Source organism: Taudactylus pleione, unplaced genomic scaffold, assembly GCF_031769625.1.
Source record: "Taudactylus pleione unplaced genomic scaffold, aTauple2 ptg000019l, whole genome shotgun sequence".
Lineage (NCBI taxonomy): Eukaryota > Metazoa > Chordata > Amphibia > Anura > Myobatrachidae > Taudactylus > Taudactylus pleione.
In genome coordinates this window covers 31,385,107-31,520,371 of record NW_028284421.1, presented here as the reverse complement: position 1 = coordinate 31,520,371, position 135,265 = coordinate 31,385,107, and the positions used below count along the sequence as shown (strand labels likewise).

Genomic DNA, 135,265 nt, shown 5'->3' with positions numbered 1-135,265 from the left:
GCCTGCCCCGTGCTCCTCTGAAGAGCCGCCCGACACTGCAGAGTGCAGACGGACCGTGGTGGTGGAGACACTGTCTGTGGAGAGTGCGGCTGGGACCCAGGAGACAGGATCTGCGTGGTGGACCACCTCCCGGAGAAATAAAACTGGCTGATCGGGAGCCGGCAACCCCTGCTGTCTGAGAGCTCAACCACAGGTAAGAGCTCCCCTCCCTTTGCCCCCCAGAACTATCACCTCCCTCTCCCTTTGGGTTCTGCCATGTTGCCCACTCCTATTACCCTGTACCTCAGCTTTTGCATGTCCCCGAATATTAGCAATGCCCCCTCTCTCTGCTAGTCCATGATAAGTTTCTGAAGCCCCCTCTATTGCCAAGCCCCTGCCTCACACCTTGCTGGCAGCTCACTTTGCACCCTCTTGCCAGTCACAGTCCTGCATCACCCTCCTGGCAGCTACCCAGCAGTCCCCATTGGAATGGTCTTCTCTCTATGCATCCCCTAAACCTGGGAGGGGGCGGTGGGAGACAAGATGGATGGAGAGGCGGCCCGGAATAGCTGTTTACCTGCACCGGGGACGTGGGACAGCACCTTTCTGCGAGGGAAGGAAAAGTGTAAAATCCATCAAAGGCTGGAGAGGAGGAGAAGATGAGAGGGCGGGCAGCAGCACACATAGCTATCTACTGTATGTGCAGGACAGGCTGATGATCTATACTTACTATATATTATATGTGTGGCACGGAGATTATATATATATATATATATACATATCATGGGCAGGGTTATGATTAATCTTTATACTGGAGAACCGAATATAACTGTTCTGGGTGCGCCAGGACGTATTGTGATACATACTATAGGACAGTGACAGATACAGGGGCAGAACTATGGGAGACAATGGAGGCGCCTGCCGCCGGGCTCCAGCTCTAAAGAGGGCACCTCCTCCATTGTCCACAACATATTCACCCCACTTAGGACTGTAACTATGTACCATAATGCCCTTCATGGCACCTGATAAGCCACCATACACTAGTGGAGAACTCCGTGTCAGACCATCAGCTGCTGTCTTAGTCTAGCTATAGCCTGTCTGCATGAGAATTGCTACATTACAGTGTCAGCGGCTGTGACGGGGGGGCACCAAATTATAACTTGCCTCCGGGCGTCTGGGATGAACTTACGCCACTGTATCGACGTATCCTCCAAATATAGGGAATACCAGAACTTTATAGCTCTCCGAGAATTACCAGTTGATAATTTAGCTATAACGGGGTAGGAGGCGGAGCTAAGCAGCCTGTAATACGAAACATAGCAGAGACCCAATGGCTTATACGTAAATATATAAAATATTCTCCTGAGGGTAGTGTATATTGTGTCTGCGGGAACATAGAGTTATTACTGAGTACATCAGCAATTGTAACTATACCACAAGAGCGCCATAGTCAGATACGTAGATCTGGGATTAAACCAGATAGAGCTAATAAGGAGAGCTTACGAGTGGGTAAAATCATGCAACGTGAAGTACTTATAGTAGAATCCCAAGCCGTAAGGGAATCTAATATTGCTCTAGGGGCCTCTAATGATATTGGGCAAATTTGTTTATTGGTCCAAATCAATCCTGTCAGGAGGAAGTGAGGTAATAAAGTTATTTCCAGATCAACCCATGGTTTCGAATTAAGAGGTAGAGTGCAGTCACTGATCTGAGCCACTAAGTATGCATGTTGGTATGCCAAAAGGTCAGGTACATTGAGACCGCCCAGGTGTCTTTGACGTGTTAAGCGTTGATAGGCAATTCGTGGGATTTTACCCTTCCAAATGTAGTTCAAAATTAATTTATGGATTTGTCTAATATATCACTGAGGGACTAAATAAGGTATTGTGCTGAACAGATACATTACTTTGGGTAGTACCACCATCTTAAATGCTGCCAGTTTACCCAACCAGGAGACTTCAACGCCCACCCAACTTTTTAAGGGACCAGCCACATGTATAATAATAGGAGAAAAGTTGATCTCTGGAAAAGTGGACACATTATTTGGGATATGTATACCCAAATATAAGAGAAAATCTTTCTTCCATTGATACTTATATATATTTTGGAGGCGGGACAATGTCTTCTGGGGGATATTGAAAGGTTGCGCCTCTGTCTTGGTGGTATTTAATTTATAAAATGAAGCATTACTATAATTATCTATAACTTCATGCAGGGCGGGCAACGATGTCTCCGGTTTAGTCACAAATAATAAGATGTCATCGGCAAATAGACATAACCTGTGTGAAGATGAAGCTACAGTGATACCTGGGAAAAGTGATAATTGCTGAATGGTAGCTGCAAAGGTAAAACATACATCAAAGGTGAGAGAGGGCATCCGTGTCTTGTGCCATTTGAGATAACAAATGAAGAAGATAAAAAACCATTGCTCAATACTTTAGCAGTTGGGTTACTATATAGAGCATCAATGTAAGAGAGTATCTGTCCCTGAAAACCAAAGTTTGTTAAAGTGGCAGTAAGAAATTTCCAGTGAAGACAGTCAAACGCCTTTTCAGCGTCTAAAGAAAGCAAAAGAGCTTGCTGTTTCTTTTTGACCAGAAATTCAGCAAAATCGAAGACTCTACGTGTGTTATCTGAGGCTTGATGTCCCCGGACAAAACCCACCTGATCAGGATGGATACGTTGGGGAACTAAGGGAGGGAGCCAGTTAGCTATCAATTTTGAAAAAATCTTCACATCAGTATTAAGGAGAGCAATAGGTCTGTAATTCTGACATAATGAAGCATCTTTCCCATGTTTGGGAATAGTAATTAACTGGGCCTCTAAGATTTCAGCAGGGAGAGAACCATACTTAGTAGCTGAATTATAAAGCATAGTAAGAGTAGGGGCAATTTCAGTTGAGAAGTGTTTATAGAAGGAATTGGTAAAGCCATCCGGCCCAGGAGCTTTCCCCAAAGGAAATGCTTTAATAACTGCTAAAATCTCCTCAGTCCACAGAGCAATTAATTTAGGTAAATGCAATTTGTCCAAAAACATAGTGATAAGATCCTCTGTGGGTTGAGGAGTGGTAGGATCTTTATCTAAATTATACAGTTTCTCATAGTAACTAGTAAATGCGTTTGCTATAGACGATGGGTTAAGTAACCTCTGTCCATCTGGGGTGATAATGGCTTTAATTCTATTTATTGTTTGGCATAATCGCAGCTTGCAAGCTAGAAATTTACCAGACTTATTGCCCAAAGTATAGAATTTCTGCTGCAGCTTAGACAGAGCACTTTTAATACGACTCAAAAATAATTTTTGAAGGTGATTTCGGATGGCCACCATTTCTCTCCTAACGAGATGAGATGGTCTAGTACGATTCAGGGAATCTATTTGTGCAAGACATTGTTCTAGGTCTGACTGTTGTTGTAGATATTGCCGTCTTAGCCTAAAGCCAGTCTGAATGGCTACTCCCCTCACCACTGCTTTAAGAGCGCACCATTATATAGAGATAGATGTGTCTTCTGGGCAATTGGTAGCCTTATAGGTGGAAAAAGCATCAGAAATAGGCGTCGTTGCTTCAGGAGATGTCAACAAATACTCAGGTAATCTCCATGGTCTAGGGGAAATCTAGAGTTACTATAATCCCAAAACCAGGTCACAGCTGCATGGTCATACTATCGGGACAATTTTAGCCTGGTGAGCAGTCTGCAATATCCATTTATCTAATAAAATCAAATTGATTCGGGATTAGGAATTATGAACGTGTGAGAAATAGGTATAATCTTTAGCTGACTGGGAGTGAACTCGCCAGACATCATACAAATCGTACTTTGCCATTAGGTTACGGAAACTATTTGAGGGAACTGATCCCTGACTCATATTTCCTACATTAGATGATTTGTCGAGTTTAATATCAGGGACCAAGTTAAAGTTACCCAGGGGCTGGCTGGCAACTTTTAGCTTGGGGGGCAAATGCATGCAGGCGGCCCTGGCAGAGTAGTAGCGTGTAGCCAGGGTGCCCGAAAGAACGTGCGTGCTACGGCGCCCCCGCCCCTCAAGTGTTCTAGGGAGGAGGCGGGTCCATATGGGATTAATGTAAGGTAAAAATAAAGATTAGGGGCAGCCCCCTGTCGTAGTGCCCATATGCAGTGCCATTGGAGAACACCCTTATGCAGGCCTCGAGTAGTGCCCCCAGTAGTGATCCCCCCTATGCAGTGCCCCTTGTGCCCCCAGTAGTAAGCCCCTTATATAGTGCCCCCAGTAGTGGTAACCCTTATGCAGTGCCCCTTAAATAGTGGCTCCAGTTGTAGTCTTCCCCCTATGCAGTACCCCCACTATTGCCCAGCAGTGGTCCCTCGATGCAGTGCCCCTAGTGGTAGTCCCCTCCCCCCTATGTAGTGCCCCTAGTAGTAGTCCCCTCCCCCTATGCAATGCTCCTAGTAGTAGTCCCCTCCCCTTGTAGTGCCCCTAGTAGTAGTCCCCCCTTGTAGTGCCCCCAGTAGAAGTAGTCCCCCCCTTGTAGTGCCCCCAGTAGTATTCCCCCCCTTGTAGTGCCCCCAGTAGTATTCCCCCTCTGTAGTGCTCCCAGGAGTCCCCCCCTTGTAGTGCCCCCAGGAGTATTCCCCCCCCTGTAGTGCTCCCAGGAGTCCCCCCCTTGTAGTGCTCCCAGTAGTCCCCCCCTATGTAGTGCCCCTAGTAGTAGTCCCCTCCCCCTATGCATTGCTCCTAGTAGTAGTCCCCTCCCCTTGTAGTGCCCCTAGTAGTAGTCCCCCCCCTTGTAGTGCCCCCAGTAGCAGTTGTCCCCCCCTTGTAGTGCCCCCAGTAGTAGTAGTCCCCCCCTTGTAGTGCCCCCAGTAGTAGTAGTCCCCCCTAGTAGTGCCCCAAATAGTAGTATTCCCCCCCTTGTAGTGCCCCCAGTAGTAGTAGTCCCCCCCTTGTAGTGCCCCCAGTAGTAGTAGTCCCCCCCCCTTGTAGTGCCCCCAGTAGTAGTATTCCCCCCTTGTAGTGCCCCCAGTAGTATTCCCCCCCTTGTAGTGCCCCCAGTAGTATTCCCCTTCTGTAGTGCTCCCAGGAGTCCCCCCCTTGTAGTGCCCCCAGGAGTATTCCCCCCAGGAGTATTCCCCCCTGTAGTGCCCCCAGTAGCAATACACCTTCCCCCTCCGCAGTAGAGACATAATAAAAAAATTAAAAAAAACGCACTTACCTGACACCCGCTCCTGCTCCTGGTCCTGCCGCCGAGATCAGCACCTCCGTCCGCCGCTTTGCATTATGGGAGTGACGCGTCACTCCCATTACCCACTGTGGGAGCCGGAAAATGTCCGGCTCTGGCAGTGGGAGCAGCAGCCGATGAGAGTCTGTCTGACTCTCATCAGCTGCTAAAGCAAACACACAGCTGCCGGCTTCGGCGGCTGTGTGTTTGTGCTGTGTAGCGCTGACCGAACTCCGTCCGGTCAGCGCTACACACGCGGTGCAGTCTGTGTTACAGTGACACAGTCTGCACCGCGGCCCGCATGACGCTGTGGCCCGGGGGGAACATGGCACCCTGCCCCCCGACCCAGCCCGCCACTGAAGTCACCCATGATCACAAGATGACCTTTTTAAAAAAGGGAACTTGTCTCGAGTTTGGAGCGTAGAGGGAAACCAAGGTAACTTCCTTATCATCTAACTTCCCCACTAAGATTAGAAATCTGCCATCCCTATCTACTGTTTTGCAGGAGAGTTCAAAATGTATTGAACGATGAAATAGTATAGCCACCCCATTGCGTTTAAAGGGACAATTGGCATAATATGCCTCTGGATACCTAGAATCACATATAACCTGAGGCGCTAATGAAGAAAAATGTGTTTCCTGCAATGCTATCACCCTTGCTTTTTCCCGATGAAAAGTGGCCAGTGCTAATCTCCTTTTATTAAGGGAATTCAGCCCATGTGTATTTAAAGAAAAAACTTTAACCATTTGGTGTCAAGTAGAGCCAAAGCTCCAACAAACATATATAAAACAGTGTATCTGGATTCCTAAAAAAAAAACAGGAAAAAAAGGGCAGAAAAAATAAAAAAACAACAACACTACAATATATTGAAAAAAAAAAAGAAATAAACTAAATTAGCCCAAGAATCGGGGCTAGAATGTTTGCTGCAAGGGAAAAATGACGGCAAAACAAAAAAACATCAGGGAGGTGGCTCAGCATGAAAACCAACCACCCATGCAGTCACCTAATAATATCAGAGCAAAGCTGGGCAGTTATAAAAATATTAAAACATACTTGACATATTAATTCCAGCTTAAAGATATACTGTAGATGATATAAACAATCACTACTTACCATATAGGAATTATAAGAGTTATAATAATACAAGTCATCACCTAAGAATTATAATCTAATCTGTAAAACACTGAATGAGGTGGAACATAATAATAAAAAAGAAAAAAAAGTGAAAATTCCTATATAAAAGAAATACAATATACATACATGTCAACTAGATCAAGGGATGTAGGACAGAGATCTAGTCCCAAATCAGCCGGGGTCATGGAGCCGTGGGAGTATGGCGTAACCGAGGTTGGTGCATTTTTCAATGACGCCGAAGTTGATGATTTCTGGTTAGTGGAGGATGGAGTAGGGAACTGGACATGTGATGGTAAATGCTAAGCTTTCCCTCCGCGTTTAGGCGGCATTGCGGAACAGAATGTAATACAAATAAACGTGTAAACGACCTTTAGAAGACAGGTGGTGTTTGGTAGTTATGTGATAGGAAAAGTCCTGCACTTTAATACTACATGGGCAAGGATGTCTCCATCCCTAATAGGGAAACATGCTGTGAGAGGGCATTATAACTCAAGCGACAGGCAGCCGACAAGTTGAGCACTAAGGAACCATTTTATAATGGTATAAATCTTCACCAGGGACCCATAGAAGGCTATATAATGGTGTATGTAGGCTCCAGAGGGAGACAGGCAAAAATGAATGTATATAGAATAGGGCAGCCAGCACGGCAGCGTGTCTTCAGAGGCTGTAAGCACTGATTCCAGGACAGCCAACACTAAGCAGGACTTGTATTAGCCAGAGAGGTGTTTGCAATGAAGGTGGGATGGCAAACAGAGGCCTGCAATATACAACCGCTGATTGATGTTCAGCACAGCTTCAGGGCTGGGAGGTGAAAGCCCAAAATGGCAGCTTCCTGTAATCCGCGGGTCTCTGGGCACCCGTTACCTGGGTCCGGAGGAGGTAAAAGGAAGGTCTGCGGGAGCCGGCGGCAGGAGGAGAGAGCCAACGGGCCCTTCCAGAGGCAGCGGTGATGTCTGGTAACTGCCGCTCCGATGACGCAACAGCCGCACTGCGGGTGACTCCAACTCGAGGCCGCGGCTTCAGTGCAGTGGGTAGGGTGCAACTGGTACCGGGGCACAGGGCCACTCTGGAGGTGGGGTAGCATCACAGGCGGGTAGCGGGTGTTTAGGGTCTGCCCTATATGCAGTGTGGCCAACGATGGGGTGGTTTATATGTCCCAGAGGGAATATAAGGCAGGAGCTGTAGTCTGCAAGCTAGGCCACGCCCCCCCGAATAGATTATTTATTAACTTCCATACACTTAATTCCTCATACATGTACACCGTAATAGAACCAATCTGTATTTCAGATCACGCCACGCTGTGTGCTGGGCTGCTGTGAGGGGGGGGGGGGCTGGCACCGGACCCGGGCCCCCGCCGGGCCCCTCAGGAAGCCCGGGCCCAGGTAATCTGTACCCGCTCCCCCCCCCTCTCGGCGCCCCTGTATGCCACCAATCCTATAGATTTTGATAAAAAAAATATAGTAGTTGATGCAGTGTAGTGGCCTTTTCTTCCCTGATATCTCTGTTGGTTAAAGGTCCCATCTAAGTATGTGTGTGTTAGTCCTTGCTGCAATAAATATGGACACTTAAATCTTGCAGAATAAAGAGGGGGAGAATATTGTGCACTGGACTAGGGCTAGATGAACGGGGTAGGCTGCACTTCTAGAAGGGTGTCTAACCTTCTAAGGTATAAACAAATATAGTAGTTGATGCAACAATTGATTGCGCTCTATACCCCTATTGATAATAATATGTGCCAGGTATTGATAAATAGCTTGCTATAATGTTAGTTGGTATATGTAGGATCAACTCATGAATAAATGTTAAAGGCAAAACTTTACTGATGAATAACAAAGATACAGACATATACGATGCTGCTGGTAATCAGTCTATGCCAGTGAGTCCAGTGGGGTAGTCTGTACTCAATGGGATGCTAGACTGTAAATACTTGTACAGAAACAAAAAGAAATAAAATGGGACAAATGAAGCAAATGTCTGAAACAATCAAGTAAAGAATGAAATTAAAAATAGAGGAAAGTGAGGTCTGGAAACCCTTAAGTTCAGTGTGGGGATATACCCAGGAGAAGCTGTATGGTGGCTGGTGCGGCGTCCCGCACTATAATTGTTTAAAGGTGCTGCAGAAATGGTGTGGTATGAAGTGATCACCCAGGAGGTGTTCCTGGAGTAAGTAGTACGGACTTGGGCTGGAGTGCACTGGGAGGTGTAGCTCAGAACCCGCATGTCTCACTCTGAGGGAAGACGCTGGAGAGCGCTCGGGCCACCTGACAATCCGGCGTGCCTTGCCGGAAACCTGCTAGGTGTGCGAAAGGGGGGATAGACGGTTGTGGCTCACAAGAACCAGGTGCCGTTTTCACCCTCCTTCCTTGGAACTCACCTCCTCTGGACTCGACAGCGTCCGCTCTTACCCCTAGCTGGCTTGTCGATGTCACGATTCGTCTCCTGTTGTGATGTTCTTCCGTGTCCTTCTGTGTTCGCGGCTCGTCAGGTGCCACCGATGTGACTGGTCTCGGGTGTATTCCAGGGTCATCACTCGGTGAACTTGTATAGGGCTAACGCATTTCAACCCACGTGGGGTCTTTTTCTAGGCAATGCAGTAGAAAGTGCCTATGTCCCGGGGTGGTTTTAAGTAACTCTGATCCGGGACGTGTCACACCATTGATTGGTGATTGCGGGGTGTGGCGTGGTGAATGAGTGGATATGCCTCTAATCTCATTGGTTGAGTGGGACATCAGTCAGCCATCCTGATAAGATAGCGGGTACAAAGGGAATTAAATGTAAATAAGGTTGCGATTAACACATTGTTGTTGATCTAGGGAAATGAATCACCATGTGTACTGACGATGTTATAGGTTAAGAATTAAACTGTTGCATGGACCAACTGATGTTAGGGATCTTATACAATGCATCAGTTTGTCAGTTTAGCAGCACACATGAGTGAGTATACAGATGATTTAGATTGGATAAAGTACAGGAAAAAAAAGAGAGGGATTCTAGTGAGAGTGTGACTTGTGTGTAACTCCAGTGTGTGCCTGCGGCACACTAACGTTGCAATCCTGTATTCCTAAGAGGGGAAGAAATTGTTAAAACTGTGTCTGGGTAATCTCTCAGGACTTCCAGATGTCAGGGACATAGTATCCTTGAGGGTAGAATTATGTATGGTGGCTCAGTCTACAGTAGTAATCCTGGTCCTACTCATGAGGTACAAGATAGGGGGCCTATACATAAATGTGTCCTGCCTCTGGAAGGTAGATGGAATCTACCAACACATGGCAGGGTAGTGCTATTCATATTAATGACTTGTTAATCACACACAATGGATCTAATTTCATTGTCCAGGTTAAGTCCCCTTGGGTAAAGGGTGCCCATGTTAATCATAGCTCTTAGCTTCTCTTTATTGATTTGTTTAATGTAATCACTCCCCACCCACCAGTTGTGTTTAACCAACTTGAGGGCAGTGAACTCAAGGTGTGTTAGGTCTGCTTTGTTGAAATGTATTGAAAGGGGGTGATCTTCACATCCCTTTTTTTATTATTTAGGTGTTTGTTCACCCTAATTTTCAGAGGGCGAATGGTCCTACCAATATACTGTTTTTGGCAGGGGCATTTTAGTAAATATATGACCCTTTTGGTGTTGCATGTCATATTATCTCTGATCTTCCACATTGGATTATTGCTTGTGGAGTGTACAATCTTTTTGGGTTTAGTACTTCTTTGTTTTGTTAGGATGCAGGCTTTGCATGTGCCGCAATAAAAGAACCCTCCTAGCCCACCCAATTGTTTCTGGTGCCACATGTTTGTCAGTGTATTTTGTGTAGATACGTCATTTTTTGGGGGTATATGATTCTTGGTGATATTTGTTGTTATGTCTGATGTCTTACGGAAAACTATTTTGGGTCTAGAGGGTAGGGCCTTGCTTAAAATGTAATCTCCTAAGAGGATAGGCCAATGCTTGATGACTAACTGTTTTATACGCTTGGCTTGGTTACTATATTGTGTAACAAAATAGATGTCATTTTCCTCGTTTGTATCTGATGTCGGTTTATTATATTTTAGAAGGAGGTCTCTGTCGCCCTCCTTTACTGTTAGGAACGCTGATTCTACTCTGTTGGTATTGCATTTCTTCGCTATGAGTTGTGATTTTAGTTGTTCGCCCTGCGTTACATAATCCTTGGGTCTGGAACAATTACATCTCAGTCTCTTGAACTGTCCTATTGGTATTGTTGTTAAGCCAGCTTGCATGATGGCTACTGGTAGCTAAGATAAAACTATTGACATCAACTTATTTGCGGTAGGTGTTGGTGTGAATGTGGTTGTGATCTATGAAGATATTTAAATCGAGGAATTCAATGCTAGTCTTACTGTATTTGGTCGTGAATTGTAGGTTCTGGTTATTGTCGTTAATGTAGTCCATGAAGGATAAGAGTGATTTCCAAATGAAGAATATGTCATCTATATAGAGGGTCCAGAGGATGAGGTTTGCGCCAAAGCTGTTGTTGTTGGGTGGGGGAGGTAGAGACCTGCGGCGTCCCGCTGGTCTATATGTTGATGGAAATGGTCGTTGCTCGGGGAGGTGAGGAAATTTTCCGGGGAGGGAGTACGGTGTGTGCTGTCAGCCTAGGATGTGCTCTAGACTGAGCGTCCTCTTTTCAGGGTGCAGATGCTGATATGGCATCTGGTGTGCTGGCGCCGACCCACAGCACCTTTAGCTTTGTTATCCTGGACATACTCAGATGTTCACCCTTGCTGGAGCAAACTGGGTCAATTGCATACCCTTTCAAAAATACAATACCACATTGATTATTAAACGGTTAATTGCAGTGGATTGCACCTATACTGTTTTCTGCTTTTACTTCACATTTCTGATGAAGCAGATGATCAACAACACCAACTTGCATTTAAAAGAATAACAATTGGAGATATCCTGATATACACACATGTGGGATGTCTGGATTGTTTTCCCCACTGCATTTCTTGTTGCATTTTATTCTTTCTGACACACGGTTATGATGCCTTAGCATCAATTAAAACTCTGTACTTAGAAGTTATTTCAGTGTTTTGCATTCAACTCATGCCAATATATTGAAAGCACCATTCCAGGTTTACCCCACCTCTAGTGCATATAAGATGATGTAGATATACCATACAACCAACATAATACCATTAACAACAACTATTCAGTTGCAACGCTTTAGTTAACCCAATCTGTTTTATATCCATTAAATAGGAGACCGGACAAACTCCTATACTACAGCAGCTCCTATCTAGAACACAAGGTTTTGAATGCAGGACCACACCTCCGTCCTTACATAAGGGGGTCTATTTACTAATCCTTTAATGGAGATAAATTACCAGCCAATCAGCTCCTAACTGTCATGTCACAGGCTGTGTTTGAAAAATAACAGGAGCAGGTTGACTGGTACCTTATCTCGGTTGACTTTATCTCTATCCAAGGCTTTGTAAATAGACTCCAAGGTGTGGTTTAGACAGAGGTGACAATTGTAATTTGAGCAAAAAGGTTGTAGTATCTTTTAGGCAGGTAGGTTCTTGTTGGACCACTGGCTTTAGAAAGAAGTCCAAAAACTGTTACACAATGTAATATAGGGAATCTCTTACCGCAATTATTTGCATACAACGTTGATATGTAATATGTATATTAAAATATGTATATACTGTATGTAATATGTATATATGTAGCGTTGTTTGATATGTAACTTTGATGATGTCTTGATAAAAGAGAGCAAACCTCTAAAATGTTGACTTCCACCACTGTGTGGTGTACATTATTTATCTCCGGGGTGCCATCCATTTTCTTTTATATATATATACAGTCAGGTCCATAAATATTGGGACATTGACAGAATTTTCATATTTTGTCCTCTATTCACCACCGCAATGGCTTTGAAATGAAACAAACAAGATGTGATTTAACTGCAGACTTTCAGATTTAATTTGACGGTAATTACATCCAAATCAGGTGAACGGTTTAGGAATTACAACGGTTTCTATATGTGCCTCCCACTTTTTAAGGGGCCAAAAGTAATGGGACAAACTAAACAATCCTAAATCTAACTTTCACTTTTTAATACTTTGTTGCAAATCCTTTGCAGGCAATTACAGCCAAAAGTCTGGAACGCATAGACATCACCAGACGCTGGGTTTCATCCCTGGTGATGCTCTGCCAGGCCTCTACTGCAAATTTCTTCAGTTCCTGCTTGTTCTTGGGGCATTTTCCCTTCAGTTTTGTCTTCATCAGGTGAAATGCATGCTCAATCGGATTCAGGTCAGGGGATTGACTTGGCCATTGCATAACATTCCACTTTTTAGCCTTAAAAAACTCTTTGGTTGCTTTTGCAGTATGCTTCGGGTCATTGTCCATCTGCACTGTGAAGCGCTGTCCAATGAGTTAAGAAGCATTTGACTGAATATGAGCATATAATATTGCCCGAAACACTTCAGAATTCATTCTGCTGCTTTTGTCAGCAGTCACATCATCAATAAATACAAGGGAACCAGTTCCATTGGCAGCCATACATGCCCACGCCATGACACTACCACCACCATGCTTCACTGATGAGGTGGTATGTTTTGGATCATGAGCAGTTCATTTCCTTCTCTTCCCATCACTCTGGTACAAGTTGATCTTTGTCTCATCTGTCAATAGGATGTTGTTCCAGAACTGTAATGGCTTTTTTAGATGTTGTTTGGCAAACTCTAATCTGGTCTTCCTGTTTTTGTGGCTCACCAATGGTTTGCATCTTGTGGTGAACCCTCTATATTCACTATTGTGAAGTCTTCTCTTGATTGTTGACTTTGACACATATACATCTACCTCCTGGAGAGTGTTCTTGATTTGGCCAACTGTTGTGAAGGGGTTTTTCTTCACCAGGGAAATAATTCTTTTGTCATCCACCACAGTTGTTTCCGTGGTCTTCCGGGTCTTTTGGTGTTGCTGAGCTCTCTGGTGCGTTCTTTCGTTTTAAGAATGTTCCAAACAGTTGATTTGGCCACACCTAATGTTTTTGCTATCTCTCTGATGGGTTTGTTTTGATTTTTCAGCCTAATGATGGCTTGCTTCACTGATAGTGACAGCTCTTTGGATCTCATATTGAGAGTTGACAGCAACTGATTCCAAATGCAAATGTCACACCTAGAATCAACTCCAGACCTTTTACCTGCTTAATTGATAATGAAATAACGAGGGAATAGCCCACACCTGTCCATGAAATAGCTTTTGAGTTGATAGTCCCATTACTTTTGGCCCCTTAAAAAGTGGGAGGCACATATTGAAACTGTTGTAATTCCTACACCGTTCACCCGATTTGGATGTAATTACCCTCAAATTAAATCTGAAAGTCTGCAGTTAAAGCACATCTTGTTTGTTTCATTTCAAAACCATTGTGGTGGTGAATAGAAGCCAAAATCTGAAAATTCTGTCAATGTCCCAATATTTATGGACCCGACTGTGATTATTTCTATATATATATATATATATATATATATATATATATATATATATATACACATTATATATTGATTGTGATGAGAGGGGTTCTCTCTCACCTGAATGGTCCACATTCTGGTGGAATCAGCTCCATCCAAGGGAGGCTGGAGTGAAACCTGTGTGTTCTGCACTAACAGTGGAGGTGTAGAATTCCAGGTTTTCACATTTATACAGACCCAGCTGGAATAATCACTGGAGCACTGATCCTCCTTGCTCCTGATGCCGGACAAGCTGGCCAGGGGGTGGTGGTTAGCAATAGGGTGCCAGAACCTGGTCCACAGATATTGTAACTGCTAACTGTTAAGCACAAGGAGTGCTGGGACATTTACCTTTATATCTATGTGCTTAGTTTCTGTTATGTGCCTGTGTGTATCCTGGCCTATGCTCACGTGTGCACTGTTTGCAGCCATTAAAAAGACCCTGCTTCACCGAGTACCTGCCTGTCTGGAGTCCTCATTTCTATATCCTGTGTTTATATATATATATATATATATATATATATATATATATATATATATATATATACATGTTACAGATGCACGTATCACTGGAGGGGGTGTAGCCAGTAACTAATAAATATATATATATATATATATATATATATTAGTGGGAGAGGTCAGTAATCTAATCTACTCCTGTGCATGGCAGTCGGTTATGTGGGCAAGGGATGTTGTGGTGAGCATGGAGGGGTCATGTAGACAGTGCAGTGTTTGGTATGGAAGAGGCAGGTGCAAACAGCAGAGAGCTATTGTTTGGTATGGAAGGGTCAAGGGTATGGCCGGCCCAAGCATAATTTTTTTAGGTAAGAGAATATTTTTTTCGGCGTTCCCAGGGGCGCATAACCGAAAAAGATGAGGGGACGTGGTCTCGTGGGAAAAGCTGTACACATACCTAAAGCATGTTCCTATATATATACAGTGGTCGAAGTGGAAACTTGCAGTGGGGTTATGGGTAATTTAAGGTCTTACTTATGCGCCGTAAAAAGGGGATGTGGCCATTCAAAAAGACACGCCTCCTTTTTAATCACACCATAGTAGTGCCCCTTATAACACATTAGGCCATGCAGTAGCAGTGCCCCTTATACATTATACCATACAGTAATGCCCCTTACACATTATTGCATAATGTGTAAGGGGCATTACTGTGTGACAGTAATGTTTTTTTTTTACACTACAAAAGGCACTATAGATTTTTTTGCCAGCTTCTTGTTACATAGCCCCCAGATAATTATTGCTACTGTATGTTGTCATATGTGTTTGTTATAGATGGTAATGCTGCTGATTCAGCAGGCTTTGTAAATGAGCATTACCCTCTATAACAAACATATACAGTATGACAACACACAGTAGCAATAATTAGCTGAGGCTGCAGGGGAAGGCAGGGAGAGCCATATGTGGCCACTTAGTCGCCCATTGCCCTTCACTGGTTGAAACAGTCTCCATGTTTTTAAGTAGTTAATGAATTGGCTGTGTTGGCATTATTAGCAGGTATGTGGGGTGTTTTTGCAAAAGTCAGCAGCGTGACCAAGACTGGCCTCAAGCCCAGCATTTAAAGCTCAGTCTGCTGTGATTTATATTTGTGCTAGTCCATGCAATACAATTCAGTGGCCAACCCAGCATGTGCATCCCTCCCCCCTGCCGCCCACCGCTGGCCCCCGCTCCTCCCCGGCAGATACCACAAACACCCATAGCCCCCACCGCACCCACACGGGCTGCCCTCACGCAAAAATCAATGGCAGCATGTGCGTCTCACCTGTCATCTAAGCTCAGAGGAGTCTGTCAGTGTCCGGTGAGGGCACCTGGTGAACCAAATGAGTAACGGTGCCCTTCTGGTGTACCCAGAGTTTAGGTCAGTTCGGCCCTGGTCAAGGGAATAGTGCATATAAGTAGTGGTGAGTATGGAGGGGACAGGGAGGTAGTGCAGAGAGATAGTGTTTCATAAGGATGGGTCAGGAGGGTAGTGCAGATAGGTAGTGATGAGTATAGAAGGGTCAGAGAGATAAGTGGTGAGCCACCCAGTAACCCTTGCAATGCTGGTCAATTGTGGGTAAATGAGACCATTACACATGTACTAACATTATGCCACAATGTAGTGCCCCACACATTATGCCACACTAGTGCCCACACATTATGCCACACTGTAGTGCCCACATATTGTCACAATGCAGTGTTCACACATTATCCCCTTCTAAAGAAATCTGTCTGCACATTTTATATCTGCCCCATCTACATAACAACGTGGCTTTGCCAAGGTGAAAATCGCTCCATTTTTTTGCTCCCTTGCTTCTATTTCTGAATCAGTGCAATTATCTTTGGGAAGCAACTAGGAAGAAATTCACTTTGAAGGTGAAGCTCACTGTTTTAGAAAGAATTCCACTTATCACTGGAGGGGGTGTGGCTATCTCATGTAACAAAGCGTAATGTGGTTGGTCCAGGAACCCCTCTCCACCATTACCTGAAGCCAACAAGAGCTGATAAAAATGTGTGTTCGCAACATGAGGAGAGGAAGTCTGCCCTTCCATATACTGTAGTCTGATGGAATTCTAACAGCAGACAAACATTCCAAAACAACTACTGTAGTGGCTGGTTAATATAACATGTTCTGCATTCACTGACTTTTAGGACATGCTTAATCTTGACAAAGAATGCAAATCTTCAGACACAAGTTTTTTTCTCTTTTAGCCATTTCTACATAAATATCAAAAGAGAGAGAGAGAACGAAAATCCAAATAAATGCAAGTAGTAAATTTATAACAAATAAGTTGCACATGGTATCACAGGACAGGTGGTAAGTAATCAGTGGAAAGAATTATCCACTAATTAACATGATGGTTAATGTAACACCGGCGACTGCCCGGCTAGTCTGTCCGACGTTTTAAAGTAGCAATCATTTAAAAGGCAAAACCAAAATAGGGTTGCCTTTTAAATGATTGCTACTTGCCTACTTTAAAAAATCGGACTGACTCACTAGGAAGTCTCCAATGCCTGCAGTTCACAGGCTATTACATTTACCCATGGTGCTAGTTCCATTCTCCTGTAGTAGTCTCTGAGCACAACAGGGGGTACGGTGTAATGTGTACATCTTTCCCAAAGTAACCTTTTCATTACATGTCCATGATACAGCAATGTCCTGCTCTGAAAGTAGTGTATGTATCCAATGCTGACCTGTTCACAGAACTTTATTTCATGGATCAGAACAAAATATTGTAAAATCACTCATGTGTAATATGCTGCCATCTATATGAAGGCGTGCTGGCTCCAGGATCAATGATCCAGCTTCTACAGTATTTTCAGAGCAGTTTGCTTGCATCATATTCAGAAAACAAGCAATTCAAAGAATATGGCCTCAAATTAGGTCGGTCTTACCCCCATACTTGAATCTAATTCTTAATGCATTAATGATATCTCCGTTTAAACCAATACATGAGATTCCATTAAAATTAATAACATGGAAGGTTGTCTTTTTAACCGCTATAACTTAATCAAAAAGAGTTAGTGAACTACAAGCATCATGGGCAGAAGAGCCATATTTAAATATATTGCCAGACAAAAGTTATGAGAACAAACACAAGTTTTTTGCCAAAGATAATAACAACATTTAATTTGAATCAAGAAATTATTTTGCCTTTGTTTTTTCTGCAGCCGAAGGAGGAGAGAATTCATAGGCTGGACTCATTGTCAGCAATCTCTGTCTATTTGAGGAGGGGGGGGGGAGAAAAGACATGGAGAGAGTGAGTTGATGATACTGCTGGGTGGCACAGACATGTAAGTTTGTGTTATATGTGTGGAGGTCTTGTGTTTACATGCATGCCTATGGGGAGGTCTGAGTTACATGTTTGTGGGAAGGCATATGTGAACCCACTGGGGTTACTAGCTATTGTGTTTTTTTTCCTCTCTCTCTCTCTGTCCCTCATACATCTTTCACCCTCATGTCTTGCTCTTACTCCCCATGTTTCTCTCTCCCCCAACATGTCTTTCTTTCCCCTTCATGTCTCTTTCTGCTCCATGTCTCTCCCACACATCTGTCTCCCCATTGTCATTGTCTCTCTCTCTCTCCCTGTCCCCCTACCGTAGAAATCATGGCAAAAGCACCTTGGTCCTCCTTCAGTCACAGAAAGGCTCGCTCTCTGCTCAGACTATGTATCTTATGCCGGGTACACACTGGCCGGTATCTTGTCCGACCAGGCCAGATCGGACGAGCAGTGTGAGAGCAGCATTCTGTGTAGGTGGCAGAAAATCAAGCTTATAGTGGTGAATTAATGGGAGGAATGTTGTGTGTCCTGTGCTGACAGCTGTGTGGCATTAACACCCCGACAGCTGTGAGAGTGTGAGAGTGTGTGAGTGTGTGTGTGGGGCACCCAGGGCCGGTTCTCCCATTACGCATGGCACGCAGCTGCGTAGGGCGCCACATAGTGGAGGGCGCCTCAGCTGCGTACCATGTGGGCCACGGGCAGTCTGTGTCTCTGTGACACAGCTGCACCACGTGTGTAGCGCTGACTGGACAGAGGCCCTGATTCAGAGCCGGTCGCTCTGACAGAGCGCTTGCTCTGAATCAGGGCCGGTCTTTTTTTTTTTTTTTTTTTTAGAACGGCCTCCTGGCCGCTCACATAGCTGTGGATGACCACCCACAGCTATAGTGAGTGGCCAGAAAGATGGTCAAGACCATCGCGACCTTCGGGCTTGCGACGAGACTCTAGGTCTCGTTGCCGCAAGCCCAGAGAGCTTTTGGCTCAAACAGAGCCGAAACCTCTCCCACTGACATCCCTTGAGGTCAGTGGGGCCGCCCCCAGATGGTAGGCGTTCTCATGGGAACGCCTCCATCTGGGCAGCCACCCCCCCAGCCCGCCCACCAAAGGGGGCGTGCTGTCACTCAACATCGATAGCACGCCCCCTTTGGTACGAGACCCAGAGCGAGGGATTGCCCGTCGCTATCCGGGTCTCGCGCATGCGCGCGACGGAGCCAGCTCCGTCGTGCCGCATGCACTCTGGGCCACCATCGACCCGGTTGCGAGCGCTCAGTGCTTGCGACTGGGTTTGAATCAGGCCCAGAGTTCGGTCAGCGCTACACAGTGCCAAACACACAGCCACCGGCGCCGGTAGTTGTGTGTTTGCTTTAGCAGCTGATGAGAGTCAGACAGACTCATCGGCTGCTGCTCCCATCTTCCGGCTCCCGCAGTGGGTAATAGGAGAGACGTCATGACGTCTCTCCCATAATGCAAAGCGGCCCGGAGGACTGACTGAGGAGCTGATAGCGGCGGTGGGACCAGGAGCGGGGTTTCAGGTAAGTGGGATTTTTTTAATTTTTATTATGTCTCTACTTTGGGGGCAGGGCAATACAAGGGCTACTACTGGGGGCACTACAAGTGGGGGATTACTACTGGGGGCACTACAAGGGGGGGATTACTACTGGGGGCACTGCAAGGGGGGGTCTACTACTGCTGGGGGCACTACAAAGGGGGGACGGACCTCCACTGGGGCAACTACTACAAGGGGGGACTACTAAGGGCACTACAAGAGGGGGGACCATTACTGGGGGCACTATATAAAGGGCAATACTGGGGGTACTGCATGGGGGGGACTACAACTGGGGCCACTGTTTAAAGGGCACTGCATAAAGGGTACCACTATTGGGGGCAGTGCATAGGGGGACACTGCACGGGGGGACCACTACTGGGGGCACTATATAAAGTGCAATACTGGGGGTACTGCATGTGGGGGGGGGGGGGACTACAACTGGGGCCACTGTTTAAAAGGCACTGCATAAAGGGTACCACTATTGGGGGCAGTGCATGGGGGGACACTGCACGGGGGGACTACTACTGGGGGCACTATATAAGGGGCTTTCTACTGGGGCACAAGGGGCACTGCACAGGGGGACCACTACTGAGGGCACAAGGGGCACTGCACAGGGGGACCACTATATAAGGGGCTTACTACTGGGGGCACAAGGGGCATTGCACAGGGGGACCACTACTGGGCACACTATATAAGGGGCACTGCACAGGGGGACCACTATATAAGGGGCTCACTACTGGGGGCACAAGGGGCACTGCACAGGGAGGACCACTACCGGGGGGGCACTGTAAAAGGGGCAGTGCATAAGGGGTGCCAAAAAAATATACTTGCTTACCAAAAAATTTGGGCTAGGGCCGGCCCTGGGGGCACCAATGAACTTTCTTGCACAGGGCACCAAAATGTCTAGCTACGGCTCTGCAACACACAGCCACTGAACTTTTAACATACAATATGAGCCGTGATTACTTTAAGAATAGAAGCGGCCCGAAGGACTGACTGAGGAGCTGATAGCGGCGGTGGGACCAGGAGCGGGGTTTCAGGTAAGTGGGATTTTTAAAATTTTTATTACATCTCTAATGCAGGGGGGGGGGCAATACAAGGGGGGCTACTACAAGGGGGGGATTACTACTGGGGGCACTACAAGGGGGGGACTACTACTACTGTGGGCACTACAAAGGGGGGGAACCTCCACTGGGGCAACTACTACAATTGGGGACTACTACTAGGGCCACTACAAGAGGGGGGACCACTACTGGGGGCACTATATAAAGGGCAATACTGGGGCCACTGCATTGGGGGGGGTAACTACAACTGGGGCCACTGTTTAAAAGGCACTGCAAAAAGGATACCACTATTGGGGGCACTGCATGGGGGTACTACTACTGGGGGCACAAGGGGCACTGCACAGGGGGGGCACTATATAAGGGTCTTACTACCGGGGGGTACTGTAAAAGGGGCAGTGCATAGGGGGGTGCCAAAAAAATATACTTATCAAAAAATTTGGGCTGGGGGCACCAATGAACTTTCTCGGACAGGGCACCAAAATGTCTAGCTACGGCTCTGCAACACACAGCCACAGAACTTTTAACATACAATTTGTGCAACAGAACCCCGACATCTGTGACCTGGCAGCTAAGAAAAGGAACTGGTTGAGTTGTCTGGACAGGCAATGTTTTACTATGTCTACTGTGACATGCAAATGATAGGGCCAGAACTTAGTGTAAACATGAGTTATAGAAACATAGAATTTGATGGAAGTTAAGAACCACTTGGCCTATCTAGTCTGCCCCTTTTTTAGGGTAACCATGTCAAAGAGGAATTAAGTCTTGGGTGCAGGTTGGCTAGATGAATTTATATTGAACAGCAATGTTCCTATATCTGTTTCTCCAGGGGAGGACCAATAGTGGTAAATGTGAGAGTGAGTGGTCTGACAAAGTTACACATTTTCCAAAAATATTTATTACAAAATGGAGGTACAGGTTGAGTCTCCCATATCCAAATATTCCAAAATACGGAATATTTTTAGCATGACTGAGATAGTGAAACCTTTGCTTTTTGATGGTTCAATGTACAAACTTTAAGGCACAAAATTATTAAAAATAAAATATAAAATGACCTATAGACTGTGTATAAGGTGGATATGAAACAAATTAATTTCATGTATGTACACAAACTTTGTTTGAACCACAAAATTATTGAAAATATTGTATAAAATTACCTTCAGGCTGTGTGTGTATAAGGTGTATATAAAACAAATGCATTCTGTGTTTAGATTTGGGCCCTATTCCTAAGGCATTTCAATATGGTATGCAAATATTCCAAAATACGGAATATTCCGATTTCCAAAATACCCCTGGTCCCAAGCGTTTTGGATATGGGAGACTCAACCTGTATCATGATCAGGTAACATCTCATAGGCTTATATTAATTTCAGTTTTCAAAAGTATTGCGCATTTCACAGGTCATTTACTGCTTCTTCAGATATGGAAACGTACTATAAAATTAGACAAAAAATAATAAACAAACACAGGATAAAACATGTTACTAAAAACCATAAAATGTTTATAGCACATTCCCATATCTGAAAAAGCAGGCAGTGACTCATGAAATGCGCAATACCTTGGAAACTGAAGTTGACATAGGCCTATGAGATGTTAATTGCTCATATCGCCATTTTAGAATAAGTAAATATTTGTGAAATATACTTACTTTTGGTACTTTTACCACTATTGGTATTGGTCTAACAGAGACTGCCATCAGAAACATTGCTATTCAAAATACAATGTCTTGCAAAAGTATTCACCCCCCCCCCTTGGCTTTTTACCTTTGTTACCTGTCATTCATTTTTTTATCTGAATTTTATGTGATGGATCTGCGCAAAGTCGTCTAATTTGGTGAAGTGAAATGAGAAAAATATATATAAAAATGAATCCTTATAAATGAAATTCTGAAACTTGGCATGCGCATATGTAAATACCCCCTTTGCTATGAAGCCCCTCAAAAGTTCTGGTGCAACCAATTACCTTCAGAAGTCAAAAAAATATGAGATATGGTAAGAACTTACCTTTGTTATCTCTATTTCTACGAAGTCCATAGGGTTCCACAGGATACCTTGGGGTATAGGTGATGACGTCAGGCATCGGGCACCATAGAGTTAAGTTTTCAGCCTCCCAGGATGCACTAGGGTCCCCCTCCTATACCCCGCCCCTGAGCCAAGGCATCTCAGTTACGTACCAAGCCATAGGCCGGAGGAGGAGAAGGAAGAGAGAGAAGAAAGATCTGGACACACACAAGAATCACATTCTCACCAGAGGGAGACGGAAAAACCGGTGACCAGAGTAAAGCCCATCTGCAGCACAGGTGCGACAGGGCGGGAGTCCTGTGGAACCCTATGGACTTTGTAGAAATAGAGATAACAAGGGTAAGTTCTTACCATATCTCAAATTTTCTACATCAGGGTCCATAGGGTATCCACAGGATACCTTGGGGATGTCCCAAAGCAGTATCCTTCAAGGGTGGGGACGCTCCTGTGCTGAAAGGAGAATCCTCTGCCCGAAGGAAGCATCCTGAGAGGCAAAGGTGTCAAACGCATAATACCTCACGAAGGTATGGACAGAGGACCACGTGGCAGCCTTGCAGATCTGGACTGCAGAGGCACCACGTCGAGCTGCCCACGAAGGACCCACAGACCTAGTGGAATGAGCCCTCTCAGAGAATGGAACCGGAAGGCCTTCATGAAGATAAGCTTCTGAAATTGCCATACGAATCCAACCTGCCAAAGTTTGCTTTGAAGCAGGCCAAACCTTTTTACGGAAGCCATAGAGGAAAAACAAGGCGTCCGACTTCCGAAACGAAGAAGTGCGGTCAACATAAATCCTTAAGGCCCGCACAACGTCCAAAGTGGCCTCACCCACTGAAAGATCAGGTGAGTTAAAGGCCGGCACAACGATTTCCTCTTTGATATGGAAACGTGAAACAACTTTGGGAAGAAATTCAGGACGAGTGCGCAGCACTGCCCTGTTCCCATGAAAAATCAGGAAAGGGGGTCTACAGGAGAGAGCCCCTAAGTCAGAAACACGTCTGGCCGAAGCGATGGTCAGAAGGAAAAAATTGTTTTAGCGGTCAGCCATTTAAGGTCCACTGAGCCCAGTGGTTCAAACGACAGTCCCTGGAGAGCCCTCAGGACCACAGCTAAATACCAAGGCGCCACCGGTGGAACAAAGGGCGGCTGAATTCCAAGAACACCTTGCATAAAGGTGCGCACATCAGGGATTGTAGCAATTCTACGATGGAATCAGACGGACAGGGCAGACACCTGCACCTTCAGAGAAGCAAGGTGAAGCCCATGGTCTAGTCCCGCATGTAGGAAAGCTAACATACTAGACAGACAGAACTCCCGAGGGGCATAACCTCTCGGTCGACACCACTGGAAGAACGTATGCCACACACGATGGTGTATCCTTGCAGAAGATGGTTTCCGAGCTCTTAGCATAGTTCGTACTACAGAGCTGGAAAACCCCCTGGACCTTAACATGGCCATCTCAACAGCCACGCCATCAAAGACAGCCGAGTCAGGTCCGGGTGAAGACAAGGACCCTGTGACAGTAGGTCTGGTCGCAGCGGCAACCGCAGAGGACCGTCCACGGACAGACTCTGAAGGTCTGAGAACCAGAGCCACCTGGGCCACGCGGGAGCTATCAACAGGAGCATCCCTCCTTCCTGTTTGAATTTCCGGATTACCCGTGGAAGAAGGGAAAACAGAGGAAAGAGATATGCAAACCGGAACGTCCACTGGACGGACAGAGCATCCACAAGAGACGTCTTTTAGTCTCTTGTTCGAGACCCGTACACCGGCAACTTCTTGTTGTGCCATGACGCCATGAGGTCGATCTCTGGAAGACCCCACCTGTCCACCAGAAGTTGAAAGACATCCGGGTGCAGAGACCACTCCCCAGGATGAACGTCCTGGTGACTGAGAAAGTCCGCCTCCCAGTTGAGTACTCCCGGGATGAATACGGCAAATATGGCCGGGAGATTGCGCTCTGCCCAGACTAGGATGCGGGACACCTCTACGAGTGCCGCCCAACTTCGGGTTCCTCCTTGTCGATTTATGTAGGCCACGGTGGTGGTGTTGTCCGACTGGACCTGCACGGGGTGACCTTGGAGAACCCGATGTGCCTGCTGGAGAGCATTAAAAACCGTGCGGAGTTCAAAGATGTTTATTGGAAGCTCCTTCTCTGCTTGAGACCATCTGCCCTGGAACAAGTGTGGACCCGTGACTGCTCCCCAGCCCCGAAGGCTGGCGTCCGTTGTCAACAGGACCCAGTTCGCCACCCAAAATGGACGACCCTTGTTGAGATGAGTCGTTTGCAACCACCAGGCTAGGGAGAGACGAACCTCCGGAGTGAGCACCATCGTCTGGGACTTTAGACTCTGAGGCAGTCCATTCCATTTGGACAGGATCAATTGCTGCAGAAGTCTGGAGTGAAACTGGGCATATTCCACCATGTCGAATACTGACTCCATGGAGCCCAGTAACCTCATCACCGAGTGCAGGGACACACGGCGACTCTGCAGACAACTGCGCACCCTCAACTGTAAGGCAGAGATCTTTTTCCCCGTCACAAAGATCCTCTGCTGTCTGGAGTCCAATAAGGCTCCGAGGTGCAGAATCCTCTGAGACGGGATCAGGGTGATCCTCTGCGAGTTTATTAAACCAGCCGTGCCTTTGCAGTACCACAATCGTCAGATCCAAGTGGCGTAGGAGGAGCTCTGGAGATCCTGCTACCAACAGGTGGTCGTCCAGGTACGGCAACATGCGGACTCCCTGCAACCGCAGGAAAGCCGCCATGACCGCCATAACCTTGGTGAACACTCGTGGTGCTGTCGCCAGGCCAAAAGGTAACGCCCGGAACTGGAAGTGATCGTTGCGGATTGCAAACCTGAGGAACTGTTGATGGCGTAAAAGAATAGGGACATGCAGGTAAGCGTCCTGTATGTCCAACACCACCATGTAATCCCCAGGTTCCAGCGCCAGAATGATGGACCGTAGGGTCTCCTTCCAAAACCTCGGCAACCGCAAGGACTTGTTGAGGGCTTTGAGGTTGAGAATCGGACGGTACGACCCATTGGGTTTCTGCACCAAAAATAGAATGGAATAGAAACCCTGGCCCCTCTGGGAGAATGGAACAGGCACTATAACTCCAGCCTGGAGCATAGTGTGCAAAACTTTCCGCAGTTCCAAGGCTTTGTTCCGGACTAAGGGAAGACCCGTGGTGAAGAATTGGGATGGGGGCCTGTGCTGAAAGGAGAGGGCATACCGGTGAGAAACCACCTTGTGAACCCAATTGTCTGTCGCAGTTACCGACCAACACTGGGCGAACTGCAGCAGGCGGCCTCCCACTTTGGGATCCCCCAAAGGGAGGCCCGGACCGTCAGGCCGCAGGTTTGTCATCTGACTTAGGGGCCGGACGTCTGGTACTCCACTCCTGTTTCCAGGGCTTGGCTGATTTCTTGGGGCCAGCCTGTCGGGGAAAAGACTGTGCTTTAGGCCTACCCTGGGCCCTGTAAGACCGAAAGGACGACGTACCCGAACTGGAAGGGACCGCAGCAGACTGGAGACATGCAGACTTGGCTGCCTCCAGCGTGGCCACAATTTTGTCCAGATCCGGACCAAATAGGACTTCTCCATTAAAGGGTAAAGCTTCCAAGCCCTTTTTGGAATCAGTGTCTGCCTTCCAGGATCGCAACTATAAGGTTCGACGAGCAGCAACAGCTGCCGAAGAAATCAGAGATGTGAGGGTACTGATATCCAAGGCCGCTTCATTGATGTAAGTGGCCGAATCCCGGAGATTGCCTACCAACTTGGCCTGTTCAACTGAACAGTCGGAATCCAAAGACTCCTCCAAGCTATCAGCCCAGTACTTCATAGCTCTGGCTATCCAACATCCGGCCATAGCCGGTCTGGATGCGCCCCCCCCCGTGAGGGAATAAATGGACTTTAGGCAGATCTCCACCTTACGGTCCGTGGCATCCTTCAAGGAGGACATGGGCAATGTGGCACTTCAGGCTAGGCGTGTCACATGAGAATCCACCTGTGGAGGGGATTCCCACTTAGAAAAATAATTGTCCGCAAACGGGTAAGCCACCACTAGACGCCTTTGAGGCTGATACAGTTTGCCAGGGTGTTTCCACACCTCCTCTAAATGGTCTACTAACTGACCCGAAAGAGGAAACACTGTGGCGCTTAATATCCTTAAAAAAGGCATATTTGGACTTGGACACCGGAGGATCGTCATCCTCAATAACTAAAGCTGTGCGGTCTGCCCGAATAAGGCCAGGAATATAAACCTTGGACTTAGCGTCCGACTCTTTAGTACGGAGAGGTTCTTGGTCAGATAGATCCAGAATCTCCCCATCATCGGTCGTCATCCTCATAAGGAGCGAACAGAGACGCCACCGGCCGCAACACAGACTCCCCTTGTAACACGTCCGACAAATGCTGTACAGAACTTGTCAGTGAATTAACCCACGCAGGTTTCTGAGAGACCTGGGGAGGGAAAATAGGGAGACTGTGGGGTACCATCAGTTGTCTCGGGAAACCCTGCATAGGTGACGACACCACTGACTGCTGGGACAATCCCATCTGTGAAAACGCAGGTGGCGGAGCTAACTGGCCCACTAGGGTTGTAAGCACTTTGGCGAAACAAGCCCAGGGCGGTTCCTGTACCGGAGCCGTGACAGTAATTGGACGCGCCAATAGCACTGCCGACATAGCCCCTCCGCGTTACCCTCCCCCTCCGCTATTGGTACTTTGCATGTAGTACACAGAAGCTGGAGAGGAAATTCACTCTCAGACATGATGGTAAGTATGTGACCCCTCTCACTAATACTCGTTAGTATAGTGTGAGAACCACCCTGCAATCACCGCACCGCAAGGGCTTTAGCAGAAGAGGAGCAGGGACAGTGAAATGGCTGACAGTAGAAAGTGAAAGTACAGGCAGCAGATGCTAGCAGAAGTCACAGACAATGCAAAGAAATTAATCCCTGCACTATCAGCGCTGTTCCTCAACTATGCAGACACAGAGCCTGGTAGGACACAGCGCTGCATACAGAGACCTGTTTCAACGGAGGAGAGGTATGCCGAGGGACCCAGACCACGATGCCACAGATCAACAGCTTCCAGCAGCGTTCACCATGCTTTAGGAAAGATGGCCACCGAGGAGCAGAGAGGAGGCCAGCCTGGGGGAGGAGCGCTGCCACAGGGCCAAATCGGCAGGTGCAGAGAGGGCTGTGTGCAACGGAGGCGGCGCCGGCTGTGTACAGGGAAGGCGCGCTCCCCTGGCATGCAATTAACCCCTGGGACACCGCAGCGCTACTGCTCAGCTGCGATCCTCTGTCCCAGGGGGGTAGTGGAAGCGCAGGTTCGTTACCTGGCTCCATGCTGCAGCCAGTCCCCATGGAGCCCCCTGCCTGGGGTCTCTGGACCAAGTTACAGCAGAGACCCACCGCGGGACCCCGCTGCTTACCTGCTGTCCTCTTGATTCCGGCCATGGTCCAAAACATCTGGGGTCACCGCTAGCCGTGACCCCAGATGCTTACCAGCATCCCCGGATCAGTACCGGCGGGGTGTAGGGAAGACAGCATGGACATCAGTAGTGACTGTCCATGCTGTACTTCCAGATGTGCAGCCACACAGCTGCCGCAAAGAAAACTTCAGGGGCTAACCTTAGCCCCCCTCTAAAAAGGTGCTCCGACTCAGAGCCGGGCACCAACAAAACAGATGCCTTGGCTTGGGGGCGGGGTATAGGAGGGGGACCCTAGTGCATCCTGGGAGGCTGAAAGCTTAACTCTATGGTGCCCGATGCCTGACATCACCTATACCCCAAGGTATCCTGTGGATACCTTATGGACCCTGATGTAGAAAATATACTGGTAGGTTAATTGGCTCCCAATACAAATTAACCCTAGTGTGTATGTGCGCATGTGATAGGGAATATAGAGTGTAAGCTCCACTGGGGCAGTGACTGATGTGAATGGTCAAATACTCTCTGTAAAGCGCTGCGGATTATGTGTGCGCTATATAACTAACTGGTAATTAATAAATAAAAAAATTATATATATCTATATCTCTATATATACACATCTATATCTATCTATCTATATCCACACACACACCCGTTCAAAAGTTCGGGGTCACTTAGTGCTTTTCTTTCAAAAATAAGGAAATTTCAGTTTCTTTCAATGAAGATAACATTAAATTAATCTGAAATACACTCTATACATTGTTAATATGGTAAATGACTATACTAGCTGCAAACGTCTGGTTTTTAAAGTAATATCTATAAAAGGTGTAGAGGCCCATTTCCAGCAACCATCACTCCAGTGTTCTAATAGTACATTGTGTTTGCTAAGCGCGTTAGAGGAATAATGGATGATTAGAAAACCTTTGAAAACCTTTGTGAAATTATGTTAGCACAGCTGAAAAGCTATAAAACTGGCCTTCCTTTGGGCTAGTTGAGTATCTGGAGCATCACATTTGTGGGTTAGTTTATACTCTCCAAATGGCCAGAAAAAGAACTTTCATGTGAAACTCGACAGTCTATTCTTGTTCTTAGAAATTAAGGCTATTCCATGCGAGAAATTGCCAAGAAACTGAACATTTCCTACAACAGTGTGTACTACTCCCTTCAGAGAACAGCAGAAACAGGCTCTAACCAGCGTAGAAAGAAGTGGGAGGCCCGGTGCACAACTGTGCAAGAAGACAAGTACATTAGAGTCTTTAGTTTGAGAAATAGACGCCTCACAAGTCCTCAACTGGCAGCTTCATTAAATGGTACCCGCAAAACACCAGTGTCAACGTCTACAGTGAAGAGGCGACTCCGGGATGCTGGCCTTCTAGGCAGAGAGGCAAAGAAAAAGCCATATCTGAGACTTGCCAATAAAAGGAAAAGATTAATATGGGCAAAAGAACACAGACATTGGACAGAGGAATATTGGAAAAAAGTGTTTGGATCACACAGAAAAACTTTTGAGAGACGCAGAACAAGTGAAAAGATGCTGGAAGAGTGCCTGACGCCATCTGTCAAGCATGGTGGAGGTAATGTGATGGTCTGGGGCTGCTTTGGTGCTGGTAAAGTGGGAGATTTGTACAGGGTAAAAGGGATTTTGAATAAGAAAGGCTATCACTCCATTTTGCAACGCCATGCCATACTCTGTGCACAGCGCTTGATTGGAGCCAATTTCCTCCTCCAACAGGACAATGACCCAAAGCACACCTCCAAATTATGCAGGAACTATTTAGGGAAGAAGCAGGCAGCTGGTATTCTGTCTGTAATGGAGTGGCCAGCGCAGTCACCAGATCCTAACCCCATTGAGCTGGGAGCAGCTTGACCGTATGGTACGCAAGAAGTGCCCATCAAGCCAATCCAACTTGTGGGAGGTGCTTCAGGAAGCGTGGGGTGAAATTTCTTCAGATTACCTCAACAAATTAACAGCTAGAATGCCAAAGGTCTGCAATGCTGTAATTTTTGTAAAAGGAGCATTCTTTGACGAGGCCAAATTTTGAAGGACAATATTATTTCAAATAAAAATCATTATCTCTAACCTTGCCAATGTCTTGACTACATGTTATACACACATATATATATATATATATATATATATATATATATATATATATATACACACACACATATACACACCCACACACCCCATATTACTCACCCCTGCGAAGGATCTCTCCGTGACCAGTAACAGCAGACACAAGTAAAAGTGAACTTACTTACAGGCACACAGACCACTTAATGCAGATAAATGTGGGCTACATAAGCTCAACAAACCAGCCTAAACAGCAGGTAGGAGCAGTGAATTAAGCACAGCTGCTGGTAGCAGGCTATCAGAGGAGACAGGAACTCCCAGCTTCTCTCCCCAATGCTGGGGCAGGCAATGTGGTAAACAGGCCACTCAGCGTCTGGGAGGATTCGCCTGGGGCCTACTGGCCTCATAGGGAAAGTGCCCCAAGGGTGGGGGAGGGGTGAACAGGAAAGCGCCAGCCTCCCCCGTCTGACATCACCATCAGGAAACATGGCCACCGCTGCTATGAAGCAGCCCCTGCACTATATAATAATCCCTGGTGGTCTAGTGGTGAGCGCGGTTAGACCGGGAGCCCCCACCACCAGCGGTCTCCTGCTCCGGCAGTGACAGCCGTGAACCCGCATGCAGGGAGCCATCTTACCTTACATTACCCACTAAGCGCCGGCTGAGTCTACTGATGTGTGGGAATCCGTGGTTGAAGTCACTGACCCAGTCGCCAGTGCTTATAGGACGCCTTACACTGCCCACTCAAAAACTATTGTTAAATAAAATAAAATACACTGCGGAGGAACACCTAAATCAGCCCCACTATAAACTGGTGCCCAGCTCCTGCCGACAACAAACTCAAACTGAGGACCTCCGGCTGAGGGCAGGGTATATAGGGGAGGAGCCTGGACTTGTGGGTATTTACATTTAACTATTTGGTGCCCAGATTCTTCTCTCCAGGCTATACCAAGTGTCATCCCTGTGCCCCCTAGTGGAGGAAGAAAAAAAGATTGGTACAACTTCCATTTTTCAAATGCTACCTGTAAAATGACAGGAGCTGATTGGATGGTACTTTATCACTCTCCACCTTTCTCTCTACAAGGCTTGATACATCCCCCCCTTAGTGAGGGGCTCAGGAATAATTGGGTGAAAGCACTCTACAAGAAACACCTTTGCATATTTTTCCTCACATTACACAGAGGTGAGAAAAGAAAATGAGCAAAGATTTCATATCATATTAAATGGTAGCTTGCAGTTAGACATTGTGGTGATGTACGGCGGCATATTGCTAGTAACTGAATGGACTTCAATCATTATAATCTCTTAATTATTAGATCTTTTAAATTCAAATACAGAACTAGTACATTAGCTCACCTGTGAAGTGCAAGAAAATAGCACAACATATGAAGACACCAAAATATAGAAAATTTCAAGTGTGCTTTTTATTTCATATTACAAGGTTTTACATTTTTTGGTTCAAATCTAAAACTAGTGTAAAAAAACAAAACAAAACAAAAAATAGAAGTGAGGCATTGAAAGATGTATGTCCAGATGGATGTATATGTATTTAATCTCTCCCAAATGTAAATTATTCTGGAATATTTAGAACCTTTGCATTGAATTAAACAAAAAAACAAAAACATGTATATATAAAAGGGGAGGAGGAATGCAGTTAGACAAAATAAACTAGAACAGAAGTGCAAGGTGTATTATTTATCTTCACCCTGATGGCTTTAAAATGCAAGATCACACATGATAAATCCATAATAGCCAACTTCTGACGTTTCACATTTTTAAATTAGATACAGTTTAAATAATCTAAATTCTATAAAACAACCGTTATACCATATTACAAAAACCATGTAAATTCCAACATCCTTTCATATAGTAAATATTGGGTATGCTCGATATTGCTCTGTGATCTTTAAATATGGTTTATTGCTCATGTATGGATGTTCTAACTTTGGCTTTATCCTCATAACCGAAGATAAAAAAAAAAAAAAAAAAAAGTATAGCCTCAAATAAGAAAAAAAAAAAAATTAGAAAAAAAACATTTATAAAGAAACTGCTGTTCGTGGGACAATTGACTAAATGCCAAATTTTAAATCCATTCAGGTTTCCCATCATTCAGCTGCCCAACTCTGTGTTGGATTTTTAAGGTTTTAGCTTTCTAATATTGCTCCACTCCATGAAATCCTCCAAGCAGGACCATACATTTAATAAAGTTAACAAAACAGACCAAATATTGTGTTCAATAAGGATTTTACAAGTAGAACACAAAAGGCACATTTGTTTTTATAAAATTAGCACGCAAGAAGCTACCAAAGGAAACCATTAAAACTGGAGAAAAAAAAAAAAATCTAAACAGACGTGTGAAACATTTTGGCCATTAAACAGGTCCTCCATACTTGGCACCATGGCTAACTGCATTCTAAATTCCTTCCCAGTTTATATCAATTGACATAAAGACACCCCATTTAATCTTTAGTCATTTGGAAAAAATGGGGAAAAAAAACACAATATCCATCCCAGCCCTGTGTTTTTTTTTCCCAAAGGGACTTTTCGAAAAGCAGTGTCTTCGGAAAACCGGATGTCACAGGTAAAAGCCAGCAGATCGTTTTACATGTTGTTTAATTCCAAAAGCGTTTGGTCCAACATCTGATGCATATTTAAGTTTTCCTCCTTTGCATGTGTCACTTTTTCTAAGAAAAAAAATAAGGTAGAGTTATGAATGCATATTGTTAAATGAAAGTATATTTGTGCAATCTGTGTGCATGGAATGACTTGCACCATACAATCTGAGTGGGATAGGGAAAAAATGCAATTTCCATTATATACACACACCTCACACATGCTTAAAATTGATAAATAATAAACATCCCGATTTTTTGCATGGATATTAGGTTTTCAATAGAGTAACAATGTGAATCCTTGATTATTTTTGTATACTATATTAGTTATGCTACAAAATAAAACATTTAAAAGTTGAACAGAGATATGGTTAATATTTAAATATAAGTAAATTAGATATTTATAGGAATTAAAATGGATAGATTTACTATTAATACTCCAGTTATTATATGTATATTAATCAGATCAATTATACATTTTCTTTTGAGATTTTGATAGCGATTTTACTTTTTCTTTAAGCTTTTTAAATTTGTCCTCACTGATTCCACTGAATTTGCATTTAGCGCTCAATCATGGTTAGGGTAGAGTTTAATGTTCTCTGCCCTTTCGCTCCATGTGTTTTGTTCTGAATGCAGCACAGGCGTAGGGGTCTGCGGTTTCGGTTGTTACATTTCTGGAATATTGATGCTTAACTGTTTATAGAAAGCTTAAAAAGTAAAAACACACACGTACGTGTGTGTGTGTGTGTGTGTGTGTATAGTATATATATGCAAATTTCTGTGATTCTACCATTTTTACACCTACATGGCGGAATGGGGGCATTCTAAAGCAAACCAGGTACAACAATAGCAGATTTGCACTATTGTGGATGTGTGCAGACCAAGAAAAAGACGCATATATACTCCAGAAAGCAGACTGGTCAGGGGCTGGAGCACATGGCAGATGATTGTCATTGACACTGGACATTTGCAAATGCTCCATTGACAATGATTAGTGCCTTCTTTGACACAGATTATACTTTTGCGAGCCTGTTTTAGGTAATTTTTTTGTTTATTTTATTGCAAGATAGTGAGCTGTTCTGTTGTATTACAGGTTTTTACAGTATTTTGTAAATTAATGACTAATAGCAAAAGTATTATACATATGAAAATAGTTTCCAAAATGGACACAAGTGGAACATGTCTGACTTATGCGTGGTGTAAACCGACACATATGCTACTATTACCAAGCAAAGCACATCTCAAGCTCTGCATTGGAGAAATATGCCAGAAGTGAGTAGGGGGCTGTTGGTGGTGGTAGTCACACATCCAAAATATACTGTCAGTTGAGTCTGTATAAATAACAAATACTCCCTTGGTTTTATTTAAAAAAATAAAAATATACAGTGCAATTGCACTTATTCTCTTTGCTATGCACAATTATATTTCCATGCAAGAAAACTGGATAAATATAAAATTCAAACAAAACAATGGAAAACCATAAAAAGCAAACTACAATCATATAAGTTCAAATTAGTAAACACAGATGAGTTAGATTAATATTATGGCATCACAGGATAACAATTCAAATAATTGAAACAAACTAAAGACATTGAAGATATATATATAACACTTTTTTAAAGGACCCCCTCTCATATATATTGGATAAATTTTCAAAGACGCAAAGCATGCTGTACAAGTTATTTTCACACCATCCAATTGTTATAGTTATTTACATGAGGACAAGTTAGGACACGTCTATTGGTTAAAAATACAACAACAGGACACCATACAATACCTTGTCAAACTGAGAACCGTACTGGAAGACATTCACAGCTAGGATAAGTCCCTCTTCCACGTACCACACAAACCATAGTAGAATTCCAAACTCACCAAAATGGTTATAATTCTGTCAGTTTGTGACTTAATACTGTATATGGTGCATATAGTCATCCCAAAAGGTACGATGAATAATTTGTAGTGCAAATAGGGACAATTAGGCATAGGTGGGAATTACTCAGCCAGAGATGGATACTAGGTGATTGAAGTTAGGGATTATCACCACAGGCAATAAATTATTCAAATAATTGTCATAAAGCAAAGTAATCACACAAGGTGCTTGTAATTACTTTCATGTGATGGTTTGCCAGCCAGTATAAACACACAACAGATGGTGCATACACAGTTTGGGTTGTTTTTGGTAAAGTAGTGTTGAGAAATAAATATATATATTTATTTCACACATTATATTTTTTTCATGTGTAATTTAAAATTCCAAATTATGCTAGGATACTGAGAACCATGCACCATTAACTGAGACAGTTTTTTTTTTTTTTTTTTTTTAAAGTTGAAATTCTAGTCTGCAGTACATGGTATTCTGTGCATCACACCCAGGAAGAGGTTACAGTGTTGGGTGGAGCCGTGACTATAGATAAGATGTCTGATGAAAGGTAACATCTGGTAACTATACATAAGAACTGACTCACTGTTAGAATAACATTCAGCCACTGATAACTGCCCCCTTCCAACATCCATTCTTCCTATTACACCTATAAATTACATGTAATACATTTAGAATTGAAGTGTTTATCCTAATCCGTACCAGTAGTCTTGAAATTTTACAATGAAAAGCTATTCAGTTACCCAGTAATGGTATCAGTAAAACTGATATTTTTTTTCTGCATGAACTAGTTGTGAAAGTGATCCAAAATGCTCTCACATAATGGGCCACGATCAGTGACGTATGGTGAGGTCAATAGCTGGGGAAGTACACATGGAGATGGGTCAGTGCTGGGAGCCTGCCTCTCCATTGATTCTCCTACCTGCATCATCGTGTCTTCTCTTGCTTTTGTTGACTGAGCTCCAATCTCTAAACACTGCAGTGCACTTCTTGGTCACATGACACATCCAAGGTGTCCATCAGTGCTCGAGGCATGCTTCTATTAGTGCTCTTTCTGTGCAGCTTACTGCCCATGGTGTGGCCCCACCCCCAGCTCTGCAAGCAGAGTGACTATAGGCTGAGCTGTTGCTGCATCATCTCTCGTCTCCCTGCAGTCCCAGGGAGCTACACAAAGCTGGTGAGTGATAACTATAAAAAACTACTACAATAAACGAGAGGTTTATAAGTTATAATTATCTTCTTTGTATTATTCTAATAAGTTTTATATCAAATCTCAGAAGTAGGACAGGGGAGGCAGAGCCTACAACATCCCTGGACATGATTTTTAATTATAGATGCATACATTTATGTATGCTTAACATGACCCAAGGCTTTGTTGTTTTAGTTAAACACTTTAATGTATTCATTCTATTGATTGGAAACTGCTGAACAGTGTACATTAAACACAGGTTGCCGAGAGTGGCCTATTCGGTTGCATTTAGCAAGGAAACTATTCCTAGTCACAGTAGTTTGCTTTTTGCCATTTTGTTGTATTTTCCATATTTTTGCATTTGTTCTTTACACAGGCAATGCTATTATTGAAGAGGGCCCATTTGTGCTATTTTCCATTAGCGTGGAGTGTTCATTATTTTTATTTACAGATGACAGCTTTCACACGAACTTACCATCCATATGTAATGGCTCCAAATTCCACATATATAGTATCTTGAAGAACTATTTAACTAAATAATGGATACACTTTCTTTTGAATTCTAGTTCTCACTCTGAGCCATCATTTTTATATCATAAAGAAACACAGCTTTAGCATGTTTTCAGAGTCAGTCATCTGGTTCAGCATTAAAATCACTTTAGGATAATGCTGGCTCAATCAATGTAGCCAAACCTTCCACATCACACAGCTATCAGACTTGTGACTGTAGAGGCACTTTATCAAGCACTCCTCCTTTCAGCTGATGGACACAGACAACAGTGCATTTGCAAAATGCATGGAATCAGTGGATAAGTATAAATGGATAGAGAATAATATATATATATCTATCTCTCATTTAATGAAAAAAATACCATCAAGGCAAAAAACAATAAGCCACACCAACGCGGTCTTCTTCAGGACATCACACATAGGTCCTATGTGTGATATCCTGAAGAAGACCGCGTTTGTGCGATCTAAACATTGACCCTCTGACATCTTTTATCCTAAACATGATGTGATATTAAAGTAGGTTTTTCAAAAAAAATTTGAAGCCTGAAGAGAAGCCCTGGTGAGTGCATTCTTTGTCAGGCAATGTATTTTTGGGTTTCCTTGGAGCACCATTGAATGGCCACCCCAGGCAATATTAGTCTGCTGCTTAAAAGTGAGTGCTGACCTTCGTGGGACTATATTATTTAAAAATATATATATTATATATATCCTTGACAAAGGGACGTAGTGGTCCCGAAACGTTTGTGCCTGTTATGAATATTTAAATACACTTTTTTTCATGAAAGTCTCCGAGTGCCGCCGTCTGTTTGCTGTTCCTGATTATATATATATATATATATATATATATATATATATAAATATAAACACAGTCAGGTGCATACATATTTTGGGACATTGACAGAATTTTCGTATTTTGGCCTCTATTCACCACCACAATGGCTTTGGAATGAAACAAACAAGATGTGCTTTAACTGCAGACTTTCAGATTTAATTTGAGGGTAATTACATCCAAATCAGGTGAACGGTGTAGGAATTACAATAGTTTCTATATGTGCCTCCCACTTTTTAAGGGGCCAAAATGGGACAAACTAAACAATCCTAAATCTAACTTTCACTTTTTAATACTTTGTTGCAAATCCTTTGCAGGCACTTACAGCCTGAAGTCTGGAACACATAGACATCACCAGACGCTGGGTTTCATCCCTGGTGATGCTCTGCCAGGCCTCTACTGCAATTGTCTTCAGTTCCTGCTTATTCTTGGGGCAGTTTCCCTTCAGTTTTGTCTTCATCAAGTGAAATGCATGCTCAATCGGATTCAGGTCAGGGGATTGACTTGGCCATTGCATAACATTCCACTTTTTAGCCTTAAAAAACTCTTTGGTTGCTTTTGCAGTATGCTTCGGGTCATTGTCCATCTGCACTGTGAAGCACCGTCCAATGAGTTCTGAAGCATTTGACTGAATATGAGCATATAATATTGCCCGAAACACTTCAGAATGCATTCTGCTGCTTTTGTCAGCAGTCACATCATCAATAAATACAAGGGAACCATGCTTCACTGATGAGGTGGTATGTTTTGGATCATGAGCAGTTCCTTTCCTTCTCCATACTCTTCTCTTCCCATCACTCTGGTACAAGTTGATCTTTGTCTCATCTGTCCATAGGATGTTGTTCCAGAACTGTAATGGCTTTTTTAGATGTTGTTTGGCAAACTCTAATCTGGTCTTCCTGTTTTTGTGGTCCACCAATGGTTTACATCTTGTGGTGAACCCTCTATATTCACTCTTGTGAAGTCTTCTCTTGATTGTTGACTTTGACACATATACACCTACCTCCTGGAGAGTGTTCTTGATTTGGCCAACTGTTGTGAAGGAGTTTTTCTTCACCAGGGAAATAATTCTTCTGTCATCCACCACAGTTGTTTTCCGTGGTCTTCCGGGTCTTTTGGTGCTGCTGAGCTCTCCTATGCATTCTTTTTTAAGACTGTTCCAAACAGTTGATTTGGCCACACCTAATGTTTTTGCTATCTCTCTGATGGGTTTGTTTTGATTTTTCATCCTAATGATGGCTTGCTTCACTGATAGTGACAGCTCTTTGGATCTCATATTGAGAGTCGACAGCAACTGCTTCCAAATGCAAATGTCACACCTAGAATCAACTCCAGACCTTTTACCTGCTTAATTGATAATGAAATAACGAGGGAATAGACGACACCTGGTGAATAGAGGCCAAAATATGAAAATTCTGTCAGTCCCAATATTTATGCACGTGTGTGTGTGTGTGTATATATATATATATATCTCACATACGTAGATTTCCTACAAAATCTCGAAAGTACATATTTGCAGTTTTATTATTAAAGGTTCACTTAAGGCATTCAATAAATAATGCAGGTAGAGAGAAAATACACAGTGGGTCTTTTATTTTACAGTGTGTCTGTACAGCAGAAAAGTGACTTGAAGATTAATACAGATTGACGAATTTAACAGTTCCAAGAAGAGAGTGGGATAATAGGACAGCAGAGAGCCGCGTATCCAGCCCAGGTAGGATAAAGAGGACCATATCAAGCAAAGAAATTTATCTGCAAGGAGAGAAGAAAAAAAGAAAAGATATGGAAAATAAAAGATTAAAGTGTTCCGACAGTAAAGGAGGTTTGGTAAAAGAGGCCGGGGGGGGGGGGGGGAAGGCGGCTGGTTTTCGGCAACATGCAAACTACTTGGCTTGTTACTTTCAACTACAGGGGGGTGCAAGTCCTTCTGAACTAATTTCTAGCATTGTTAAAACACCTTGGAATCTAGTACTTATCTGAAAAGGTTATTTGACAAAAGCCATAGGTGGTGCAGCAATAACACACCATGATGCGTTGGTCACCAGGCCTACCAGCCTCACCGCTAGCGGATTGTGTTATTTTTATTTTACCAGAGCAGTAGATTATTATACAATGATTTCAGAGATTGGTTTTAAATATTAGTCAAATGGTTTGTTCTTGATTAGTGGCCAATCAGTGGCATTCAGTGCTCACAGACTAATACAAATCTTAGTCAAGTGCTTTCACTTTATATTGTTCTAGAGAAGGATCCAGTGTTAAGGTGGGTACACACTATACAGATATATCTGCAGATGATGGTTGTTCGTACACAATGAACAACCTTCATCTGTGACTGCCCGCAGGTCCCGGCGACCAGGGGGAGTGTCCCGCCCCCCTCCTCGCGCTCTGCCGCTGTGTGTACGGGTGGTTTGCCGACCGCCCGTACACACCTGCCGATGGAGATAGGTCTGCAGACATATCTGTCCATCGGCTGTGCAGCACAGCCAATGCGATATGTCGGTGAACACTGACGTTCACCGACATATCGTGGGTACACACTGTCCAACGGGCAGCAGAAACATTGGCTGATCAATTGATCGGCCAATGTATCTGTCAGTGTGTACCCAGCTTTAGGGGGTATATTTACTAAAGTTTTGTGATTTTCGGTGGCATGCTGCCGGTTTTGCTAATTGTAGATTTTCTAAAGCCCAAACAGAAAGGAAGCCGTACTTTAGAATAGAACATAAGTTCACCATTGATGATTTTAACATTACAAATATAGAAACCCCATATTTACTAAGTGTCTGCTTTAGAAACCGACGAAAAGCTGCCTTAATAAAGAAAGTGGTTTTGAAAAACGAGCACTCAAAAAGCATGCGGTTTGAGTTATCTGTTCAATGAAGACAATATGCATTGAGTAAGGAGGCAGATACCGTGACATTGATAATTCTCTTATGAGGGAAAGACTATTTTATTAATATAATAGTTTGGGAAATTGTTATATATTATTGCGTTCAATAAAATGAAGCTATTACATTAATGGGGTAAAGTTTATTAATTGGCGTTTAAAAATGTATTGACGAGGGTAGCATTTATTAGTTTATGGCTATATAAATGGTACCCATATCATAAAATAATAAGTGTTGCCCTAGTCATGAAGAACATTTTTAAACACCAATTAACAGTGAATTAATTTTGCCCCTTTAATATAATATTAATCTTAATAAAATAATTTTTTTTTCCCACAAACGTAATAAAATATTTTCTTCATAAAGAGAATTATCAATGTTACAGTATCTGCCTTCTTATTCAATACATTATTGCCTTCATTATACTGTAAGTGCATTGTGATTTCTCTGCCTACTGATTGGCCAGATAGATACTTTAGTTTTACAGCATTTGGTTAAAATCCCATAATAAAACCCCCACAAAACCGATGTAAAACAGATGGACAGACTGTGGTTTACAAAACCCCATTAAAATCGCTGTATAGTAAATAGTGGTTTGGTGCTTCAATTTGCCGGTGATGTGAAGGTTTCAGAACTCCAGCAAGACGGACGATTCGTAAATTTACCCCTTAGCATCTGGTGCTCTTTAGGGAGGACAAGTCTAACAACATTATACCACTGCTCAAAATCATGAGAACCTAACAAGCAATCTTATAAGTTTCAACTTATAACTGGCATACTAATTAAACATAAGCAGTTGTAGAATGTTCACCTTACATTATCCTTATAAAGAGCTGTAGCACCCGCCACTAACCCTATCCTACAATCCATTACCTGAATAGATCTTCCGCTGCACCAAGTCGGACCGTTGAGAGATTATTCAATCCAAATAAATTGCCTCTTGTAATTTAGTGCACAATTAAGTCCATTGTAATTAGCTTGCAAAATGAGAATTCTTTATCTGCCTTACAGAGGCTGGGGAGGGGAGGGGGGGGGGGGGGGGGGGTACAGATTGTTATTCGGTACGGTTTTCCGGCACTCTGGATCCATGCGGTCATAATGCAGACGCCGGTATCCCGACAGGGTTAACATTCAGACACTTATCAGTCAGTATCCTAACACTCTCTTCTCCCTACCCCTCCTCCTTCCCAGATGCCTAAACCTAACCTCCCCCTAACACCTGTGTTTATGGTCGGGGATGCCGGCTCAAAGATCCTGACAGGTGTCGGGATTCCGGCGCCGGCATTCTAACTCTCGGAATTTTAATCGGATCCCAGTTATTAGATTTGGCCATACATGTACAAAAATGGATCTCCATTAGCGCAGTTGTACGATGACTGTGTAATGTTATCTTCCTATTTAATACATTTATCTGGTGACTCAAGTGATAGTGGAGGAACTGAAGAGCTACAAGAGGGGTCAGGTGGAGAGGTCTAAATATGTACAACACGCCTGATCCAAAACCTTGTGGAAAGAAATAAAATTAAGGGTCCCTTAATCACCAGGTAATCCAGAGCTCTACCATCAATACCTCCCCTCTATTGTAAGATTATAGTTATCGACAATTTTGTTTTTTATTTTTTTAGCTACATATTAATTAATATATCTGGTGATACATAGGTTAGTTCTGAATCATCTGTATCACTTTCCAATTTAGGCAGTTTTGGGTGGCCAAACTATACAAGCCTTTAAAAACCGGGCCAAGTTGTTGGATCACTTGTCCCATTACTATAATCATAAAATGACAACATACTGATAGTAGCTATCTGGTGGCCAAAGTTACAAGGATTCCGAATGCTCATTTTGGTGACAAAACTGGAAACATTGGTCACATTTCCTGATAATGCTGGTGTTATGACCAAGCGTGTGTGGTCAGATGGAGCGCAGAGTATCGTAGATTATCCAGTGATGTACTATGCATACGTTCTAACAGTCCATGGCCAATAACTACTTCTAGCAGCTGGAGCTGTACTTTACTAGAAGTACCCCCTCTCTTCCAGAGAAAAGTAGGAATTATCCAATCTCACTACACTCAGCATTAGACTAAGATAAATTAGAGAGAGATATATATATATATATATATATATATATATATATATATATATATATATATATATCTTATTAGCAGGCAATGGCTTCAGTGGGGATTTTTGAAAATACATAATCTACCCAAAAATTAAAGTATGTGAATGCAAAAACAGATTTGCAAGAGTTGCTTTCACACACTATTCGTAATCGTCCACTGAAATTTCCATGTAACACTCAGTGATTCCACCTCAACTAGACTACATGTAATGGGTCTTAATCTTTCCTACTTAAAAATACCTTTTTGTCCAACATTCTGTGTTTCATTGTCGGTCTTGAAATCAGCTTGGCCATATTTAGAATAACCAACATCTGGTAGACATATCATAGTTTCTCTCATGGTGAACATATCTGCACCCTGTCAAACAATGTACATCTGCTGTGCTCTGCAGAAATTGTTCCACTATACAGAAAACTTGTGCTTCCAAGGTGTTAAATTAAATTTGAAATACTATGTGTGTGGAAAAATATGTGCAATGAATTTCAACACTACAAAATCAAGGGGAAAACTTCTAGTCATATCTGCAGGCTTCCAATCGATGCTCCAGTACACAGGCAGTGCTACTACTGCTTATCTACATACTAGGGAGGGTGCAGCCACACTTGTGGGTGTTTAAAAAGGAAATGTTAATTTTCCAAGCTCTCCTTAAACTGCAGTGCCATTCCCTATACTTATATATTGTGGGGCTAAACCACCATAGAGCTGCATTCCTCTGTGCCAGCTACACCTTGAAAGAAACATCCACCTGGGCAAATGATTTCAGAACTTGCAACAATGTACAGATGTGTCCTGCTACATACGCAGCAAATCGCGCCGCATGAGGCGTGCGTATACGTGCACTACGTTCGTACCCGCGACTCCATAGACTTGTATGGTACTATTGCAGTGCGCGCCGTAGCATCCACTGCTGCGGATAATTGCATGGCACAATGCATGCTCACGTTTGTAGTGCGATTGGCAAGGATGTAAGAGGACACATCTGTAATTACATTTAAAAACTCTCAGAACACTAACGCTAGGTACACACTATATCACTTTTCCACCCCTTTCACATCGGAATGCTGGGTCGCACCCGGAATTTTGTTCACAAATCCATCCCGGGTGCGATCCGGCTTAGAACCCTTTCAGACTGGCGGCCCGACCCGGCACTAATGCTGAGTCAATGAAGTCATCGCCATCATGTGCTGACCCGGCGCTTGGATAGGAGATCATTCTTCCTATGCAGTGAACAGGACACATGTCGCATCGACCCGGGTTACCCGTTCACACTGCACCGCGAGCAGAGTTGAACACGTGTTCAACCAGTCTCGTGACCAGGGTTGAAATGCCAGCTTATTTCAACCTGGCCCTTTCACACTGCACGGTAAGTATTGAATAAATCAGGTCGCACGGTTAATTGGATCAGTCCAGGGTTTTATCCTGGTAGCCACCAGGGTCGGATTCCTGGGCAACTTGGACCAGGTTATTTTTCTTAGACTCGATTACACCAAACACGTCGACATGGGTTGCCCTGCCATTAACCTAGGTTATTTGTTTGGTGGAAAAAGTGTATAAGATATATTGTTCCAACGTAGATACGTTGTACAGATATAGTGTGTATGCCCAATCCTTCTTTCTCTACCATCGTTCAGCACGTCATCCCATCTACCGTGCTGCACGTCAGATGGAACGATGCAATTAACAATGTGGTGCACATCATGCAGTGTGTACGCACAATGGCACTACCACACAATATGTAGAGCCAATCTTTTCTCTGAAGACGTCACCTGGACAGCCATTAATCTACATGATTGCATAGTCTGTACAGGAAAAACGATTAATTGGATATAATCTCCAGACAATATATTGTGCCATCATTTGGAGGATTATACTCTATATAGAGTGTTCTTTGACAACTGTCGCATCGTTTGACACATCATATAGTGTGTACCCAGCTGGCCATTATATCACCAGGTGGGGGGAGGTACAATAATATGTACAGCTGCTCTGCACTTTGGGGTCTTTCAGGTGCAAGGAAGTCCTAATCCCAAGGCAGAGGCACTACAGTTTGAGGAGGACCCTTCTCAAAGGTTACTTTTTTTGCATCATAGTGTCTAGTATAGTATTAATAAGCTTTCTAGAACAATTTATTATAGTTTCAAACTATCGCTCGGTATATGCAGTGTGTTACCTTAGAAGAGTTTGGTCTACCAACTCTTTATTATTATTAATAAAATAAATTTTTTTCCCCCACAAACGTAATAAAATATTTTCTTCATAAAGAGAATTATCAATGCGGTGTGTTACCTTAGAAGAGTTTGGTCTACCAACTCTTTATTATTAATCTTAATAAAATAATTAATGCTGGTTCTGTAATATGCTCTACACCCTGGCCATGCTTCCAACATATTCTGCTTCAAATCTTTCGATTCCCACTATTTGCTATACCCCTAAACTATTGAGGATTATATGACAAAGAAAAAGGCACTGCTGGTCACTAATGGTGAGCGGTGAAAACAAACTAACTGTATGTACTCACAGCACTTGTATCTATGCATTCCATAGAACGATGGCCTGCATTCACCAGAAGTACAGCCATAGCCGAGATGACCTCAGCACAGGGCGACTAAGCACCATGTGTACAAACCCTTGGCAGCACGGTCATACAAAATAAAATCCTATAAAAATCTATGTCACAAATATGAAAGAAAAAGCCACCAACTATTGATAGGATATAAAGGTGTGATTCAATGGCATTTAAGTGAATAGGCAAGTATATGTATTATAGGTAAGTAATTAGTTTTCCTGGAAAAGCATATATCCCACATGCAATGGCTCCACGCAATCTTAAGTAAATCAAACTCTGAAATAAAACAGATTATTATACAGAAGGAAGCTATCCAATTGGTTTACTTTCTGACAGATGCTTTTGATATGATACAGATGTGTCCTCCCACATCTTGCTTCAATCGCACTAGGGGGGGTCATTCAGACCCGCTCGCAAGTGGGTCGATGTTCCCCACTGCGCTTGCGCACGACGGAGGGTGCTCCGTCGTGCGCATGCGTGAGACCCGGACTGCGACAGCCAAGCTGTCGCTCCGGGTCTCGCACCAAAGGGGGCGTGCTGTTGATGGTGACTGACAGCACGCCCCCTTTGGTGGGCGTGCCAGGGGCGTGGCGGCCAGACGGAGGCGTTCCCATGGGAACGCCTACCGTCTGAAGCCGGCCCCACTGACATCACTAGTGATGTCAGTGGGAGTGATTTTGGCTCTGAAAGAGCCAACATCACTCCAGGGCTTGTGGCTGGGAAACCCTACCGCAGGGTTTCCGTCGCAAGTCCGATGGTCGCGATGGTCAAGACCATCTTTTTGGACGCTCGTATATGCTGTGGGTGGTGACCCACAGCTATACGAGCGTCCAGGAGGACGCTCCATTTTAATGGAGGAGGGCCCTGATTCAGAGCGAGCGGCTCTGAATCAGGCCCTAGGTCCCATGAGACTCTGCTAGCAACAGGCATCTTTTTGTGCCGATGCGTCCAAGTCACAATACGATGTGACTACGACGCACCAGGAGACTGCTAATTTCATACGCGACACTTGTATAGCAGTGTGCGACTAAGGGGTTTATTTACTAAGCAGTGTTAGGAGACAGAGTGAAAAGTGATAAGAAAGTGATAGCCAGCCAATTAGCTTCAAACAGCCTGTGAGATGACAGCTGGGAGCTGATTGGCTGGCACCTTATCACTTTTCACTCTGTCTCCTAACACTGCTTAGTAACTAGATCCCTCAGAACGCTAGCAGAGTTGCACAGGACCTGGTGGCTCACTAATGCCAGGCATGTCGCGCTGCGTGATGTATTGGAGGATAGATGTAGGAGAATACATCTGTATGTTCTACATACTACAGGCTCAGCTTGCATTTACATTTATTACTGAACATAAAAGGAATAAAACTAGTTTCCATGCTGAGACTGAAGCTTGACTTCTCTACATGAAATATGTTATGGTTCAGATTAAAACTACCTTCAATACTAGGAGTAAAACTGAAGTGTCAGACATATACAGAGTGGAAGGGGCAATTAATTTAGTGATAATGTGCACCTAAGCACATAGCAGATTATTATGGTGCACCAACATTGCAGTCTTTCCAGTGCACCACTATGAGGTGTGAGAAAAATCTGTGATGGTGGCGGTCGCGAGGTGCCAGAAAAACTGTTCTAACGGCAGCACCTTATGGCCATCACGCTAATTGAATTGCCCCATGGAATGCTATAACTGTACAACTAAATTGATTTGTGGACTGAAAAATATGTACATACTTTAGGTGACAGTCTGTTTTATTCATAACCACTATGAAAGGTACTATCAGCCATGACTGATTTGTATTTCCTCAGTTACCAAAGATGTGGCACATACACCGTATTCATTTTTAATTTATTTATTTTTTGTATACTGCTGTTATATATTGTAAACCTCTTGGATCAGCAAATTATACTCCATAATTATATTCTTGAAGAGCCTGGTCACAATATATTTGTTTTCAAATAAAATACAGCATTTGGTGTTGGAAAATACAATTTACTACTGAAACTGTGCCGTTATCTCCTTTCTAAGCCAGTCATTAGTAGCGGTAATGGCCCCCCCATACATCAGGCGCCTGGTTTGGGGCATCAGGGAAATGTAACATGTTGGATTTGCTGAACCAGTCCACAAAAATTCAGGATCGGCATATGGATGGTTCTGATCGCCGATCAGATTGGTGTAGAATTGCGGCACAGATATATGGGCACTTAGCCGTCATTAATTATCCATCAATATATGACAGTTTAACTGTTTGAATGTACATAAAGCCTAACCTATATAGAGACTACACTGTTTGTGTGTGTGTATATATATATATATATATATATATATATATATATATATATATATATATATATATATATATATATATATATATATATATATATATATACATATATACACATATACACACACCCATTATAAATCACCATAATAAATTATATTGCATTGGGAGGAGCCATTGATGTCTGGAATTGCATTCATTTACACAGCTTTGCCTTGTTGTACATTAGTGCACAATGAGAGGGATGAGGTGTTTATATAAAGAAAAGCACAAAAGAGTTAACAAAATGGTAAAAAGCAAGGATTACATCTGTTTAACATACTGGCTTTATAAAAAATTTGGATCAAAAAGAGTCTTAGCCCACATGTACGTTTTGGGACAAGCCATCGCTATATTTAATTAACTGAACTGGAGGACCCACAATGCAATGTGACTTCCTGGAGCTTCAATAATTTATCAGCAAATCAAAAAGGATTGACATATTTCACTCAGATTATTTAAATGAAACAGAAGTTGCCAGTTGTCTAAACAGAGGTAAAAGGTCAGTAGGAAATAGTAAGCCAGAAGTGAGCGAATAAAATAAAATTGAAGGTGTGAGGGTAGGACGTGAGTTTTATTAAGCGAGCAGAGAGGGTACGAACATAAGCGAAAACATAGAAAGGGGAATTTACATTGAAGTCATGTCATTGAGAGCGTGATCCAGTTCTTCACTGATGGCTTTGTACTTCAGTTTCTGGGCATACAGTTCATCTGCTCAGAGTGAAGTGGAAGAGAGATTGAAGGGATAGACAAAAGGTAGGCAGACAATGACAGAAACAAGAAATGGGAGGGATAATAAAAAAAAAAAAAAAAAAAAAAAAAAAGGAAGGATATGGCAAGGGGGTACACAGATAAGGGAAAGGGTGAAAAGGAGTCCAGTGTTCGAAACCACCATCCATGGACAGTATGAAGAAGCAGACAGCATGGTGAAGCAGTGAAGAGCCCGGCATGAAAACAAATTGTATATAAATAAAAAAAAAGAAAAGAAAAAAAAAAAAAAAGAGAAGTGAGAGACAGATTAGCAGTAGAAAAGGCATCATCATCAACTGCCAGGGAAATTATTGTATGCCGAGAAAAATAGGATATTTCCTCAAAGAGGAGAAAAAGCCCTAAAAGGGGCACATTTGAATATTGTTCCTGATATAAATACATTCATAAAAATAATGTTCTAGGTAATCCATAATGGAACCTTGGACAAGAACGTACCATATCAGAGCGTTGTCTTGTTTCTGCTAAAGACACTACAGTAATAATACGATTATACCAGTTTACAAAATCAAAAGGAGAATATGGTACCCTATTTTTACATTTAATGTATTAATTTACATTTGTGATGTAAAAATAGCAATGCCTCAAAAATTACACACTAAAAAAAAACCCAAAAAAGACACATAATAGCCTTTGTAGCCATCCTAAATAAATAAAAAGAAAGAAAACTCATACCTTCTAAGTCATCAATGGTCTTTTCCAACTTGGCTACTGTCCTCTCTGCAAACTCAGCACGTGTCTCGGCCTGAGGGACAAAAGACATTATGAGTCTCCACCTAGTAAGTCAGCCTTGGATCTGCATATGAGCAAATTACAGGTGTAGAGCACAATGCTGTGTAGAACTTGCCTCCTTCAGTTTGTCTGTAAGAACCTTGATTTCCTCCTCATATTTGTCCTCCTTCTGGGAGTACTGTGAACAGAAAAACAACAAGTCTTAGCGTACCAGACTACTTTTTAACTGCGACAAGTCGCAGCCAATGTGTAAAACAGCCACAAGTCATAAAATGGGATCACTACAAGCCTGTGGCCAGGACAATCATATACTATCAGGTCTGCCTTAGTGACATTTATTCTCAGTACAATATCCCAGATGTTGTCATACATTAAAAAAGAACAAATATTGGAATCCTTTACATATAGAAAAACTATTTACGGTATCTAATGCTTAATCATCTAGAAATAGAGCAGAATAACTATCTAAATAAATGTAACATTGCTGGTGCATACAAGGTAAAATTACAGTAAGAGTCCCAAAGGTAATGCATCAGAGGTAAACATCACTAAGACAAACACCACAGGGATTGCGCGGAATCTTAAAATAAAACAAGTACACAAACAAGAGGGGGGAGGGGGATAGTGTTAAATAAACCTTCACCATAAGAAATCCCCAATGTTTTCTGGACATTAAAAGGTATTGTATTCTGGACGTTATGATATTTTACTCTGGACAGTTCACAAAAAGTTATAGCTGTTTATATAGAGGGAAGTTCAAATCCGAAATATATAAATCTTTATGTATGGAAGAAGATCTGACTGAATCACATTTTTTAAATTAACACACTGGAGGTAGAACCCACAATATGTACTTTTTATTTTTTTACTTTCCATATCAGTCTTTCAGCAAGTGTTTTGTTTAATGATTTGCATACCTAAACAATGTTTTCGCTGGCAAGAACTACAAAGGGGGAGGGCTAACGAGTAATAGTCTTCATTAACCACTGCATTGCCAATCTTCTAATAAATTCTAGTCATAGCATATTCTATGGTATGGCACTAAAGGGATTATGGCTGTGGCATGGCCAGGATAGAGGGTTCTTGTACTGCAATGCCCATATGGGTAACTCTGACAACAAAAGCACTGGCTCTTGCACAGAGACGTGGAGATCCCTCTTGGTATAGATCTTTAAAGCATGCCATTTCATTTATCTGCGAGCAGAAATTCTTCACCAGACATGGTTCAGAGCAGATTTCACCATCCTACCTTCTCTGCCTGGGCCTCCAGAGATTTCAGGTTGTTGGTGACAGTTTTCAACTCCTCCTCAAGCTCGGCACATTTGCTATTTGGATGGGGTGGGGTAAGAGGCAGAGGTGGCAGGAGTAAACAGAAAAAAAAATAGATTGAAAGAGGAGAGAAAAGAATGAAAAACCAAACCGGAACAGAGGAAAATTACAGAGCTAAAATAAAAAGCTGGGCCACAATTTAAAAGATATGCAGGGTAAATAATTGGAAAAATATCCAGATAGAAGAAAAAGTGCAATTAAAACAAACAAAAAAAACAATTTCTGAACATCTAATTAGACAAATTGCAAAGGTCGTTTCACAAAAAACGCAATTTGATACTAATAAAGTGGTCATACCAATGCACAAAAAGTTGTCATTTCGCCCAGGTTTGTAATTTAGACTTAAATTTTCTGCACACAAGCTGAAAAACACCCAAGACATCTTTTACATGTGGACCAAACAGCTTTTTTCTCAGATTGAGAAATACATACTATAAAAAAAAAAAACATGTGAAATAATAGAGTAAAGCACAGAACACTACTACTCAGGACTTAGGAGGAGCAGGATGAGATCTGAAGCCCAGCAGCCGAGGATAAAGAAAGGGCCCAGACTGGCAGCAGTACCTTCTCCTCTGAGGCTATTAGTGTTTTCAACGTTTGGTCCATTATTCTCAGCTGCTCATCCAGCTGCCGGTAGCGACTATTAATGAGTGCATGAAAGGAAGCAGCGAATAAGCCATTCACAATGTGTGGAGCATGCAAAAAAAAACAAACATCATTACATGTGGTAGAGGATGCAGAGCACAGAACATATCGGTTAAAGCTGGCTATACTTGTGTGCCTTGCAGGAGCTGGGTTATCAGTTCTGAAGTGTCATTCATGGACCACTGAACAATCTGTGATGATGCTACTATTTAATTTAAGTTTATCAGACACAGGGCAAAAGTATGTTGCTCATTCTTAAAATTTAAGAAGAGACAAAGAATTCAAGCTCCATAAAAGTATCAGTAGCCTAAAGGTGCCTAAAAACCAATAAGGAGTCAGTTAACACTGGCCCTTCATAATTCTGTTCAGTAGGATGGCACACTACAGCTAAGAGGGAACAGGGTTATATTTTACACTCTAGTGCGTTAATACAATCAGCACTTCTCAATTATAAAAAAAACAATTCCATTGGCAAAGCCAGTGGATTCTTAAGACATTGTCACAATGTGAAATAAGTGGGCAAATCACAGTTTAGTGACATGGGGACTTAGGGCCTGATTCAGACCCGCTCGCGTGCGCTGAGCGCTCGCAAGCGGGTTGATGTTGCCCAAGTGCGCATGCGCACGACGGATCCGGGTCCGTCGTGCGCATGTGCGAGACCCGAATAACGACGGCCAAGCCGTCGTTATGGGTCTCGCACCAAAGGGGGCATGCTGTCGATGGTGATTGACAGCACGCCCCCTTTGGTGGGTGTGCCGGGGGCGTGGTTGCCCAGTCAGAGGCATTCCCATGGGAACGCCCACTAGTGATGTCAGTGGCAGTGCTTTTGGCTCTGATAGAGCCAAAAGCACTCCAGGGCTTGCGGCAGCGAGACCCTACCGCAGGGTCTCGTCGCAAGCCTGATGGACGCGATGGCCATCATTTTGGCCGCTCGCTATAGCTGTGGGTGGTTACCCACAGCTATGCGAGTGGCCAGGAGGCCGCTCCAAAAAGGGACGGCCCTGATTCAGAGCGAGCGTTCTGTCAGAGCGTCCGGCTCTGAATCAGGGCCTTAATGTTAGTTTAGTAAGTTAGATGACCATCAAACGCCCCCCCACACACACAAAAACCATACATCTACCAACCCATCTTATTTCACAACAGATAACACCAACTTTGAAGGTCTCTAGACTTCTGCAGTTACATGCATAGAACTACTGTGAAACGTACAGAGATGTGGTTACGGTGTGCAGTGCAAGTAGATGTGGGTGTCAGTGACAACATGCGCTGTTCAGGAACAGACAACTCACCTCTCTGATAGCTCAGCACGCTCCTCTGCACGTTCCAGGTCACCCTCAATGATCACCAACTTACGGGCAACCTATTACACAGAAGGGGGGGGGTCTTTAAAACACAAGTTCCAAGCTACAAGGAAACAAACACAGACTAACGAACAGGGATTGTAACAAATGATAAAAGTTATCAGAGACGTTAATACTGAAGAATAATTCTACTTTTCTTGTTCCCTGTTGATGGAAGAGCAGTTTTATTTCTCTAGCCACACACAAAGAATTTTAGCTTCCTCACCTCTTCATATTTGCGGTCAGCCTCCTCAGCAATGTGCTTGGCTTCCTTCAGCTGGATCTCTTGTAGCTCCATTTTCTCTTCATCCTTCAGGGCTCTGTTTTCAATGACCTTCATGCCTCTGAGATATAAAATGACACAAAAGCAAATGAGTAGACAAACCTTACACAGCAATGGCAGCCACCACCATAGAAGTGGATGGCAGAAAAGAGCCTACAGGTTTATGTAGTTGCCATTTTTTGTGTTTTTTTAGACCTAGGCCTTAATAATCACGTTTATCTTTTGCATTCTTGGCTCTATCTTTTAATATCATATTACCCATGATCCATCTTTCCATGTTCAGCTCTTGAAGTCCTTCCTGACAAGTTCTGCTAGACATACCCTTTGCCATCTTAAAGGTCCTCCTGAATTTTCTATTTTATTAATGTTTTTGGCGATAGAGCCTCCAGGACTATTCATAGTATACAAAAGGAGGTCTTACCAGTGACCCATAGATCGGGAATATAACATCTCCTTTCCTGCTACTAATACTTTTCCCTATACAGGGAGAAACTCTACTGGCTTCTCCCATTACTTGCTTTCATATCACCTGAAACTATACTCCAAGGTGCCTTTTCCTCCTGTTGACATTATTACATAACAATTGATTCTGTATTATACCTTCAGATTTTACTTGTTTTTGTTAACCTCAATTTAAGATTTCACACAGCTTATTCCTCTATTTTCTCTAAATCACTACAGTTTTATTTTACTCCTTCTTGGTTACCATCCTGTGCAAAAAATTAGACCTTCCCTTATAGGCCAAAAGTAAGATTACATATGACTACAATAATGGTAGAGTTTGGGAAACTCATTTGTAACAGTCCAGGTTTTAAGGATATCGATGCTTGAGTCCAGATGGTTAAATCAAACTGACCGAGGTACTAATTAAGTCACCTGTGCTCAAGCATGGATATCCTTAAAACCTGAAGTGTAATGGCAGAGGTAGCACTGCACTAAGCAAAACAGGACCTAGACCCAATCCCTGAGGTACTCCACTCTTTACCAGCCCTTAAACTGAGCTTATATAATTGACTACAACACTGTGTCCTGTCCTTTAACCTTAACATTTATACATTCCACCATCTGGAGTAAAGGATTTTCAGTGTCTGAATTCATTGTTGGATAACAGTTCAAGTGTCATATTTAGAAAAGAATGTTTGCGGTTTATCCCCAAAAAACACCCATTTTAAAAGGGGGCACCCACAAATATTACATACCACTCAGAGATATCTGCTGCGATCCTACATTTTCAATTACAGCCCCTGCTGGCTGCTAAAACACTGAATTTACCAATCTCTGCTCGGCCCTGTTAACGAATGTGATATTCGCCTAGGGATAGCCATTGTAGCCTATCTGCTACAAGGGTCTAAAGAACCCTTCCCCAGAAAGGACTGCGCATGCACAGTACGGCATCTGGCTCCCAATGCAGGAAATTAAGAAATCACATTAGTGGTCACTTTACTGCTAACACATTGCTTTCCTTTCTTATAGCCATGTTAAGAAATTATATATGTATGAGAATTAATAAATATGTCCCAAGTGCTTTGCTAAAATCTACATCACTGATTCACCCATATCTATCGCTTTAGTTACAGCCAATACAAATGCACTAGATACGTTTGACTCTCCCAGCAGCAAATCAATATTGCATAGGATTTCGTAATTTGATTTTTTTTATTATTAAAACAATTTCATGGATTTACTTCCCATTAATTCACATATCTATAGTTATCACATCCTTCCCTTCAGTCTTTCCTATGTAGTAGAACAAGATTTGTCATTCTTCACTCACTTCAAACACTTCTCTTAGTTTGTTTAGCACTCTAATGTATACCATTTGGACCTACTGATCCATCTACTTTTTTAGGAGTTCAACGATCACCTCTTTCATAGTAAATATCTAAGTGCCTGCAATACAATATGAAGGAAATTTGTCCCGGACCATCTGTGATCGCCCGTACACACTGAGCAATTTAATAAATGACAGATTAATATCTAATTCTGTCCTTCATTAAACTGCACCACCGTGTACACGATATCCGATTGGCCATGCTGCACGGCCAACCAAAAGATATAGTGTACGACCCATGGGAGCGCGCAATTGTGTATACACACTGCATGATTTGTCATTCCAATTTGCCTAGAAATTACAAATCGTGCAGATATCGTTGTAGTGTGTACCCACCCAAACAATTCTCTCTCACAGGTCAGACTCACCTCTCGCTCTCATCTGCAGCCTTCTCAGCTTCCTCCAGTTTCTGAAGGGCTGTGGCCAAACGTTCCTGAGCACGATCCAACTCCTCCTCTACCAGTTGGATGCGCCTGTTCAATGATGCTACATCGGCTTCAGCCTAGGTGGTCAAGAGAAAGAATGCTGTCAAGTTCACACAACCCCTGCCAACAGACTGGTGAGGTGAGTGGCACTAAACCCGATGCTCTTTACCTACTAGAGAACAAGGCAACTGTACCATACAATAGCACAGGTTAGAACATTACCACACAATGGAACAGTGTATAAGTCACCCACATGTTACAAAAACTATGAAGGTGCGTGTAATGGCTAGGTCAGTCTATTTTGGAAGGCTTCAGCTACTTGTTGGTCAGGCATGTATACCAAACTTTTTTCTAAGCAGTGTGTGTATGCCTCCCAAATACATAATTTAGTTTTTCATCTGAAGCACTAGTCCTACTGGCACCCCCTAACCAAGTAATGTCACAAAGGGGTCCCACAAAGTCTCAAAGAAATGGCTGTTTTTCAACTATATCTTTATCACCTTATGAGATCATTCCTACAAGAATTATCCCAGACCTAACCAACCCGAATATGTGTGTGCACTGTAACATGCAGTCGTCATTTAGTACACCATACTTTATTATAGATTGTGTCATGATGAACCAAGGCTATGTAAATAAACTGGAGGTAAAATCACAGCTTTTTAAAACGAATATAACTAGTCATTAGCTACAGCTCGAGTGGGGTCTGAAGGAAAGAAATGAGTTGGGGTACAGTAGTGTTAGTATTCGTTAGTCTGTATCTGCCTAGTACAATTTGTCAGCGTGCACAGACCATGTGAGGGAGTAGTCTCAAACATATGTAGGATGTGGTTACACACCTCTCTAACTAGATGCAAACATTAACTTCCGCTTTCTTGCAAGAGGACATGGGCATGTCTGCTGTTCTTAACGGCTAATATGGTAAGTAAGGCCTCAGGATACTACATTAATAAGTGTACAAAAGTAATAACCATCAGGTCCAGCCACATATACATAAACATGCTAGTTCTCAACATAAAAGTGTGACATGAAGAGTTACAAAGGCCTGTCTTATAGGACGCCATTTACATTAAAACTTCCGTGTTTAGCCACTAGTGTCAGGCGTGTTTGCCGAGCATGGAGGGCGTGTATGCATGCATATATGCATGTATGTATAGACACACAACACATTTTTTGTGACATTAAGAACCGAGTACACAAAACCCTAAGCAGGTTTTCACTGCATATGAAACACATACACACACTCTACAGATGAGACAACTTTCAGCCCCAGGCCACATCGCTGGCGTTACATAGTTTCTCCACTTGCCAGAGTGCTGGATGCTATAGAAGTTGCATTTTACATTACTGTAGCCCATCCCAAGAAAGTTTGCTCTACCTGTTTAACAGTGATTGTGTTATCAGAGGTGATAGGGGTGCTTGCATAAATTGACATGAAGTTAACAAGAAATTGTAAGATGATAGATAAGTAAAAATACAGGGCGGACAGAATTTAGTACTACCAAAATAAAGTTCCCCCTTTGTCTGTAAATACATTCCTTCAGATGAAACAAAACTTCTGAAGTAGGGAACAGGAAATACGATATTACCACATATGAATGCTATATAACTGACACCACAGGTTAAGTGTGTACTAAAGGGTTAAAAAGAATTTGTCAGTACAAATCAAAGATGGTTTACAGCTAAATATTTGAATGCTGTTTAAGGGATGAATGTATGGTCCCAATCAAGGGTATGCAGTCGGGGGGGGCTGGGGGGGTGTTAGGGTTCCCAGGGGGGGACTTAGGGTTAGGTTTAGGCTAGGGGGGGCTAGAGTTAGGCACCCCCCGGGGGACTTCAGCTTAGGCGGCGGGGAAGGGGGGGGGGTTTGGTTTAGGCACTTAGAAGGGGGATTGAGGTTAGGCACCCCTAAGGGAGGGTTAGGGGGTAGAAATAGGTTAGTATATACTTACCTTAGGACGATCGGGATTTCCTCCTCTGCCGGGATTCCAATCGCCGGGCATGGGTCCAGCGGTAAATCATTCCCAATCGAGTGCTAACCATGTGATTACAAGACCATAGAACTTGAGAAGCACTGCCTAACATCGTGGGTGAGGGATGGGGTATTTGGTCTGCTAGAGTGCTATTTTATAAGCATGTTCTAATATTTCAATACAATTTTTTTTTTAAAAGGGACAAACCCCAGAAATAAATTTTCTGTATGCATCTGATGCGGTTTCTGTGCGCTTTTCCCAATACAGTCTATTATACTAGCAACCTGCATTAACAAAAAAAATCTAAAAAACTTTTAAAAAGGAACCATTCATCTTATTCTTAATAAGATTTTCATGTGTTAGGTAGCAACTTAAAAGCGCATTAGCAGCAGATAAGTGAACAATTCTGCAAAGTTATTAAAATATGTGCCTGAGAAAAAGTTGCCTTGCTTACAACAAGAATAAACTGCAAGTGCTTCCTGTTGTGTCACTGGAGAATTTGTGGCCTCTAGAGGGAAGGACACTTCTATATACTTTAACATGACAAAGCTGGTCTTGTGGCCTTATAAGGCAAGGAAAGTTATAAAGCAACTCCCAGTTGCACTATACAACTACACAGTATCTACAGCCCAGGTCACATAAAAGTCCCTGGCTTTAGCAAATCTTGGGGTTTACGTTGTGAATAAGGGAACCTCAATGTGTAGAAGGAACAATAGATTATACAGCGGCATATATACATACTGGCATGCATGTACAAGGATTACTGTAAGACCAGTTCCTACAGTGCAATAACACACTGCTCCAGATTAACCTCCAGATACTTTCCAATCACATTGGCAGAAATAAACAAGCTTAAAATATAGTTTAAGATCAATGAACTAATCACACTAATGTTATTGCAATTCAAAACTAAGCATGGAAACACAGGAGCAGGACATTATACATTTGTGAATGGCCAAATATTCTCTGTAAAGCGCTGCGGAATATGTTTGCGCTATATAAATAGCTTGTAATTTGCATACGGGTCGGGAGGAATTCAATTCAGTGGTAAGACTACAAAGTGTCAGATATCGCAGATGATGTGCTCTTATACAATGTCACTTGTAATTGGACATTATAGGGTAGGAACAACCACAAAACAAAAATTTTAAATAGTGCATTAAAAGAACCTGATCATTTATAATGACATTGAATACTGGTCATGTAGTGCAAGACCCATTATCCACATCCTATACACAAATACTAAGCACCCCACCCCAGGTGGATGAAGATAAGCAGTTAATTCTATTGTCCATATGAACCCTGTTGCATGCCTGAAATTCTCTTTCACATAGGCAGGCCCCAAAATCCCCTCCCTCAGTGCTTGGAAACAGACTGTACTGGAAGGGAGATACCCAAAACACAGCACATAGGCTTCCTAGGACAGACAACCCATTCACTATAAAATGATCATCAGTGTTCTCCCCAGGCTGTTTTCTGCGGACGCATCGCCCGGCAGAAACAGCCTGCCGCCCGGCACTTTTCCCCGCTGACCCCACTGTGGAACGCTGGCCTCTGAAGTGACCGGAGGCTAAAGAAGACTCCGATCACTTCAGAGGTCAGCTTTCCCAGTGAAACACTGCGCGGGTGACGTCATGAAGTCACCCGCGAACTGAGGAGTCTGCCCCGCGCGCCTGCTGGATCTAGTTAGATCCAGTCATCACGAGGCAGCGGGAGCGTCCAGCAAGTAAAGGTAAGTGCTGGGTTGGGGCCAGGACCAGTCTGGGGGCACCATTTAAGTCTGAGGGCACTGCATAAGGGACACTATTAAACTGGGGGCACTGCATAAGGGGCCAGCCTGGGGGCACTGCATAAGGGGCCAGCCTGGGGGCACTGCATAAGGGGCCAGCCTGGGGGCACTGCATAAGGGGCCAGCCTGGGGGCACTGCATAAGGGGCCAGCCTGGGGGCACTGCATAAGGGGCCAGCCTGGGGGCACTGCATAAGGGGCCAGCCTGGGGGCACTGCATAAGGGGCCAGCCTGGGGGCACTGCATAAGGGGCCAGCCTGGGGGCACTGCATAAGGGGCCAGCCTGGGGGCACTGCATAAGGGGCCAGCCTGGGGGCACTGCATAAGGGGCCAGCCTGGGGGCACTGCATAAGGGGCCAGCCTGGGGGCACTGCATAAGGGGCCAGCCTGGGGGCACTGCATAAGGGGCCAGCCTGGGGGCACTGCATAAGGGGCCAGCCTGGGGGCACTGCATAAGGGGCCACTGCATAAGGGGCCAGCCTGGGGGCACTGCATAAGGGGCCAGCCTGGGGGCACTGCATAAGGGGCACTATTAAACTTGGGGGCACTGCATAAGGGGCCAGCCTGGGGGCACTGCATAAAGGACACTATTAAACTTGGGGGCACTGCATAAGGGGCCAGCCTGGGGGCACTGCATAAGGGGCCAGCCTGGGGGCACTATTTAAGCCTGGGGGCACTACATAAGGGACCAGTCTGGGGGTACTATTTAAGCCAGGGGGCAATGCCTAAGGGTAAAATTAAACTGAAGGCAATGCATAAAGGGGAAAACTACAGGGATCACTGTATAATGGGCACTTTTGACTGAGAGCCAGTGGGGAAGCAGCCTGAGACCTGTCGGGCTGGATTGGTAAGTGAGATACCCCTTTTCCCGGCACGCGCATAATTGCGATGGCCCCCACCCGGCTACTTTTGGATGCCACCCGGCTGGAAAAAAATTCTGGGGAGAACACTGATCATACTTGCAAAGATTTTGGATGGTTCTTAATGAAATAGAAAACTAAAAGCTTGCCATGAAAGCAATGCAATGTTTTTATTTACAATAAAAAAAGTTATCTGTTTTCATTATGCCTAAAAAGGAGTCCTGCATTCTACCCAGAACAGTAACACATAATTAGCACATCTGATGAGGGCTAAACACAAAGAATCCAGATAAATACAACAGAGGGATCATCAGTCCATGTTAGAATGTACAAAACTACCAGTTACAGGCACAGCAGACAATGGATCTTTATAAAGCAGTAACAAAGTGCAGTAAAATGATTGGGGTGTGAAGGCAATAGTAAGAGCTGGTACACTATTACCAGTAGTAATGAGCATGGGCAGTACATGCAGAGTTGGCAGTGGGAGGCCTGGCACAATTTTAATGTGTGGGCAGTACAGGCAGAGGTGGCAGTGTGGACTGGCACACTACATTGCAAGTAATAATGTGTGGGCAGTACAGGGATAGGTGGCAGTGTGGACTGGCACACTATATTGGCAGTAATAATGAGTGTGGGCACTACATGCAGAGGGAGTTGCTGGTACAGTGGTAATCAGGGGATCGGTTTGAAATACTGCCGAATAGGTCCGGCGGTTCAAATCCCGAAGATTCCGACAGCTCCAAAAGGTAAGTATTTACTAACCCTACACGGGCCCCCCCCCCCCCCCAAACCTCCTTTAGGAGTGCATAACTAACCTCCCTCCCTAGTGCCTAACCCTAAATTCCCCCTAGCCTAAACCCAAGTCTGCCAGGGAGGGAAGTGGGGGGGGGGGGTGCCTGACTCTAACCTAGCTCCCCCTTCCCCAGCCTAAACCTAACCCTCCAGGGGAGTGCCTAACCCCAAGTTCCCCCGGGGGCCCTAAAACCTAACCCTACCCACCCCCCGCGGTTGTCCGCGCCCGACTTACCTTCATTCGGTATTCTGGGCTCCCGGCGTAGGTCTAATGACTGGCGTCGGGATTCCGACGCCTGTCATTAGTACCTTGCTGGGATTTCACAGTCGGGAAGTCGGCAGTCAGCATTTCAACCATCTGCTTCCTGACTGCATCCCGGTAATCAGTGCAGCGAGTACAGGCATGGTTAGGTCTAGAATTGGGTGCTGCAAAGGACCTCTGACGTGACACCCACGTGACCAGCGACCAAAGGAGGAGGTGCAAGGATCCGAACGGGGGGCCAAAAGTGGTCCCTCGCGGGCTCGCTACCCTTCGGAATATATTCCCCCTCTATGCTCACATGGATGGTAACACTGGAGCAGTCCGGCGCTGCCAAAGCAGTCACGTGGTTGCAACGTCAGAGATGTCCTTTCTCCAAATAGGATCTAGCTGCAACCGTACAGGCATAGTTGACAGCTCCCACTATCATCTGTGCCTGTATTGACCGCATTCATTACTTCTGGGAGTATAGCATACCAGCTCCAACTTTCACCTCTGTACTCACCACTCCCACTGTCACACTATACTCCCAGTAATAATGAGTGAGGGCAGTACAGGCAGAGGTGGCAGTGGGTACTACTGGCACAGTGCCAATGAGTGTGGGAAGTACATGCAAAGGTGGCAGTGGAAGCTGCTGACACAATGGCAATGAGTGTGGGCAGTACAGGCCGTGGGAGGCACTGAGTGTGGGCAGTACATGCAAAGGTGGCAGTGGAAGTTGCTAACACAATGCCAATGAGTGTGGACAGTACAGGCCGTGGGAGCTGCTGGCACAGTGGCAATGAGTGTGGGCAGTACAGGCCATGGGAGCTGCTGGCACAGTGGCAATGAGTGTGGGCAGTACATGAAAAAATGGCAGTGGGAGCTGCTGGCACAGTGGTAAGGAGTGTGGGCAGTACAGGCCATGGGAACTGCTGGCATAGTGGCACTGAGTGTGGGCAGTAGAGGCAGAGGTGGCAGTGGGTAATACTGGCACAGTGCCAATGAGTGTGGGCAGTACATGCAAAGATGGCAGTGGAAGTTGTTAACACAATGGCATTGAGTGTGGGCAGTACAGGCCGTGGCAGCTGCTGGCACAGTGGCACTGACTGTGGGTAATACATGAATAGGTGGCAGTGGGAGCTGCTGACAATGGCAATGTGTGTGGGCAGGACAGGCCGTGGGAGTGGGTGGCTGGGTGCTACTGGTACAATGGCAGAGTGTGGGCAGTACAGGCCGTGTGAGCTGCTGACACTGTGGAAGTGAGTGTGGGCTGGGCAGGCAGAGGTGGCGGTGCACAGGGAGTAGGTAGTAGGGGTTATTCTTACTGTCTCTCTCAGCTTCTTCTCCGCGTCCAGTTCTCTCTGCAGCCTCTCAGCCCTCTCCTCTGCCGCGTCCGCCTGGTCTTGCAGACACTTGATTTTCCTCTTCACGGCCTCCAGGGAAGTCATGCCGGCCATGTCTGCCTCTCTCACTACAGCTGCAGCAGCGGCGGAGACTGCTCTTACTTCCGGTTACTTTTACTCACTCTTAACTACACCCAGTGTAAGCCGGAGCGGGATTCGCCCCCTCTATGGATAAATGGCTTTCACTCTGACTCGCTCAGTCCGCATACAGGAAGTCTCCTCCTTACATAGGCTCCAACCCCTCCAATTAACCCTCAAATTAGAGGCCAGCAGCGATGCACAGAGCCGGGATGGGCTGCTGCTGCCGCTGCCCCACGGATTCAGTATCTGCCCCGGCCTGACTACAGGGTGAGGGGGGATCGGGCTATCAATGCAATAACCTCCCGCTCACACATGGACAGACACACCTAACACACGACCCTACTAAGATTCCTTGTCTGCTGCCCAAGGTAAAGGAGGGACTCTACTGCCACCTAATGGCAGTTTGATAGATAACATTTTACACTGTCAGCCTGGAAGAGGACATGAAATATTGAATTGTTTTTTTTGTTAATAAGGGGTATCTTACATAAGCAACAACTCTGGAAGTACTCAAATACATCGCATTACTAAAAGTTACATCTATTTGGACTGAAAATAATCTAAAAGCAGTGGTAGCTGTAAGAATATCAATAACAACTTTAGTATGTAAATAAAATTGTAATTTAATATAAAAGTATCTGCAGGCCTTGTCATGCATTCACGCAAATTTACAGGCCACACACATTTTATAGCCGAATGAGATCGAAACCTTGTTTACTGTAATGTTAGTCTTTATTGTTCATATCATTTTTTATAACACACTTTATTTTATTCTCTAATCACACAATTATCTATAGTATAGGAAGGAATTAGTGGCAACTTTAATGGCAACTATAAATCTGGTTGCAGTATTTTACGTTACATAGATGCCTTTTTGTAACTGGATTTATCAGTGAGACTAATATACACCAAACTGATACTGGTTGCTTCATATCAAGTTGTCACATGTACAGTAGAGGACAAGCATCTTTTTCGATGGCCCCTTTTACTGCTTACTGTCCGGTCTATTCAGCAATTATTTTCTTACATAAAAAACCGGAAACTATGATTTCTATATTTTTTCTGTAAATTCCCTATTCAGCAATTGGATAATGGAGAAGAGAACGTAATTATCTTCTCCTCTGATTCCCATCTCGCTGAATACTGCACTGTAGGGATCAGCCATTGATCTCTACAGTGCTTTAACGCTGTTTGCTATTCAGCAAAGCAAAAAGTGTTAAATCACTCAAAAAATATTTACTTTATATACCGCCATTTCAGAATGGCGTTATATGAAGAATATACTTAAATATCCCGAAAACTGCAGGGACAGAGGGAAATTTTCCCATAAGTCCCTGCAGCATCTTGTAAGCCCGCCCAGTCTCCGTCCCTGCTTTCCGGTGATTGGCGGCAGCTAAGTCCGACTAGAGCCTTTTAAACCTGACGAAATTGATTGACAGATGTATACAGGCTTTATACTAACCTGTATACATGTATATGTGCGATTATATTTAACATTTATATATAAATGTTAAATATAAAAGCACATAAATATACATGTATACAGGCTAGTATAAAGCCTGTATACACATGTCAAACAATTTCGGGAGGCTGGAGCTGTACTTACCCCGTCAGCGTTCACCGCAAGCAGGGACGGAGACTGTTCCCAAGCGCATTACTGAGCATGCGCAGAGAAACAAACAGAAGTTTTGGAATCCTGAAAACAATACTTTCCGTGACATCGCAGGGACAGCGTGTTACCGCAACCGCTGTCCCTGCTCAAAATATTGCAGCATAGCTTCCATATTTTATCATAATTGATAAAATCTCGTGATGATGTTGCCCGATAATATTCTGGGCAACATCGTCACTCTTGCTGAATAGACCCCTGTATGGTACTTGGACTGCTGTACAGTACAGTTATGTGCTTATTAGACAGTCTGTGTTTTGGGAGAGACCGATGTTACAGGTAAGTAGCAAGGAGAGTGATAACTGGCTGTTTTGGGAGCAAAGCATACTTGCTGACTTTCCTGTAATGGCCGTGAGGCTCCCAAAAATCGTATAGCGCTCCTGGCCCCCACAAGAGAGGGCAAGTCTCTCGGGCTGACTTTAGGTTGACGACCAATAAATCGACATTCTAAAATATCTACATGGTTAAAATGGCAACATGTTCATGTCGACATTTAGCATATCCACACCAGAATGTTGACATACAGATTTTTTTCTTTTTTCAGCCTATCCCTAACCCTAAAAATAAGCATAAAACTGTATGTCAACATTCTGGTGAAGACATGTTAAATATTGATATTATGAACATGTTGACATTTTAACCATGGTGACATTTTTGAATGTCAACATATTGTTAGCTTCTGAATGTCAACACGGACTTTAGGAAGGCAGTCACCTTTCTGAATGTCGACATTCTGACCAGATACCCTAAAAACTGGCTAAAAGGAAAAAAACATAAGAATGAATTTAGGTAAAAATACATGTGCACAAATAAGAATAGTGAAAAGATTAAGGGGCTATTTATCAATGCTTTATGCCTATGGAGGCACTCTCGCAGGGGAGGAATCGTCAATCCCTCTCCAGCAGCCTTTTACCAGCTCTGGTAATTGACAAAATTAAGACGCGTATCCACTAGCAGATACCAGCACGATAGTACGATTACGACATTGTAATTGTACCGTCGTTCCCCTTCCCCCCGCAGTGCCGACACTGAACTATTGATCGTTCAGTGTAGGCACATTAATCATCTTTGAACATGGGCAATCTGTCGTTATCGGCAGATTGACCAGCATGTTCAGTAGATAACTGATGTCGGAAACTACCAACGGGAGCGCGCATCGCTGGTCGTTTCCAACATAATAGTGCCTGATTTGTGCACAATTACTGAGCGATTGTGTTATTACGATATCGTAATTGTGCAATCGCTCAGTAACATCGCGTAGTGGATACGCGGCTTTAGGACGAGTCTTTTCAAAATGTGAAGTGCTCCTCCGATGTGCCCGGGATTTAACTAGAAGGGAAATCGTTTCCCGCAACCATTGTCCATGCAAATTAATTTTATTACATAGCCAGGATAGTATCGTTAAAAATTCATATGTCCGCTATTATTAATACTTAGACCTCCAAGACCCACTATGATTATAACTACAAAAAACTGTGCACAATGCACTGCTGTTTACTTGTGAGTTGGCATTATGTTCTAATAAATCCTAATGTAGCTGTAATAAAGGCAGTGGAGCACTAACTTATTGGCAATGTGAATTATGTAGTTTATGGACATATCTCCACTATTATAAATATACAGTCATTTTTAATCATTGTGCTAGGTTAGGGATCTATTTGATCTATTTTGATATGTAGAGATGCCAGAAGGACACGGACATCTTAGCCCAATTATACTCAATGGGATCAGATTTTGACATACATGGTGCAGACACTGCAAGTTTCCGCGCACACATGCTGCCTATGCAATCGTAGTGGCTAATTTATGCACACCCAGGAAACAGCGTTCAAACAGTCACTCAGTTTGCGGTGGTTTCCTCTGAGCATCAGTAATCCCAAAGCGCATGCATAGTGCGGCTTATACGCATGCGCAATGGCAAACAATCGCTTGATCTGTGGGCCTGATTCAGAGCCAGACGCTCTGACCAGAGCACTCGCTCTGAATCAGGGCCGTCCTAGTTAAATTTGGAGCGGCCTTTTGGACGCTCGCATAGCTGTGGGTTACCACCCACAGCTTATGCGAGCGTCCATGATGATGGTCGCGATGGTCAAGACCATTGGGCTTGTGACGAGACCCGGCGGTAGGGTCTCGCTGCCGCAAGCCCTGGAGTGATTTTGGCTCTATCAGAGTCAAAATCACTCCCACTGACATCACTAGTGATGTCAGTGGGGCCGGACCCAGACGGTAGGTGTTCCCATGTGAACGCCTCCGTCTGGGCAGCCACGTCCCGGCACGCCCACCAAAGGGGGCGTGCTGTCACTCACCATCGACAGCACACCCCCTTTGTAGCGAGACCCCGAGCGACAGCTTTCCCGTCGCTCGCCGGGTCTCACGCATGCGCACGACGGAGCAGCCTCCGTCGTGCGCATGCGCATTTGGGTAACATCGACCCGCTTGTGAGCGTCCTGCGCGAGACCCCGTGTCCATAGTTGCACTTGCGATTAGTACTGAATCAGGCCCCAAATATGAAATAGATAAGAGACAACTCTCCATCTTGCATATGAAAATATTTTTGTTTTTATTGCTAAAACACAAAATTGTTATTTTTATATATATATATATATGTATATATATATATATATATATATATATATGCATGTATGCATGTGAGAAGAAAGAGCACATATTAGCGCCAGAGGTGCATTCACAATCAGAAAATCACAAGCAGTTCTCTAGTCCAAGCTCCTGCCCAAGGCCACACACAAATAATCTCAGATATATATGACTGGTTGCTGTTCTTCATGTGCTCACAATTATTGTTAACACACCTTTACTATAATAGGGCTGGGTAAGAACGCCCCTTCTCTCCCCTAGGCATAAGTGCCAGACTCACACAAGTCTACATAGGCACAATATTAGTGTCATATGTAGATGTTCACACAGGCAGAATGCAGTGGTCTGGTAAGGATAGTGCACTCAGAGGGGCCGATTCAATTGTTAGTGCCGGTGATTGTCAGTGCCAGGCACACGACGGAGCAATTCAATTGCTGCTCCGTTATTGTGTGAACAGCTGCCGTCACTAGCATTTCTGCGCAGCCCCCTCCTGAGGAGGCGAGCAGAAATGTGCGAAAAGTCCGCGGTTTGGGCATCCTAACCAGGACTTTAGATGGATTTAGCCGCTGTACGCGGCTAAATCATGTCTAATTAGCTGCGACAAGAACGATAATTAATGGGCACCCAAAAACAATTAAATTGCTACATTGGGTGCCCACTAATTACCTCGGTGCACAAAATAATTGAGTTGCATTGTGTGAAAGCAGAAATCTATACTGACATTTATTTATATTGTTTTACATACAGTAAAAAGGTAGTTTTGTCTTTATCAGCAAATAAACTAATATAAATGGGACTCTATAATGTACCATATACAAGACTGTACTGTTCTAATCTAAAAGGTTGCTGCATATTTTACATTACAGTACAACTGTATGAATTAGTAATTTCACTATGATATCCTACTAATAAAGTTATTAATATAAATACATTCCTGTAAAGATAAAACCTTTCAATGTATCTTTTGGATATGATTTACCGGTGGCATAAGTAACACAACAACATAAATAATATTAGGTAGTTTAAACCAGTTAATTATATATATTGCCATATCATCGGGACAACTAAGAATTACACAGGTTCTATGGCTGGCTAAATTCAAGACTGGATTTCACCTTCCTTTAATCATAAATCATAGGTGTCCCAGATTAAAGGGATATATCGCATATATATATATAGCCTATATACAGGGTCTGGTTCTGAGGTGGGAATAAAGCAAAAAAAAAGAGCAAGTAACTTTGCACCTTGGTAAAACCATGCTGTACTGCAGCGCCTGAGTACACAATGGTTTTACCAAGGTGCAAAGTTACTTGCTCTTTTTTTGCTTTATTCCCACCTCAGAACCAGTCCCTATATATATAGGCATGCTATAATATCCCTTTAAAATGTGCAGAGGGATCTAGACTTGTGAAGAGTGTGTCCAAAGTTAAAAGTAAAGCTGTCCAGCAGTTATGTTATGGGCTACATGCAAAAGCAGTCTGTATTTACCCTGCCTACAAAACAAAGTATGTTTTTGCACCTCTTGCATTGCAACATGGTTTGTCCAGGTGCAGAGTTACTTGTTCTTTTTTGCTTTACTCCCAAATCAGAATCAGGCCCATTATATTCTCTTATTTTATGGCCAGGATGGGGCATTTTCATCATTAGTTACCGATGGCCCTGCGTAAATTATGTATACAATTTGCTGTGGCAGACACTAATGCACCAAAGCAATTCAGTATTGCCCCGGTGCCAGGGCAGTTGCTCTGAAAAGCAGCTGTCCTACGAGCCCTGCCATTACTACTTTTGACACTAACTGCAGTAAAACGTTATACTGATGGGCATTTTTACTTTGTCTAGTCATGCGCACAGTGAGGGCTGGAGGAGGTGAATGGATCCCACTTTGCACTCCGAATCTCCTTCCAATAGGAAGGAGTGGGACTCATCGGTGTACTAATGGTGAAAGGGTCCGTTACATAAAACATGGGGAAACTACTGTTTCTGCATGTATAACGGACCCGCTCACCTTGATGAATAGCTCTCTAAATATTATATTACTATAAGTTTGCAGATCATCCTGCAATTAATGTTATACCATAGCATTGATATCTTTAAATCAACAAACTTTAAAAACATAAATGCTATCCTGAGTAATATACAAACTGGTTATAAATAAAGATGTTTTATACCAAGGCAAATAGGCAAGAGGCTGGCTTCTAAAATGACAGTTTGGATCTGAATGGTCGATATGGGTTACACCAACTTTTTCTTTTGAACTAGATTACAAAAATGTCTCCCATTGATTTCATAACAGAATACAAAGCACATTTCTACAGTGAGTATTATTTCTTAGTTCCAACAGAGGGTGCTATTTACTGTTCTGCTAAAAGAGAACTGTTAATAGTTGATATCACCTTGGATTCTACAGGGCATATGTATCCATTATTGGGATTCAGAGCCGATAATTGTAATTTCTCATTGCCACTATTCACGGCAATAAGAACTTATATACTGCCCGAATGTATCAAATACCATATACAGAGACAGGGGCTCTGAAAGCCTGTCCCGCATCAGTGGTCACTTCACATCGGGAGGAACCCACTGGCAGTAATTTTTGAGAATGTAGCCCATAGGCTACAGCGGCTACCGCCATCTTCAGATAGCGTTAGTTGTGGAGAGCAAACTCCAGAATGCTTTGCATCCCGGAGCTCAGTAAATCTGACAGCATTGCATCCCCTATGGACACCTATGGGGCTGCAGCTGCTGTCAGAAATGGTGGGAGCACAGCAGATATAGGAGGTATACATAGGGGCGATACTTAATATTTGCAGGTATTCCCCAAATATAGGTGTTTTTTGGGGTGTATGCTGCAAATATCGAATGATAAATAGGCCCTTCCATATCATGACAAGAACTCTTTTTGGAAAAAATTATATTTCTTCTTTTTTCTACAACCCTTATTTTGCTGGACTTTTGTTTTAACCACCCTCTGAACAGGCGTTCAGCTAACCCTTATTTTTATTGTGGTGGCAAATAAATTCAAATTCAATATAGATACTACGTGAAACTATTAATAACTATATTATTGTTGTATAAACTTTGATAAACAAATATAATTTTGATTATTGTACTTTATATATTTATGTATGTGTGTAAAAATAAATAAATAAATAAATATATATATATATATATATATATATATATATATTACTATGAGGGAGATGTACTAAGCCGTAGAGAGAGATAAAGTACAAACCAATTAGCTCCTGTCACTTTACACACTGGTAGTTTAAAAAATGGCAGAAGCTGATCAGCAGGTACTTTATCTCTCTCCAAGGCTTAGTACAATAGTACTTTGTGTATGCAGCAGTAACCAGACACGGCACTCAAGGATTTATGAAAAAAAGTATATTCACATATGCATAATGATTACCAATGTTTCTGGGCTGCACAGAGCCCTGCAGTAGCAAATTTGTTGCGGGGATTTTAACTAAGTTACTGTATCACTACTGCAGTGTAAGCATGACTAAAGCTGGGTACACACTAGACCACAGGTTCTCAAACTCGGTCCTCAGGACCCCAAACAGTGCATGTTTTCCAGGTCTCCACACTGAATCAAGTTAAATAATTAGCTCCACCTGTGGACCTTTTAAAATGTGTCAGCATGTAATGATTACAACTGTGAAAGTGCTGGGGTACCTGCAAAACGTGAACTGTGTGGGGTCCTGAGGACCGAGTTTGAGAACCACTGCACTAGACAATATATTGGATGATTTGTCGTTTTGAGGCGAATCAGAACAACAAATCATCCACATTGTCCAGTGTGTATGCACTATTGCGCACTCCAGTGCGTCGTTCATCGTATCTTCAGATCTGCCTGCAGTGCATGCTTCTGGATGTGGCGGGGGAATGCTATATCGGGCGGTCATACACAGATCGTGCAGTGTGTATTGACTGCACGATATATCGTCCAGTCACATCTGCCGTCGCTGGGTACACACATCGTTTATTGTGTACCTGGCTTTAGGCATACGTACAGTTTTAGTTCTAGATTCATAGGTATTAGCAGTTGTGTGTGTGTTGTGTGTTTATATATATGTATATATATGTATATATAAATATGTATATATATATAATATGCATATCTCCAGTGTGTATGCACTATTGTGCACTCCCGTACGTCGTTCCTCATATTTTCAGATCTGCCTGTGTGTGTGTGTGTGTTTGTGTGTGTATGTATATATAATATATATATATACATATATATATATATATATATAATTTATATAAAAATAACTCAGCACTCTCTTCACAAAGCACCTCATACTTATTGTACTTACAGTAGAACAAGTCACTAGATCCTAAGAGTATGTGTGTGTGTGTTGATATACAGCAGGTAGGTACTCAGCTATGGAATTTGATAGGGGAGGAAGTACTGGTAGACAAGATGGGATCATTTTACATATGCTTTAATGCATTTTAGTGGAGTTTTTTTAAATCAAATTGCAAAAGAACAACCTTATTCAGAAAAAAATGTTTTATATATATATATATATATATATATATATATATATATATATATAAATGTTATCTTATTAATACTACCATGTGAAATGTTTGATAGTATATTTGAATGGGTGGATGGGTTTTCACTGATGAGTTTAACATTGTGTATCATAATGGAGAAACAATGAGTTTAAAACTGGTTTAACTCATAAAGGGTTCCACTGAGGCCTCTAATGAATACAAAAATGGATTTAACTCATAAATGAAGAGTTTTCCATTACAAACAGTGCGGCTGTAATGATCATTAGTATTACAACAGCCAAATCTTAAGTACTAATTATACAAAACTTCCCTTATAGGTAATATTCTGGCAGAGAATAACATATGCCTATGAAGTATTTTATTCCATTTGTTACATTGCCTAGCCTTCGGCCTTCCTATAATTAACCAATTCATTAAGACAAGTCTCTTCTTGCTTCTAACATTAAACAAACACCAATAACTGTTCCTAAATTTCCAAATGAAATCCGCTCTCCCTGACTGGATTCTGCATGGAGAGCGATTTCTAAATAGTCAACATACTTTTCCTTATAAGGAATATCTGTCTGGAATCCATATGCAGCCTCATTCACTCCACAATACAGAATGTTCCATTGTATCATAGCCTACAAGCTTCAACCCTATGCACTGCTCACATTACATCTGTACTCAGCTGGCTTTAAAAAGTCAATATTGTTTTAACACTTTCCTAAAGATTAGATTTTTTATTTTTGGAATGAAATAATCTAAAACATCCACTCTCAATCTATGGAATTAGATTTAAAGTATGTAAATAGTAAAAAATAATAATAAAAAAAAATTGTTATTTATATTAATCTATAATCTAAATATTTTCCCTACTGCACATTTTGTTATGTCTATGTGTAAAAAGAGTAAGTATAAGCTGTTTGGTGAATGGAAAAAAAACATGTAATGTACAGATAGTCTCATCATGTAGGCATTGTATATTGTAGGATACACCCCAGAACAAAGTTATTTAACACTTGACAGGGAGCAGACAGCTGAGGCAGAGAGTCTTGAGTGTATACCATATAAAGCTTGGAGTTATATATAAACCAAATGTGCTCCTATCTCTGCACTCTGCAGGGCCAGCAAGTATCATCTTCCTCCTTACTTTACTGTAAGGGCTAGATTTCTCCTTGGCAGCATGGAGGAAAGAGGTCACTGCAAAATTTAAATGGCTCCTGTCATCTACTAAGACTCTTTTCTCTGTGACCTCATCAGCTAACAATAGAAAGGCATCACCAAGATATAAACGTACAAATCTCTCTTTCCTTTGCCATTTTTCTCCCAGCTGTAACACAAGTTGTAAAATTCCACAGACACAAAAAAACAGTTCTACCAAAAAAAGGCTCTTCCACAGCCATAGAAACATCTGTTCAATACACCGAAAATCATGAAAATCATTTCCCAAATGTAAAACCTAAAGGTTTTTCTGCATCATGTTTGTGAATTATTTTTTTATATATTGGAATGGTAGTTATTTACATTCTATAGTGGCTACAAAAAAATGTTCTGCAGGTAATATTACACATTAATGAGGTTTGCATTTAATTTAAATAAGTCAAAATATAGATGACAATCAGTATGCAATTGTTTAATACAATTTGACTGTTTAATAGTCAATAGATGGCTGAGATTGGGAATAATAGGGTCTAATGGAAAAAGGACCCCAACATACAACCTAATGAAAATATTCATTTGTATGCTGATGCTGACATGCTTTAATAAAATTATATAAAAGCAAAATTATATATTTTTTTTACTAAAAAATCACCTTAAATACAATTACAATAATATCAACTATATCAGTGTTTCCCAACCTCGGGCCTCAAGGCACACTAACAGTCCTGGTTTTAGTGATAGCCATGGTTGAGCACAGATGTTAAATCAAAATAACTGAATACTAATTAAGTCACCTGTGCTCAAGTTTGGCTAGCCTTAAAACCTGGACTGTTAGTGTGCCTTGAGGACCGTGGTTGGGAACCCCTGGACTATATTATGGTACTGTATCAAATCCTGGTTGTGGTGGGGGAGGGAGGGTAGACATTGTTACTTTCTGTACAGCCTTTAAATTTGCCTTGAACCCATAAGATAAGGGCATGCATGACAAATATTTCTTTAAATTAGAATTATGACACATAAATAGCTATGTCATTCCCAATAACTGTTCATTTAATGCCCAGTTTCCTTCCCTATGGCAATACTATCTTCAATTGGGACATACAATATATTTCTTATATCACTCCAATTACACTGTCTGAGAATCTACACTGAACCCTGGGAGAATTTACATTTTGCTGCCCCCTATGGGAAAGTTGTCAGTGTCCCTAATAGGAAGTGGTTATAAATATATTTATGTATGTTTGTGCATACACACATATAAAACAAACACTGTGGACTGCTTAAAGTATATATGGGCCTTAGTTACATGAGTTGCATATTAATCACACCACAAAACACTATAGTGTTCTACTGTATTGTACTTGTGAATTAATCCATATTATACTAATAAACTGGCCTATAGGCTAGTTAAGGGAAGATAGATTAAATCAAATGATCCCTCTTCACACTGTTAGTTTGTTAAACGTATGTACTTTCTCCAATCTTTAAATATGTTTCAGCAAGAGGCTATGACATATAAACAGATTGTATGGACTAAAAATGAAACAAAAAAACCCTGTGTGTAATGTCCCATGCTCCTGTGTGACACATGCAGTGCATTGTGGGGAAGAATATCTGAATGGAGCAAGTGCAAAGCTAGAGTGTCATAGCAAAAATGAAAAAAATAAAATCAGGGGGTGTGCAATGGTCAGGGACTTTGTTTAACCTCAACTTACATCAGTGGCTTTCTTCTCGGCAAGTTCCAACTTCTCTTGGGCATCTTTAAGAGCTTCTGAATATTTGTCCAACTCATCCTCAGTACCTTTTAGTTTCTTCTGCAGTGCTACAAGTTCATCCTCCAGCTGATACAGGGTTGTTCAAATGCCATTGTGGGGTAGTGGGTGGATGGGCGAGGGTTGTGACGAGGGGGCAATAAGGTGGTGCAGCAGGCAACAGAGGTGCAGAGAGACAGTACAGGACAGGAACCAGGAGGAGGGAGAGAGAGAGAGAAAGAGAGAGAGAGAATACAGTTAGACAGATGTCATTGGTACAGCCATATACCTTAGTGGCCTTCTCCTCTGAAGTTAGGAGGCTCTCCTCAGCATGATGAAGGTCATCCAAAATCTTATCTCTCAAATCCTCTGTCACCCGCAGCTGCTTTTCCATTTGGGCAATCTCTTCCTCTAACTAATGGGTTTCATAATGGTTAAAAAGAAAATAAAATATATATATATATATATATGTTTGCATACGTATCTATCTATCTATCTATCTATCTATCTATCTATCTATCTATCTATCTATCTATCTATCTATCTATCTATCTATCTATCTATCTATCACCATGTGAATTATGTAATATGTGGAAGAAGCAAGAGTATTGAATCTGTTAATAATTAAAGCCTCACTCACAGAGATGAATTAAAAGAATCCAGACTGGGTGATGAAAAGTTTGCAGCATTACAAACATTAAAGACATTGGTAAAATGGTATATTCTCCATATGCAAATTCAACTCTGTAAACCAGACTTTCAATTAAACTTTCAGTTCAAAGCAGAGTAACATTATAGATCTATCCCAGTTACTTAGATACATATAACACTGTGACTGCAGTCAATGTGTTTCCAGACCTTCTTCTCACCCACTGTAATACAGCGCTGAGCTCCTCTGTGTGAGTTAAACAGTTAACCAGGTCTATCTAGACATGCTGGGCTATAGCCAGCTTCAGCAACACACAAAGAGAAAACTTTCTTTTTCCTTCTTTCTGGTCTCAAATAATCATTATCTATCTATCTATCTATCTATCTATCTATCTATCTATCTATCTATCTATCTATCTATCTATCTATCATGGAGAAAATTTATCACTAGCACATTTGAGGATAATCCACTATAGGTCAATTTAGTGACAATGAAAACTGATTATACAATGATGTACTTTCCAGGACTATAGGAAAAGTGTACCCGTGATTATCACTGAGTATAGATGATTTGTATTACAGGGGTTTGAACCAAGGTGGCATTTGATGTCGTCCATTGGCACTGCTATAGACGGGGCAAGTGGCTCTGGAGGAGAAGGGATTTCCCAAGCAGACCTGTTTGCTCTTGTCCTCTGCTCCCTTCTTGTCAGCTTCAGCTTGTTCTGCTCTGTCCAAGGCATTTTCCTTGTCGAGCTTGAGCATCTGCATCTTCTTCTTGATGGCGTCCATGGCTGGTGTTTGGGTGGGGGGTTAGTCAGACAGAGAAACGGGACAGGGAACAGAGCCTTGGAGGATGCAGAGAGCGGTTCAGTCCTTCTTAGTCTGAGCCCTGGGCTGGAGTGCAAACTCTCAGCTGTCCCAGTCTCAGAAATATGTACCAGGGAAGGGTGAGGGGGGGCAGAGAAATTCCTCAGGACACCCAATACTTTTTTGGGAGCCTTGCCTTTCTCTCCTAGTGCTGGCTTTTTTTAAGGCTGGCTCCTTCTATTCGCTGCAGCCGACCATTTGACTGCATTTGACTATATAAGGGGTGTGATGGGCAGAGGCATACATTGGGTGGATGGGAGGGGGACACTGGGGGAGCGCAGCCTGTTCCTATTTCTAAACCTCCAGGCAGGAGACCAGATGGGGGAGGTCTCTCCTGTATGGGACGTCTCAGGGCAACTCATTCAGGAACTATTTTCTTCCTGCCGGCCGGGATGTCGGGATTAAACACGAGCACAGCTATACTACGGTGTCTAATCGCACATGTACAGGTCATGTTATATGTAACTAAGTGCTGTGCTGTCTCTGTGCATTGGGACTAGTTAGCACTAGTTATGCCAAACACCTAAGTACATACACTGCACTTCTGCTTTAATATGGAGACACCCTGATAAGTCATAGCGTAATGTTCTGTAGGTGAGGTTGTTATTTATCACACGCTGGCAGCTGCTAACACATATTATATTTATTATATGCGGCTGCTCATTCTCCTGTGGCTGGCTGTCCCAAGCACACAGCAGTGTGACAGAAGCATTGCTTTATCCTGCACACCTGCTCTATCTACCATGACTCCAAAAGTACAGTTGTTTTATATTTGTAATTAGTCAGTAGTGTTATTTATTTACCATATATATATATATATATATATATATATATATATATATATATATATATATATAAATCACATATGAAAAGATGCCATCCTTAGCATCTGTTATTATTATTAATATTATAATTAAGGTTTATTATTTATATATATATATTACATATTACTGTAGGCAGCTCTTTATAGAGAATATTTTCTCATTTACATCAGTCCCTTCTCCAATGTAGGTTGTCAGGCACCCTGGGCCAGCAGCCCTGCCCTTTACCCTGACAAATGACATCATCAAGTCACAAAATAAGTGACTGTAGCATGAAAATGCCAGTCACAACCTAAGGATGCACCATACACCTTCCTATGTACTGTGTTGCTTTCCTATTGGCCCAATACACCAGCCGACAGATTGCCAGATCCTGCGATCGGATCAGAAATGGCAATCCGACAGTAGGAAATGCCGACCGGCGGCAATCTATGTTCCGTGATCTGTCGGAGGATTGGTGAAATTGTACATGTTATGTTTCACCAATTTACAAATCACGATCACAATCCGTCACTAGTGTATGGGAGCCATCTGCTGGAAATGGGTTCATTAGGGATCATCGAACGCGAGGCCCTGGACAGCAGCAATAGTTTGCATACTGTACTCCTCATGACAGCCTCGTAGCTTACAGTAACAATTTCTTCCATTAAAAAAACAAGTGGAAATATTGATACAAAAGAATATATTTAGTAACACGAGAAATGCCCTTTTTCTGGTGAAAACAGCATCCAGTTCCACTGTACATGTGTAAACCAGCAATTCCGGCTAAAGCATGCACAGGTGTTCCCTGCACTGGCCTGGCGAGTGATAAGAGTACTCAGCTGCACTTCTGACAAGTTTTTCATAAATTGGGGTGAAACTAGTGGTCTATGCCACACCCAAACCCTACCATCAGCAAGAAACAACTGGATCCGTGACTCATCGGAACATGCCACATGTTGCCAGTCCTCCAGGGTCCACTCAGCAACGTCACAACCCCAGGTGAGGCACTGCGTCAACGTCACAACCCCAGGTGAGGCACTGCGTCAACATCACAACCCCAGGTGAGGCACTGCGTCAACGTCACAACCCCAGGTGAGGCACTGCGTCAACGTCACAATCACAAGTGAAGCACTGCATCCAGTGTCCTAGTGTTAGCAGGGGCACTCTGGTGGGTCCTCTGCTCCTATATCCCATGGAAGCTGAAGAATACTCCATTGATCTGTTGGATATGCATCTGGTACCTCCTTTATTGAATTTGGATGTGATTTGAGTCAGTGTCACTTGTCTGTTACCACGGACAATTCTGGCCAGACGCTGCTGGTCATGATCATTAATCACCCGTGACCGGCTACTACAGTGTTGACGGTGAGTGGTAATGCCTTCCATGAGGTATTCCCGGTACACACGTGACACCGTAGATCGAAGAATGTCCGCACAACTTCGGAAGTCGAATGTCCCATCCGTTGGGTACCTAATATCATGCTCTGTTAGAACTCCAATAAAGCATGTCACCTTGCCATGAGGAGCCTAGCCGGTGTTCAAACTGACTCACTAGATGTCAGATTACAATTGATGCAGGTCTGGGCTTTTGCAAGACTTTACAGTACTGTGACAGCAGTGTTTGGATCTATCCTCCAAATTGCCCAACATTCAGGACAGCAGTCCCAATCATGACCTTCCAATTAGGACTTTCACACTGCAATTGGGAAGGTTCAGAGGTATGCATTTGTGGGACATGGTAAAATAGTCATTTCTATACTCTTCATATGTACCAAATTGTATTCACATTTGTGTTTGCATTCCCTTTTGTCATAATGTTGATAGGTAATTATAACATGAGCGTGGAAGGGGCCAGGACAACCATTGGGGGGCTTTTGGGAGTTAATGTGGTATGGGACCCATACAAGCCGGGAGGGAGGTGGGGGATTGAGATCATCTGCCCTCCGGCAATCTCGGACCTTGCAGAGGCGCACCATGGCCCATGCATCATGTAAAGAAAGACTATTGAATATGTGGATATATTGCAGGGTCTCAGTGGAGCTAAGTAGACCACGTCAGTATCCCACTGTGGCACTCTAACACAATGACAAGATGGCACCGTACATGTGCAGAAACCCAAAGTGGCCATCTTGGTAAGGTATGATGCTTCCCTAAAGGAGCATCATGGAGACTGTGTAGTAGTGCACTCCATTTTTCAACACCCCTTCCTTGCAAGCATCTCCATGTTACACAAACAATTTTTACTTTAGCATTAATGCAGCAACCTATAAAAAACTTTCCACATTTTTTGATAAGAACATCAGCAGGATTCTTCTTGATGACCATGATAACCACATTAATAGTTCCTTACTTTTTCAACTAATGGCTCATGTCATTAAATTACTTCAGTAACTTGTCTATCGCTGATTTCCAGTGACACCGTTCATTTCTTGACTTTCACTGAGTGCAATATTTGCAAATTCCTCATAATATCTTTTTGTTGGTTTTCCACTGTTTGATGTTGCAAAAGTTCTTGACTGTGGTTGTATGTCCTCGCTGGTAGCCTCTGGTTCAGATATGTCTCCAGCTGCTGGCATATCCAGTGAGTGACACATACTTGTTCTGCATTTCCAACTCCAGCTTTGCTTTAAGCGGTGCTGTTTCTTGGAATATAATATCTATTGACTTGACAAGCTTTCTAGTATTTGGATTCCAGAGTCTATGGACCTCATTCAGAGTCGGTCGTTGCGGCCGCACGGTCGTAAGGTAAAAGGGGCCGGATATGCAAATGAAGCGCTCGCAAGTTGCGTTGTTAAGATGGGATCATTAGCTGGACGAGCAGGGGAGGATGCGGCCGTAAGACTAAAAATACTCCCCCTTCTCGTTCGCTTTACACATCATCTCCGGGCGTATAAGGATTAATCGAGACCATCGGGAACCATCGGAGCTGCTCGTAGAGCTTAAGGTTGACCATACCCTCTCTTAAGCACTACGATCAAGTCAGTGTCAAAACCTCCCATGTCACATGTGCCATGACACTACTTAGTTAATTATGCACTCCCATAAAACGCCGTTTGCATAGTCAGGCACGCCTGCATTCGGATCTCCACTCCCCCGTTCACAAGCACCTGTTACCACCCACAAATGCCTCATTCTGTCACTCAAACTAACAACCTGGCTGTGTTCAAGGAGAGAGCATTTTCTGATCGTAATTGCTAGTTTGCGCACGCGCTTTGCGAATTTTACGCATGCGCAGTTTAGCGAGCATCGGTGGCGTACGACCGAGTGTCCGCAACGGCCGACTCTGAATGAGGTCCTATATCCTTTACTCTCATGACAATAACCAAGCATGATACATTTCATAGACTTTGAATCCAACTTGTGTCTCCTTTTTTTGGGTATGTGTACATAGGTGATACTCCCAAAAACAAATGCATGCCACTTGGTTTTCTTCCTGACCATGCTTCCACTGGAGTTTTGTGTTTTAAGGCAAATGCTGGAGCATGATTATTCAGATAAACTGCTGTGGACATTGCTTCCAAAAGCCAGAACTGGCTCCCTGAGCCTGGTGCTGGTTGCTGAAAATATGGGGGATCCCTATGTCTACCCCCCCTTGTATTTTCACAACCAGGATCGGCTCAGAAAAGGTTGAGTACCCTGCCCACCTTATGCTTCTGAATGTGCAAGAGACCCCCACCTGGAGCTTCTTTAGACGCTGTAATCCCGCTTTTGTGTGTCTTTAGACGCTACCATCAAAATTAGCCTCATGGTAGGTGGAGAATCTCCAACAGACTATGGTCTCCAATATTATTGATTACCTACGTTCGCAACCACTTCAGCAACAGTCCCATAACATGCCCATAAAGTGCTTCTCCATGCGTCTGAATTGCCAGCTCCCAGTCACTGCCCAGGAGCGCCCAATACATTTCTGAGAACGTGCATCTCAAATGGTTCTGTGACTCTGGACGTACACAACGTGGGATGCATGGAACTTTTTAGCTATAGACACATGCGCAGTTTAAAAATATTGGACATTTGCGTGCATATTGGCATCGCTTCCGATTCATAATCAGGCTCTTTATATGTCTTTATTTCTGTATTTTAACTATGACATTGCTGTCCTTGCTAAGTAGCTATATAGCTGTGCCTTACCAGCAGTTTTCTGTACATATTCCATTTGGGGAGGTCTGCTGCCATGGATGTGGGGCATTCTGAGGTACATTTAAGTTCTTTACGGGGAGGTCTCATGCCATGTGGGGCAGTCTGAGATGCATTACGGGCTCAAACAATTTTAGATACTACACTTAACCTTACATTTCAGTGGGACCAGATATAATGCGATAGGACCTCAAATTTTTAAGGGAATGGGTCACTGGCACTATCATGGATATATGTGTGTGTATACACACACATACTAGTATATGCCAGGTCACCTCAGTCACTTTCCCCCCTTTCCTGCCTCCCACACTCTATATAGCCCCACCCTGCTCTATCCACTGCCCAGCACCCTCTCTACTGCTCTGCCACTCCACCCTTGATCTAATATTTTCTCAGTATAGTTATTAATAAGGTAAGGTCTCTTTTTTTATATATATGGAAAGACTTCACATTCATGACATCACTAAGTGACTCTTTAGTAGTGGGGATTCACAATTATGTTATCATTAAGTGCCATTTTTCTTTTAACATATTATGGTCATGTTTTCCTTTATTCATTTGTAGATTCTCACACTATTGATATAAGCAAAAAGGAGAGGGAGATTGAGGTTTTTCAAGGTAGGCGCTAGTCACACTCCTACAACATTGACCACTCTTTCTACATCACTAGTCACACCCCTGCGGTGCTGGTCTCATCCCCTGCGGTGGCACACAATAGGCCCTTCATAAATTTCAGCTCCAGTCCCATGTAGACCTTAATCTGGCACTGATTAATGCGGTCAATCAAATTAGCTCAAAGTGTGCAAAAGCTACAGAAGTCCACTATGAAATAATGTATGAGTGTGCATATTGCACACAATTACTGGGATCATAGAATTATTATTATTTTTAAGTCAGTTAGATAGAAGACTTCCATGTTTTGTTGAGAAACTTGTGGTTCAGCAGTGACTCATCTGTGTAATGACATCATCAGTTTCAGCCCTTGTGACACATGTCAGTCAGTTCCTGTCTTGGTGGCTTTTTGAAAATCCTCAGATAGTTGCAGCTATGAAAGTGACATCTTTCCAAAGAGGAACTCCTCATTTCAGGGGAGAAAATGGACAGGTGTATTTGCAGACAGTCACTAATCTAACGAAGCATTAGATATATATGGTAAATATATGCAACATAAAATTTGCACAATTTACAAATGTGCGTGTTTTGTGACAAGTTGAAATCTGCCACAAATCATCAGCGATTTTGACCTGTAAACCGCCAGACTTATTACCACACAGTATTGGAGGGTTAAAATGCAAATCGCAAGCAATGTGTGGCAGATTTGAAAAGCCAAACTCACTGGTGATTTAGCGCGGAAAACAACGGCAAAAATGGGTTCTAGATGGCGAGATTGTATCCCATATGGCCAGAACTTAATAAGGAGTCATATTCAATAGATGTTTTATTAAGCTGTCAGTAATTAAGAGGCCATACCAGTTGAATATATTTATGGGGGCACAAGTATGAATGGATTTGTTCTTGTGGACAATTTTTCCAACTCTTAACATTCACCAACTCTAAAGGCGATGTAGCCAACTCAGCCGGAAGCAGCTGTAGGCACTTAGGCTCACAAGGAGGAGAATAAGAAGTGGTATGTAAAACATTCTTTAATTATTGCTGTGATGTTTGTTGAGCTCTAGTTATGTTTAAACTGTGGAATAAAAAACAATGTGACTTGTTATAACAAAAATAATGTCAGAATAATACGACCAAATAAGCATAATTTAGCGTAACACATGATATTTTAATATGTCATTTTAAATAATGTGTAAAAAATCCATTATTCAGGTATAAACAGACGAATCAAAACACATAAAACTGTGTGAAAATACAGATTTATTCCAATATGATTAATACAACTAGCATTTATGCTATATATTGTTTTTCACTTAATCAGTATGTGCACATAATTACATACATATTGCAACACTTTTCAGTGCCAGTGAAAACTATTTTTTTAAATTTTACATACAATGAAAAATATTAATGAACAATAAACTGACAGGCCGTCTAGAAGGGGATGCGGTCAATATGCCGACCGCTGGGATTCCGGCGCCGGCATCCCAATCGTCGGAATCCTGAAGGTAAGTAGCAGGGTTGGGGGGATGGTTAGCGTTATGGTTAGGGGTTAGGGTTGGGCACTAGGGGGAGGTTAGGGTTAGGCACTAAGGAGGGAGGGTTAGGTTTAGGATTGGGGAGGTAAGGGTCAGGCATCGTGGAGGGAAGGTTAGTGTAGGGAGAGGGCAGGGGCGCCGAGAGGGGGGGGGAGCGGGTACAGATTACAGGGGCCCGGGCTTACTGAGGGGCCCGGTGGGGGCCCGGGTCCGGCGCCGCTCCCCCTCCCTCACAGCAGCCCAGCACACAGCGTGTGCTGAGCTGCAGTGGAGACTGCTTGTGCAGCCACAGCAGTCTCCTATGCCTGTGGCGGGGAGCGATCACACTGATCGCGCCCCCCCTGGCTTTGAGCAGGGCTGAGGGGGCCCAGAGCGCCCACCTCCCCAGCACGCAGCGACGCTTCGCGGCGCTGCAAATCTTTTTGTTTTTTTCAGGAAGGGGGCGTGGCCCCACCTCCCGCGATTAGGCCACGCCCCCTATTACCAGGGCCCGCCGCGGCTCTTAGTGGGCCTGGGAGAGGGGGAGAGGGAGGGTTAGAATACTGACCGACAAGTGTCGGTATTCTAACCCTGCCGGCATCCCGAGCGTCGGCATCCCGTACCCATCCCTTCTAGAAGACTTTATCAAATGTAAGTAAAAGTGTTTGTATATTAGATTCTGTAATATAATAATAATAATATATTATAATTATGAGATTCTTAGGGGTTTATTTACTATGCGTTGGGTTCTAAAACCCAGCGCCCAATCATGTTTATGCCTGATATTCAAAAGGGCAATGCTTCTACTACCCGTGTTTTGCTAGAAAAATCTTTGCCCTTTTTTATTTTGAGCGTAAACATCAGAAACGCTGTGTTTTAGAACCCGACACTTCATAAATAAACCCCTTAGTGCCTGTTTCGAACAAACAAAATGTAAATCTAAGATGACTGCACTCAGCTAGGTACCTACACCAATTCTGTTCTAAAAATGAATTATTAGTGTATGTATCTATCCACATGCAGTCGACATGTAGTGGTAGATGGTAATCCACAGTTTGTTCAAAATAGACACTAAGGGCCCCATTTAATAACAAGTGGTGTGCTTGTTATCACTCTGTACTAATCTCAAATGGTGCTCCAACCAGTCAGCTCCTAACCGTCATTTTTCAAGGACAGCCTCTAAAATTACAGCTAGGAGCTGATGGGTTGGAGCATCATTTAAGATTTTTACAGAGTGATAACAAGCACACCACTCGTTATTACATGGGGCCGTAAGCACCTCATTTTTTATATATAGTTTTTTATCCCAATTTAAGACACAAACGTATAATAGAGTGTTTTACTGTATATCTGTTTAGTGCAGTGGTTCTTAACCTTTTTAAGTGCTTGGACTCCTTTAGTTTTCATACATTTTTTCTTGTACCCCTTGTCAACTATTATTATTATGTGTGATACATTAGCGTAACTACCATAGGTGCAAGGGGTGCAGGTGCTATGGGGCCCATCTTCCTTGCCAAAGTTACATGTGTTAGGTATGTATATTTTTCACCTTTGGGTGGTACATAGAGGGCACTTACAAACTTTTGGTATGGGGCCTTCAAATACCTAGTTACGCCCCTGGTGTGATAATTTCATAGTAGAAAATAAACCCATATGATTTAATGACGGTTACACCTACCCACACTACAATTCCTCATTCACACAACCTCTTTTACATCAGTACTTGGGACGCAACACATGCACTGAGAGTGCATGAAACCACATGGGGCTGTGCGTCCCGTACCCCCATCTTGAATGTTTCATACAGGTACCCCTGGTTAAGAACCCCTGCTTAGGGCCTTATTTGTACCTTATTGTCAGAGAACCAATTGTTCTTCAGGTTCATGGATTCACGAAACGCTGATGGTGAAATGTTCTTGAGTTAACAGGTCCCATCTTTCAGGAAGATGCCACGTTAAACTTACTGACATCCTGAGAATGTAAATCTACCACGACTGTCTTGGTTATTCTGGCGTAATGACAGCACTGAGACTACTTTGTGTTTTATGTTTATGAGGATGAGAAGAAACATTGCCACTAGAGGAAACATGGCATAAACAAGGAACACTTGCGTTTCGCTGGTTCTTGAGAAGAAACACTCCTGCTTGTGGTATAACCAAAATGCCATCATGTTGACCCTATCTATTTACAATCTGTTGGAATATGCCTTGGAGAAGGGATCACTCTCCTGAGTGTAGGACATGCCTGCTGAGATAAACAGCCAACGAGTTTTCTTCCCCTGGAACGAGTACTGCTCATATGGCTAGAACATTTTTATCATGACCCTGCTGGTTTCCACCCAGCCCTGGAGGCTAGCATTTGTCATCATATTTGTCTAATTGCAAAATTACAAATTGAAGGTTCCTGTAGAGGCTGTCATCTCTAAGCCACAAGAGTGACCCATGAGCTCTTGCTGGCAAATTGATCTGTTGTCTGGACAAATGAAAATATAACTTATCCTGTTTTGAGAGGAGTTTGTTCTGGAACGCCCATGAATGGAATCATGCAAGCTGCACAGCTTTGAAAGTGGAGACCATCTTTCTCAGGACACTCATTCAGAAATGCACTGATGAGAGCTAATAGTTCAAGATTTTGTAAAAAGGCAATCTTTACTTTAGCTGATGTAAAGTGTTGACCATCATACTCAGATAGACCAGCCTCTAAGTAGGGACCTGATTGCATAATCAAACCGTAGGAGTCTCTCAGCCATCTCTTGTCAATGAACCTGAAACAAAGTCAGAGACTCTGGGGTCGATTCAGATCCGGACGCTAAGCTGCACTCTCTCGCTGTCAAAAGGGGCCGGGTATACAAATTCCCCGATCGCACTGTCTGGTGTAAGGACGCCCTCTATGTTTTAGAGAGCGACGGCAGAGTGAGTGCACGTTGGTATAAATACGCCCACTTTTCTTTCTTAGCACACGTCACCTTCAGGAAGTGTATGATTAATCAGTAACATCGAGAGCCATCGGCCCTACCCCACCGCAAGCACTGCGATCAGTGCAGGCTGAAATACAGCCAAGTGACATGTACAATGAAGCTTCCATGCTAATTATGCACACCCATAAAACTCTGTTTTGACACCCAGACACACCTGCGTTCGCAGCACCACTCCCTCGTTCATAAGCACCTTCCCCTGTTACCACCCACAAACGGTACATTCTGTCACTCAAAATTGCGCTCAGTCTGTGTACAACGTGCGCATGATTCTTGATCGCAGCTACTGGTTCGCGCATGTGCATTGTAATGCATATGCATGCGCAGATGAGCTACAATCGCCCATAGCGTGTGTCCGTGGCTTAGCGTCCGGGTCTGAATTGGGCCCTCTGTCTTCATGAAGATATTGTCTAGACAGGGAATAACCATCACTCTTCAGGACCTCAGGAGAGTTACCATGAGCTTTGTTAAACTATGGGCCTGAATCACAGTTGAACGCTATGCTGAAGTTTTCACAATTGAGTGATTATCAGCCTTCTTGGCATGCGTCTGAGTCACACTGCGCATGCGTAAACATTACCGTAGTCGCTCACAGCGACTATTCACATTCACAATGTGATTGGCAGTCAGGGAATGTTTGGGGGAGGTAACAGGGAGTGACGGCAAAGATTGCAGGTGTGTTGCAACCGATTCGGGGGGGTGTCTCACCCTGCATCTCCGATCCAGTACACAAGGAATATGGCTCCGGCATCTCAATTTCCAGGTCCAGTCTGCAGAACCATAGACTCACTCAGGACTGCAACAATCAAATGATCATGACATAGAATTAGTAACCTGAAAGATAGGAGTATAAAATAGGTATTAGACCCTTGGAGGATGCACGTTGGAGGCAATGAGTGATTAAGGGTCTGTTGAATAACGTGGGGTTTGCAGGAATAGTAAAAAGGTTTAGGTACTGGTAAAAGATAGAATGGATGATATCTCTGGCATGTGAGGGCAGGAGAAGAAGTTCTGAGTGAGTGCCAGACATTTAAAAAAATCTGATGCCACCTGTCAGCCAGGCCACAAAAGACTGTGGGTCTTTCCCAAGGGAAATGAGGGATTCAAACGTGCACCAGGTTACTGCATTTGGAAAATGAAGGCATTGTTAACCCTTATTTTATATGTGGCTTTTGTTCATTTTTCAAGGGAAATAGGTAAACTGATTTTACATGTCACATGCATCTGATGTTCACTTACAGCCCAGGATTGCAAATCCAGGGGTCTATTTATCAAGCAGTGAAAAGTGTGGAAAAATGAAACAGTGTGGAAGTTGCCCATATAATAACTGGGCCGCAACAAAAGGTAGTACTTAGGGCTCTGTGATACCAAGGGCATAATCTTAATACTGGAGAGGGCACTATGGGGCATAATTTTTAATACTGGGATACATATTATTAAAATTAGAGAGGGTACTGTGGGACATAGTATTAATACTGGGGGTACGTGGGGCCATAAAATTCATACTGGGGGTATTATGTGGCAAAATATTTATTACTGAGGGGGCATAATATTGATTCTGGATGGAGCACTGGGGGCATAATATTATTAGGGGGCATAAAATAATTTCCGGAGAGGGCACTGTGGAACATAATATTAATACTGGGGGTATTGTGTGGCATATTGGGGGCATTGTGGGGCATAATATTCACTACTGGAGCACTGTGGGGCATGATATTAATTCTGAAGGGGACACTCTGGGGCATTATTTTTAATACTGGAGCTCTGAGGGGCATAATTTTAATTCTGTAGAGGGCAATGTGGGGCATAATTAATACTGGGGTACTGGGGGGCACAATATTAATTCTGGAGGATACACTGTGGGGCATAATATTTAATACTGGGGCATAATATTAATACTAGAAAATGTACACTGGGGCATAATATTAATAATGGGGGCACTGTGGGGCATAATATTAATACTGGGGGCATCGTGCAGCCTAATATTTAATAGTGGGGGCACTGGGGGTCATAGTATTTATTCTGAGTTGGGCATATAATTAAATGCTGGGGGCATTGTGTGGCATAGTGGGGGCACTGTTTCACATACTATAAAGACTAGGAGCATTGTGTGGGCATAGTTGTGGCACTGTGAGGTATAATATTAATACTGGGGCATTGTGTGGAATACTGGGGGGACTGTGACATATTGGGTGACTGTGTGTCACAATGTTTATACTAGGTACTATGGTATAATGTGCATAATGGAAGCACTCTGTGGCACAATGTAATTTTATTGGTAGGGCCCCCCACAAATTAGTTGCCCTGGGCCCCCACAAAACTTAATCCAACCCTGCTCCTAATGAGTCCTATTCTCTGCTTTATACCAAAGCAAAGACATCAATGAACCAGGCCCTAAGATTTCTGTTGCCGGCCTTGAAAGGAACCCAGTTATCTCTCTCTCCCAGGGCACTAAAATCTCTACTCACAGCTCTGTGCATGATCACTTCTCAGTAAAATATACATTAGAACAAATTTAGGCATTCTTCTACCACTACAATAACTTAAACAAAATAAAAGTGACATGCAGTCCCTGAACCATACTTGCCTTATCTTCTGGAATGTCTGGGAGACTCAAGTTTTGGGGAGTTTTCCAGGACCCCCAAGAGGGTAGGCAGCTTCCCGGATCATCTCACTCCCCCAGAGAAGTGGGCGGTCTGGGAGCTCATGATGCAATTCACAACATCTTGCCCTTGTCCCCTGCTACACAATGTCACAAATCATGTCATTGTACAGTGGGGTTGCAATTATGATTCCCCGCACCACGCCCCATGAACCCACCTAGGTCTCACCCTCTGGCATTTCCAGGGAAAAAGTTGGTGAGTATGCTGAGCACATTCTTCTCTAGATGTTGCTGGAACTTTAAGATCTTGCCAAGTATTCATATAGCATAATGAGTCAGGAAAATGGTAGTCATCAGTAAAATATATTGAAAGGTTTCTAATGAGGGCAGCCACCTTTGTGGCCTTGATAGCCCTGGCATTTATATAGTTTGAATATCTAGAGGAAAACCTGGAAACTGTGTGAGTTCAACTCAGCGGTGTACATTAATTCAATGTTAACGCACATCTCCAGTGTTTTTAGAAATGCACATGCGCAAGAGACAGTGGGTCTGTAATGTCGCTCACAGTGCCACAAAAGCCGCAGCATGATTGACATGCTGCTGGCATTTGGGGACAGCGTTGATCAGTGTTACAGAAAATGGGGGCATGTCGACCCCATTTTCTGGGTGTTCCTTAGCCAGTGGCTGCGTCCTTGGACAGCTCCAGTGGCTGCGGCAGCTGATTTCACCAAATAACCTGAGGGTTACTCAGACGTCCGATGTTATATACGATGTGTGCATACAATATGGTAAATTTTTCACAGGAAACATACTGTACAATGCTTATTGCTGAATATTGCCCCAAAAGTGGCATGGCCTACAGGACACTGGTGGATCTTGTTGGATCAAGGTGAGGTTAGGACACATCTGTGTGTAGAAAAATAGAACGCAAACACAGTAGCATCTTCACCAAGCATAGGACAGGCACAACATATGTGTATAGGGCAGAGGTAGTGTAGTGATAAGGCTTTGCAGTGCTAAAAATAAATGCAGTGGCGTAACTGTAAATTTTGCTCCCCCCTGCCAAAAATGTTTCTGTCGCCCCCCCCCACGGCATTTTGGTAAAATAATTACAGGCCCATTTATACGCAATTTGGCTCCCAGTGCAAAAGTTCAAAATGTGCTCCCACCCCCCCTAGACAGTTTACAGTAGTTTTCCTCCTTGTAGTAATGCCCCTTACACATTATACCACACAACGTAATGCCCCTTACGCATTATTCCACACACCATAATGCCCATTACACATTATGCCAAACACTGTAATACCTATTACCAAAGTGCCACTTACATATTTGTCCCCTGACACTATTTTATGCCCCACAGTAAGGCTTCTAATTACTTTTAAATTATCTGCTCGTCAGGGGTCTCATGCTCATTGTCAGGGGTTTTATGCTCATTACCAGGGGTTTCATGCTAGATGCACTGGGTCTCTGGGTTTCATGCTTGTTGCCAGGGGTTTCATGCTTGTTGTCAGGTGTTCCATACCCGTTGCCAGGAGCTCCATGCTCATTGCCAGGGGCTCCATGCTCATTGCCAGGGGTTTTATGCTCGTTGCCAGGGGTATAATATATATATATATTTGGGAGTGTATGTAAATGGGGGAACCGGGGCTACTTTGAATTCACAGGGCATCCCCGCTAGTCACAGAGCACCACTCCTAGTCACAGGGCATTCCTTCTAGTCACAGGGTATCCCTTCTAATCACAGGGCATCCCTGCTAGTCACAGGGCATACCTCCCAGTCATATAAAGCATCCTATACCACCAGCATCCCTCACACTGCATTTATATGTACAGTACACCATGTATCACAGAGCACCAATCATCATCACCATAACAAGCATCCTGCACAGATCATCCCTCCCGTACATAGACAGAGTACAAAAACAGAGCATTGCTCCAGTACACAGAGTAAGAGCATTGCAGCCTGCACACAGCAGCATCTGGTACACATCCAGCATCCTGAGTGGCCTGGGTGTGGGGGCATCAGGTTGTGGCCACTGCAGACCCAATCGGCTCCTCCCACCGATGTCTGACAGCCCCGAGGAAGAGGAGACAGAGCCAGACAGCAGGAAGCGGCTGTACTCCTCTGTCTCCTCCGTCTCCTCAGCACAGTACAGCGCATGCGGGAACCCCTGGGTGCAGGGCAGGTGCAAGGTTTCTTAGCACCCTAGGCATTTCTTCATCCTTGCACCCTCTCCCCCTCTCGGATAGCTACACAAGCCCTTTTACAGTGCCGCCAGTAGTGCCCCTTATACAGTGCCCGCAGTAGTGGTCCCCCTATGCAGTGCCCCTTATTTAGTGCCCCAGGTAGTGGTCCTCCTATGCAGTGCCCCTTATATAATGTCCCCAGTAGTAGCCCCCCTTATATAATGACCCCAGTACTAACCCCCCAACAGTGCACCCAGTAATAGTCCCCCCCAGTAGTGCCTCCAGTATTGTCCCCCACCTATGCAGTGCCTCCAGCAGTAATCCCCATCTATGCAGTGCCCCCAGCAGTAATCCCCACCTATGCAGTGCCCCCAGCAGTAATCCCCACCTATGCAGTGCCCTTAGTAGTGCTCCCACCAGTGCCTCCAGTAGTGGTCCAACCAGTGCTTCCAGAAGTCCCCCCCTTTTGCAGTGCCCCCAGTAGTAGTCCCCCCATCAATGCCCCCTGTAGTAGTCCCCCCCAGCAATGCCCCCAGTAGTAGTCCCCTATGCACTGCCCCAGATAGTGGTCCCCCTATGCAGCACCCCTTATATAATGCCCTCAGTAGTAGTCCCCCTTATATAGTGACCCCAGTGCTAACCCCCCAGCAGTGCCCCAGTAGTAGTCCCCTTCTGCAGTGCCTCCAGTAGTAGTCCTCCCCCGACAATGCCCCCAGTAGTAGTCCCCCACTTATGTAGTGCCCCCAGCAGCAATCCCCACCTATGCAGTACCCTCAGTAGTGTCCCCCAGGGCCGGACTGGCCATCTGGCAATTCTGGCAAATGCCAGAAGGGCCGATGCCTAGATGGGCCGGTCCGGTTCCTGAGATACCTGGCGCGCACCACTTGTGAAAAAAAATTATATAAGTAAAATCCCTCCCAAAATGGCCGCCCTGTAATAGCCAGAGGAGCCCCGAGGGAGAGGTGGGCTCTAGTGTCCGTATGGCAGCACATGCTCAGCTGGAGGCTGATACACCCCCGCGATCACAACAGCGCCCCCCTCCCCACCGTGGATACCCCCCACGCGAGTGCCCCTCCCCTCGATCAAAGCAGACCCCCCTCCTCCCCCCACGATAATAATAGCGCCCCGCCCAAGGAGATCACCACAAGGAGCACCACTGACCCCGATGATAACAGCAACACCAATCATCAGGTAGGTGCTGATGCTGAAACCCCCTTGCAGTGCTGTGTGTGTGTGTGTATATATATATATATATATATATATGCATTTAGGTGTATATATACATATAAAGTATATATATATATATGTGTATATATATATATTGTATATGTGTATATATATATATATATATATATATTGTATATGTGTATATACAGTATATATATATGTGTGTGTATATACATTGCGCTTAGTGAATTGAACCAGCATTAGAGAGCTGATTGTCTATAGGAGTTTGAACTTTAGTGCAGTACTCTAATGCACACGCGGTCAGATAACCTGTTAGATTTTAACAATAACGATCCTATCGTTATCGTTAAAATCTGACAGTTTCTGCCCCCTGCAAACGATGGTCGATGCGTGGACATGAATGGTCGTTATCGACCATCGTCCGTAGTCCATGCATGCAGGCCAAACTGGTTGATATCGACCAGGTTAGCCTGTTCACTATAGGGACCCGCAATCGTTAATCGCTGGTCGTTATAGTCATTAGGGGGTTAATGCATGTGTTGGATGCTCGATAATGATCATCCAACACATGAAGGACGATCAGATAACAATCGTTATCGTTATCTGATCGTCGTTGTGTCTGACCGTGTGTATGCACCTTTACATTATGCTTATTGTTATCTTGTGCACCATGCTCTGGATTGGCCGTTTAGATGTATTCTTATATTGTGTCTGGAGCCATCTGTTCCATTATTCATGTGCTATTTATTATTGTTTTTCTATGCTAGAGGGTCCCGGGGGGTTATGTCAGTTTGATTGTTTTTAGCTTAATATTATGGTGTAATTGATATTGATGTTACTTTCCATGGCATCGTGGGCTGTCCCTCCAGGCGGGGATGGGTGGAGCCACGCTAGACGCTGGACCCGGAAGGAGTGACTGTGTATTAGTTGCCATGATCTCATCTCTGGTCCGCGTCCCAAGAGAGTGACGTCATCATCCGGTGCCGGGATGGACACGGGGATGCACGAACTGTGGTATATAAGGTATGTACCCATCCTCCTGGGTCACGGTTCCAACCCATCACCAGAGCTTTTATTACCTTGACAGTTTGCCACCCTGTCTCATGACCATTATGTAGGTAGGGCGACCGAGGGTAAAATATCGACTGGTTGGGCAAGCCGGATCGTCCAGCCTGCCCGTCCAATGTGATATTTATTTATTGTATTATATCACAATCACATAGATAGTAATCAGAGACTTCACATCAACATTTCAGTCTGGTACATGGAGCTTTGTCAAGATAACGACATAAGTGGACCAAAAAATATGAGATATGGAAGAACTTACCCTTGTTATCTCTATTTCTACGAAGTCCATAGGGTTCCACAGGATACCTTGGGGTATAGGTGTGACGTCAGTCATTGGGCACCAAAGAGTTAAGCTTTCAGCCTCCCAGGATGCACTAGGTCCCCCTCCTATACCCCGCCCCCGGGCCAAGGCATCTCAGTTAGTTACCAAGCCGTAGGCCGGAGGAGGAGAAGGAAGAGAGAGAACAAAGATCTGGACACATACAAGAATCACATTCTCACCAGAGGGAGACGGAAAACCGGTGACCAGAGCAAAGCCCATCTGCAGCACAGGTGCGACAGGGCGGGAGTCCTGTGGAACCCTATGGACTTCGTAGAAATAGAGATAACAAGGGTAAGTTCTTACCATATCTCATATTTTCTACTTCAGGGTCCATAGGGTATCCACAGGATACCTTGGGGATGTCCCAAAGCAGTATCCTTTAAGGGTGGGGACGCTCCTGTGCAGAAAGAATCCGCCGCCCGAAGGAAGCATCCTGAGAGGCGAAGGTGTCAAACCTGTAATACCTCACGAAGGTATGGACAGAGGACCATGTAGCAGCCTTGCAGATCTGGACTGCAGAGGCACCACGTCGAGCTGCCCACGAAGGACCCACAGACCTAGTGGAATGAGCCTTCACAGAAGGAGGAACCGGCAGGCCTTCATGAAGATAAGCTTCAGAAATAGCCATACGGATCCAGGCTGCCAAAGTTTGCTTTGAAGCAGGCCAAACCTTTTTACGGAAGCCATAGAGGACAAACAAAGCTTCCGACTTCCTAAACGAAGAAGTGCGGTCAACATAAGTCCTTAAGGCCCGCACAACATCCAAAGAGGCCTCACCCACGGAAAGACCCGGTGAGTTAAAGGCCGGAACAACGATTTCCTCGTTAACATAAAACTGGGAAACAACTTTGGGAAGAAACTCGGGCCGAGTGCAGAGCACTGCCCTGTTCCCATGAAAAACCAAGAAAGGGGGTCTACAAGAAAGAGCCCCTAACTCAGAAACACGTCTGGCCGAAGCAATAGCCAGAAGGAAAACAGTCTTAGCTGTTAGCCATTTAAGATCCACTGAGCCCAATGGTTGAAACGGCGGTCCTTGGAGAGCCCTCAGGACCACAGCCAAATCCCAAGGCGCCACAGGTGGAACAAAGGGCGGCTGAATGAGGACAACACCTTGCATAAAGGTGCGCACATCCGGGATTGTAGCAATCCTACGGTGAAACCAAACAGACAGGGCCGAAACCTGTACCTTCAAAGAAGCAAGGCGAAGCCCATGATCTAGTCCCGCTTGTAGGAAGGCGAGAATCCGAGACAGACGAAACTCCCTTGGTGCATAACCTCTCGGTCGACACCACTGGAAGAACGTATGCCACACGCGATGGTATATCCTCGCGGAAGACGGTTTCCGAGCTCGCAACATGGTACGCACCACAGAGCTGGAAAACCCCCGGGACCTCAGCATGGCCGTCTCAACAGCCACGCCGTCAAAGACAGCCGAGTCAGGTCCGGGTGAAGACAAGGACCCTGAGACAGAAGGTCCGGTCGTAGCGGCAACCGCAGAGGACTGTCCACGGACAGACCCTGAAGGTCTGAGAACCAGTGCCGTCTGGGCCACGCGGGAGCTATCAACAGGAGCGTCCCTCCTTCCTGTTTGAATTTCCGGATTACCCGTGGAAGAAGGGAGACCGGAGGGAACAGGTATGCGAACCGGAACGTCCACCGGACGGACAGAGCATCCACCAGAGACGCCCCTTCGTCTCTTGTGCGAGACCCGTACACCGGCAACTTGTTGTTGTGCCGGGACGCCATGAGATCGATCTCTGGAAGACCCCACCTGTCCACCGGCAGTTGAAAAACGTCCGGGTGCAGGGACCATTCCCCCGGATGAACGTCCTGGCGACTTAGAAAGTCCGCCTCCCAATTTAGCAGTCCCGGGATGAAGACCGCTGATATGGCTGGAAGATTGCGCTCCGCCCAAACCAGGATCCGAGAGACCTCTACGAGAGCCGCCCGACTGCGGGTTCCTCCTTGCCTGTTTATGTAGGCCACGGTGGTAGCGTTGTCCGACTGGACCTGTACCGGGTGACCCTGGAGAAACCGATGTGCCTGCTGGAGAGCATTGAAGACCGCACGGATTTCCAAGATATTTATGGGAAGCTCCGCTTCTGTCGGCGTCCACCTGCCCTGGAACAAGTGTGGACCCAAAACCGCTCCCCAGCCCCGAAGACTGGCGTCCGTTGTCAACAGGACCCAATTTGGAACCCAGAACAAACGTCCCTTGTTGAGGTGGGTCGTCTGTAACCACCAAGCAAGGGACAGGCGAACCTCCGGGGTGAGCACAATCGTCTGGGACTTCAGAGACTGAGGCAGACCGTTCCACTTGGACAGGATCAGGTGCTGCAGAGGTCTGGAGTGAAACTGGGCGTATTCCACCATGTCGAACACCGATACCATGGAGCCCAGTAACCTCATCGCCGAGTGTAGGGACACCCGGCGGCTGTGCAGACAACTGCACACCCTTGACTGTAAAGCAGAGATCTTGTCATCCGTCACGAAGATCCTTTGCTGTCCCGAGTCCAAAAAGGCTCCAAGATGCAGAATCCTCCGAGACGGGATTAGAGTGGACTTCTGCCAGTTGATTAGCCAGCCGTGCCGTTGCAGCAGTGCAATGGTCAGGTCCAAGTGGCGTAACAGGAGCTCTGGAGATCCTGCCACCAATAACAGGTCGTCCAAGTACGGAAACATGCGGACTCCCTACAGCCGCAGAGAAGCCGCCATGACCGCCATCACCTTGTTGAAAACACGTGGTGCTGTCGCCAGGCCAAAAGGTAACGCCCAAAACTGGAAGTGGTCGCTGCGGATTGCAAACCTGAGGAACTGTTGATGGCGCAAAAGAATAGGGACATGCAGGTAAGCGTCCTGTATGTCCAATGACACCATGTAGTCCCCAGGTTCCAGCGCCAGAATGATGGACCGTAGGGTCTCCATCCGAAACTTCGGTACCCGCAAAGACCTGTTGAGTGCTTCGAGGTTGAGAATCGGACGATACGACCCATTGGGTTTCTGTACCAAAAAAAGATTTGAATAGAAACCCTGGCCCCTCTGGGAGAATGGAACAGGCACTATAACTCCAGCCTGGAGCATAGTGTGCAATACCTTCCGCAGCTCCGTAGCCTTGTTCCGGTCTGATGGTAGACCCGTGGTGAAGAATCGAGCCGGGGGTCTGTGCCGGAAAGAGAGGGCATACCCGTGGGAGACCACCTCCAGAACCCAAGTGTCTGTCGTAGTGGTCGACCAACACTGGGCGAACTGCAGCAGGCGGCCTCCCACCCTGGGATCCCCCAAAGGGAGGCCCGGACCGTCAGGCCGCAGACTTGTCATCTGACTTGGGGGCCGGACGTCTGGTACTCCATGCCTGCTTCCGGGGCTTGACCGATTTCTTAGGGCCAGCCTGTCGAGGAAACGACTGTGGTTTGGGCCTGCCCTGGGCCCTAGATGACCGAAAGGACGATGGTCCAGAACCAGAAGGAGCAGCGGCCGACGGGAGACAAGCCGATTTGGCTGCCGCCAGCGTAGCCACAATCTTATCCAGATCCGGACCGAAGAGAACTTCTCCGGTAAACGGCAACGCCTCCAGACCCTTTTTGGAATCTGCGTCCGCCTTCCAGGATCGCAGCCACAAGGTGCGACGAGCAGCTACCGCTGCTGAAGAAATCCTAGACACCAGAGTACTAATGTCTAGGGCCGCCTCGTTGATGTGGGTGGCTGAATCACGGAGATTGCCAATCAACTCCGCCTGTTCGGCCGGACAGTCGGAATCAAAAGAAGTCTCTAATGAATCCGCCCAGCGCTCCATCGCTGTGGCAACCCAGCAAATGGCCATAGCCGGCCGTGCTGCCCCCCCCCGCAAGGGAATAAGCGGACTTCAGGCAGATCTCCACCTTGCGGTCCGTAGCATCCTTAAGGGAGGACATGGATGGCATCGGCAATGTGGCACTACGGACAAGACGGGTCACGTGAGAATCCACCTGTGGAGGGGATTCCCACTTTGCAAAATAATTATCCACGAACGGATAAGCCACCGCCAGGCGTCTCTGCGGCTGGTATCTTTTGCCAGGCTGTTTCCACGCCTCCTCTAAATGGTCCACCAACTGACCCGAAAGAGGAAAGACTGTGGCATCGCCCTTCACATCTTTGAAAAAGGCATACTTAGATTTAGCCGCTGGGGGAACTTCGTCCTCAATCACCAAGGCTGTGCAGACCGCCCGAATAAGTCCAGGAATATATACTTTGGACTTAGCATCAGCGTCCTTAGCATGGAGAGGTTCCTGATGGTAAGGATCCAGAATCTCCCCATCATCAGACGTCCCCTCGTCATCCTCATAAGGAGCCGACAGAGACGCCACCGGCCGTTTATGCGGCCGCATCACAGACTCCCCTTGCAACACATCCGACAAGTGCTGTACAGAACTCGTCAGGGAGTTAACCCACGCCGGCTCCTGAGAAACCGGGAGATGGGAAATAGGGAGACTGCGGGGTACCACCAATTGTCTTGGGAAACCCTGCATGGGTGATGACACCACTGACTGCTGGGACAAACCCATCGGTGTAAACGCGGGCTGCGGAGCTAACTGGCCCACTAAGGCTGTAAGCGCTTGAGCGAAACAAGCCCAGGGCGGCTCCTGTACCGGTGCAGTAACCGTAAGAGGCCGCGCCATAGACAAACACTGCCGGCAAAGGCTCTTCGCGCTACCCTCCCCCTCCGCTAACGGTACTTTACACGTAGTACACTGTAGCCGGAGGGGAAAATCACTTTCAGACATGATGGCACCACGTATGTGACCCCTCTCACAAATTATATATTTAAGAGGCGAGAGACCACCCTGCAGCACCGCACCGCAAGGGCTTAGCAGAAAAAACAGGGACAGTATAAAGCTGACAGTTTAGAAAAAAAGTTACAGGCAGCAGCGCTAGCACAGTCACATACAATGCAGAGAAATAACAATTCCTGCACTAACAGCGCTGATCACTCAACTACGCAGACACAGGGCCTGGTAGGACACAGCGCTGCATACACAGACCTGACCACAGCGGAGGAGAGGTATGCGGGGGGACCCAGACCACGGTGCTTCCTTCCAGGCTTCCAGCAGCGTTCACCATGCTTCAGAAAAGATGGCCACCGAGGAGCAGAGAGAAGGCTGGCCTGGGGGAGGAGCGCTGACACAGGGCCAGTCAGCACAGTGCAGAGAGGGCTGTGTGCAGCGGGGGAGGCGCCGGCTGTGAGACAGGGAAGGCGCGCTCCCCTGGCATGCATTTAACCCCTGGGACGCCGCAGCGCTACCGCTCTGCTGCGGTCCGCTGTCCCAGGGGGTAGTGGAAGCGCAGGTTGGTCGCCTGGCTCCACGCTGCAGCCAGTCCCCAGGGAGCCCCCTGCCTGGGGACTTAGGACCATGTGATCAGCGGGGACCCCCCGCGGGACCCCGCTGCTTACCTCTGTCCCCCTTGAATCCGGCCATGGTCCGGAACATCTGGAGTCACCGCTAGCTGTGACTCCAGATGTCCACCAGCATCCCCGGATCAGTACCGGCGTTCTGGTACCGGCGGGGTGTAGGGAAGACAGCATGGACGTCAGGACTGACTGTCCATGCTGTTCATCCAGATGTGCAGCCACAGCTGCATGAAGAAAAAGCTTCAGGGGCTCTTCTAAGCCCCCCTCTAGCAGGTGTCTCCGACTCCGGCCAGGCACCAAATGAAACTGAGATGCCTTGGCTCTGGGGTGGGGTATAGGAGGGGGACCTAGTGCATCCTGGGAGGCTGAAAGCTTAACTCTTTGGTGCCCGATGACTGACGTCACACCTATACCCCAAGGTATCCTGTGGATACCCTATGGACCCTGAAGTAGAAACATTATATATCCCCATCTAGTCAAAAGTCCATGTACCGGACCGAACGTCTCTTATTATACTCTGTGTGTAATAGTCAGTGCTCGAAATGGGATTTTTGAAGTGAGGGTATGGAAATTTTAATTCCACCCCCCCACCAAATCTTTAGGGATTTTTATAATGACACCTTCTCTCACCCCCTCCCTAACTGACACCCTCTCTCACCTCCTGCATCACTAACCGACACCCTGTGCCCCTCTCATTTACTTTCACCCTCTCACCTTCTGCACCACTGACACCCTCTGCCCCTCTCCCTAACTGACACCCTCTCTCACCTCCCGCACCACTAACCGACACCCTCTGCCCCTCTCCCTAACTGACACCCTCTCTCACCTCCTGCACCACTAACCGACACCCTCTGCCCCTCTCCCTAACTGACACCCTCTTTCACCTCCTGCACCACTAACCGACACCCTCTGTCCCTCTCCCTGAGGGCCTGATTCAGAGCCGGACGCCATTTGCGCTCGCTCGTTCAGAAAAAGGAGCCAGCTATTTAAATTGAGTGCTCGCTCTTTGCGGTCTGTTGACGCCTCTATGTCTGAGCGAGCGAACGAAACATGCACTCGCTATTTTGTAAAGACGCCCCCTGGCCGTTCGCATCATATGTCATCTCCGCTATTTATTAGATTAATCGAGTACATCGAAAGGCGTCTGAACTGCTCACAGTGCTTGTGGTTGGATTTTCCTACCTCAATCATGCGAACATTTCAGGCTAAGAGACAACCAAGTGACGTGGTTGATGACGCTGCTTTGTTAATTATGCACACCCTTAAAACGCCAGTTTTGACCGTTTGGCACGCCTGCGTTCGGATCTCCACTCCCCGTTTTCAAGCACCTTCCCCTGTTACCACCCACAAGCGCCTCATCCTGTCACTCAAATTAGCAGGCACTCGCTATTTTGCGAACACACGATTTCCGACCGCACTGACTGGTTGGCACATGCGCATTACAACCCATACGCATGCGCAGATGTGCGAACATCGCTCGGAGCGAACGAGCGGCCGCTTACGAGCGGCTCTGAATCAGGCCCAGACACCCTTTCACCTCCTGCACCACTAACCAACACCCTCTGCCCCTCTCCCTAAATGACATCCTCTCTCACCTCCTGCACCACTAACCGACACCCTCTGCCCCTCTCACTCCCTGACACCCTCTCTCACCTCCTGCACCATACCTGGACCTGCTGAGTGTCTTGGCAGCCCTGCTGTATGTAATGGCCATTATGGCGTATGGCATAATGTGTAAGGGCCATTACGGTGTGTGGCATAATAATGTGTAAGGGACATTACTGTGCGGTGTAGTGTGACTGAGGGGCATTACTGTGTGGCATAATTTGAATTGAGGGTACTAACGTGTGGTCAAGCCCTTACCCAGCGAGACTACACCCTGGTCTTTTTTTTCTTGAGGTGTGGAGATGGGACACAGAGCACCACAATATGTACTTTCGGCTCTGCTTTGGTTGTACAGATGTGTCCTCCGTGTTTAGCTCCCTTGCCCTAAAAAAATCCTATAGTGATCTAATCCTCTACAACTGCTAAACTAGGGCTTGGTCGGTTGGGAAAATGCTTTTCCTTATCCTTGTGTGTGATCTACACCAATGAAGTGCCAGCTTTATCTAACTAAACCAACCAAAAATGTCTGACTATGGCACATGTATGAATCCCTTGCAGGATGAGCTCTGTTGTATGTATTTTAATACAGAGAATGATATATACTTGTATGTTGTTAATTATAAATTATGTTATTAATTATATTTATTTATAAAAGCATAAAATAAGAAGTAGGAGGAGTCCACACTACCGCCCTGCCTGGGTGACTAACAGATGCTAGAGGGCCAGTAGGACCTCTAGCATATGTCTCCTCCTAGGCGGCGGCCATTTTTGAAGGGCCATTTTCAGCAGATTTCATGCGGACGGCTAGTCCGCATGGAATCTGCAGCCCCCCGCCACCGCGCCCCCAAGCCAACGCGAGGTCTGCGGGGGCGGTGGTTACGCCACTGAATAAATGATAGTAGTACAGAATGTAATCATTTAATGAAGTGTTTACAGAGACTCATGTCATGATACTGTTATTAATAACTGTGAAAATGTTATTAAATACAAATACTAACACGTATAAATCCAAGTAAAGGCTACTGTATCTTGCCGGTCACTCCTACATTATTTTGTTAGCAACTGCTACTTTCTGCTTTAATATGTACTAGCTGCTATACCCGGATCCGCTCAGGTGGAAGTTGGTGATCTGTCTCTCCCTAGGCAGCCATGTCCCTCCCTCAGTGGGCTGCACTCTGGTGATCTCTGCCATTTGGACACCAGCTCCCTTGTACTGAGCCACGCCTCCTCCACAGGAACCACCTCTAGGGACTTGTACTCAGCAGGCCCCTATGTTCAGTGACTGCCCTATGGTATTCTCATCACAGAGGACAGTGCTGCAGCCTCTCCAGATGACAGGGAGCTACACCGACCACCGCACATATCAGGTCCCTGAACAGCAGGTACACCAGATCTTTTGTAATGGGTCTCCTCAGGTGGCAGCTGCCCTCTTTACTGCAGTCTCTGGACTCCTCTCACTGCTCACAGCAAATTTTCCTCTTCGGTAGTCACAGCTGTAAAAATATGTTAATAGTTATAAAGCTCACTGGAGCATAGGGACGCCCGCTGCTGCCTTCTCATATGCGTCTGATGTTGCTTACCAGCGTAAAAATTGCTTACATCAATGCACATTGACTAGCCATGCAGCCCTTGTGGCAGGTCTGACCTGTCTCAAACAAAGTGCGTCTCTCCTGACAGGCAGAGAGCTCTCATGTTGCGTATGTGATCGCAATGGCTCATTTATGCACACCCATGTAACAGCGTTTAAACAGTCAGACATGTCTGTGTTTCTCTAGTCATCCCCCCGTTACCTCCACCAAACGGTAACTTCCTGTCACTCACTTTGCAAATGGGTTCTCTGTGTGCACGGTATCGCAAGACAATCGCAGTGTATGCACAGTGTGACTTTGAAACATGCGCAATAGCTAAAAAAAATGGATGAATCTGCGTACAAATCGCCATTGCGTACATCTCTGAATCAGGCCCTATATAGGTAGGTGAGTTGTTTTACAGTCCTCCAATGCTGCATTGTATCGCTACATGTTACACTTACTAGGTGGGACCCAGCCATTGGTTTCCCTGGTGGGCCCTTTATACAGAGCCTCTTGTACCTGATGGAAGTGGTCATGTTGGAGGGTAGGACGCAGTAGTGACTAGCTAGTGCTGCCATATTCATTATCATATTGTTGCCCCTTCCCTCCAGACCCAACAAAAGTGATACACCTCCAAAAAGCCCTTACTGTATTTGCCCTCTAGTTCCCTGCCTGTTCCCATCCTAGCTCTCCAGACATAAATAGAAACAAGTCCACAATTTATTTATTTATTAACAGTTTTTATACAGCGCAACATATTCCGTTGCGCTTTACAATTGGAAACAATATTAATACATAAAAACTGGGTAATATAAAAGACAGACATAAAGGTAAGAGGTATATGCAGAAGTATGCATACTAGAGATGAGCGGGTCCAGTTTTCCGAGAACCGAACCCACCCAAACATAGGGGATCCGAGTAGGATCCAAGTCCGTCTCGGGTTTTCCCGCCTAATTCGGAATCCAAAACGAGGCAAAACGTCATGTGTTGTTCATCAAGGGGCTGCTGCCTCGTCCAGGGGTGCTCTTCCCCAGTGTAAAAAAAATGAAAGTTAAATAAAATTAGAATTCCACAAAAAATAAAAGATCTTTTTTTGCAGTTTTTTTTTGTGTGTGTGCTAGCTTCGCTATTATTCTTTAGTGACACTGCCGGCCAGACCACAGTTTATAATCCACGTATTGTGACACTATAAGTGGTAGCGAAGTGTGTTGTTCTTATTCATACAAATCTTGTGACACTGTAAGTGGTAGCGTTGACGTGTGTGTTGATTCTCATTCGTGTTTGCTGATATGGAGAACTATCAATTGAGAGGAGAGCAGGAACCACATACTAGGGCTGGAGCTGCTGCCAGTGCTACCAGTCATGATGATACTAGTCTGTCTATGTCATCTACTAAAGCTGATGCCCAAGAGCATACAGATCTTAAGTCAGGGCATTAGTCAAGGCATCTAAAATCAAAGAACCAATCTTTTACATAGGTAAAGAAAAAAACATCAAAGGGAAAGTTAGCTGCAGTAGACAAAAAATTGTCAATTTGGCATTCACCACACGAAGTGGCAAAGGAAAGGCTAATATTTATTACTGGTGGTTCTGCCTCTTATGATGATTTAAGCCCTTCTCCCTGTAGACGTTTCAAAAAAATGTAAATTGTTAAGGCACAGGAACCAACTGTGCGCTCAGAAATGTCACAAATCCCTGAGGAGCGTCTGTGTCGGCGGGTGCCATGTGTGAGCATGTCCTTTCCAAAACTGTACTCGAAGAGGAGCCTCCTTCCACAACTTGTGCGTCCTCTGCAAATGTGGGGATGAGCAGCACAAGTCAACATGCTGACATAGAAATTGAGGATGCTTCTGTGGAAGTGCACCAGGACGAGGAGGATATTTGTGTAATCTGTACCTGTTGTCATGCCAGAGTAAGTAGAGGTAGGGACCGTAACCATCTAGGAAACTCCTACCTGATATGTCATCTACAGCGCATCCATCAAAAGTGTTTGCAAAATTCAGAAATTTTGGCTAAAAAAGTAACAACAAGCAATCCTGTGTCAGCTAGCTCTCTACTCTCTGCTAGATCCAAGCACCTGGTATCTCCACCACAAACACCTTCATCAACAATATCTTCAATCAATCGGAAGTAGTCCTGCATCCAATTTGATAAGGCTAACTCAGTCCTCCCCTATCCTGGATTCCTCAGAAGAATTCTTGAGCGATACGCCTGCTGCTGCTGCTGCTGCTGGGAGTGGATCTTCATCCCAGAAGGGGACCAGGAAGACTAGTAATAGTAGTTCTAAAAAACAATTGACTGTTTAACAATCCTTTGCAAGGGGGAGCAAGTATGACAGCAGTCACCAAGTTGCACAGCGGATCATTGACGCCATAACATCTATGCTGGTATTAGATGTGCATCCAATATCTGCCATTAGTGCAGTGGGTTTTAGACAGTTAATTGAGGTCCTCTGTCCCTGCTACCAAATGCCATCTAGGTTCTACTTCAATAGAAAAGCAATTCCCAGCCTGTACAGGCACATTAAAAAAAACTTAATTAGTGTCTTCCAAAATGCCGTTGTACCCACTGTCCACTTAACCACAGATATGTGGACAAGTGGAACAGGGCAAACACCAGATTACATGACTGTAACAGTTCACTGGGTGGGTGTTTTGCCTTCAGCGGCACCAACAGCAGCAGCAGTTTCTAAGAAAAAGCAGCTTATTCAGAGGCAGGTTACTCTGTGTAAAACTAGTTTCACTAAGAGGCATACTGCTGACAACCTCTTAGAAAAACTCAGGGAAGTCATTGCAAAATGGCTTACCCCACTTGGACTCTCCTCTGGATTTGTGATTTCTGACAACGCCACCAATATTGTGAGAGCATTACAGCTAATTGAATTCCATTTTTTTTTTAAATGACAGGGCCATGCAGGAGATGCTTTCTGTGGCCCGCAAAATGTCTGAGCATTTTTGCCATTCAGCAGGTGCATGTAGAAGATTGCAGCACTTGCAAGAAATGTTGAATTTGCCCTGTCACCAGCTGAAGCAAGATGTAGTTATGAGGTGGAACTCCACCCTTTATATGCTTGAGCGGATGGAGGAACAGCAAACAGCCATCCAAAGCTACACAATGAAGTATGACTGTCAGGATACGGCCCGGGACTGGCTGCTACTCACCATTGCGCCGGCTTCCCCTGATCTTCCAGATGGTCAGACACCAGGGTCAATGGGTATTATCCCCAGAGTCTGCTAGGTCATCCATGTGTTGCTCCGTGATTCCATTCCTTTGGTTAACATCATGGACGCAGCCATGACAGTCCTTATCACCTGACTAGTCTCTCTCAATGGTAGTCATGCGGTCTCTCAGCTGATCTTCTGATCCAATGACCAACTACCTAAATGTATTTAGTCTGACTCCAGGAACAGGAAGCTGCTGTTCAACTTTGCTTTTCCAGTGACTGTGGTTACTAGGTGTTGCAGCTTTCCAAGTTCCATGTTCTTTCCTACCAGTGTTATATTCTAGTGTCTGGATTCGCGCCTAGCTTTATACTATTTATTTCCAGTGACTCCTTCTAGTGCTTCTCAGGATCAATGATTTCTTCTGTATTTGTCTCTGTGCAGAAACTCCAGTTAAAACAACTTCAGCACTAATCAGCGTCTTGTTCTCCTGTGTATATTTTTGCACCTGTCTCTGTGCTGAAAACTCCACTTAACAACTTCACTAATCAATGTCAGACTTCTCCAGTGTTTACTTCAGCACCTGTGTGTGTGCTGAAACTCTAGTTATAAAATGCCTTTGTCTGTGCCTGCGTCTGGATCACCAGCGTGTGTACTCAGTGCAGCATCTGTGTACTGACTTCAAGTGTCATTCTCCTGTGCCTGCATCTGGATTACCAACGTATGTACTTAGTACAGCATCTGTGTACTGACTCCTAGTGCCACTCTTCTATACACTTCTATACACTCTAGATAATCAGAGATACTCTTTAGTGCAAGCTCTAGCTGGGATCTTCAGTGTTCTCACATTTCAAGTTTTCTTTATTATAGTCCAGTGTATGAACTCACAGTATTCTTTAAATTCATTATCCTCCGTATTTATTCCTGCTATTCTCCCGGTCTCCTTGTCACTCCCAGGTACCTGACCAAAGAGCCGCTACCTGCTCACTTGGGGTGGCAAAACCCAAATCCCAATAGGAAGGGTCACTGGTGAAGACCACCAAGTGGGTTAGACTCCACACCTCTGGTCAGGTCGAGCCAACACCTGGGTTTGACCAATAAAGAGGACATTATTATTTGACACCCCATCAGTTGCCTCCTAGCCGCCCTAACACCCCCGGCTCCCAGTCCTCCAACTGAGTAATTCCTTGTTGCGGACCATGACAATGACATAGAAAGAGGAGGGGGACTGTACCTTACTCAAACTCAGTGGAAGATACTTTCCTTGTTGTGCAGAGTGCTAAAACCCTTCGAAGTAGTTACCTGTGAAGTGAATTCAGACACTATCAGCTTGAGTCAGGTAATTCCCCTTAATAGACTGTTGGAAAAGCAGCTTGAGAAGCTGAAGAAGGAGCTGAAATGAAGTGATTCTGCTAAGCATGTTGGAATTGTACATCTAGTACTTTATTCACTTCGCAAGGATCCAAGGGTTGTCAGGATCTTCCAAGTGACACGTGATGCAGTGATAGCTCCTCCTTCAGTTTCTCCGGCAAGTACGGCTGCCAGGAAAAAACTAAACTTTCCCCAAAAAAGACCCACTGGTGATGCAGATGAGTCAACACAACCAAGTTTTGACATCTGGCCGAGTCTAAAAGAATTGCCTACAATTAATGAGACCTCTACCGTGACTCCATCTGATACAGTCACCATTCAAAGAATGGTTGAGGACAATTTTAATGATAGCATCCAAATAGGCATGTCAGACAGTCCATTTCTCTACTGGCAGGAAAAAAGGTAATTTGGAGACCCTTGCACAAACTGGCTTTGCTTTACCTGAGCTGCCCACCCTCCAGTGTGTACCCAGAAAGAGTTTTCAGCACAGCGGGGAACCTTGTCAGCGATCGATATAGGAGGCTACTTCCTCAAAATGTGGAAAAGATGATGTTCATCAAAATGAACTACAAATTTCACGAGGAAGACTGGTTTCCTGCCAGTTACATTCAAAAATTACAGAGGCATCTGAGGTTGTAATGGTGGATTCCAGCGGGGACAAATTAATATTGTGTGAAGATGATGTACACACTGATGAAGGTGAGGAATCGGATGATGATGGTGACAACATCTTGCCTCTGTAAAGCCAGTTTGTGCACAGAGAGATCATTGCCAGCGATGTCAACTGCCCGTTGGTAGCTTGTTTTGTGGGGGCCCAAACAAACCAATCGCTTCAGCCACAACTGGCAGTCCCTGTCGCTGAAGTGATTGGTTTGTTAAACTGTGCATGTCCTGTTTACTATATACAATGTAAGGGTGGGTGGAAGGGCCCAAAGACAATTCCATCTTGCACCTCTTTTCTTTGCATTATGTGCTGTTTGGGGGATTGCTGCCTGACATTTTTAATTTTATAGTTTATGAAACTGCCATCCTGTCTGCCACTGCAGTGCCACTCCGTGCCATGTTGGAGGCTGAATTGCCACGTTAGTGCCGTCCACTGCTGTCACTTAGCTTATTCAGCCAGTTAGCTCGATGCAACCTTTTGGCCTAAACTGGATGAAATCAATATTATGAGCTGTGAGATGGTCAAAATTGACTGGAAATGACTGGAAATAAATGTTATTGAGATTAATAATACTGTAGGAACATAAACAAGCCCAAATGATGTGATTTCAGCTGTTTTTTTTAGAAAAATTACAGATCTAAAACCAAAACACGCAAGGGTGGTTTTGTAAAACCAAATCCAGATCCAAAACCTTGAAGGGGATACAGATCCAAAATCAAAACACTGGGATCAGCACCCGTCCCTAATGCATTTTTATGCACATGCGCAGTACAGAAATGGGTATCTTAAGCAAAAAAAATCCTAAACCTCATTGTCGGTACAGTATGAAATGATTTGGACTTCTAGTAGCTCATATAGAATATAAAAAAATATTATAGATTTAAACATATTAGAACAATCTGCCTCAATTGATCATCATATTGCCTGTTTACTTTTTAATATACATGCTTCAATCAGATGTGTTGATAAGTAAAACCAGATTATAAAACATTTAATTGTTTGTTGGTCATGATCAGTGACTGAAATCAAGGTACAGGTTGAGTCTTCCATAACCAAAATGCTTGGGACCAGGGTATTTTGGATATCGGAATATTCCGTATTTTGGAATATTTGCATACTATAATGAAATATCTTGGGTATAGGACCCAAAACTAAACACAGAATGCATTTATGTTCTATATACACCTTATACACACAGCCTGCAGGTCATTTTATACAATATTTGTAATAATTTTGAGCATCAAAAAAAGTTTGTGTACATACATGAAATTCATTTGTGTTTCATATACACACAGCCTGAAGGTTATTGTATACTGTATTTTAATGATTTTGTGCTTTAAAAAAAGTTTGTGTACATTGAACCATTAGAAAGCAAAGGTTTCACATTCTCAGTCATACTAAAGATATTCTGTAATTCGGAATATTCTGTATTTCGGAATATTTGGATATGGGAGACTCAACCTGTATATGTATATTATAAAAAATAAATTGGGTAGCGCCTCTAATCGATTCTTATTACGATAAAATAAAAATACTCATCAAAAATTCAACTCATATAAGATAAAAAACAGTATTTAATAAACTTGTAAAATTAAAACTACAGGGAAACATTACAGCCACATAGTCTGCAGTATCTTGGACAACCACCCCTCCCTCTTTGTCTGCCCCTTAATCACAATGGATTTGTCCTTGGACAATATCATAAGAGCTGACTGTTCATCGTGTGTCAAAAACTGAAATTTTGGTTTCCTATTCCTTTAACACAAGATTTTGAATTGTGATAGAGTGTTTTTATGAAATGTTTCAATACAACTAATTTTGTAGTTGGTAGGGAAGAACTGTGATTTTTTTTGTAAATGTACTGGTTTTAGGTTTGTCATTCGTAAATAATTCTAGGTTAGAATTATCTAAAACAGGTAACTCCAGATCACTGTTGGTATTTTCATAGTAATTCCAATAATGTATTTAAACTTTCAGAGTCTTCCTCATTGAGGACCGTCGCAGACTCGCCAGTTTTCTTATTTCTACGTTTTTTATGTGCAAAATACCTCTTTCGACTTAGTGATCTGACATACCTGTTAAGTTCAACAAATAACTCAAAAAAATTTGTACCTGTAGATGGTGCATACTTCAGTTTTCTAGATAAGAGGTTTAACACGGCTTCAATTAATGGGCGTGATGAGAGGGTAAAAACATTAGATGATACATGTGTATGGGACTTTAATTACTTTGAATCCCTCTTCTTCTTTTGTTGTTGTACCCTCCCCCCCTCTCTTCCCTCGAAATCTGAGTTTCTTCCCCTCTTTAGGCTTCCTGGATACAGGCAATCATAACAATTTTGACTGTTAAGTTTGGTGCCTCTTCCTTTCATTTCTGAAAAGGCTATAAATTGTGGGTGTCATTCAGAGTCTTTTGATTTTTAAATTGTTTTGGTATAGCACCCCCATGGGAATTATTCTCTATAGCATAAACTGCTGTATAGGACTCTTGTTTGGAGCGATTGAGTTACGGTGTTTGAGAAGAACGAACCCCAAATACAATATCCCTTTATTATAGTGTATGCTGCTATTGCAGGCTGCCGCACTCCTCAGGTTGAATGGTTATTGCTTCCGATTTCACACTGAACATTTGTTACTGTTAAACAAAGGCAAGCTGAGACGCTACTCATGGATACAACTGCCGCCAAGTGCTAGCAATTTAATTTACTGGCTTCAGCAGAGTGTTAGGATTCGGGTATATCTTAAAGAGAAAGAGTCCAGCAACAGCCTTGAGGGCTGGAACACTTGGCTAGCTGCGGCCGTGGAGCAGCCTTGAGGGCTGGTGGATTTTTACTAGTTGTTGCCCGAGGGCTGAAGAAGTTGATATAGCCTTTGGGCTATGCAGCAGCCTTGAGGGCTGGTAAGTCTTTGACTAGTCATGGTCTGAGGGCAATGAGATAAGATGCGGCCTTTGGGCTGTGCAGCAGCCTTGTGGGCTGGTAAACCTTGGAAAGCTGTGGCCCGTAGAACAAGATGCGGCCTTTGGGCCGGTGCAGCAGCCTTGAGGGCTGATAAGCCTTGGCAAGCTGTGGCCTGTGGGTCGTAGAACAAGATGCAGCCTTTGGGCCGTGCAGCAGCCTTGGCAGCGGTGGTCTGGTGAGAGACGTGTGCCGCCGAGTTGCCACAGGCGGTGATACACAGGATGGTGTACTTAAGACATTTCATTGTGGCCTGTGCTGCCGGGATGACACAGGCGGTGGTACGCTGGATTGCGTACCCTGGACGCTGGATTGCGGCCTGTGCCGCCTGGTTGATACAAGCGGTGGTACGCTGGATTGCGGCCTGTGCCACCAGGTTGACACAAGCCGCTTGACGCTAGACTGTACACTGAGTGCTGTCTGTGCCGCCTGGCTGACACAAACGGCAGAGCATGGATATGCGGACCGTGCTGCCTGGATGACACAAATGGCAAGTAGTAGATATGCGGACCGTGCCGCCTAGATTACACAAATGGCAGGTAACAACAGCAGACAGGAGGACTGGGTACTCGACTGGATAACAGGAAACAATGCCAAAAACCAGAAATACGTGAAACGCTATCACTGGCATCGGAGCATCATTCGCGCCAGAAGGAAATAGCCGCAGGAACCAATCCAGAACAGAGCAGGGATGATGGACAGCTGATAGGAGGAGTTCAGCGAACGGTCCCATGGCATTCGCATGAGCGTCTTGTGACACAGAGTTGACCACCCTTACTGTGGACTGCTCACGCCACCAGTGGACCCATTGGGGCGTTTAAGGACACAGACTTTACCTTCCATCTTGAACCACTGGATGGGTATTGTATGCACCTGCTAGATGTTTACACTGTGGATTTTATGCATTATTATACTGGACTCGACCTAACTGCAATTTTTCCCTGTAGTTTCAGTTTTACAAGTTTATTAAATACTGGGCCTGATTCAGAGCCGCTCGTAAGCGGCCGCTCGTTCGCTCTGAGCGATGTTCGCACAACTGCGCATGCGTATGGGTCATAATGCGCATGCGCAAACCAGTCATTGCGGTCAGAAATCGTGCACTCGCAAAACAGCGGGGGGGCTGCTAATTTGATTGACAGAATGTACCGTTTGTGGGTGGTAACAGGGGAAGGTGCTTGAAAACGGAGATCCGAATGCAGGCGTGCCTAACGGTCAAAAGGGCGTTTAATGGGAGTGCATAATTAGTAAAGGAGTGTCATCGACCACGTCACTTGGTTGTCTTTTAGCCTGAACTGTTCGCAGTGATAGCGGTAGGAAAAACCTACCACAAGCACTGCGAGCAGTTCAGATGCCTTTCGATGTACTCAATTAATTTAATAAATACCGGAGATGACGTGTGATGCGAACGGCAAAGGGGCGTCTTTACAAAATAGCGAGCGCATTTTTCGTTTGCTCGCTCAGACATAGAGGCGTCAACAAACCGCAAAGAGCGAGCGCTCAATTTAAATAGCCGGACCCTTTTTTGGAACGACCGTCCGCAAATAACGTCCGGCTCTGAATCAGGCCCACTGTTTTTTATCTTATATGAGTTGGATTTTTGATGAGTATTTTAATTTTATCGTGATAATCCATTAGAGGTGCTACCCAATTTATTTTTTAGTTTGGTGTTAGAATTTATTCTAAAGGGGTAGTGGTTTAACCCTGGGTTGGCAGCCCTTCGATTTCTGTGAACTCTGAGTGGGTGCACTTCATTTATTTCTTTCTATTTTTAATATGTATATTATAAGCTATATTCTTAAATGAGGCAAGTACGGTTTGGCTGCAAAAAGAGCATGTGTGAACGGAGAGACTGCTCATGCCTCCTTGTGATGCTTTTCTGTCAGCACTCGTGAGTCTATTCTCTGTGATCATCTATGTAGATTGCTGGAATACATTATAGGGTTGGTTGTTGATCTCAAGTTAAGTAGTATGAGGTTATGTTAGGGCCCGCTGCCAAGTTTAGTTTGCACACAACACACAGATAGCATGGTAGTTTCAGAAGTCAGGAAAGTTGAGATTTTGAAAATCAAGGATAAAGCATAAAGGCCTGGAGAACAATGCTTAGAGCAGTGATTCCCAATGGTTGGTGGTCCAGGATTAAATTAAATTATTTATGGTCAATGTGATAGGCAAAACCAAACCTGGCAGCTGCAAACATTTTATATGTGGACAAACGGAAGCAAAACCCTGTCCTTCACCATATAACTGAACCTAAGGACAACAGGTAAGCACAATATACTTATTAAGAAATTCATCAAAATTATTTAAGAAACTTTTGGCCTAGGGCTGCATTGAAAAAAATGCTGATACTAAAGGGCGCTGTAAAAAAAAAAGAAAGTGTGGGAGCCACTGGCTGGGTACACACCTTGCTGAAGGGTCAGCCATTTCGCCGACCTAACAATTGGTGCATAAACACTTACCAATCACCCACCCATATCTGCCAGCTGAGCCATTTGAATATGCCCGCCCACTTGTGACATCATAGTGAATGGATTCTGCTGGTGACATATGGGGATGTCGGCAGATCACCCGTACAGACAGCCAAGTGAAATTATATATCTGCTAGATATATTGTCATGGACTGTGCTGCAAGGCCGATCAGATATGTCTGTGAACAACATAATTCACACAGATATATTAGGTGTACACGCCCACCGATGCACCATCAATAAATCGTTCGTCACTCAATTGAACAATATATTGTTCAGGTGTGTACCCAGATTAGATTGCACAGGCCAATAGTGCTGCAGTGAGAGTAATGTAAGGATCCAGTGCTGGAGATGCGCTGGATGTCACTAATCATATTATTATGTTGTTGACACATTTATATTATAAGATTTCTTTCTTACATTTGGGACATGTACAAGAAAATAATTCTTGTTAGCAAAAACCTTCTTTAAAGCTACTTATTAATGGCTCTTGGGATAGATACACATCGTGCAGAACCGGGCCTAGCCAATTTGGTGCCCTAGGCAAAATTTGGACTGGTGCCCCCTAGCAGATAATCTCACCAGCAATCTTATGTCGGGTACACACCAGACGATGTCTAGTGTACCCAACCTCGTCAGCGACTGGAACCGGTGGGGGAGCCGGCATCGCCAAGTGCAATATACACTTACAGATGCCGGCAGCGCTAACAATATCCCCCGTCGGCCCTGTATGAGGGTCGATGGAGGATGTCACTGATGACATATGGCTATAAAATACATATATAAAAAATCTATTATTGTGTGTTCTGTGACAAAAATAAATAAATATAAAAATAAATAACATGGCTACTCACACTTGCCGATCAACGGCATGCGTTCCACAGCGAGTCAGGGTACCTCCCTGACGTGTATTGCACGCATTACCCGAATTGGACCTACTGTATAATCCTACTTCCCTTGTATGGAGCGCACAGGTCCGCACAGCCAATCAGCAGCACCATGCGTCCATTACCAACACAGCCGGGAAGCACCCAGGTGAATACATTAATTATAACAACAATAAAAGGTGAACAATCACCATAGTAACTACACACTGATATATAAACAATCCAGAATATGGTAATATACCATTAGTATATAAGGATAATAAAAAAGAAAAATATATATATCTATATATATATATATCTATATATATATCTATATATATATATATATATATATCTATATATAATAATCCACCGGACTGGCACTCTGCTAAACCCGAGTCGATGTACTCCAGTGCCTCCTGCACAATAGTGATAAACCAGAGAAAATCAGCGGCACTTGGAGCTTTACAAAAAGTTATTTATTGTGTACCCAAACACATATCACCAACGTTTCGGGGCACTGCGCCCCTTTGTCAAGGTAAAAGTATAATAATATATAAATAATATATATATATATATATATATATATATATATTTGATCGCCACTCCATATACTTGTTCATCGTATGGGGTGCACTTTCCCAAGGATATATAGGGGTGTGCACCGGCCACTTTTCGTGTTTTGTGTTTTGGTTTTGGATCTGGATCTTTCTTTGTGTTTTGGATCTGGATTGGTTTTGCCAAAACCACCCTTCCGTCTTTTGGGTTCTGGGTTTTGTGTTTTGGATCTGTATTTTTTTTTTAAAAAGCATAAAAACAGCTAAAATCACAGAATTTGTGGGTTTTTCTGCTCCTATGCTATTATTAACCTCAATAACCTTAATTTCCACTCATTTCCAGTCTATTCTGAACACCTCACACCTCACAATAGTGTTTTTATGTCCAAAAGGTTGCACCGAGGTAGCTGAATGACTATGCTAAGTGACACGAGTGGGCGGCACAAACACGTGGCCCATCTAGGAGTGACACTGCAGTGGCAGACAGGATGGCAGTATGAAAAACTAGGCCCCAAACAGTACATAATGCAAAGAAAAAAAAGAGGTGCAAGATGGAATTGTCCTTGGGCCCTCCCACCCACCCTTATGTTGTATAAACAGGACATGCACACTTTAACAAACCAATCATTTCAGCGCCAGGATCTGCCACACAACTGTGGCTGAAATGATTGGTTCGTTTGGGCCCCCACAAAACAAGCTGGTAATTAATCTGTCCCTGCACAAAGTGGCTCTACGGAGGCAAGATGTCGTTCTCATCCTCCTCATCCACCGATTCCTCACCCTCTTCAGTGTTGTGTACATCCTCATCCTCACAGAGTATTTATTTTGTCCCCGCTGGAATTCACCACCACAGGTCCCTCTGTATGTTCTGGAGGCTGGTCTCCCTGGAAGAGTTGATAATTCATTTTTATGAACATCATCTTCTCCACATTTTGTGGAAGCAACCTCCTACACCTTTCGCTGACAAGGTTCCCGGCTGCACTAAACACTCTTTCGGAGTACACACTGGAGGGGTGGCAACTCAGGTAAAATAGAGCCAGTTTGTACAGGGGCCTCCAAATTGCCTCTTTTTCCTGCCAGTACAGGTATGGACTGTCTGACATGCCTACTTGGATGCGGTCACTGATGTAATCCTCCACCATTCTGTCAATGGTGACAGTATCATATGCAGTGACAGTAGACATGTCAGAAATTGTTGCCAGGTCCTTCAGTCCGGACCAGATGTCCAAACTTGGTCCTGCCTGCCCTGCATCCCCGCCAGCGGGTTGCTTAGGATACCTAAGTTTTTTCCTGGCAGCCCCAGTTGCGGGAGAAAGGAGCTGTTGACATGTCACGTTCCGCTTCAGCTGACAGTGTTTTCACTAGCAGGTCTTTGCACCTCTGCAGGCTTGTGTCGGCCGGAAAGAGAGACACTCTGAAGCATATAGAGGGTTGAGTTCCACCGCGTCACAACCTCTTGCTTCAGGTGATGGCGGGGCAGGTTCAAGAGTGTTTGCTGGCGCTCCAGTCTTCGGCACGCAGTTGTTGAATGGCGAAAGTGGCCAGAAATTTTTTGGGCCACCCAAAGCGTCTCCTGCACGCCCCTGTCGCTTTTCAGAAAATTCTGCACCACCAAGTTTATTATGTGAGCAAAACATGGGACGTGCTAGAATTTGCCCAGATGTAATGCCCGCACAATATTGGTGGCGTTGTCAGATATCACAAATCCCCAGGAGAGTCTAAGTGTCGTAAGCCACTGGGCGATGATTTCCCTCAGTTTCTCTAAGAGGTTGTCGGCGGTGTGCCTCTTACTGAAACAGTGTAGCCTGCCTTGGAACGAGCTGGCGTTTCTGAGATGCTGCAACTGGTGACGCTGCTGTTGTTGCTGCGTAAGGTGATACATCTACCCAGTGGGCTGTCACAGTCGTATAGTCCTTAGTCTGCCCTGTTCCACTTGTCCACATGTCCATGGTTAAGTGGACATTGGGTACAACCGCATTTTTCAGGATACTGAGGACACTTCTTCTGACGTTTCTGTACAGTCTCGGTATCGCCTGCCTAGTTAAGTGGAATCTAGACGGGATTTGGAACCGGGGACACACTACCTCCATCAATTGTGTAAATCCCACTGCAGTAATGGTGGATACCGGTCGCACGTCTAACACCAACATAGCAGTCAAGGCCTCAGTTATCCGTTTTGCTTCAGGATGACTGCTGTCGTACTTCATCCTTCTCGCTAAGGATTGTTGGAGGGTCAATTGTTTAGTAAAAGTAGTGGTGTTCCTACTTCCTCTCTGGGATGATGAACGACTCCCAGCAGCAACAGCAGCAGCGGCAGCAGTAGGCGTAGCAATGCAGGATTCTCCGGAGGAATCCCGGATAGGAGAGTCAGTCATGCCAGTGACATGGCCTGCAGGACTACTTCCGATCCTGACTAAGGAGGAAATTGACGAGGAGGGAGTTGACGGTGTGGTTTGCAGGCGCTTGGATACAACAGGACAAAGGGATTTAGGTGTCCCTGGACTGCTTACGGTCTTAGCCAAAGTTTCTGAACTTGACAGTAACTTTTTATGAACACGCTGCAGGTGACGTATAAGGGAGGATGTTCCTAGGTGGTTAACGTCCCTACCCCTACTTATTTCACCTATTACATATGATACATATGGCAAGACAATTGTTGTCCGGATTTGGATAGAAATATTGCCAGACCAAAGAGGTGGAATGTTTGGTCTTCTGCCCAGGCATGACTGTGATGGGCTTTTTCATCCCACGGACAACATCTGTCTCCCCCGGAGCCTGATTTAAACAAACCACATCACCATCAGAATCCTCCTCGCCAACTTCCTCCTCAGCGCCAGGTACACCAGTATCCTCATCCTGTTGTACTTCAACAGTGACATCTTCAATGTGCATATCAGCAAGTGGACTGTGGGTGCTCCTTTCAGCACTTGCAGGGGGCGTGCAAATGGTGGAAAGAGCCACCTCTTCCTGTCCAGTGCTGGGAAGGTCAGGCATCGCAACCGCCACCACGCTTGGACTCTCCTTGGGGATTTGTGATATCTTCTTAAAACGCACAGTTCTTCGCTGTGCTTTTGCCAGCTTAACTTGTTTGATTTTTTTAGCGGGAGGAGGGCTTCCCTCGTCATGTGAAGCTGAACCACTAGTCATGAACATAGGGAAAGACCTTAGCCGTTCCTTGCTACTCCGTGTCATAAATGGCATATTGGCAAGTTTACGTTTCTCCTCAGATGATTTAAATGTTTTTTTTAAGGTCATTTTCCTGAACTTTGTCATTTGGGATTGTATGTGCCCTCTACTATGACATTGGGCATCGGCCTTGGCAGATGACGTTGATGGCATGTTATCGTCTATGTCATGACTAGTGGCAGCAGCTTCAGCACTAGGAGGAAGTGGTTCTTGATCTTTCCCTATTTTATTTTTATCGGAGAAAGTTTGGTCCTCCATTTATGTTATATTGATTTGATATATACGTGCGGCTAAGGCGCACACAAACACAGAAAATATTTTTTGATTTTTGCTGGAGACTAGTGCACTTTGTGGGTTACACCACCCTTTAAGAAATGAGCCAGCCGGCTCTTTACTTACGGGACACAGGCGCACGCTTGGCACTGCTCCTTTGTTGATGCACGTGCAGCCACAGTGCACACAATTCACAAACACAGAAAATATATTTTTATTTGGTTTGGAGTGTACTTTGGGGGGTTACAGCACCCTTTAACGGTCAAGCCAGCCGGCCCTTAACTTATGACACAGGCGCATGCTTGGCACTACTTTGTTGATGCACGTGCGGCTACTGCGCACACAATTCACAAACACAGAAATTCTTTTTTTATTTGGTTTGGACTGGAGTGTACTTTGGGGTTTACAGCACCCTTTAACAGTCAAGCCAGCTGGCCCTTTACTTATGACACAGGCGCACGCTTGGCACTACTTTGTTGATGCACGTGCGGCTACTGCGCACACAATTCACAAACACAGAAAATATTTTTTTATTTGGATTGGAGTGTACTTTGGGGGTTACAGCACCCTTTAACAGTCAAGCCAGCCGGCCCTTTACTTATAACACAGGCGCACGCTTGGCACTACTTTGTTGATGCACGTGCGGCTACTGCGCACACAATTCACAAACACAGAAAATATTTTTTTATTTGGATTGGACTGGAGTGTACTTTGGGGGTTACAGCACCCTTTAACAGTCAAGCCAGCCGGCCCTTTACTTATAACACAGGCGCACGCTTGGCACTACTTTGTTGATGCACGTGCGGCTACTGCGCACACAATTCACAAACACAGAAAATATTTTTTTATTTGGTTTGGAGTGTACTTTGGGGGTTACAGCACCCTTTAACGGTCAAGCCAGCCGGCCCTTTACTTATGATACAGGCGCACGCTTGGCACTACTTTGTTGATGCACGTGCGGCCACTGCGCACACAATTCACAAACACAGAAAAAATATATTTTTTTTAGCACTTGGGGGGAGCACCCCTGACGGACAGAGCACCCCCTGGACAACACTACAGCACCCCTTTAGGACTGGGACACTGCACAGGACTTTGGAGTGGACACAGCCCCTATGGACAACTGACTGCACAACACAGTCCAGCCAGCCCCTATGGACTTTGAAGTAGTGGACACAGCCCCTATGGACAACAGCAGCACAGCGCAGCACAGCACAACACTACTCTGCACTACACTACACTACACTACACAGCCCAGCCAGCCCTAACTCCCACCCTCCCTCTTCACTGTCCACAGCCGAGTGAGAAAATGGCGCCGACGCGGGTACCTTATATAGGATCCAAAACCCGCGAGACCCGGAAGGCGGGATGATGACGTTTTGCCTCGATTTCAGATCCGAGTCAGGCGGGAAAAGTCGAGCCTGACTCGGATCGGCCTTGGATCGGGGGGGCTCGGGGGGTTTCGGATTTCAGAAATCCGAACCCGCTCACCCCTAATATATATATATATATATATATATGAGTGTATATATAAAATCAGAAAACTCATCACTCATCATGTTTAAACTAGGGGTGAGCGGGTTCGGATTTCTGAAATCCGAACCCCCCGAGCACCCCCGATCTGAGTCCGATCCGAATCAGGCTCGACTTTTCCCGCCTGACTCGGATCTGAAATCGAGGCAAAACGTCATCATCCCGCCTTCCGAGTCTCGCGGGTTTTGGATCCTATATAAGGTACCCGCGTCGGCGCCATTTTCTCACTCGGCTGTGGACAGTGAAGAGGGAGGGTGGGAGTTAGGGCTGTGTAGTGTAGTGTAGTGTAGTGCTGCTGTTGTCCACTACTTCAAAGTCCATAGGGGCTGGCTGTGTTGTGCTGTGCTGCTGTTGTTAATAGGGGCTGTGTCCACTACTTCAAAGTCCATAGGGGCTGGCTGGACTGTGTTGTGCAGTCAGTTCTCCATAGGGGCTGTGTCCACTCCAAAGTCCTGTGCAGTGTCCCAGTCCTAAAGGGGTGCTGTAGTGTTGTCCAGGGGGTGCTCTGTCCATCAGGGGTGCTCCCCCCAAGTGCTAAAAAAATAATATATTTTCTGTGTTTGTGAATTGTGTGCGCAGTAGCCGCACGTGCATCAACAAAGTAGTGCCAAGCGTGCGCCTGTGTCATAAGTAAAGGGCCGGCTGGCTTGACCGTTAAAGGGTGCTGTAACCCCCAAAGTACACTCCAGTCCAAACCAAAAAAAAAATTATTTTCTGTGTTTGTGAATTGTGTGCGCAGTAGCCGCACGTGCATCAACAAAGTAGTGCCAAGCGTGCGCCTGTGTCATAAGTAAAGGGCTGGCTGGCTTGACCGTTAAAGGGTGCTGTAACCCCCAAACTACACTCCAGTCCAAACCAAAAAAAAATTATTTTCTGTGTTTGTGAATTGTGTGCGCAGTAGCCGCACGTGCATCAACAAAGTAGTGCCAAGCGTGCGCCTGTGTCATAAGTAAAGGGCCGGCTGGCTTGACCGTTAAAGGATGCTGTAACCCCCGAAAGTACACTCCAGTCCAAACCAAAAAAAAAATTATTTTCTGTGTTTGTGAATTGTGTGCGCAGTAGCCGCACGTGCATCGACAAAGTAGTGCCAAGCGTGCGCCTGTGTCATAAGTAAAGGGCCGGCTGGCTTGACCGTTAAAGGGTGCTGTAACCCCGAAAGTACACTCCAATCCAAACCAAAAAAAAATTATTTTCTGTGTTTGTGAATTGTGTGCGCAGTAGCCGCACGTGCATCAACAAAGTAGTGCCAAGCGTGCGCCTGTGTCATAAGTAAAGGGCCGGCTGGCTCATTTCTTAAAGGGTGGTGTAACCCACAAAGTGCACTACTCTCCAGCAAAAATAAAAAAATATTTTCTGTGTTTGTGTGCGCTTTAGCCGCACGTATATATCAATATAACATAAATGGAGGACCAAACTTTCTCTGATAAAAATAAAATAGGGAAAGATCAAGAACCACTTCCTCCTAGTGCTGTTGCTGCTGCTGGGAGTTGTTCATCATCCCAGAGAGGAAGTAGGAACATCACTACTTTTACTAAACAATTGACCCTCCAACAGTCCCTAGCGATGAGGATGAAGTACGACAGCAGTCATCCTGAAGCAAAACGTATAACTGAGGCCTTGACTGCTATGTTGGTGTTAGACGTGCGTCCGGTATCCGCCATTAGTGCAGTGGGATTTAGACAATTGATGGAGGTAGTGTTTCCTCGGTTCCAAATCCCGTCTAGATTCCACCTGCATCCTCAAAGCAGCAGCGACAAGCGTGCGTCTGTCTGTTAAAGTGTGCTACATAAACAATTAAAATATTGTTCTTTTTTTTCTGTCTTTGTGAAATGTGTGGGCTGTAGCCGCACCTGCATCCTTAAAGCAGCAGCGACAAGCGTGCGTCTGTCTGTTAAAGGGTGGTGACACCCTCAAAGTGTGCTACACAAACAATAAAAATATTCTTCTTTTTTCTGTCTTTGTGAATTGTGTGGGCTGTAGCCGCACCTGCATCCTTAAAGCAGCAACGACAAGCGTGCGTCTGTCTGTTAAAGGGTGGTGACACCCTCAAAGTGTGCTACACAAACAATTAAAATATTGTTCTTTTTTTTTCGGTCTTTGTGAAATGTGTGGGCTGTAGCCGCACCTGCATCCTTAAAGCAGCAGCGACAAGCGTGCGTCTGTCTGTTAAAGGGTGGTGACACCCTCAAAGTGTGCTACACAAACAATAAAAATATTCTTCTTTTTTCTGTCTTTGTGAATTGTGTGGGCTGTAGCCGCACCTGCATCCTTAAAGCAGCAGCGACAAGCGTGCGTCTGTCTGTTAAAGGGTGGTGACACCCTCAAAGTGTGCTACACGAACAATTAAAATATTGTTCTTTTTTTTTCGGTCTTTGTGAAATGTGTGGGCTGTAGCCGCACCTGCATCCTTAAAGCAGCAGCGACAAGCGTGCGTCTGTCTGTTAAAGGGTGGTGACACCCTCAAAGTGTGCTACACAAACAATAAAAATATTCTTCTTCTTTTTTCTGTCTTTGTGAATTGTGTGGGCTGTAGCCGCACTTGCATCCTCAAAGCAGCAGCGACAAGCATGCGTCTGTCTGTTAAAGGGTGGTGTAACCCTCAAAGTGCGCTCCACAAACAATAAAAATATTCTTTTTTTTTTTCTGTCTTTGTGAATTGTGTGGGCTGTAGCCGCACTTGCATCCTCAAAGCAGCAGCGACAAGCGTGCGTCTGTTTGTTAAAGGGTGGTGACACCCTCAAAGTGTGCTACACAAACAATAAAAATATTCTTTTTTTTTTTCTGTCTTTGTGAATTGTGTGGGCTGTAGCCGCACTTGCATCCTCAAAGCAGCAGCGACAAGCGTGCGTCTGTTTGTTAAAGGATTACATCGGTGACAGCATCCAAGTAGGCATGTCAGACAGTCCGTACCTGTACTGGCAGGAAAAAGAAGCAATTTGGAGGTCCCTGTACAAACTGGCTCTATTTTACCTGAGTTGCCCCCCCTCCAGTGTGTACTCCGAAAGAGTGTTTAGTGCAGCCGGGAACCTTGTCAGCGAAAGGCGTAGGAGGTTGCTTCCACAAAATGTGGAGAAGATGATGTTCATAAAATGAATTATCAACTCTTCCAGGGAGACCAGCCTCCAGAACGTACAGAGGGACCTGTGGTTCCAGCAGGGACGAATTAATACTCTGTGAGGATGAGGATGTACACACTGAAGAGGGTGAGGAATCGGTGGATGAGGAGGATGAGGATGACATCTTGCCTCCGTAGAGCCAGTTTGTGCAGGGACAGATTAATTGCCAGCTTGTTTTGTGGGGGCCCAAACGAACCAATAATTTCAGCCACAGTTGTGTGGCAGACCCTGGCGCTGAAATGATTGGTTTGTTAAAGTGTGCATGTCCTGTTTATACAACATAAGGGTGGGTGGGAGGGCCCAAGGACAATTCCATCTTGCACCTCTTTTTTTTCTTTGCATTATGTACAGTTTGGGGCCTAGTTTTTCAAACTGCCATCCTGTCTGCCACTGCAGTTTCACGCCTAGATGGGTCACGTGTTTGTGCCGCCCACTCGTGTCGCTTAGCATAGTCATCCAGCTACCTCGGTGCAACCTTTTGGACATAAAAACACTATTGTGAGGTGTGAGGTGTTCAGAATAGACTGGAAATGAGTGGAAATTAAGGTTATTGAGGTTAATAATAGCATAGGAGCAGAAAAACCTACAAATTCTGTGATTTTAGCTGTTTTTATGCTTTTTTCAAAAAAATACAGATCCAAAACACAAAACCCAGAACCCAAAACACGGAAGGGTGGTTTTGGCAAAACCAATCCAGATCCAAAACATGAAGAAAGATCCAGATCCAAAACCAAAACACAAAACACGAAAAGTGGCCGGTGCACACCCCTAGTTTAAACACTCACAATAATGTATAAATAAATAATGGTGTTTTGGTTCATGGATTGATCAATGCATTTAAGCCCGCAGCCCACATCACGGGACCCCACTTCTCTGCAGGTCCTACTCTATCTGTCACACTGATGGATACCTGGTAGCTGCTATCACATAGTTTAAACTGAAAAAATGTTACCTGGTGTAAAGCTCACCTGCCAGCTAATGGCTTTTAAAGGCAAAGCAGTCACCAAACATAGCTTCTGTCATACTACCAAAAAGGCAGCTGACACAGGTTATTATAAACGAGTTTATAATAATGGTGAGTGCTGAGTTTCCTGATTTTATTTATTTAAGCAATGTGGTCACAAGCCACTTGCACCCCATTCCTGGGAATGGCGAGTGCAGGTCTGCACCCCAAATCTGGGAGTGGCGAGTGCAGTGGATTTCTGACTTTGTTTATGTGGTTAATTTTTAATTAACCTTTTGTGATCATAGCTTTCTCATGCACCCCATGTGCAAACTCGTTTATAATAACCTGTGTCAGCTGCCTTTTTGGTAGTATGATAGAAGCTATGTTTGGTGACTGCCTTGCCTTTAAAAGCCATTAGCTGGCAGGTGAGCTTTAAACCAGGTAAAAAAATTTCAGTTTAAACTATGTGATAGCAGCTACCAGGTTTCCATCAGTGTGACAGATAGTGTAGGACCTGCAGAGAAGTGGGGTCCCGTGATGTGGGCTGCAGGCTTAAATGCATTGATCAATCCATGAACCAAAACCCCATTATTTATTTATACATTATTGTGAGTGTTTAAACATGGTGAGTACTGAGTTTTCTGATTTTATTTATTTAAGCAATGTGGTCACAAGCCACTTGCACCCCATTCCTGGGAATGGCGAGTGCAGGTGTGCACCCCAAATCTGGGAGTGGCGAGTGCAGTGGATTTCTGACTTTGTATATGTATATATAGATATATACATACATACACACACACACACACGTATATATATATATATATATATATACATATACACATATATATATATTATATATACACATATGCCCCCAGTCAGTGTCTGCCCCTCTCCCATGCTACTACCTTCATGCACATTGCAGCTAATTCTGCTGATGAAATTATAGCCTCATCCGGTATCCGATGCTGGGCGATGGGCATTGGGCCTGGCAGCTATTATGGGTTATGGATGGAGGCAGAGATGTGAGTTGTCACCCACCTCTTTGCTCCGCAAAAGCCCATGGGAGGAGAGGCCTTTGCTGGGCATGTGCAGCATGCCCTACCTCGGCCATCTTGTTGTCTCCTCCTGTAGCCTAGCCAGAATGAGCTTCTGTGCAGAAGCTCATTCTGACCTGGATCACACTGCGAAGCCCGATCAGAGCTGAGTTCTCACGGGCAGCGGTGGGGGATGTGCAACTGCAGCCGGTGGGGGGAGTGGGTGGATAAGCGTAGGGTAGCTGCAGAGCCCTGGATGCCCCCTAGACATTCCAGTCGCCCATAGGCATTTGCTTATAATGCCTATGCCTAGGGCCAGCTCTAACATCATGTTATTAGAAGGGCAACAGCGCAGTATCTCTCCGTTAAGCTGCCAGGCATTAGGACCTTGAGCAGTGACACCCGGAGGAGTGACCTCGGTTCTGTGTTACTACGCATGTGCGGTTCCCCACAGCTTCTTTCCTCCTGCAGCGTCCAGTGAATCAGACATGCCCCCGACAGTGTTTCCAATAATAGAGACTCTATATGATACAGCACAAATGTGACCCCATTTGACACTGTGCCTCCACCTCTGTCATCACAGCATAACACTATTATATGTGTGTACTGTGCAGGTGCACTACAAGTATAAGTACAGCCTTTATACTGTCCTGGCTAGAACTGGATATTTCTACATTCTGAACCTGTGTTATATACTGTTAACTATGTGTTATCCTACACCTGCTTCTACCGTTTAATCATCCATTCTCTGGTTAGGTTTATCTGCCATGTGGACTGAACTTAATCACACACCACTGCCACCTACTACTACTACTACTATAGGATCTGGCAATAGGTTATGGATCAAGACACCATCGTGTGAAGATAGATGATATCAAGGAAAAAGCTGCAGCAACACAGAATAGGAGGATCTGAGTACAGAAAAGTTCTTTATTCATACAAGATAAAATGTACAGTGCAGGGTATGAGCTTCATAAATCTAGCAGGCTCAGAAAACTATGCCACATGAAAGTTTGTCATATAGATGCAGTTAAAGTGGGTAAAGCTATGGAAGCTTACCAGTGATCCAGGTTATAATCCTAACCCAGATGATGTAGACAAAACCATTGGGACAAAAGGCTTAGCTGTGGACCAAAATATATATTCCATTATCCACAGAAAAACATTAGCACCTGATATGTGAGTGGCTTTACAGATGTCTTATGAAGACAAGGTCTAATGAGAAGAATCAACCTATGGCATACTTTACATGGTACAAAGCTCAGTGCATGCAAGAATATGAATGAATATATAGATTTGTCAGGACTGTGACTATCTCAGTATGTAAAGATAAACTACATTTGCCAAAGTTCCATTGTGGTCGTTGGAGGAGCTATCCTGGTTGCTGGCATTCCCCACATACAGGGGATAGAGAGTTAAAATGATCATCTGGATCAAAGGTGTTAGCAGGTTGTGGGATTTCTGATTGCTTATTATTTCAAACCTGATTCCATTTGGGTCACATGTTCTGAACTTCCTATGGATCACAGACCCATAGTATAAAGCCTGTTACTAACTGTGTCTCAGTGTCTGTGCAACGTTACTTTCAGGTCTTTCTTGGACACCTGCCAGATCCCTGCTGTGCCTGTGGTTTGCTGTTGACTTTGCTATATCTCTGCCCGTGTTCCGGTTAAACTTCTGTTACTGGTTTCCAGCCGCACTACAGAGCTCAGCATTGCCATTGCCTAAGTATTGTATTCTGCTCCATTGCTGTGGTTGCTACCCCTGCTGGATTATTTACTCTGCCTGTTGTCTTCTACTTCCATGGACATTGAACTCACCTTTACTACAGTTGTCAACTGCACCGTTACAGTTATCGTCGCCGGACCCTTTGTGCATCGTGGGGCTCAACACCGCTCCGGTTCTCTGTCACGCCGCAGGGCTCAACCCTGCTCCACACTCTCACTACATTGCGGGGCTCAACCCTGCTCCGGGTCCTCATCACGCTGCAGGGCTCAACCCTGCTCCGGACCTTCACATCATCGCAGGGCTCAACCCTGTCCCGGATCTTTGTTACATCACACGGCTCAACCCTGCTCCGGATCTTTACTACATCACAGGGCTTAATCCTGCTCCAGATCTTCACTGCATTGCAGGGCTCAACCCTGCCACGGATCTTCACTGTATCACAGGGCTCAACCCTGCTTCACATCACAGGGCTCAACCCTGCCTCGGATTTTCACCACGTCTCAGGGCTCAACCCTGTTCCAGATCTTCACTACATTGCACGGCTCAACCCTGTTCCGTATTTTCATCACACTACAGGGCTCAACCCTAGTAACATCCTTTTTATCATCCTGAGGTCTTATCCCCATATTGGACTTGGGGTTCCCTGCCACATGAGTATCAGAGACTGTATTTACATATGGGTGTTTACTCCTATATTGACTACTGCATATCTGAACTTCTTTGTTGTTGAGACTTTATGTGAAACGTTGCTATATATTTTGCCTGTGAATAAATTCTATTTACTTTTATTCCGTGTTACTGAGATTCCATGAAAAGGTCAATCCTAAAACCACCTCAGTTTATAGTGCCCAGTAAGCCTGACTCCTTCCAGGAGTCTCAAGTGTCGGCAGCCGTGACAAGCTTAAATACTGTCTATCGCTCAATAAGCAGGAGGTTACAATGGCAATGCTGAAAAACCTTATGCTAGTTTGATTTCTGAGTAGTAACTTTGGAGTCTTGCACGACAAAGTTATCAACAGAGATTATGTGGGCCAAGCTACTGCAGTTTCAATAGTGCATACCTGTAGAGACCAATGCTGAGATTTCTAGTCTGCCATCAAAGGGTATAAAACCCAAAAAGCCAAAATACAAAAGCTCCAAGTTTCACAATTTAGGACATAAGGCCTCTGAATGCAGACCAAGGAACAAAGTGATTCTTTCGTGGAAGCATGATAGAAGGAATGAATCAGCATTGAATGTATCAGACAGTCGCTGCAAAGACTGTTGATGCATGGATTCAGGAGCCACAAGGCACTTTAGCTGTAACGAAAGTTGGTTCAAGTCACTAAAGCCATGTGATCCTAAGAAAGTCAGGGAAGTAAGAGATAATGGGCCCGATTCAGCAAGGACCGCTATTCTGCTTATACACACGCAACTGCATTGCTAATATCAGCAGTGCTATTTAAATGTGTGCATTCACATTGTGTACGCAGAGTAATAAGTAATGTAGTGCGCCACTTATGGTTGAGGCTGCTCCCAAGAGAAATTGCCAATTCCCTGTTCTAGCTGAAAACAGCTAGAAACACAACATCTAATTTAATTTAATTGGAGCGTCAATACTAAAAAGCTAAATACAACTCATGGTTTTTGTACAAATGAATTTAATATCCATTAATAATTACATAACATGTAAAATATTAAGTTATAAAAGCCTTCAATCAAAAGGACATAAATATAGACATGATATTTTTTAGAAATAACTATGCAAAATCAACTCACACAGATGAATATCCAATTTAATATTGTTATTACAGCAGCTGACTTGATGCAAATGTATCACTGGAAAAAATAATCCAGCAAACCTACAAATGTCACTGAGAAGTATGCACTTGCGTTGGCCCAGAACGTGCTAATGGGAGCTTGGGAAGGTGTAGAGTGACTTGCTGCTGTACTCCTGGCTGTGAAGGACAGAAGAAATTACCTGACTGCAGCTCCACTTCCAGCTATTCTCCCCGTCCGTACTGTTCTTAGCTACCGCAAACTTAACATTTCCCACACTCGTCAGTGCTAAAGGGTACTCACATATGTCCAAAGATGTGCCGCTTGCGGCTGGTCGCCGTAAGATGCAATTACCTTTTCACCTCTGAGGAAACAGCCGGTCATTTCAGGCTGAGAAACACGTCAGACTCTTTACCCCCGCACGCTGATTTACCCGGGACTATTACATTACATCCCACTGAGTATTCAGCCGACTCCGACACCGGTTATTGTCACACGACGGGATTGTAATTTATTCATCAGGCACATCCTGTGCCACAGCGGTCTGTGTGATTCCATGCTACACAGCGGTCCTCCACTCCATGCATGAAGACACAGGTATCGTTACACGAAAGATCATAAGGATTTCCTTATCAGACGATTTAGGAGAGGCCTCTCCCAGACCCACAGTGTGCTAACACCACCACTGTACCTACTAAAACTGTCTTTGAACGGAGGCTATGTCAAGTCACTAACTGGTGGATTCTAGATACATATCCCCAGATGTGATTTTTAATACAGACCATTTTTATTATATAATTTATATTTTCATCTGCAATGAAATAACCATTTGGTTGTATTCTAATTGATCTAATTTATCCAAGGATATATCTAATAGAGCATCTTTTTGGTTGCTGTGAGACATCGAACACTATATATGTATATATATATATATACTATATTTTTTATCCATTGGGACATTGAGTATTAATTTTTTTGTTTTTTCCTGTGGCCACGGCGCTTCTTTTTATCTATTGTTTGTTTTCTGGACATTGCTGTCTTATACATTTATTGGTATTCATAATTTGTTATTTTTGTATTTACCTAATTTTATTCATGTTTATATTCTGCACAAGGTATTAAATATATTTATACATTATCAGTGGTTTTCAGCGCTCCCAGTTCTCTTTTTGTACTTTTTCCAGAGATAAAGCACCGTTGGAAATAGTGCATACAGATGCATATGGGCCAATGGAGGTGAAGTCAATGAGCAGGAATAGCTACTTTATGATGCTAATAGATGAGGCTACTATGAAGATGATGTATGTAGACAAGAGTGAAGTAACAAGTAACGGGCCTGATGATAAAAGTTCTAAGGTCCGACAATGGTGGAGCATATGAAAACAGTGATCCAGCTGTCTACCCCAAGAGGAATGGCATACAGCACCAGCTAACAATTGCCTACACAACCTTTAGATATATATATATATTTTTTTAAATATTTACATATATTTTTAAAAATTAATTCTAAACTTTATTAATTTTTTTTTTTTTTTTAAATGACAATTTATGTCTGTTTCTTGCACTCTGTCGTGTCGATTGGTGTACAGAAAAAGTTGACAGGATAGCTACTTGCTTTTGCTGGCACAGCCTCAAATGGGCTAGCAGGAAACAGACATCTATTGCCATAGCAACTACCGATGCATAGTATATGGCTCTTACACAAACGGTCATAGAAGCATTATAGCTGAAGGAGGCTTTGGGCCTGATTCAGACGTTGACACTAATGCCTCCCTCTTGTGTACTAGTGTACAACAGACTGTGCAAGCTCTGGATAGTATGCTTGTGGATAGTAAAACTCTGGCAGCGGTTATAAATACTCCATCACCACTTGCACCACTGCCACCTACAAAACCCTATGGCTGGTGCAGTGTCTCCTTCTGAAAATTCTCCAAACATAGTTATGGATCTGTTTTGTAGAATGTCCATGACACTTTTATAACATGCCTATGAGATTCTTTTGTGTTCCCCTCAGACACTTCCCAGGAATGTCTATGGCTTTCCGCCACCAGCACATATGGGAGCAATTCCATATGCAACACTGGTCTCTGCTTACACTCAGTGGTACACGTGCACCTTAGGTGTTTCCAGGACTTTTCATGCATGTACAGTAGCAAATAATTGCTCAACTACGCAAACATTGACACTGCATCCACCTCTGAATCAGGCCCTTTATGTGAGTTAGAGCTTCTTAGTTTAGATAACACTGTCAGCATTACGCATGAAAACATAGGTGCAACAGACTTGTCTTCCAGTACTAAACATCATGGATTATCTAAGCCAGTGGTTCTCAAACTCGGTCTTCAGGACCCCACATAGTTCACATTTTACAGGTCACCCAGGAGTTGCACAAGTGATTTCATTACTCACTGATACATTTTAAAAGATCCACAGGTGGAGCTAATTATTTCACTTGTGATTCTGTGAAGAGACCTGGCAAACATGCACTGTTTGGGGTCCTGAGGACCAAGTTTGAGAACCTGTGATCAAAGCACATTGCCATAAAACACCATTTCATTAAATAGCTGCACAGCTGGATTAAGGGAAGGGGGGGGGGGCGATGGGGGCGGTCATCCTGGGGCCCCCCCACACAGAGAGGCCCCCACACCAGAGAACACAGGGGGGGTTCTGTGTACCTAAAAAACCCTGACTGATCAATTCCTCCCTTCACCAGTTGTAATGGGGATGTAGCCAATACAGCAAGCGGGGCCTAATGATGTAAGGTGCCCGCCCCCATTAGCAACCTGCAGCTGCTGCATACAAATATAAGTGTCTCTGTGTACTGAACCTTCTGCCTACCTGCATCAGTGTCCCTACACTTCCATTAACCTGCACCAGTGTTCCTCACATAAACTCTATTCATTCACTTGATGGCATAAGATTGACTATTAGGTAAGGACTGGAATACATGTGAGGGTCAGTTTACAAAAAACAGAGAATTATTGGGCATTCTAAATCTTATGCCATCAAGAAAATGAATAGAGTTTATGTGAGGAACAGTTACCTAATTAATACACCCCTGAAGAAGTCTTTGACGAAATGCGTTAGATGTATGGTGCAAAACAAACCACTAGGTGGAGATATTGCTGTCAGGAGCTTCTACCCCTTAAAGAGTAAAATACAGCAAAAGGACATTTATTACCTTAAGTGGCTTGGACTGCACTGCTTGTGTGTCAAATATAAGGGCATTTTATATATTTTAATAAATTGGAAAAATTTTTATTAACCGTGTATTTTGCCATTTTTCTGGTGTCTCTGGTATAAAGGTTTTGTTGCAGGATACGGCAAGTGAAGATTCCATCCACTTATACCAACTTGGTACTAATACAACGTAAAAGATTTACACCAAATGGAAAAAGTGGACAAAAATGACAGTGAAACTCTAGATGCGCTTTGGAGAATTAATTTGTGATATATACATACAGTCAGGTGCATAAATATTGGGACATTGACAGAATATTCATATTTTGGCCTCTATTCACCACCACAATGGCTTTCAAATGTAACAAACAAGATGTGCTTTAACTGCAGACTTTCAAATTTCATTTGAGGGTAATTACATCCAAATCAGGTGAACGGTGTAGGAATTACAATGGTTTCTATATGTGCCTCCCACTTTTTAAGTGGCCAAAAGTAATGGGACAATCTAAACAATCCTAAATCTAACTTTCACTTTTAAATACTTTGTTGCAAATCCTTTGCAGGCAATTACAGCCTGAAGTCTGGAACGCATAGACATCACCAGACGCTGGGTTTCATCCCTGGTGATGCTCTGCCAGGCCTCTACTGCAATTGTCTTCAGTTCCTGCTTGTTCTTGGGGCATTTTCCCTTCAGTTTTGTCTTCATCAAGTGAAATGCATGCTCAATCGGATTCAGGTCAGGGGATTGACTTGGCCATTGCATAACATTCCACTTTTTAGCCTTAAAAAACTCTTTGGTTGCTTTTGCAGTATGCCTCGGATCATTGTCCATCTGCACTGTGAAGCGCCATCGAATGAGTTCTGAAGCATTTGACTGAATATGAGCATATAATATTGCCCGAAACACTTCAGAATTCATTCTGCTGCTATTGTCAGCAGTCACATCATCAATAAATACAAGGGAACCAGTTCCATTGGCAGCCATACATGCCCACGCCATGACACTACCACCACCATGCTTCACTGATGAGGTGGTATGTTTTGGAGCATGAGCAGTTCCTTTCCTTCTCCATACTCTTCTCTTCCCATCACTATGGTACAAGTTGATCTTTGTCTAATCTGTCCATAAGATGTTGTTCCAGACTGTAATGGCTTTTTTAGATGTTGTTTGGCAAACTCTAATCTGGTCTTCCTGTTTTTGTGGCTCACCAATGGTTTACATCTTGTGGTGAACCCTCTATATTCACTCTTGTGAAGTTTTCTCTTGATTGTTGACTTTGACACATATACACCTACCCCCTGGAGAGTGTTCTTGATTTGGCCAACTGTTGTGAAGGGGTTTCTCTTCACCAGGGAAATAATTCTTCTGTCATCCACCACAGTTGTTTTCCGTGGTCTTCCGGGTCTTTTGGTGTTGCTGAGCTCTCCGGTGCGTTCTTTCTTTTTAAGAATGTTCCAAACAGTTGATTTGGCCACACCTAATGTTTTTGCTATCTCTCTGATGGGTTTGTTTTGATTTTTCAGCCTAATGATGGCTTGCTTCACTGATAGTGACAGCTCTTTGGATCTCATATTGAGAGTCGACAGCAACTGATTTCAAATGCAAACGTCACACCTAGAATCAACTCCAGACCTTTTACCTGCTTAATTGATAATGAAAGAAAAAGGGAATAGCCCACACCTGTCCATGAAATAGCTTTTGAGTTGATAGTCGCATTACTTTTGGCCCCTTAAAAAGTGGGAGGCACATATAGAAACCGTTGTAATTTCTACACCGTTCACCTGATTTGGATGTAATTACCCTCAAATTAAATCTGAAAGTCTGCAGTTAAAGCACATCTTGTTTGTTTCATTTCAATGCCATTGTGGTGGTGAATAGAGGCCAAAATATGAAAATTCTGTCAATGTCTCAATATTTATGCACCTATTAGCTAGCTAAAGCTGTTGTTTTCTCTGAATCAGGGATGATCAACACTAGATGACCACTTAGCAAAAGAATACTCCAATGAAAGAACTCTGTGTTCTTCTACAAGTAAATCTGGGGGTATTTATAGTATGTGTGTGATAATATATTTTGCTGTTACATTAAGGGCTCTATTTATCAAAATCCGCAATTTATTTGCAGTTTTTAAGTGATAATAACAATGATTATCGCATTGCAATAATCTAACTTATCACATGGATATATTAACATCCGCACACTGGGACGTAGCTTGCGACGATAAAGCTATGTCCCAGCGAATTGCCTCCGCATACCTCTCACTTTTTTTTTCTGAGAAATATTCACTTCCAGCCCCGGCAGCTGCTGCCACTGCCCCCCCCCCCTCCTCTGCTGCCGCCTTACTATGCCTGCTGCTTCCCGGCTCTGCTGTCACCCCCCCTTCCCCCGCTGCCACTGCTCCCCCCCGCCACTGACAATGCCTGCTGGTCACACTTACTTGTATTGGGGGAGTGTGGTTGTCTCCTCTGACTGGGCGATCAGTTTATGTTGCAGTCAGCTGAGATGCAGGAAAGTGCCAGCCGGCATTTACAGCATCTCAGCTGACGGCAGTCATCAGCTGATCGCACGGTCAGAGGATCACAGATCGCTGGTCCCGGCACAGGTAAGTGTGAACCAGGGGCAGGGAGGCTAGGGCAGCACCCACTGGGGATTCATCACCGGCAGTGGAGCCAGGAGGGCGGGGGTCAACAGTAGCACACTCAGCCAGCAGCGGTGGGTAGGGAGGAGGCAGACAGGACAGCGGTGGGTGGGAGGAGGCAGCCAGGACAGCGGTGGGTGGGAGGAGGCAGCCAGGACAGCGGTGGAGTTCTGGAAACTATTGGGTTTTTTTCTTTTCTGTTTTTTTTTATTTTTTTTTATAGTGATCAGTTTAGACCACATAGCTGATCACTGTAGCCCGGATCCCGTCTCTGCTCTGCCTGTCATAGTGGAGCAGGAGTCAGGAAACCAGGGGAAAGCCCTGATAATGCCATTTTACAAATTCTACTCCAATTGCCCTTTAGTAACTTTAGGTGATACTAAAACAATGTGAAAAGGGTGTGAAAACGCCCTTTTTCACTTTATTTGAGTAAAAATAATGTTAATAAATAGAGCCCTATATGTGTTTATGTGAATGTTCCTATATATATTCAGAGTAAAATGTGTTGAAGTAATTGAACAATTGCATTTTCTATTTAGTAATAGCCAAGAGGTGCTACAGCAGCTCAAGTTAACAGTGTGTTTAATTGCCAAGAGAAATGTAGTTTATTAATTTCTCATTACATTATTGATCAGGTCATTAAATCATATTATTACCATCTAATTTATGCCATACTGTAATTTGTAAGCTGATCGTTATTTTCTGCATACCTCTCCCTGGACCCATGTCTTCTTACTCCTTTTTACTAAATTTGTCAGATTATTCTCCTTGTCAAGGTTGTCACGTTAATTAATTTTACTGTGTGTATGGGCCTGGCCTCTCTGCTACGGTCTGAGAAGGACAAGCCAGTGGAGTCCTTACCAGAGAGAGAAAGTGAAGATCCATGAGAGCTTGACTGTAAGGGTTTGACCTAATTTATCAGTGCCCAGGAGTACCCTCAGCCGGTCACCAGCAGTGATCCCAAACGCACCTCCGTGGATTCCAGAGACTGGACTTTTATGAGCAGACAGCTGTAGGGATGCCACTGATCACTAGACAACACCGTGGTCAGTAGCACATGCAGGGGAGGGGGGTTCTGAGTACCCAGAAACCCCCCCTGACAGACTGAAGTGCAGGAACCTTGTTCTTAAGCTCCGCCTCCTCGCAGCAAATTGCTACGATTCGTGAGTCAATATGGAGGAGGCGGAGCCAATATGACGAGATTTCATTAGAATCGAGTCATTTAGCCCTGCTTGATCCGCAAATTGTGGCAATTTGCCATGAGGGGGTGGGGCTTAAGAGCATAGTGCCAGCCTGCTAGGTCCTGTCCAGGTCAGATCAGCTGCAAGGTAAGTTTATTAGTGTATATGTGACATATGTGTGTGTATATATGTGTGTGTGCATGTAAAGTATGTGTGACATATGTTTGTGTGTATGTATATATATATATATATATATGTATGTGTATTCAAAATATGGAAACCCTCCATAAAAATCCTGCGTTTGCCCCTGGTGGTGAGGGCTGAGAGGAGCGTGAGACGTAGCAGTGACCATGGAGAACTTGCACATCGAGACACAGCACACTCTTGAATACTGAATACTGTAAACTGGATCAACGGCTGGGTGCACTTGTGAATGCAGAACAGAGTCAGATAACAGGACCTAAAAACACTGTTTAACCACAGGCAACAAGAGCTGAAAACAGTTGGTGCACAGGTAACAGGAGTTGAATACACTTGGTAACAGGAGTTGAATACACCTGGTAACCAAAGGTAACAAGAGCTGAATACACTTGTTAACCACAGGTAACGAGTTGAATCAGGAGCAGGCTGCACTAGCAATGCAGGTGACCGAAACAGTTGCAGATAATAATAGCACTACTTTGGGACAAACACAGAGTGCTGTATAAGCAGTAATGGAACCTTGTAACAGAAACAAGTTGCAGAATCTTGCAGCAATGCTGAAGGCTTGAGCTAATGCAAACACTGGGCCTTATTCAGAGATGTACACAAACCCGTTGGTTTGCGTACATCCCTGATTGTTGGGGGCTTGCAGATGTGCAGGACCCGTTCTGCACGTGTGCAGAACAGGTCCTTTGTGATTGCTCACAGTCCCTATTAGCCACAGCGTAATTTACATGCTAAGGTGTTGGGGGGCAGCGCAGGACCGTTATTCCAAACGTGGGCATGTCTCCCCCGTTTTGAACATGTGCCAAACCCAGGGTCTGCGTCATCGGATGCATACTTCCTGGACCTGGCTGTCCATTCCGACAGCCAGGCCAAACTAGCTAAGTTTCAGCTTACACAGCCTGGCCAAACTAGCAACCTTTACGACCGGTCCATGTCTACGGTCACAGCACTCTAATCGCAGATGCATGCAGGAGGTGTCTATTTCCTACATTTCCTCTATTTTCCTTCCCTGCGTCAATTCATCTATCTCTGAATCAGGCCCACAGTGTGCAAAAAGCAGAGGAAGGACTGGTACAATGCAGAGATGTAAAGCCACCAAGCACCACAGTTTGAAGTGTAACTAGGTAATTGAAGGCCCCATAGCAAAGGTTTGTAAGGGCCCCTATATACCACCCAATAGTGAAAAATTTATATAACATATGCAACTTTGACAAGGAAAATAGCCCCTCCTAAGCTCTGGGCCCTTGCACCTATGGTAGTTACACCCATGGCCACAGTACTAATCTCTGGAAAGATAATGTGCTGGCAAAGGTCTGACCCCAGGTTTGGGTTTAAGTAGTGTGCTCTTGGAGCTGATAGGCTAAATTGACCATGTGACTATAGTTGCTGATACCAGGTTGGAGCAGCTAGTCATGTGATCACACCCAAGATGCTGGCACCCGTGTTCCAGAAACACGGGAAATGAACAGGAGAAATGAACAGGAGATAACACCAACCACACATGCTGGTTGGCAAGCATAATCCTCTGAGATGCCTTCTGCTGCCAGGAGGTGCATGGATGGCTGTGACGTGACACTGTCTGACCAGGTAACCGGGATTTGAAACCCGATGTGTGACACTAGATACCTGTACACTGCAGACAAGATGACTGATGCAGCACAGAATGAGAGAGTAAATCTGGCGCCTGATAATAGTGTTCAAGGCAGGGAAGACCACACACCAAAAATAGCAGTTGCCCAGAATGGAAGAGAGTTACCATTTACAGTTACAACAGTTCCTGCTACCATGTCACTTTCTATGCCGAACTACTTGGAACACCTTGGCTCCCCACTTACTTTGAAGATGACCATAAAGCAGATTCCTGTAGTTTGTCTGAATTCAAGAAGAGGATCCAGTCTACATTCTATTTGTATTCCCTGGCTTAGCAGCAGCAGGTGGAGTTCTTGAAAAGACAATTAAAATGGTCCACTCTAAAAGAAGTATTTCTTGACCTGCGTGAAAGCAAAAGTGTTGAGCAAATACTGGAGAGATTAACCACAATCTTTAATCAAAGAACTCTGGGCCTGATTCAGACCCGCTCGCCAGCGCATAGCGCTCGCAAGCGGGTCGATGGTGGCCCAGTGCGCACGCGTGGCATGCGCGAGCCCCGGAGCGAGCGC

At 44.3% G+C, this 135,265-nt stretch overlaps 1 protein-coding gene across 5 annotated transcripts; it reads right to left on the bottom strand.

Moving 5' to 3' along the window:
• Nucleotides 1-31,105: 31,105 nt before the first annotated feature.
• On the bottom strand, nt 31,106-74,358 carry TPM1 (tropomyosin 1). 5 transcript variants are annotated; one of them, XM_088446437.1, is made up of 10 exons: nt 74,116-74,358; nt 72,757-72,882; nt 53,913-54,046; nt 51,657-51,774; nt 51,380-51,450; nt 49,366-49,441; nt 48,232-48,294; nt 48,060-48,129; nt 47,249-47,327; nt 38,288-38,472 (listed from the first exon to the last, which is right to left on the bottom strand). In XM_088446437.1, exons 1-10 carry the CDS (start codon nt 74,227-74,229, stop codon nt 38,469-38,471), a joined length of 855 nt encoding a protein of 284 aa, XP_088302563.1. In that variant the 5' UTR covers nt 74,230-74,358; the 3' UTR covers nt 38,288-38,468. The 5 variants fall into 5 exon arrangements, with proteins under 5 accessions (XP_088302572.1, XP_088302580.1, XP_088302563.1 ...); XM_088446446.1 differs by lacking the exons at nt 38,288-38,472; nt 47,249-47,327 and adding an exon at nt 31,106-32,385; XM_088446429.1 differs by lacking the exon at nt 38,288-38,472 and having other exon boundaries at nt 47,172-47,327; nt 74,116-74,357.
• Nucleotides 74,359-135,265: the final 60,907 nt, after the last annotated feature.

Bases quoted from the DNA above. Each gene is read 5' to 3' on its own strand.
- TPM1 (XM_088446446.1), bottom strand. From the start codon at position 74,229: ATGGACGCCATCAAGAAGAAGATGCAGATGCTCAAGCTCGACAAGGAA. The intron at 51,775-53,912 runs GTGAGTCTGACC...TTTATATCTCAG, and splicing joins GCTGCAGATGAGAGCGAGAG to AGGCATGAAGGTCATTGAAA. The intron at 49,442-51,379 runs GTGAGTTGTCTG...CCATCCAAATAG, and splicing joins CGTGCTGAGCTATCAGAGAG to CAAATGTGCCGAGCTTGAGG.